This window comes from Marmota monax, unplaced genomic scaffold (genome assembly GCF_021218885.2).
Source record: "Marmota monax isolate L192 unplaced genomic scaffold, Marmota_monax_Labrador192_F-V1.1 WCK01_AAM20220418_F8-fsc00109, whole genome shotgun sequence".
NCBI lineage: Eukaryota > Metazoa > Chordata > Mammalia > Rodentia > Sciuridae > Marmota > Marmota monax.
Window position 1 is genome coordinate 2,384,227 of NW_026695229.1, and position 117,783 is coordinate 2,502,009.

General features: G+C 49.7%; 2 protein-coding genes across 19 annotated transcripts; one reads left to right on the forward strand and one right to left on the reverse strand.

The window, feature by feature from the left end:
- The first annotated feature begins 3,939 nt into the window (after positions 1 to 3,939).
- Camk2b (calcium/calmodulin dependent protein kinase II beta) lies at positions 3,940 to 99,945 on the forward strand. 15 transcript variants are annotated; one of them, XM_046437791.2, is made up of 24 exons: positions 3,940 to 4,088; positions 42,190 to 42,284; positions 59,676 to 59,735; positions 67,494 to 67,548; positions 71,028 to 71,093; positions 74,425 to 74,497; positions 77,512 to 77,614; positions 77,689 to 77,772; positions 78,284 to 78,378; positions 78,511 to 78,633; positions 79,058 to 79,141; positions 80,023 to 80,065; positions 81,062 to 81,136; positions 85,660 to 85,697; positions 85,844 to 85,915; positions 87,462 to 87,506; positions 89,003 to 89,051; positions 90,293 to 90,406; positions 90,882 to 91,010; positions 92,220 to 92,348; positions 96,718 to 96,793; positions 96,876 to 96,970; positions 97,213 to 97,446; positions 97,786 to 99,945. In XM_046437791.2, exons 1-23 carry the CDS (start codon positions 4,024 to 4,026, stop codon positions 97,443 to 97,445), a joined length of 2,001 nt encoding a protein of 666 aa, XP_046293747.1. In that variant the 5' UTR covers positions 3,940 to 4,023; the 3' UTR covers position 97,446; positions 97,786 to 99,945. The 15 variants fall into 15 exon arrangements, with proteins under 15 accessions (XP_046293747.1, XP_046293749.1, XP_046293752.1 ...); XM_046437794.2 differs by lacking the exon at positions 3,940 to 4,088 and adding an exon at positions 40,811 to 41,720; XM_046437793.2 differs by lacking the exon at positions 87,462 to 87,506.
- Positions 99,946 to 102,508: 2,563 nt separating this feature from the next.
- On the reverse strand, positions 102,509 to 115,289 carry Ykt6 (YKT6 v-SNARE homolog). 4 transcript variants are annotated; one of them, XM_058576867.1, is made up of 7 exons: positions 114,957 to 115,289; positions 111,672 to 111,747; positions 109,872 to 109,972; positions 108,918 to 109,022; positions 108,543 to 108,608; positions 105,480 to 105,581; positions 102,509 to 104,451 (listed from the first exon to the last, which is right to left on the reverse strand). In XM_058576867.1, exons 2-7 carry the CDS (start codon positions 111,739 to 111,741, stop codon positions 104,416 to 104,418), a joined length of 480 nt encoding a protein of 159 aa, XP_058432850.1. In that variant the 5' UTR covers positions 111,742 to 111,747; positions 114,957 to 115,289; the 3' UTR covers positions 102,509 to 104,415. The 4 variants fall into 4 exon arrangements, 3 of the variants coding, with proteins under 3 accessions (XP_058432850.1, XP_046293824.1, XP_058432849.1); XM_046437868.2 differs by having other exon boundaries at positions 111,672 to 111,754; positions 114,957 to 115,281; XR_006850333.2 differs by lacking the exon at positions 102,509 to 104,451 and adding an exon at positions 108,073 to 108,213 and having other exon boundaries at positions 111,672 to 111,754; positions 114,957 to 115,278.
- Between the last annotated feature and the right edge of the window lie 2,494 nt (positions 115,290 to 117,783).

Consider the following 117,783-nt stretch of genomic DNA (forward strand, 5'->3'; position numbering starts at 1 on the left):
TCCATTTAACTCTTTTGGATTGTGGTTTATCATGGGTCACTGAAACTATGGAAAGTCAAACTGTGGGTGAGGTAGTGGTGGGGAGGACTATTATATAACAAACACCACTACTTGACATGTTATTGTCAGGCTTGGGTGTTAGTCTGTATGTGATTTGGTGCCTGGACAGGGCTGGCATACACTTGGTGCACAATAACTGCATAAAGAAGGCCAGGGATCACTCTTGAGTTAAGCACTGTGGTTAAAGTCATCAACTGTGAAGACAGATCTGGATGCTAATACTGGACTAACTTTGTGATCCAAGCTCAGTCTACCTGTACTAAAGTTTCCTCATTTATAAAAGGAAGGTGATGATATACTGCAGTATTGTTGTGAATTTATATGACGTGGTAGATGTCAGACTTTCTGAATGATTTCTGCATGTGGTGAATGCATTGTAAATTATAGCTAAGACCTTCACCATCACCATCACTAACACTATCAACATCTTCAAGATCACCATCACTACCACCACTATCATTACCATCATCAGCATCACCATTATCATTATCACCAATACCAGTCCCACCACTACCTTCATCATTACCACCACCATCATCATTGCCATCACCACCAACACCATCAACACCACTATCACTGTCACTATCACCACCATCATCACCACCACCACCATCAACACCATCATCACTGTTACTATCACCACCACCATCACCACCATCCCCATCCCCATCTCATATGCCTGCCATGGTGTCCTGAATGAGCTGCCATATCCAGGGTCAGATGATTGGGGATTTATGGACTTGGGTCTTTCTGCTCTGGTAATCTGCTTCTGCTGGGTCTGGGAGAGGTAAGAGCAGTGACATTTCACTCCCTCTCCACACATACACATGAAAGCAGCTCCTGAAGGTGAGGGGACAGGGAAGACTGCTTTCTTTGGGAGAATGAGCCCCATGTGCAGCACTTTTGGCTCTGCAGATGTGATGCTCGTTGCCATGGTGACTGTCCTAACAATAACCTCCTAGAACCCATATTCCCCACAACCACCCCAGCTGCCACCTGGGAGGGAGAGCCCTCCTTGCTTACGAATGTGAGCTAGAAAGGACAAGGTGGGAGGCAGAGATGACATGGGAGTGGGGGTGGAAGAGGGTCCTTCCTGAAGAGAGGGGGTGGGGTGGGAGGAGAGGAGAGTTTGGGCCTGAATAGAGTCAAAGGGAATGAGAGGGCTTCTGGATTCCAGACCAGAAAGAGTCATAGCTGGAAGCATTTCTTCATTCCAATCTTTTGCCCTGTGAGGGAGAAACCCTCTGTCTCTGGAGGCAGGAGTGGGCTGTTCTGTGTGGGGAGGGACAGCCTGGCTGCCTGTGGTAGCTGAACCCTTCCTCACTGTTTAGTGCCCACTTGCTCTGACTTTCCTGTCCTCATCAGGGCCACCTGATTTCTAATGTTCAGCCCAGAGAGAGCTCCTGTGCATCCCAGGTGCTAACAGAAACAGAGGTGGGGGAGATACAGTGGGCCTCAAATTGTGCCTCTTAGTGATTTCAACTTTTTGTGTAACCCTGATCCTGGATAGCCTCCCTACTTTTTGAAAGGTGACCTCATATGAGACCACCAGAATGCTACTATGTCTTCATTTGGGGCTTCAAGAAGCTGTATGTATAGATGTGTGTGTTTGCATGTGTTTGTGTATGGGTGTACCATATATTCACACGTGTTTGTGTGCATTGTTTGTGTACATATTACATTTATATGTGTATGCATGCACATGTGTTTCTGTATGTATGTCAGTAAGTGTGTATATATGTGTATCTGTATATGTGTGTTTGTGTGAGAAAGTTAAAGCTAAGGGAGGCTTCTTGGGCCATGGGGTTTGAATCCCAGCCACTTCCTGTGGCCATGTAACTTACCTCACTTCTTTCTTTGTTATCCCATCTAGTAAAATGGGATAATGATAATACATGCCTCATAAGATTGAGAAATAAATAAGAAAACATGTAAAATGCATGTAAGAACAATCACTGTCTGCTGTCATTAAGTTCCAGTATCACTTTGTATCTGAACACATCGGTAGGAGTGTATGTGATTTTGGGTAGCTTGGAGTCTGACTTACAGAGGGGTGCAATTTTGTTTTGTTTGTTTTGCTAATTGTACTCTATGTGTAGCCCTGCCTCCTCCTTCTGGAACTCAGAAAGGGCACAATGCAGCTGCTCCCAGCAGGTGCAGGGACAGGCTCCTGTGGGGTTAGATCCCAAGAACAAACCTTGGTCCCCCAACCTGTGACTGTTAGGATAGCCTAGGGTTCTCCATGTCTAAGCCCAATGCTGAGGCACAAACTGCTATCCCTTCCTGCCTGCTTTTCCTTCTTGCTGAGATCAAGGCCAGGCTTTCTTTGCCTCAACTGGTTTTACCTGGAAACCACACTTGCTTTGAACTTGTGCATCTCCCTCATCCTCTAGCTATCCATCTTCTGACCAGGGCAGGGATTTGCCATGTGGCATACTCCTTGCCAGGCAGCTCAGTGCCAAATGCATCCTAGCAGGGAAGGACCCTAGCTGCCCTCTGCAGAATCCTCATTAGCTCCTTTATCCAGGAGACATTGTGGTTTCCAGGGGTAGGCATGGTCTTGCCTGGGGTTGAGGTACCAGCTGGACAAGCCCAGAGTCTGCCCTTGGGGAGCAGTAAGCAGGTTATCTCAGGGCAGCAGTCTGGCCCTATCCAGAACTGATTGGAAGACTCTGACCTCAGAGCCTGCCTGGGACCGACCTGGTCCCATCCCATCAGAAAAGTGTGGGTGCTTGCCCTGGGGGAAGGCTTTTGTAAGAAACAGGGTGGGTCCTGCCTCCACCCTCCCTTCTTCCCTGCCTGTGCTCAACTCCTCCTTAGCCTTCAGGGCCACTTTCAAGAGATGGAGAGGGGAAGAGTGGACTCTCTCCTTCCAGGGCAGAGAAGGGGGCAAGCAGATGGACAAAGCCTGGTGACTTCAAGTTGTCAGGACCCCAGAGTCCCTGACAGAGCAGTCATTGTACCTCTGGCTCAAGGTCCCTCTGCCTGGATTCCAAATGTCCATTCCTGGGACTTCAGATACTCCAGCAGCCAATCATAGAAGGAAAAAAGGGGGCAGCTCTCACCCTCCCACTCTCTCACCCTGGTGTGTGCTCAGCCTGGGAAGCCCCTGGGCTGCTCTGCCAGGCCAAGCAGGAAGCCACTGTGCATGTGAAACGATAGAGACTGGGCAGGGTGGGTCTGGCAGCATCTTTTCATGGGACTGTAAGGAATGACTCCTCTGGGTATGCAACACGAATAATCTTCCATGTGGACACCAGTTCCCCACTGCAGCCCAGGGGAGGGAAAACCTGCAGGGCAGAGGAGGCTGGGTTCATTGTATGCGGTCCCTTGTGTGTGTGTGAGTAGGGGAGTCGCTGGCATCCTGGTATCCCAGGGAAGAGCCAGCTCTTCGGTGGTTGCCTGTGCAGGGCGCGGTGGGTGCCCGGCGCAGGTGCAGTGTGCGGTCACCGTGCGGGTGCGGCCCAAGTGCGGGGGCGGGGCGCGGGCACGGCTGTTAGTGCGATGTGCGGGCGCAGTGCGGGTGCAGGCGCGGGCGCGGAGTGTGTGCGGGGTGCAGGCGCGATTCCGGTGCAGGGTGAGGTGCGCGTGCGGGTGCAGGCGCGGGAACGAGTGCAGGTACAGGGCACTGGTGCGGTGCGTGTACGGGTTCAGGCAGGAGCTGGGTGAGTAAGGTGCGGGCGCGGCGCGTACAGAAGGCAGCGGGCCCGGCGGGCGCGGCGGCGGTGACAGCGGCGCCCGCGCCTCCCCGCGCGTAGGTGTGCGGCGCGCTCCTGGCGGGGACCGAGCGAGCAGATCTCGCGTGCGCTCGCCGCGCGGCGCAGCCCAACCCGGCCCCCGCCCGGCGCCGCGAGCCGAGGTGTCTCCCGCGCCCGCGCCCGTGTCGCCGCCGTGCCCGCGAGCGGGAGACGGAGTCGCCGCCCGAGCGCAGCCGAGCGCACGCCAAGCCCGTCCGCCGCCGCCATGGCCACCACGGTGACCTGCACCCGCTTCACCGACGAGTACCAGCTTTACGAGGATATTGGCAAGTAAGAGCCGCGGCGCGCGCGTCCTGGCCTGGGACCCCAGAGGAGTGGGGCCCCGGGGAACTGGGACCCTCCGCGTCGCGGGTTCCGAGCGCACTGCGGCCCCGCGCGTCCCCGGCTCCTCCCGGTTCCTGGCCCTACCGCACGGCCCCGCGTGGGCCTGACCCTCGAGCTTCGGTTCTGGGCCGGGCTGCTGGACCGCAGCGTGTACGGCCCTGCCCAGCTTGGTGGCTCGGCCGGGGCCCGGACTCAAGGTTCTGGACTCGGCGCGGCGGGGGCGGCAGCAGGTGTCCCCGGAGCGCCGGACAGACGTGACGCATTTGGCGGCGGGGAGGTCAGAGAGGAGGGGCACATGGGGGTGACAGCCGGGCCTGGAGCTCCGGGAGGGGTCAGCCGTGGCCCCAGGGGGTCATCCCCCGTGTGGGAACGCTGTCCCCACCCCCACCCGAGCGGCAGGCGGCGGGGGTGGCGGACCTGCTCCCGCCTGCTTCTGCGCGTGGCCCCATCTGTGCGGGGGGTGCCGGCGTGGGAGCAGCTTCTGCCAGGGGTCCCTTGAGGAATCTGGGTTCTGGAGGATTTTTCCCCCAGATTCTTCTGGAAACGAATTTGGAGAGCGGGGGAAGAGGTCAAAGAGCCTGGATCAGGTCATCAGGGTGGGAAATGAGGGGGTGAGGCGGGGAACCCGATTGGGCTTCTGACTTTGGGGTCATCGAGGCAGGTGGAGACCGGATTTTGGGGCATTATTTTTTGTGGTGGTGACTGGTTGAAAGGAGGGGGTTTGGAAGCTTGTTTCAGGTAGGGCCTCACGGGGAACAGGTGCCCTGGCTCCTCTACTGTGCTCCGCAGCGTGAACAACGTGGGGGCGGGAGCCCTAGTTTGGAGTGTCCAGACCTGGCTTTGCCCCTTGGGTCAGAGACCAAGAAGCCCTTCAGGGGCCTCGTCTCTAACGTGGGGTCTCCTCTCTGAGTCAGGGTAGCTGCACTTGGCATCCCTTGGGGCTGGTTTGAGAACTCCAGATCCCCATCTCCTCCCCCCTCCCCCCACCCCTCCTGCGCGGTGGGGGCGCTGGCGAGATTTCCTATTACACATCCAGCAGCAAATCCTTTTTTTCTTTTACTAAAAAAGCGTCTGGTGAAAACTTGTGGTGGGCGAGGGACGCTGATCATTGATAATTGTGGAGTGCCCAGCTGGAGGAGTGTGGGGGTGTGCGCATTCCCCACTTCCCTGCACGTGTAGAGAGGAATCGGGTCAGGCCTGGGGGGTGAGGAACACAGTGAAGTGACAGAGAGGAAGTCTATGCTGGATAGCAAGGGGTGGGGGTTGGGTGGACCTGGAGAGCCACCCAAGGGACAGGCCAAGCACTCCTCCATCCTCACTGTGTGCTCCTCCCTGTGGGCCCAGGGACACAGGTCTTGAAGAAGCTTCCAGGAGCTGTCTGGGGGATGGAGGCCTGTGAGGAAGAGGGTGACAGGTTGGGAGCCCTTAGGTGGGGGTGAGCTGGCTTCCTTTGTGGACAGAAGGCCCAGGGCTGTGGGTGGGGGGCTGGCTCTCCAGCTCTCAGACCCTCAGTTGAGTGGCTCTGTTCCTGTCCATCCTGTCTCCTCCAGAGCTGTGTCCTGCACTGCGGGGCAGATGGCAGCAGTCAGTGTGCCTGCCTGGTTCTGTCAGGAAGAGGCAGCAGGGGGTAGTCTCTTCTTCCTGGGGAAGCTTCTTGTCTTCTTTTGTGCTTGTGCTCAGGCCTCACCAGTCTCCTCCAAGAAGCCCCTTTCAGGACCTCCCAATTTGCCCTGGTTTCCCAGTCTGCAGCTCACCACTGCTCTTCCCTTCTTCGATTTGGTGTGAGCTTCCCTGAGTTGAGCGATGGCGTAAGTGACCAGCCCTCCCCTGAGCCTCTGGGTCTAGCAGCTGTTGGTTATTGTCACCCACACTGGGGTGTGGAGGTTGAGAGGGCTGATGGCAGGTGAGACAGAGGGCTCAGACAGGTGAGAGCTGGGGCCACCAGCTCCTTCTGTAGACAGGCAAGACAATGAGCCCTCATCATAAAGGAGCACATGGAGAGGCCAGGCATGTGATCAGGCAAGGAATGAAGCCTCAGGTCAAGGGGCCCACTGGGACCTGGGACCAGAGGCTAGGAATCCTAGCCAGAATGAGTTGGTTCAGCCTAGCATCCATTTGTGGAGTTTGCTAGGTGCCAGGGCCAAATGCAGGAAGTATATTTGGAGGGCAAGACACCCCTAGGCCAAGCTGGGGGAACTCAGGCCCATCCTGCCATGGCCTTGTCCGACAATTGTTGATAGCGCCTGCCTGGGGCACAGTGGTGTTGCTTCCCAGCCCCAGGTGGACACATCCAAGTTTATTTAAAGCCATAGTCCTGGCACCCAGTCAGGCTGACTCCCTGCTTGGCGGAAGGACAGGGTCACAGGCCCACAGCTGCGTGTGTGTGATGGGGCGTTGGCCTTTGCCTTCTCGGCTGTCTCTGCTCCTGATCTTTCCCTGGACACTTGGGCAGCAAGTCAACTGGCCAAGGAGAGATACTTTCTGGGGCCTGCTCCACTTGTCCCCAGTGACAGTGCTGCAGTGTGTGCCCTTCCTTGCCCAACTCCGTGAGGCTTGTGGACATTTGCCCGGAGGCCCATATGCTGGGATACGGAACCACCTCTAGCCTAGGTCCTGCGAGCCGACACAGAGCAAAGGAGGAAAACCCTCAGTCCACACGGACCAAATAACAGTACAGTTTACTTTTTTTATTAGATTTTTAAAATCCAGAAATTCTAGGATAAACAAAATGAACACCTCCTGTCTCTTCTACCCAGAATTGAAAACTATTCATCATTTTGGTTTAAGTCCTGTTTTAAAGTTATGAAAAGTAAAGCATTACAAATAAATGTTAAGTAACCCATTTTCCTCTGACTGCTGTTAGGCATTTGTATCCTTTCTCCCGGGCTCTTGAGCCTGGGAGATAGAAGTATCCATACTAATATGTGGGATTCTTTCACGTGTTTTCTCAGCATAGTCTTATTGACATCTGTGCGCACCAATAAATTGTGGTCGCCGACTGCTGCATGGTGATCCATCATATGAACACCACGTCTCATCTGCTTTCCTCCTGATGGGAGTCTAGATTTGCTTCCTGCTTTGCACTCTTACCCACCACGAGACCAACACTGTGCATGTGTTCGCTAGTGCAGGGGTGAGAGTTTCTTTGGGGTTTATCCCTGTCAGTGGGTCTTTCAGTGAGGGTCTACCCTGCCATGTCCACTCTCACTAGTTGTGTTGTGGATGCCCCTGCCCTTGGTGCTGCTCTCCCTGGCACAGGCAGGTGGTGAAGGTTTATGGGCAGGAAGTGTCTCACTTTCTGGATTCTGGCTTGTGAATCTTTCACTTTTGGGGAGTCATTGTTGCCTTAAAATATAGATGATCCCCTTAGAGGAAAACAGTTCCCATGAGGTTTTATATGTAATTTCAGGAGTTCATGAACCCCTCCAGAGGACTGGGGCCATGGCCCACGTGGTCACAGCATCTAATGGGTGTGGAACTTTAAATGTTTGATATTATTTGAGCTGTCCAGGAAAGCTTTCCCTCCACCTCTGTTCTACAACTACAGAAACTGCTGGGAAGGTCAGCGACTTGCCCAAATTCAGGCAGCAGGTATGCCCTTGACTTCCAGCCCAGGGTATCTCCCATTCCTTCCAGCAATCCCCAAACCTCAGATAGGCCTAGAATTGACCTTGATGTGTCCTTGACTCCTCCATTGGCCCCCAGGAAGTAGAGAGCAGGCTGCATTCTGGGGCATGTGTAACCTGCCCACTCACTGGAAGTATTGCTGTTTGCTCCTGCTTTCTGCCAGCAGGCCTACTCTGAACCAGTGGATGGCCTGCTAGGTAGTTAATAGGTAAACTTCAGAAATTCAGAGCAGATCAATTTTTGAGACTTCCTTGCTTTGAAGCGGTTGCCAGGGAAGACAGGAATGGAGTGGAGGAGGAATCTTGTATTTGCTGTTGTGTTTGCTTTCCTCCTTCCTTCCTCTGGTACATCAGTCCCTTCCTGTCTCAGGGTCTTTGCCAATGACAGGCTCCATTTTCTTGGGCTACTCAGCCAGGCTGTCCCAAACACTATCCCTCCCCCAGTTGCCTTTCCCTCCCCAGGACTCTCATTACTTTGCCTTCTCCCTTGTACCCTGCACTGTGGGATACTGGGGTTCAAGATGTGTTAGGACTTGGCCACTTACCCACCCAAAGGCAGGGCTGGGTCCCTAGGTCCTGGCCTGAGGGTGGCTTCTCCAGGTGAGGAAGGGGTGAGTGGCCTCAGGCCTACTGGTCTGTCTCCAAGAAGGCCAGAGAAGTTCTGGTCTTGATTCTTTAATGTAGGGTAGTTTAAAAAGAAGTTGCACATGCTGAGGTTGCTGGCAAGATGCGCATTAAGGTGACGCTAGTTTAGTTACTATTTAATGGTATTTTTATACCATAACCTACTTTGCTGAGAGCTAAGAATATATCTGCATGCTTGCTACCGGACTCTTTCTTTTCTGGTAACAGTTGCTAGCACTTCAGTGGTGCTTATTTTATTAACATGCTTGCTCTGTGAAATAGGTGCTGTGATTATTCCCAGTTTACAGAAGAGGCGACTGAGGCACTAAGAAGCCCCATCCCCTGCAAAAAGTCATACAGGGTCAGAGTTTGATTCTAGGTACTTTGACTCTGAACTCTATAATCTGCTTCTCTCAAAAGCACATGAACCTACTCTATAATGTACTTTAAAAATGCTGTTTTTCTGTTAACTGACTTGTGGCAAGCTTGTGGTCCACTCTGAACCCAGACTCCTGGAGACTGCACCTGTCCTCAGCTAGCAGCTTGCCATGCTGTCTTTGTGCCTTTCCAAACCCAGGGCACTGCCCCCAGTTCCCATTTGTGAAAATTTCATTTCTTTTCATTGTCTCTCCTTGACAACCAACAATCTGACCCCATTTGAAACCAGTAAGACTTGAAACTTTTATTTTATTAATTAAATTACTAGGGCAATATAGTCTGTTGTTAAAAAAAAATCAAGTAATAAGAAGTGTGCACCAGAAATGTGACCTTTTACACTCATGTTCCCTCACCTGCTGGAAAAACCTGGGATATTTATTTTTATGTCACTATAAGGTTGTGTTATGTGTACACATATCTACACAGACACATATATGTCATGTATCTGTGATTTTAAAGCACATATGGAATCACCATGCATGTGACTGGTGACACTTTTCCATGCTTATCTGCCATGTCAGTATATCTTTTCCTAGGGATTTGGGCTACTGGTCCCCGTAGTAGAGAGATGGATGTACATGCATTGGCCATACTTTTATTTTCTTTATTCATTTATTTAAATTTTTTAAATTGTAGATGGACACAATACCTTTATTTTATTTATCTGTTTTTATGTGGTGCTGAGGATCCAACCCAGTGCCTTACATGTGCGAGGCAGATCCTCCACCCCAGAACTACAACCCCAGCCCTGGCCATACTTTTAAAACCCAAATTTGGGACCAGTCTTCTGATGAGTGTGACAGAAGATGGGAGGGCCCTATACTTGAATTCAGGGCCTGAAAAGTTACTAGGAGGGTGTGATTCTTGTGAAAGAAGGGCTGGGTTCTCAGTATTACTGCAGGTACTGACCACTTAGAAGTGCAGAGGTTAAGGTCATTGATACTAAGAAAGTCCCAGTCTCACTTGAAGAAACTGAAGAGTGTATTCTGGGTCTTTTTTTTTTTTCTTTGTATCTGGGCCTCCACAAGAATGGAGGGGAAGGATATGCAATGCTTGCTTTTCTAATAGGAGTGATTCTCTTATTTTGGCTCTCTTGGCCTTTCAAGAGTCTATATTGAGTCATTCTGGAATTTAATAGTAATTTGATGGAAAAGACCAAGTAGATAGAAATGTGTGACGATTGCTCTGGGAAGACGTCTTGACCCCATACTCCCTGGTCCAAGTGAGAGATATGGCCTTTCCAAAGATTTTAAGTTTTTTTGTTTCTGTCTCTCCTACCAAAAATGGAATCTGATTTGATTATTCGTAAAGCATCCTTTACAGCTGCAAGTCACTTTGTTAGTGTAGAAACATGAAAATGCATATGTGTCAATTTAGTTCGGGGTAGAAAACATTGCCATATGGATATATCACATACAAATACCTATCTTATTCATATGCAAATCTGAATTTATTTAAAATAAAAACATGGTTTTGTGTGAAAGATGGTGTTTTTAGCTGCTGAACTTTGGGTCTCTTCTGTCTCCTGGATGAGAGTCACAAACTTGATTAGGGCTCTGCGACTGGTGGACATGGTGCCTTATATTTTGACATGATGATCCTAAAATAACTAAAGTCACTATTCTTTATTAAGCCAGATACAAGCTTTAGTAGAATGTAGAACAGATTGGCGGTAGTCAGGCAACAATTTTGGGATATTTTATAGAAGGGGGTATCATTCCCACTATTGGCAGTCACCACTATCTTTGTCTCCCCACTTTGTGAGCAGCATGTGAACCTGGTTAGGGAAGGAGCCGTTCTCGTATTTTTGGGAGATGCCAGGGTTTGTGCTCTGCTGTAATGCACACCCAGTCGATGCTGGTTTCCAAGCCTCCTTCTTTCACCCAGTGTGCTTGAGTGCTCAGAACAGTGCCTGGCACACAGCAGGTGCTCAGCAGTGGCTCTGTGATAGCCTGGACCGTTCAGGCCTTGTAGTCCTGCCTGCTTCCCAGAGCAGTGTCATCCCACTTCACAGATGCAGGTCCTCCAGTGTCTGCTAGTGCCTTACTAGTGACTTGCTGGTCTTGCCACCTGGTGAGACAGCTACAGAACTGTCACCTGCCTGGAGCTGGCCTCCAAGTGGTTTGCAGCATCCTGCTCATTTCATAATGAAGTTCTCCATGGTACTTCTGTTCTTGCATGTTGAGGGACAGCCTGATTCTCTAAGTCCATGGGTTTGATCCAGGCTGGCTGTTGGGGGTTTGTGGCTCCAGTAGAAGCAGAATCTTCTGATGAAGAGGGTGACCAGGGGGATGCTTCTCAGCTCAGGCTGAAGCTTGGAGGCCTCTGGGGAAATGTTCACTGAAGCCCAGATACTCAGACACTAGGGTTTTGAAAAGCTTCCAAGTGATTCCAGTAGTAAATGCATATGCCGTGAAGCCTGAACCTGTCCTATGGCCCGAGCCGTACAACCCTCACATTCCTTGGTTCCTTAAGAGCCTTACTATTTGTGTTTGGAATTTGGCTTTGTTTTCTGTACACTCACAATGATATTAACCCCCATCCCATCCAAGTTGTCTAGAGTAGTATTGTCCAGAAGAAGTGAAATGTAGCCATGAAGGGGAGCCACATGTGTGATTAAACAAATTCTAGTGCAAAAAAAAAAAAAAAAAAAAAAAAAACTTGAATAAACTAAAAAAAAAAAAATTCTAGTGCATAAAAAAAAACAAGTCAAAAGAAACAGTGAAAGTAATTTTACACACACACATTTAACCTTATATTTATATATAATTTCAACATGTAATCAATGTAAAATTATTAAGTATTTTGCATTCCTTTTTATGTTATATCTTAGAAACCTGTTGTGTATTTTATATTTAAGGTATGTCTTGGTTTGGACTAGACATTCTAGGTTCTTGTAGTTATGTGATGCCAAGTGGCTATTGAGTTGGACAACACGAGACCAGAGCTTACATTTTTTTTTCTGGTTTCTTTTGAGGATGGTAGTTACATTCTGGGTTGTATTTGCCAGTTGTTGATTTCTCTTGCTGTCCTGAAGACTCTTTTATTCATTGTACAAATCTGGTTGCACATTCACCACCTGCCAGGCATCTTCCAGCTGCTTGGGAAACAGTAGTGAGCAAAACAGTCAAGGATGCCTGCCTTGGGGGAGCTTATGTGCTGGTGGCAGGTGAGAGGCAGGTAAAAACTAAACAGATTCTGATGGGACCCTGTGCAGTGGTATGCACCTGTAATCCCAGCTATTTAGGAGGCTGAGGAAGGAGGGTCACGAGTTTGAGGCCAGCTTGTCCAAAATAATACAATTTAATCAAAGGTCTGGGTAGAGGAGCTGGAGTTGTAGCTTAGTGGTAGAGCATTTGCCTAGCATGTGTGAGGCACTGGATTCAGTTCTTGGCACTGCATATAAATAAATGAATAAAATAAAGGTCCATCAACATCTAAAAAAAAAAAAAGGACTGGGTAGAGTACTTGCTTAGCTTATGCAAGGCCCTGGGTTCTATTCCCCAGTACTGAAAAAAAGAATTATATGTTAGTGTAGCTGGTGATGAATACCTGTAGAAATGCAGGAATACCAATTAGAAGGAAGATTGCAGCTATAAAAAGAGTGGTCAGGGATTTTAATTAGAATAAGATATTCCAAGCTTGTACAAATATATCAAAATTGTTTACACAGTTATGTATAGCTAAAGAGAACAAATAAAAATTGTTCTTTTTAAGAAAGTGTCATCAGGCCAAGAAAAAAGAGAGTAGACTCAAATTGCTCAGGTCAGGAATGAGAGAGGAGACGTTACTACCAAATTGACAGAAATAAAAAAGGATTATAAGGAAATACTGTGAAAAATTATGTGCCGGGCTGAGATTGTAGCTCTGTGGTAGAGCAATTGCCTCGCATGTGCGAGGCCCTGGGTTCGATCCTCAGCACCATATAAAATAAATACATAAATAAAAATAAAGATATTGTGTTCATTACAACTAAACATAAAATTTTTAAAAATTATGTGCTGGTCTGGGTCTGGGGTTGTGGCTCAGAGGTAGTAGAGCACTCGCCTATCATGCCGGAGGCACTGGGTTCGATCTTCAGCACCACATAAAAATAAAGATATTGCATCCACCTATAACTAAAAATAAATATTAAAAAAAATTATGTGCTGGTCTGGGGTTGTGGCTCAGCGGTAAAGTGCTCACCTAGCTCATGCAAGGCCCTGGGTTTGATCTTCAGCACCATATAAAAATAAATAAGTAAATAAAGTAAAAGAATTGTGGGGAAAAAAATTATGTGCCAAAAATTTAGATAGCCTAAATGAAATGAACAAAAAGAAGGATGCAAACTACTAAAACTGACCCAAGAAGAAATAGAAAATTTGAATAGACCTATGACAAGTAGAGATTGAATTAGTAATTTCAAATGTCCCATACTGAATCACCCAGTCCCTGAGACCTTCATGATAAATTCTACCAAGCATTTAAAGAGGAATTAATACAGTTCTTCATAAACTTTCCCAAAATATAGAAGGGGAACAAATTCCTCCCAGTTAATTTAATGAAGCCAGTAACTGTAAATGACAGACCATCTGATACCAGACCAGAAAGGATATTATGACTGGTATCTTTTTAAAAATAATAACGAAACCAACTAGCAACATATGAAAGGATAGCACATTACAAACAAGTAGCATTTATCCCAGGAATGAAAGGTTGGTTTAACATAAAAAGCAATCTGTGTAATATACCATGTTGATAGACAAAACAAAAAAAGAATGATTATCCCAATAAATGCAGAAGAAGCATTTGACAAAATCCAGTTCTTTTTCATGATAAAAAAACTACAAACTAGGAAAGACAACTTCCTAAACTTGTTAAAGGCATTTATGAAAAACCCACAGCTAAAATTATATTTGATGGTGAAAGACTAGATGTGTTTTTCCTAAGATCAGAAACAAAACAAGGATGTCTTTTCTTTCCATTTCTATCTATCACGGTACGGAAAGGTTCTAGCCATGGCTATTAGGTAAGAAAGAAAAGTAACCAGAAAAAGAACAGATAAAACTACCTCTCTTTGTGGATGACATGATCTTGTGTAAGAAAATCCTAAATAATTTACTAAAAAAATTAAAACCAAAAAAATGAATTCAGCAAAATTGCAGGATAAAAGACTAATGTACAAATATCCAGTGTATTTTGTTACACTAGTAATGCTTAATCTCAAAATTAAGACAAATAATTCCATTTAAAATATCATCCAAAGGAATACATTTAATAAAAGAAAAGACATATTTGTGTATTGAAAACTATAAACCAGGGCTGGGGATGTGGCTCAAGTGGTAATGCACTTATCTGGCATACACGGGGCGCTGGGTTTGATCCTCAGCACCACATAAAATAAAGATGTTGTGTCCACTGAAAACTGAAAAATAAATATTAAAAAAATTCTCTCTCTCCCTCCCTCCCTCCCTCCCTCTCTCCCTCTCTCCTCTCTCTCTTAAAAAAAAGAAAACTACAAACCACTCTTGAGAGAAATTAAAGAAGACATAAATAAATGTAAATGCATCCCATGTTCATGGATTGAAGGCAATATTATTAAGATGGTAGTTCACTCCAAATTGACTTACAAATTCAATGTATTATCTCTTTAAAAAATTGAATTTTTTGTTTTTGCACAGATTGAAAAATTTGTCTTAAAATTTACATGTAAAATGCAAGGGACTCAGAATAGCCAAAATAATCTGTAAAAGAAAAACAAACTTGGAAGACTCACACATCCTGATTTTAAAACTATACGGCTACATCAGTTAAGACAATGTGGTATTTGCAGAAGGATAAACACATAGATCAGTGGAATAAGATTGAGAATCTGGAATAAATCTATACATCTATAGCCAACTGATTTTGACAAAGGTGCCCAGATAATCCAATGGGGGAAAAAAATAAGAGTCCATCCAACAAATGTACAGTTGAGTATTCAGATGCAAAAGAATGAAGTTGAAACCTTAATTGATACTAAGGTTTCAATTGTATACTGTATACAAAGATTATCTCCAAAAAATTATTTCAAAATGGATCGCAGACTTAAATGTAAGAGCTAAAACACTGTTCAACTCTTAGAAGAAAATATAAGAGTAAATCTTTGTGATCTTGGTTTAGGCAATGGTTTTGTAGACATGACACCAAAAATGTATAGTAAAAGAAATACAGATAAACTGAACTTTATTAACATTCAAGTTTGTACTTCAAATAATATTTTCAATAAAGTGTGAAAAGACAACATATAAGAAGCTGATTCTTATTTGCCAATCATGTATTTGATGAAGAATTAGTATTCAGAATACTTTAAGAACTTTTAATACTTAACAGTAAAATAAACAACCCAGTTAAAAAATGGGCAGAGGATATGAACAGACATTTCTTCAAAGAAGGCATTATAAAGCCCAACAACACATGAAAAGATGCTAAACATCATTAGTCATTCTGGATATATCCACATATGAACTTGTTCATATCATCATTATCTATAACAGCCCCAAAGTAGAAACAGCTCAAATGTGTATCATCTGAAGAATGAATAAAGAAATGGAATATTCTAAAAGTTCTAGAAGTTCTAACAATACTGCTACATGTTACAACATGGATGACCCTTAAAAACATGCTTAGTGGGGCTGGGATTGTAGCTCAGTGGTAGAGTGCTTGCCTAGCATGCGTGAGGTACTGGGTTTAATCCTCAACATCACATATAAATAAATAAATAAAGGTGTTTTATCCATCTCCAACTAAAAATGTTTTTTTAAAAAATATTTATTTTTTATTTGTATTTGGACATAATACCTTTGTTTTATTTATTTGTATGTGGTGCTGAGGATTGAACCCAGGCCCTCACAGGTGCTAGGTGAGCACTATACCGCTGAGCCACAACCCCAGCCCCTCCAACTAAAAATATTTTAAAAAAATATGCTCAGTAAAAGAAGCAAGTCACAAAAGACCACATATTCTATAGTTAATTTGTGTGAAATGTCTGGAATAGGACTGGGGCTGTCGTTCAGTGGTTGAGCACTTGCCTCGCAGGTATGAGACCCTGGTTCAATCCTCAGCACCACATAAAAATAAATAAATAAATAAAAATTTTAAAAAATGTCCAGAATAGGTGAATCCTCAGAGCAGACAGTGGAACTGAGGGTGCATGGGGAGAGAGGATCAGAAGTGACTGCTAATAGATAGGAGTTTCTTTTGGGAGCGATGAAGTGTTGTAAATTTAGATTGTGGTAATGGATGTACAACTTTGTGGATGTATTAAAAGCCATTGGATTATAAGCTCTAAGTGGATGGATTGTTTGATATAGGAATTATATCTCAATAAAGTTATTAAAATGTGTAAATCCCACTTAGAAAAATAAAAACTCTTCCATCTGGATCTCAACCTTCCAATTGCTGAGAAGTGAGCTTTAAAACTAATGTGATCGCCAACACCTCACTCAGGGCCTTCCTTAATCGGCAGGACCTGCCAGAACTGTTGCTCTGGCTGGGCCAGCTCCTTTGAGCCAATTCTGCTGTGGCGTCTTCACAAATGAACCACAGTGAGAAACAGTCTTATCACCAGAACCTCTGACCTGTGCCTGGTGACGGTGTCTCTAAACTTAGCCAGTCCCTGGGCCCCTGCCTGATGTGATCTCAGGCCTGAGGCATGGGAACGTCAGGTTCCCATTTGGCAAGAAGTGTCCAGGACCTGTGGGCCCCTTTAGCTCTGACCTGGACCCAAGACACATGCCACCTCCTATCTTTCCTAGAGGCAGGTGAGTGGTGAGGGCACATCCCTATGGCTTCACTTTCAGGAATGTCCTTCTGATGGTTCCACTTCTAGGGACCCAATAAGTGCCTTGGCTTTCAAAACTTGACATAGTGGCTTCACTTCATGTTCTGGATACATCTTCCTTCTTTTCTGAACAGCTTTCAAGACCATCTTTTCAACACTCAAGGCCAGGTCTTTGCAGCAAGGCTGGGACTGAGGCTTCCCTTTAGTCCCTCGTGAGGTAGGTCTTGGCATCCCTGATCCCTTCATCGCCTTCTTTCCTTCCTCAGAGAACGTTCAAGAGGCTCAGACACCTCAAGTCTGGGTAGGGGTCCTCATGACAGCAGTACAACTTTGCTGTGGTGGAACATCTGGGCCACAGATGTGGCTGCTCTGAAAGGCAGCTTCAAGATCAGGGAGATGGATAGAGTATGTGAGAACTCGCTTATTGCTCAGGACAGTAGGTTGGGCAGCAGGATAGTTGGGATCCCCAGGGGCTGTGTGTTTGGCAGTCACTGAAAACTTGGTAGACACAAGGCCTCTGCAGGCTGAAAGGAAGTGAGGGTCTGAGGGTCCTTCTCTGTCCTCAGTGGCTCAGCCTGTGTCTGACCCCTGCAGAGATGAAGCCCCTTCCCATCCTGGGCTCGCTGCCTCTCCACCTGACCTGGCTCATCCCCTCATCATAACAGCTCCCAGACAATGCCAGGAAACACAGACCCCACCATCTGAAAGTCCTAACAGAATCCATGGTTTGGGTGCTTTTCATGATTCCTCTGCAGGCTGAGAGGATTGTTATCCTTACACTAATTTTCTGATTGGCGTTCACAAACCTTGTTTTAACCAATGACCTGCATGATGGACAGCCAAGGACAGCCTGTCTTGTGGGAGGAGTGTTGCTCTGAACCTCTCTGGCAGGATGGCCTTCAGGGCATCTGGGGCTGGGGAGGGCTGGGGGCTACCAGCTTCATGGGAACATGGTGGGGACAGAACAGCCCTGCCTGCCACCCATTGCTTTTAGTTCATGATCTACTGTCTGGAGTCATTATGGATTTTTTCCTTTAGATTTTTCTTATTTGTCACCAGAGGTTAAGGTTTGATTGGACACATTAGAGTTCTTTTTAAAAACCAGATTTATTTAAATATTTATTTTTGGTACCGAGGATTGAACCCAGGGGTGCTCAACCACTGAGACACATTCCCTGCCCTTTTTGTATTTTATTTAGAGATGAGGTCTTGCTAAGTTGCTTAGGGACTTGCTCAGTTACTGAGGCTGACTGAATTTGTGATCCTCCTGCCTCAGCCTCCCAAGCTGCTGGGATTACAGGTGTGTGCCATTGTGTCCAGCTAAAAGATTTTAAAGAAAGCATTTCAAGTACAAGTCTTTCATTATTTCTTAAAGATTTCTCAGAGATATGGCCACATGTCTTATCAGGACATTTTTAAAAATGTGGTAAAATACACATAACACAAAACTTACTGTCTTAATTATTATTAAGTATATGATTTAGTCACATTAAGTATAGCCACATTTCTCTGCACCCATCACCACCATCCATTTCCAGAATTTTTTATTTTCTCTAATGGAAACTCTGTCCCCATTAAACACTAATTCTGTTTACACCTTCCCACAGCCTCTGGTAACCCCCATTCTACTTCCTGCCTCAGAATTTGACTCCTCTAAATACCTCATATAAGTGAAATCATACAGTATTTGTCTCTTCACAGATGTCTTATTTCACTCAGCACAGTATCTGCAAGGTTCTTCCATGTGGAATGTGTCAGAATATCCCTCCTGTCTACCTTTAAAATTTTTTTTTTTTTTTGCAAAGCTGGGGATGGAACCTAGGGCCTTATGCATGCTAGGCAAGAGCTCTATCACTAAAATGTATACCAGCCCTCTCTCCTGAATAATATTCCATTGTATGTATAGACCATGTTTTGCTTATCCATTCATCTATCAATGAATGCTTTCACCTCTTAACAATTGTGAATAATGCTGCTTTGAATATGATTTACAAAAATATTTTAAGGCATATGATACATGATTTCCTCCTGCTGGGCATGGCTTATTGGCCACTGGGAGGTATAGCCTTGGGCTGCCATGTTATCTCTGGGTTTTGGCCTCACCCATATAAATCGGATGTGTCAGGTCACATGACTTTCTAGGGTTCCTTCTGGTTCTGTGGAAATCCATTTCTTTTCTTTGAGACTTGCTGAAAAGCTTAGCTTTTGAACATGAAGGTGCCCCACAGGCCAATCCCAAGGACAGTTCTTACCACATCCTTTTGCATTCCTTAAGAATAAAATAAGGGCTGGGTTTGTGGCTCAGCGGCAGAGCGCTTGCCCAGCACATGCGAGGCCCTTGGTTTGATCCTCAGCACCACATAAAATAAATAAATAAATAAAATAAAGATATTATGTCCAGCTAAAAAATAAATATTTTTTAAAAAGAATAAAATAAGAGGGATTAAATTTATTTGATCTGAAATATAACACAAAACAAAAATCCTGAAAACTTTAATTGGTATGCACATTACAGGGAAAACCAAGGGGACATAAACATTATGAGTTCTGAAGCCCCTTTGGTTCTGGGTCTGTGAGTTGGGAGCCTGCACGTCCTAGGTGTGCCCAGAGTCTGTGTCCATGGTACCAGACTGTACATATCCTGAGTCCTCCTACTTGTCCTCCACGAGCCAACATGGCCTTCCAGTCCTGTCCTCACGTGGTGACTTTCCTCCCAGACACAGCAATGGGAAGCTTCTGCCAGACAGAGGGCTGTGGATTCTGAAGTGTTGACTTTGAAGGTGGCTTTCTGGCTGCCACGGGGCCAGCCTTCTGTAGCACCCACTACTGCGGCTGTTTCTGAATCCATTTGCCGTTTGGCCTGGTGTCTTTCAGATCGGTACAAGCTTGGATACTTTCACATCTCACAGAAGTTCTGATAACACAGGCTGCTTGCTGTCATGAGACAAACTCTTCCTGCCGCCATGCTTCAGGCCACAGAGGGGAGACAGTCTATGTGTGAGGGAGGCGTTGGGACAATGTGCCTGTACCCTGGGGGAAGACGGCTCTTCTGCACACCTGGATGACTTATCTCCTTCCTAAAGCCCTCTCTATGCCCTGTGATGGAGCTAAGGATCAGATATCCATGGTAGGCTCTCAGTGGGCAGGTGAAGAGGGGTCACAGCACAGCCCTTTTTCCTACTAGCTCTGACCTCAGGCTCTAGCCAACCTGAGAGCATAGTGGCCTTGAAGCCACCATTACTCCCTTCTCCTGCCAGGCCAGGAACACAGCCCTTGACTGAGTATGCCAGCCTGGACCCCAGACCCTGGCTTCAGCTGGACAGCCTACTCAGAGGCAGACTGAGCCCCCTCCTTTTTGGGGCCTAGCCTGGTACCTGTCCACTCCCCTGGGACATTACCTTTTCCCTGGCATGTCTCAGATGGAAGTGGCACTTTGGGGAATATGCAGTTGTGCTGGTGGCCCAACAAGTGAGGGAGGCAGTGCCAGGCAGGGCTCTGGGCTGAGGACATAAGCCACCCTAGGAAGGGCACCACCCACAGCTCAGTGCCCTCCTGCCTTTGCTGGACCCTTCTGGCTCTCCCTGGCCTGTCAGTGGCGGGCAGACTGGTATGGATAGATGCTCCAGGAGAGTTGGCCACTCAGCCCTAACCTCTTTGGGTGAGCATTAAGGGACTGCCATGCTTCCATATTTGCAAGACCTGCCAATGGGCAAAGTCTCTTCTCTGATGCGCAAATGATCAATCATAGAGACAGTGGTCACCCGTGTTCCTTGACCAGTACTGGCCTGGCTTTCAGGAAACAGGTGGAATCTGGGGCCCTCCACTGCTCTTTCCCTGCAGTTTCCCTTGCACCTTGGTCCTCCCAGAGCTAACTGTGGTAGGTGATGGACCTCTTCCTGCTGCTGAGGCATCCCTGTGGACCCAGCCCAGAGAGGGCAGCAGAGGGGTCCAGGAGTTGGGTACTGAGGGGAGATGCTTGAGGAAGTGGGGGTTATGGAGAAGTGCTGGCAGTCCCAGGCAGGGCAGAGGGGCAGATAAGGAGGAGGAGAACAACGAGGGACACAGCACACAGGAGTGGGCAAGGCTCATCCCTCTTCTGGCCTGCCTAACCCTCCCTTTGGGCATGCTGGCTCCCCTTGCCTGGGCAGCATGTTCATCCTGGAACCTGGCTTGTCCCTGGCGTTTCTCAGATGGAAGTGGGGATGGCAGCTGCCCATGTTAGCTAATTGCCAGCATCTCTTGACAAGCATGGCTTTCTGTGAGTCTGGACTCTAGAGACACAGAGAAGAAACAGACTCTTTCCTCAAAGTGCCCACCTTCATGTTATGGGGACAGAAGAATGTGCCGTACTCCATATCTCCCAGATAATTTCCATATGTCAGGGGGCCACAGCTGGCACACGTGATACTGGGGCTGGAGATGTTGAAGGGTGGTTTCCCTCACATATAAAGATCTCCTGCAGGTCAATAAGAAGACAGCCAAAGCCCTAATTGAAATATAGATGAAAGATGTTAAGTAGGCAGCTCACAAAAAAGAAATTGAAAGCTTTTGGCTTGTAAAAAGAAGACCACAAATCAAACAAGAGTTAGCCCCCTCAGAAGAGGAACTCAAGTGGCCTATCTGCTAATAAGGCCACCTTGGCCATTCTCAGGCTCAGCTCCTCTCCTGTGGCCAAGGATGACCAAGGTCCCAGGCTACAGGCACACATGGTCTCACAGAGAATGGTTCAATCATGGATCCACCTACAGGCCTCTCCATGTGGGCTGCTGAAGAATTTCAAAGATGTGGCTGAGCCTAGGGGCCTGTCCCTAGTGCCAAGGGACAGACAGAACAGTAGGGGAAGTCCCAGCACTGAGTTTCCTGCCACCTCTCCTTCTCCTTCTCCTCCTGTTCTCTCATAAGCTCTCCTTCTTGCTCACACCATCCCCTGCTCACACCATTCCCTTTCTGCTCACATTGTCTCCTTCCTGCTCACACCATCCCCTGCTCACACCATTCCCTTTCTGCTCACATTGTCCCCTTCCTGCTCACACCATCCCCTTCCTGCTCACATACTCCTTTTTGAGTATATACCCTCCTCCCCCTGCTCACACCCTCCTCCTCCTTCTAATACCCTCTTTGTCCTGTTCACACCTTCCTCCCCTCCCTGCTCACACCATCCCCTTCCTGCTCACATACTCCTTTTTGAGTATATACCCTCCTCCCCCTGCTCACACCCTCCTCCTCCTTCTAATACCCTCTTTGTCCTGTTCACACCTTCCTCCCCTCCTTATACCCTCTTCCTGCGACACACTCCTTCCCTTGCTCACACCTCCTCCTCCTATTCACACCTCCTTCCCCTACTCATACCTCCTCCCTTTGCTCACACCCTTCTTCCCCTGCTCACACCTGTTTCCCTGTGCTCACACTCTCCCCCTCCCACTATACCATCCTTTTTTTTTTTTTCACACCTGACGGCTGTGGGTTTTTCTGAAGAAAAATCCTTGTGGCCAAAGATCCCTGGATAATATGGTTTACCTGAGAGAAAGAGGCAGACACACAAATTGAGAGGGGGGGACAGGACAAGAGCAAGGAGTAGAAAGGGCTTGAGTGAGCTATATATAGAAGGCTGGGAATGGTGAGCTCCCAAGGAGGCTGTTCAGGAGGGCCTGGATTTGGGGGAGCCCAGCCTAGATCACTGTGTTCAGAGCCCTTAGTAGGGCTGGTTTCCCCACCAGCCCTCTTACCTCTTCTGTTCCCAAGTAGAACCTGAAATATCAGACCTAGGAGGCCTCCAGCCTGGCAGCATTTCCACCCACCCCCCATGAGAGGCTTCATTGAGGGTTTTGGGAACATGCAGAGAGAAGCCACATCATGGCCTTAGAGTCCCTTCTCCAGTGGTGCCTGGTGAATGTGTGACAAATGGGGTGGGATGCTGATGGTAGCATGTGCCCTTTTGGGTGTTGTAAATATGCCTGTCATGGCCAATATCAAGATACTGACATGACACCAACCAGCAAGCAGAATTTGAGAGCATGGAACTTAGTTTTCTCAGATGGTAAGAGCTGTCTCTGAAGCCTGGCAGCCTCTGCCACAGCCCAGCCAAAGTGACTAGTGGAGGATCGAGCCATCAAGGGACTGAGGGAAGCCGGGTTCCAGACTCCTTTCCCACATGCTCTCTCTCTGCTGGGCATAAGCCCTGAAATTCATTCTGCTCTTGCTCCAGCTGCTGCTTCCTCCACCCCACAGGAATGTACTCTTGCAATAGACCGTTTTTGAGCCTGCAAAGGGCACCTGTAGGTAACATGCAGGGAGAGGGTAGTTCTAGCTTAAGTCCCACCTCTACACCTGTGATGGTTTGATCTGTGGGGTGTTCTTGTCTTCCTGCAGTGCAATTGGGAGTGGAACACCATCCTTTCCTGGAGTGTGAGAACACAGGGAGGGGGCACTTGTGACTGAAGTTACAGGTGTTGATAACAGTCAGGGAGCACCTTGTCATACAGTTCATGGGCTGTGATGTTGGAGACCCTAAAACATTATTTCCAAATGTTGTACAGAGTCCTCTATCATACTGAAGATTGAAAGTTTCCCTGATGTCAAATAATATCAGTAATTTCCTTGTGGTATATGTTTTCTGTATTTAGTTTTTTTAAAAAGTCTTCCCTATCCTGGTATAATAAAGGTATGCTTTTGTCTCTTTCATTAAAAAAAATCATTGCACTTTTCAGAGCAGTTTTATGTCTACAGAAAAATTGGCTGAAAAGTACAGAATTCCCATGTACTCCTCACCACCCCACCCTAACCCCCAGATTTCCCTATTGTTAACATCATGGATTAGAGTGATACATTTGTTATAATTAATATACCAAGATTGGTGATGGTGGTGATGATGATGATGATGATTGGCAGGAATGCTGGTAGGAATCAAACCTAGGGCCTTGGGAATGCTAGACAATGATATGTTATTAACTAATGTCTGTAGTGTACATTAGGATTCACTTTTGTTGTCCTACAGTTTCAGGGCTTGGACAAATGTATACTGACATGTCTCTACCTTTGTAGTATAATGCAAAGTAGTGTCACTGCCCTGAAAATTCTGTGTGCTCTGCCTACTCATAACCTTCCTCCTCTACTATCCTCTGAAAACCACTGATCTTTTTGCTGTCTTTGTATTCTTTTCTAGAATATAATATAGTTGGAATCATGCAGTATATATAGCCTTTTCAGATTGGCTTCTTTCACTTAGTGATACCCATTTAAGGTTTCTTAAATGGCTTGATAGCTCATTTCTTTTAGCTGGCTATTATTCTATTATCTGGATGAACCACTGTTTATTTATTTTTATTTTTAGAATTTAACCTTTATTTACTTGTTTTTATGTGGTTCTGAGAATTGAACCCAGCACCTTACTCATACTAGGCAAGCACTTTACCACTGAGCTGTAACCCCAGCCCTGAACCATTGTTTATTTATCCATATCTTTAGGACATCTTGTTTGCTTCTAATTTTTGACAATTAGGAATAAAGCTGCTGTAAACATTAGTGTGCAGGATTTTGTGTGTACATATCAACTTATTTTAGTAAATATCAAACAGTGCAATTGGTGGATCATATTGTAGGAGTGGGTCTCGTTTTTTAAGAAATCACCATATTATCTTTCAAAGTGACAGTGTCATTTTGCATTCTCACCATCAATAGGTGACAGTCCCTCTTGCTCCATATCCTCACCAGTGTTGGATATTCTCAGGGTCATGGATTTTGGCCATTCTGAAAAGCGTATACTGGTGTTTCTTTCTCTTTGTTTTCATTTTTTTAGTTGCAGATGGACACAATATCTTTATTTTAAATATTTATTTTTATGTGGCTCTGAGGATTGAACCCAGGGCCTCACACGTGCTAGGTGAGTGTTCTACCACTGAGCCACAACCCCAGCCCAATACTAGTGTTTCTTTGTTGTTTTAATTTGTATTCCCTAATGACATCAAGTTGAGTATAATTTTATATGTTTATTTGCCATCTGTGTATCTTCTTTGGTGACATGTCTGCTTAGATTATTTTCCCATTTTAAAATAGGGTTGTTTTTGTATTGTTGAGTTTTAAAGGTTCTTTGGAAATCAGTCCCTTATAAGATATGTGTTTTGCAAATACTTTCTTCTGGTTTATAGAGATTTGTCTTTTCATTTTCTCAACTGTGTCTTTCTGAGAACAGAACTTTAATTAAGTCCTACTTATCAGTTTTGTCTTTGGGTGTTATACCTAAGAGTCATCATTTAACCCAGATTATCTAGATTTTCTTTATGTTACTTTTTAGGAATTTTATGATTTTGCATTTTACATTTAGGTCTATAATCCATTTTGAATTAATTTTTGTAAATGGCATAAGATCTGTGTCTAAATCCATTTTCTTTCACCTGGATGTTCAGTTGTTTCAGTGCCATTGTTGATAAGACTGTCCTTTCTCTATCTGACCTCCAAAGATCTCAGATTTTATTCTTTTCTTTCAATATTGTGTTGACCATTCTCTGTCTTTATTCTCCCCATATAAACTTCAGAATAAGTTTGTCTATATTCACAAAATAACTTATTGGGATTGCCTTTAATTTATAGATAAAGTTGGGGAAGAACTGACATCCTGACCATAGTGAAGCTTCTATCCATGTACATGGAATATCTCGTCATTTATTTGGTTCTTTTATTTCTTTCATCAGAGTTTTATAGTTTTCCTTATAGATCGTGTACATATTTTGTTGGATTTAAATGTAAATATTTTACCCTTGTGAAACTAATAAAATGGTATTGTGCTTTTAATTTCAAATTCCAATTGTTCTTGCTGGCATATGAGAAAACAGCTGACTTTTTAATATTAATCTATATGCTACAACCATATTGCAATCACTTAGTTCCAGAGGGATTTTTGTTGATTTTTCTTGAGATTTTTCTACATAGATACATCATTTGCAAACAAAGACAGTTTTATTTTTTCCTTTTCCATCAGTATACTTTTTGTTTCTTTTTCTTTGTCTTATTACATAGGGTAAGACATCCAGTAAGAGGTTGAGTCATGGTGTTAAAACAGACATCCTTAGCTCTTGATCTTGGTGGGAAGTTTCTCACATTTAAGTATGATGTAAAATGCAGGTCTTCATAGACTTTTTTAAAAATCAATTTGAGGAAGTTCTACTCTTCCTAGTTTGCTGAGAGGGGTTTTAATGTTTTTGTTGTTGTTGTTGTTTCTTGTGCTTTTTAAAAAAATTCCAAATGGTTGTTGATTTTGTTAAATGTACATCTATTTGTACAATCAAGTGATATTTCTTCTTCAGGTTGTTAGTGTAAAGGGTTATATTAATTGATTTTCTAAACAGGCTTGCATACCTGAGATACATACCACTTGTTTATGGCTTGTAATTTTTTACATAAATTGTTGGATTCAATGTGGAAATATTTTGTTGAGGATTTTTGCTTCTGTGTTCATAAGAGATATTGATCTGCAGATTTCTTCTTCTTCCTCCTTCTCCTCTTCTTCTTTTTTGGTAATATTTGTCTGGTTTTGGAATTAGGATGAGTCTGGCCTTGTAGAAAAAATTAGGAAGTATTTCCTTTATGACTGTTTTGTGGAAGAGATTTTAGAGAATTGATAAAATTTCTTTCTTAAATGTTTGTTATTATTCACCAGTGAACCCTTCTGGGCCTGGTGCTTTGTGTTTTAAAAGGTTTTTAAATATTCATTAATTCATTGAGGCCTATTCAGAGCATCTATCTCCCCTTGTATGAATTTTGATTGATTACATCTTTCAAGAAATTGGTCCATTTCATCTAAGGTTATCAAATTAATGGCCATAAAATTTTTCATGGTATTCTTAATTATCCTCTTAATCTCTATGGGATGAGCAATGATGGCCCCACTTTTATTTCAGTTGTTAATAATTTGTGTCTTCTCTTTTTTCCTTGTTATCCTGCTAGCAGTTTTTTAAATTTTTATTGATTTTTTTTCTTCAAAGAACCAGCTTTTGGCTCTGTAAATTTTCTGTATTGATTTCCTGTTTGCATTTTATTGATTTCTACTCTAGTTATTATTCTTTTCTTCTGCTTATGTTGTATTTAATTCTCTTTCTAGTTTCTTAAGGTGGAGGTTTAGATTATGTATCCTAGATTTTTCTTCTTTTCTACTATATGCATTTGATACTTTAAATTTCCTCTACTACTTTCACTGCATTCAATAAATTTTGATAAATTTTTTTTCATTATTTTGTTCAAATTGTTTTTAAAATTTTACCTTTAGATTTTTTCTTTGTCCATGTGGCATTTAAAGATTTGGTGTTTAATATCCTTGTATATGGAGTTTTTCCTGCTATCTTTCTATTAATTTCTAGTTTAATTCCATTGTAGTCTGAGAGCATACATTATATGATTTCTTTTCTTTCAAGTTTAAGGTATGTTTATGGACCAGGAGATGGTCTGTCTTGGTGAATGTTCCATGGGAACTTGAGAAGAGTGTGTGTTGGTTCTGCTATTGCCAGATAAGGTAATCTGTGCCTAGATGTCTTTTTTATCCTTCTGATTGATAGTACTGTCCCAATCAACTATGTTCTTCCTGTTTTTTTACTTGTAGGGCTGATAGAAGATGTTGAATTTTCTAGCTACGATAGTAGTCTCTTCTAATTCTAATTTCTGTTCTGTCAGTTTTTACCTTATATATTTTGATGCTTTGTTGTTAGGTGTGTACATGCTTAGGATTATTAGGTCTTTTTGGAAAATTGACTTCTTTATTATTATACAATGTCCCTCTTTATCCCTCACAATTTCCCTTGTTCTGAAATCTTTTCTGAAATTTAATATAACTACTCCAGCTTTATTTCAGTGAGTGTTAGTATGATATATCTTTCTCTGTTCACCTAGTTTTATAAAGTTATGTTAAACATGCAGACATAAAATTTACAATCTTAACCATTAAAAAGCCAATATTTAACATTTTCACCACTGAAAAACTAATATAGTTAACATTTAAGTGTTTAAGCTGCACCAAACTGTGCGTTGTTTTTTGACTTTCACAAAAGCTCTAAGAAGTACTATTTTCACCTCCATTTACAGATGAGAATTTTTCTCAGGATCATATAATTAGTAAATGGCAGAGTCCAAGAAAAAAAAATAATGCCAGATGTAGGCTGGGGTATACCTCAGTGGTAGAACACTTGCCTAGTTCTATCCCCTGTATCACTTGGGGGTGGAGGAAGAATTGTCAGAAGATATTGGCTATACAAGCTACTTTTTAAAAATTTGTATGAATAATTCACTTTGAGTAGTACCCATATCTTTATTTTTAATCTCTTTGTGTCTTTATGGTTAAAGTGGGTTTCTTATAGACAGCATATAGTTGGGTCTTATTTTCTTAATCCAGTCCAGTCTCTGTTTTTTAACTGATGTATTAAAACACATTGACATTTAAAGTTATTATTAATGTAGTTGGATTAATAGCATCATATTTTTACTGCAGTGGAATTAAACTAGAAATCAGTGAGGAAATAAATGAAATCAGTACAAATTATTTATATGGCTAATCAAAATTCTTATTTATTGTATATCATATACTTTAAAAATTTACCATTCTAATCAATTAAGTGTATAGTTCACAGGCACTAAATACATTCACATTGTTGTTCTACTGTCAAAACCGTTCAAGACAAAAATTTTTGTATCTTCTTCAACAGAAACCCTGTACCCACTATACACTCACTATGCATTTTCTTCTTCAGGCCCTGGTAACATTTCCTCTACCTTCTCTCCATGAATTTGTCTATTCTAGGTACCAAGAGGGATCATGAAGTATTTATTCTTTATGACTGGTTTATTTCATTTAGCTTAATGTCTTTAAAGTTCATCCATGTTGTAACATGTATCAGGATTTCCTTCCTTTTTGAGGCTGAATAATATCTCATTGTATGTATATACCACACTATGTTGATTCACTCTCTCCTCAATGGACATATGGGTTACTTCTACCTTTTAGCAATTGTGGATACTGCTGCTGTGAACATAGATAGATCTGTTAGTCCTTGCTTTCAGTTCTTTTGGCTCCACCTATGAGTGGAATTGCTGGATCATATGGTAATTCTATGTTTGACTTTTTGAGGAACTGCCAGACTGTTTTCACAGTGGCTGCACCATTTTACATTCTCACCAGCCATGCACAAGGGTTCCAAGTTCTCTACGTCCTCACCAACACTTGTTTTCAGTTTCTTTTTCTTTTTTTTTCAGTTAAAGATTTTTTTTTAAAGTAGTCATCCTAATGAATGTAAAGTGGTATCTCACTATAATTTTGATTTAATTTCCCTCATGGCTAGTAATGTTGAACATCTTTTCATGTGCTTATTGGCCATTTGCATATCTTCTTTGGAGAAAAGTCTATTCAAATTCTTTGCTTATTTTTAGAATTGGCTTTTTAAGGTTTTGTTGTTGACTTTTAAGTGTTCTCCTATATTTATCCCTTATCAGATACATGAATTGCAAATATTGTCTCCTATCCTGTGGATTGCCTTTTTACTCTCTTGATTATGTTCTTTGGCTGGGCACAGTGGTGCATGCCCTCAATCCCAGTGTCTTGAGAGGCTGAGGCAGGAGCCTGGCAAGTTTGAGGCCGGCCTCAGCAACTTAGCAAGACTCTCTCTTAAAGTAAAACATCAAAAGATTAGGGATGTGGGTCAGTGGTAAAGTGCCCCTGTGTTCAATTCCCCATACCTTAAATAAATAAGTAAAGTAAATTAAAAATAAATTACAAAGAAAAAATTAAAAAGATAGTGTCCTTTGATGCACAAAATTTGTATTTTTTGGTGGAGTCCAGTTTAATCTCTTTTTGTTGTTGTTGCTTGCATTTTTTGGTGTCATATCTAGAAATCATTGCCAAAGCTAATGTCATGAAGATTTCCACCTATGTTTTATAATTTTATGTCTTAAATTTAGGTCTTTGATCCATTTTTGAGTTAATTTTTAATTATGGTGTAAGAGGCCCATATTGTATGTCAATATTAGCACCAGTTGTTGATAACACTCTATGGTTTTGGCCCTCTTGTTGAAAATCAGTGGGACATGTATGGGAAGGTTTATTTCTTGGCTTTGTAGTTTACCTTTGTTTTTTGTTTTTCAGTGCTGGGGATCAAACTCAGCATGGTAGGCAAGTGCTCTACTGCTATACCCCCAATTTAAGGTTCTATTTTATTCTGTTGGTCTGTTTCTTTGTTCTTATGCTAGTACCATGCTGTTTTGATTACTGTAGTTTTGTAGTAGGTTTTTGAAATCCGGAAATGTGAACCTTTCAACTTTGTTTTTCTTTTATTTAAGATTATTTTGGCTTTTAGGTTTCCCTTGGGATTCCATATGAATTTGGAGTAGATTTTTCTATTGTGGGGGGAAGCTGTTGGGATTTTGACAGGAATGACATTTAATTTGTAGATTATTTTGAGTAGTACTCATGTCTTTTTATTCCTAATCTGATTTCTTATAGATAGCATGTAGTAATTTTTTTTAATATTTATTTTTTAGTTTTAGGTGGACACAATATCTTTGTTTTTTATTTTAATGTGGTGTTGAGGATTGAACCCAGCGCCCTGCGCATGCCAGGCAAGCACGCTACCGCTTGAGCCACATCCCCAGCCTGTAGTTGTTTTTTTTTTTTTTGATCCAATTCCATCTGCCTTACTTGGTGTGTATAAACTTTTTGACATTCAAAATGATTATTGATATAGCTGGATTAATAGCCACCATACTTGTCATGATTTTCTATTTGATTCCCCCTTTTTAAGTTTCCCATCATTTTTCTGACTTCTGTGGCTTAATTGAACATTGTATATGATTCTATTTCCTCTCCACCATTCCCCCTCTCTTAACATATCAATAATTCTTTTCCTTCTCTTCAACCTTTTTGAGGTTGCCTTAGAGTTTGTAATATACATTTGCAACTAATACGTTTACAACTAATCCAAGTCCACTTTAAATACTATGCTATGGAACAGGTACTGAAGTAGTACAATAATCTTCTAGCAGAGCATTGATAACTCCTTCCTCCCATTCTTTGCATGCTCTCACTTATCCAGAGGTTATGATCATGAAAAACATTGCTGCTATTATTATTTTGAATATGCTGTTATCTGTTAAATCATTAATAATAAGGGAAAGGATTTTATACCATCTTTGCTTATTGCTTCTCTCCCTTCCCCTTTATGTAGATCCAGGTTTCTGACATGTCACTTAAAAAAAATATTTTGTTTTAGTTGTAGTTGGACACAATACCTTTATTTTATTTCCATGAGGATCAAACCCAGTGCCCCGCACATGCTAGTCAAGCGTTCTACCGCTGAACGGTAACCCCAGCCCCACTGACATGTCATTTTTAATCTTTCTGAAGAATTTCTTTTAACATTTCTTTCAAGGCAAGTTTACTGTTGACCCAGTCACTCAATTTTTGTTTGAGAACATCTTTATTTCTTATTTACTTTTGGAGGATAATTTCTCTGGATACTAGATTCTAGACTGATAGTTCTTTTATTTTTTCCTCAACACAAGACAAAAAGATTACATACATTTTATTTTGCTCTCATTTGTTTGTTTTCTGAGAAAGCTGATATAATTCTTACTGTTTCCCATGTATATGTAATTTAAAAAAAATTCTGGCTTCTTTCAAGATCTCTTTGTCTTTTACTCTCTGCAGTTTGAATATAATAGGCCTAGGTATAGTTTTTTAGGTATTTGTTCTGTTTGGTATGCTCAGAGCTTCTTAAATTCATGGGTTGGTGTGTGTCTTTAATTTTGGAAAATTTTCAGTCATTAGTTCAAATATTTCTTCCCCTGTGCATGTGTGTGTGGTACTAGGAATGACCCGAAAGGCACTTTACCACTGAGCTACATCCTCAGTCCCATTTATTTTTTACTTTGAGAAAAGGGTTTCGGTAAGTTGAAGAGGCTTGCCTCCAGCTTGCAATCCTCCTGCCTCAGCCTTCTGAGTAGAGAGCACTTGGCATATAAATTGTAGTTCTTTCAAATTCCCAGTCTGATAGTTCCACCATCTCTGCTCTATCTGAGTGTGTTTCTGGTGCTTGCCCTTATCTCTGAACTGTGTTCTTTTCCTTTATGTATGCCCTCTAGATTTTTATTGAAAGCTGGATGTGATGTGTGTTAGGTAGAAGCAATTGGATGAATAGGACTTTAGAGAAGTGGTAGAAGAGGAAGCATTCTAGAGTTCAGTGGTCAGGTCTTAATATTTTAGTGAGCCTGTGCCCCCTAGGCCATGACCTTCACACCTGCTTCTCAGTCTCTCGTTTCCACCTCTTCAGGGATACAGGAGGTCCAGAAGGGGTTGAAGGTGGATATTTCCCTTAACTCTCATTAACCAGTTTCCCCTGAGGGCAGGCTGTGTTCAGAAGAACAGAATGCTCTGGGATAGTCCTGGGGGGTTTCCTCCAATCTTTACAGTGAAAACCTGGTAGGGCTTTTGTAGGCAAAATTCAGGCACCCAGGTTTTTTTTTTTTTTTTTTTTTTAAGAGAGGGAGAGAGAGAGAGAGAGAGAATTTTTTAATATTTATTTTTCAGTTTTCGGTGGACACAACATCTTTATTTATTCTTATGTGGTGCTGAGGATCGAACCCAGTGCCCCGCGCATGCCAGGCAAGCGTGCTACTGCTTGAGCCACATCCCCACCCTGGCACCCAGGATTTTAACCCCCAGGCTTGTCCATACTGAGCTTCCAGCAGTTCATCAGTCATAGTACAGGTTTCCTACCCCAGCACTGGTTCCCGGAGAGGTCTCTGCTTTGATAAGTTGTGATTCTCTGTATCTGTTTCTCCAATTTAGGGGATGGCAGTTTATCTGTTTTCTCAATTCTTTAATGGATCCAAGAAGGGTTGTGGATTTTCAGTGTGTTCATCTTTTTGTCTATGAGGGCAGAAGTGACAACTTCCAGGCATTTAAAAAAAAAATCTATTCATGACTTATTTTTCAGCATGCTTTGAGGTAGGCCCCTGTTATTTTATCTCATCAAGCCTGTGAGATATAGATCATAAATCCATTTTGAAATAGTCACCAAATTGCAACTCCAGAATTCACTTTGGGTCCTCCTGACTCAAAGCTGCCCTTCTCTCTACTCTCAGTTTCTCTGGGTCCAAGAATCATGGGCTTGATCTTCTTTCCTTGATGTCCCACATCACTGGTGGGACAGAAAGTACATCCTGGGTAGATCCACTGGGGAAGATCTACCATCCATGTCTGCAGAATCCCATCTGCTAACTGTCACCTCCACCTGGATCTGACCCTGCTCCTCCCAGGGACCTGTCTGACCCTGTGTTGGGAGAGGTGGGTACACAACTATGGTGTCCTAGGAAGGTTCTATAGGATCCTGGAGAAGCCAGTACCTCCCAAATATTTGCTATAAGAGGATATGCTCTACAGTGCTAGGCTGAGCCATGGCTGAGGTGCCAGGGAGGTGAGGGTGTCATCCTTGGGTACACTTTTTAGGAGTGTGAAAACAGATATGTGTTTCTTACTGCTCCTGCAAAGGGGGCCATGGGACCTGTGGAATGAGCTAGGACCAGGGAAGTAATCTCAAAGCTTACAGCAGAGAAGTTGCCACCAGATGGGTTTGAGTTGTGAAGTGCCAGTTGCCAAAGTCAAGGGTAGATTCCCAGATCACCTTGCTGCCCACCCCCCCCCCCGGGAGGAGAGAGGAGCAGAGGGCTAAGAGGTGGGACTTACACAGGTTGTGAGGGGCTGGAAGACAAGTCTATTGATTTGTGGATCTTTCTAGACCAGGGATAGAGTTTGCATAGCCCACAGTGCCCTTCCAGTACCGAGGACAGACATTACTAATCAGTCATTGTATATTCATACAGCTGTACTCTAGGGTTCCATCTGCTCCTTAGCAGATGTTGCCAAGTGCTTTCTGCAGCCAGTCCTGGGCTTGTCATTGGGACAGAGGAGGGAGCAGTCAGTGACCAGTGATTCATTTCATAGCCCTCTTGCTGTCCATGCATGCCTCTCCCAGCAGTCTTTCACAGTGGGAGCAGCCCAGGATGCCTGTGTCCTGGTTCCTACCCTTTGCCCTATCCCTCCTCTCCCCTCTGTGAGAAGCAGACAGAAGCCTTCTATATGGGCCCATGGGGTTAAGGGCTTTGGTGGGGAGGACCCAGGAAGAAAGGCAGAGACTGGGGGGTCACATTCCTCAGAGAAGGACCTGGGCATATGGGGTGCTGGGTGAAAAGATCACAGGAGCCCATCAGACCCAGCCCAGACCTGCTGTTATCCATCTTCTTGTTCCATCGGCTTTGTTGCCTTGAGCTCTCTAGGATGACCAGATAGTCCTGTTGTGTCAGAGAGAGGTGGTGATCCAGGTGTTTTGAGGATTGGGACCTGTGAAGTTGAAATCTAGCACAGTGTTATGGAAACAGGTCAACATCATACTCTTCCCACATCCTGTCCAGAACTGTCAGTGTAGGAGAGAAAACCCTGCAGACACCATTACGTGGCTGAGTAAAAATGATGGCACCTTCACTCACGGTGAAAAGGTTCCTGTGTGTGGCCATTTACAAATGTGCCTCATCAGGCAAACAAGGAACAACCTCCGCTTCATTTAAAGCATTGTCAGAAGTGTGAAGAAAATAGTAGTCTCCAAATACACTTTCTTGCTTCATCCAGATGACATCCAGCCACTCAGGGTAGGGAGGTGAGGATGCAGAACAGGATGTGGGGCCTGGAGGGTCTGAGGTTTTGCAGCACTGAAGTGTGAGGCTTCTGTACCTGTGGGGGAAGGACTCCATGCAGTGAAGGAGGGGGGGAGGTCCTCAGGAATCCCCAGTGATAGGAAGCCAGAGGTGGTGGGGCCCCACAGGCTCAGCCCTGCCCTGTTGAGAAGGCAGAAAGAAGAAGGAACCCCACTGAGGCTGTCTTGGTCTGAGATGTGTACACAGTGACCCCAAGAAGAGCAGCTGTAGTTCCAAGATAGGTCTGTTGAGTTTGGGTGTGTCCTCAAGTGGACAGATGGGTAGCATTTCCCTAACATGCTCATCCTCAGAAGCATTTGCTGTGGGCTTCTGTGGGTCACAGGAGGCTTTAGAAAAGGGTTGGTTTTCAGTCTTAAGAATGTTCCGTCCTCTGGAGCCTTTTGTGAATAAAGATTTCTGTGGTCAAATAGGTTAGGGAACGTTTGCTTCTCTCACTCCCTCTTTTGAGACTCAGTACCACACTAAAGGCCCTGAGAAGTCCTGATGTGAAAAAGGAAGGAAGGAAACTGCTGGTTCCCTTTTTCTTTGTTCACAAAACCCCTTTTGTACCTAACATCTGTCAACATCCAGTGGTGCAAATATTTGGGGAATATAATGCAGGGAATTGTTCCCTACTGCACTCAGTGGCAGATTCTGCAAGGCAGAATTGGGGGTCAGCATGTGTTATGGCTGAATTGTGTCCCCTCTAAATTTATATGTTGAAACCCTAACCCTTAGTACCTCAGAAGGTGATATTATTTGGAAATTTGGTAATTGCAGATGTATATTAATCAGGTTAGGGTGAGGTTATACTGGCCATAAGTTTGGTAATAAAAAGGGAAAAAATTTACACAGAGACACACAGTGGACACCATGTGATCTGCGTGCCAAGAAACAGAGGAGCCCTGGCCCAGAGAAGGAGAGAGCTTTGAGGAACCTTTGCAGGGCTATATGAGCCACCAGGATTTCCAGGGAAGACCTCTGAAAGGCCAAGGTTGGAACACTGGGCAGTGGAGAGAATGGCTTTCCATTGCTGGTGTTGTAAATTGTTGTAAAATCACCCGGCGAGTATACCTTGGAAATGAATCCTGTAGAAACAACTGAACCACTCATGGCAGGCCGTTTATGAGACAGCAAATTGGAAGCATGGCAAATGCATGGCAGTCTCAGAAGTATCGACTGGAAGGAATGTTCTCCACTACCAAGATGAGGAAGGGATTTCGGTCAAAACATGGGAATCATGTGTGTGATGTTGAATATAAAAAGCAAAAACAAAATTGGAATCAATGATAAAGCAGTGGTTGGATGCCGGCCGGAGTTTGAGTGCTCACACAGAATTCAGTGCTGTCCAGCCGCTCATCTCCAGCTGGGCTACCTCAAGACCATTTTTCAGAACCCAGGATATGTGGGCACTCGGCAGCCTGTGAGTGCAGCTTGCTCTTTGGCATCCTGGGGCTGGGTGATGGGCAGTGTCTGTCTCCCTGTGGCATGTCCCTCCTGTCCTGGGGGCCTCCAGCTCCTGCCTGGTGTGACACACATTTACATGAAATGCTTTTGTCATCTGGTCAACACCAGGTCAGGGGGACTGTGGAGGTTAAACACTGGAGGGCATCCGGAGGGCCTCCTCCGGGCGGAGCAGTGCACAGGTCTGATCATCTGTTAAAGATTTGCTAAAGGTGTGGAGAAATAATGAAGGGGAAAGCAGAAAAATAGAGACGAGCTGCTCCTAAATGTGTAAAAAGACACCTCCCCACTGTGTAAGAGCTGCACACCTGCACAAATAACATCAGTGCAGCTGCACCAACAGCGTTTCAGGTTAGGGATTTGACAGTGACTTCAACATATTCTGAAACGATCCTGTGTACTCCATTGTAGACGCTGTAAGCAGAGAAATACATAAAAGAAAACAACACCACAGTAATCTCAACACTCTGCTTCATATAGAAGTGATTATTTCCACCAAGCTGATTAGATCAGTACTAAAATATAAAAGGGCTGGGCACAATGGGGCACTCCTGTCATCTTAGCTATGTGGGAGGGGGATCCAGTTGGCCCAGGAGATCAAAGCCAACACTGTGAGACCCCCATCTCAAATAAAATAAGTGAATAAAATAAATATAAAAGGCCACCCCTCCTTTGCCTCCCAGAGCTCATTGTAATTGAAGGTAGGGACTTTTTTTGTAAGCCAGAACACAATTAAATAGCAACTTGATTAATTTTTTTTATGTGCAGGCCCTCTGTGTGGTCATGGACCTGCACCTGCTGGATTGGCCCTGGCTCCAGTCCCTATCGACACAGCCCATTTGGGGCTGACCAGGCTGGGAGATTGGACCTGGATGACCTGAGGCTACTTTCAGAACAGCTATTTAGTAATTTACAGCAGGAAATAAAACTGTTGTCCGCTCAGCCTATTAAAAAAAAAAAATCGGCCAGTCTGCCAGATAGGATCTGCCAGGGTTTGGGGAGAGCTGTGCTTCTTCCTGGGGGAACAGCCCTGACTCTCCTGAGTCCTTACACAGAAAATCCAAATGGGAAATGTCCATTTACAAAATAGGTCAACAGGGTTGGATATTTGCTTTTACACAAGATTCTTGGGCATCTTTTTGCTATAAAATAAGAATCCCTGGAATGTGCAGTAGCCTTTCTGTAGACAGACAGGGTCTCTGACTCATCCCTGGGCTGTTGCTGTGATTGGCCTCTGGGAGCATGTGAAATGCCCGCACTGCCACTGCGTTGTCAAGCAACCAAAGGCGTTTGTGGGAGAAGGTCGAAGTCCGGTTGTCAGGTTTAGTTACGCAAATAGTTAGCAGCCCTGGCAGGAAGCTGGTGACTACCCTGGACAGGCCAGCAGAGGCCCAGCATGGAGGGAGGAAAGCCCAGAGTACACAGGGAGAAAACTGGGGGGGTGTGTGTGGACGTGGGGCTGGGGGAAGCCAAGAGGGGAACAGGGGAGAGAAGCTGCTGTGACTCTGAAATTTCCACCAGGAAGATAGAATCCAAGTATTGAGGCAGCTGAGAGTACCCTTTGATTCAGCTTTCCTGAGCACTGCTGTGCAGGAGCTCTGAAGCCTGATGTGGGGATCGCAGAGCCTGGTCCCCGTCCATACCACCCTGGGAACAGAGTTGTGTTGTCAGTTCTTTCTGGGTGCCAGAAAGTGCCTTCTCCATGGATCGCCTTGTTTAATAAGGAGCATTATCATCTCCCTCACTGACAAAAATCCCCAGCCCGTGATGCAGCTGGGGAGGGGACCTGAGCAGGGTCTGCATGGCCATCCGGGACAGAAGGTATCATTATGGTGTCTTAACTAGCACTCCAAGAGCCAACAATCAGGGTAACCCTAGCTTCACTAGAAAGTCGGGCATGGGAGGGTCCACGAGAAGCTGTTTTGCAGACCCTGCTATGGTCACAGGAGAGATTCAGAACGTTCCTGTCTCTGCTATTTCAGCCCAGCAGTGGCCATGCTGCTCAAGGACATTTCCCTCCAGTTCACCTTGGAAAGATGTGGGTGTGACCAGGCAGTGGAGCAAGGGGGCCCGGAGCCTGGATGGCAGGACAAGGTTGCAGTGTGGCTAGCAAGGTCCAATGGAGGGCTGAGAGGGCCACAAAGCCACATGTCAGGGAGCTCTGAGGGGGCCAGTGGGAGCCACAGAGAGCAGCAGGTGGCAGGTTCCTTGTAGTTTCTGGTTTGGGGGCAGCTCAGAGTCAGGGCTAAGCAGAGGCCATTTTCTACCTCTGAGGAGCAGTAGGGCTGGGGATAGTAGCTGGGATGAGCTGTCTGTCATAAGATGGGAGGAGCCAGTGAGACTCCAGGAGAAGATAGGCACAGATGGGGTCCTGTGAAAGTGTCCATTCCCTGACCCTTCCTCACCATGCACTCATGTAGTCTGTGCCGTATAGCCAGCTGGAAAGACCTGGTGCTCTCCTGACAGGGCCCCTTTTCTTGGGTAAAGAGATTTTTACCTCCAGCAATGAAGCAGGTAGCGAGTGCCCATAGCCCCCAGGCAGCTCACAGAAACGGGCCGTGCAGTTCCAGGGCTCCATTCCTGCGCAGAATTAATTCTTCTCTCTCAGGGCCCGTTTCCCTGGTACTGTTGATCCCACTGCAAATGAGAAAGTGTTTTGAGCCTTCAGCAAGGGAAAGACTCAAAGAGTATTTTCTTGTTTTAATTAGCTTTATTTGATTTTAAAAGCCCCATAACGCACTTGGTACCTGGGGGCCTCATGATCCGAATGAGTTATTCAAATCACTTCCTAGTAAGTTCAGTGGCAGGTGTCCCATGCCAGGCGTCTCACAAGTGACCTTGATGTTCAGATGAAGTTCACAGCCAGTCTCTAGCAGGAGTGTTGACAGGGAGACCCTCCCGCCTACTTGCTTCTGGACCTTCTTCCTGCCTTGGCACCATTTCTGTCTCCTCTGCCACAAGCCACTGCCTGTCCTGCTCACCTGTAGTTCTGGATGAGCAGAGGGGGCTTCAGGCCTATTTATATGTGGGGGTTCCCCTAGACGCTTAGTTCTGTTTACTCTGGGTCTGACCCTTTGCCCATGTGGCCTCTGTCCCAGAGATGCTTGTCTACCCACAGGGGAGGCCTTGGTGGTGGTGGGAGGGGGAGGTCTCTTGTTGGACAGCTGTAGGTGTTCCCTTCCTGTTTCACTACTCTAGTGGGGCCCACTTCCTGCTGGGGGTTCTAGAAGTCTCCCTCCTGTTGGCCACTCTAGGGGTCCCCTTCTTCCTGCCCTCTCTCCACAGACTAGCCCAATCTCTCCCTGTCCCTGGCTTTTTAGCAGCCACTGCACCACTGGGCTGGACAAAGCTGAGGCCTAGCAGCTCCACTCTCCGCTCCAGCCTGTGTGTGCTGCTTTCTGTTAGTTCTGATTCCTGTATCAACAGGTGACACCATGCCTAAAACCAGGATCAGGGTAGGCAGGATAGAGGCCCTGCCATAGAAAGCCACAGTGGGGAGGGGGTAGAAACAGATAAATAATTATAATAATGTGGAGAAACTGACCTGAGACCCATGTGAAGGGTAATAATCAGAGAAGACCAAGCTGTCAGAATTGGGCCATGAAGGATGTAGAGGAGTTGGACTGCGGTGGCAGGGACAGGCTTACAGTACAGACCCAGAGTCTTCGTGTTCCCTTTCCATGATTACAAGAAAGGATGGTGATGGCATTGGCCTCCCTGTTCTGGAGGTATCTAAGATGGCAATGCTCCCAGCTGTAACCTGCGTGGCACATGCTGAATGTATTTGTGGCCACTTCCAGGGGGACTTCTTGTGATAGGGTAGTACCTGGCAGGTGACAGAGCCACTGAGAAAGGAAGGGGGGGGCATGCACCTACTGGCCAAGTGCCTGTGGTGGGCTGGAAGGATGGAGGGGAAGGGAGATGGATGCTAGAGGAGAAGGAGATGGCCATTATGAGGAGAAGCCCTTTGCAGGGGTGGAAGAGGTGGGGCTGAGGAACTGGGCATAGGGAAGAGCAGCCATCCTGGGGGCTGAGCCTTCCTGTCCTCACCACCTGGCCGCCACCTTCTGTATCTGGGGCTGAGTCACTGGAATGGGGACCTGTCCTTTCTTTGGGTATTCTCCACCTCACCCTGTGGACTTGTGGCCAAGAAAGAAGGGCTTCTTCATCCCTGGCCCTTCCTGTTGAGCATCTGCTGAACAGCAGGTGTTTTGCCTGCTGCCTTCCCTCTCACATGGCTGTGCAGCTGGTACCCCCAACCTAGATGCCTCCTGGTCCCCAGCGTACCTTTCTCCCTCCCTGTGGCAACTGCAACTATCCCTGTTCACCTTTCCCGGTCCGTGACTATCCTAGACCCTGGCTGACAGTGCAGGGGCAGCTCCAGAGCCATCTACAGAGCTGAAAAGTGGGTGTCTGACCTGGGGAGGGCCACCTGAGCAGTACCCTGAACCATCCATCTGCTGTAGGATCTTGGTCATTTCATGCGTGACCACTCTTCTGCTGCAGAAGAGTTGTGACTTGCAGGGATTTCTGCTTGTGTCTTTACCCAGGTTGGCACAGCAACTGGGGGCAGGCTCTGCTGAAGGGAAGATGAGTGTGGATCTCCTCCCTGCTTCAGGGACAGGCTTCCCCATTTGGACCCGGTGTCCAGCATCACCTATCTGTTTCTCAGAGATGAATGTCCAGCTATGCAAACTTCCCACTGAGGGTCAGCCCACATGTGAGGTTGCATCCCTGGCACAGGGAAGCCTGGACTTCCTGCTTCCTTCAGGACCTGGCCCAGAGCTTTTAGGGGGTTTCCACAGAGCCAATACTGCAGGTACCATGCCTTCTTAGGCACTGAGTGGGGAACAGATCAGGTGGCAGCTCAGGCCCCTAACAGAAGCTCTCAACTCTTGATGAGCAAGAAGGGAATGTGAGGGTGAGCATTGGGTGAGGTTGGAGTGGGCAACAGCCACACAGCGGCCCCAAGAGGCCTTTCTGCTCTTTTATACAGATGAGGAAACCGAGACTGAGAGCTACGTCACCCTGTGCAACCAGAAGTGATGGATAAGAGTTGAAACCAGACTAGGCATGAAGCTCACGGCCTCTCCCTTCTCCACTCTCTCTCAGGACAGTGTCATGGATCAAAACATAATGCTTTCTTTACATTTTTTATAAGAAGGAATATTTTGAGAATGTAACTTACACATAAGTGAAAAAATCAAATAGAACCAAGAGGCTGCAGAGCGAGCAGCCTTCCCCACCTCCCAGCCCCTCCCGAGGTAGCCCTTGTCCCCTTTTGCAGATTGACTTTAAAAGGCGAAGATGCCACTGGGCTGCCTGGGTAGTCACTGATGGGAAGGACCTGAGTCATTTTGAATGTATTCAAGGAGACATAGTGTATTCATTTACATTGTTACAAAGATTGTAGCAGAAAAAGAAAAAAAAAAGTGTTTGCTGCTTAAGAGACTTCTTTCTGGTCATGGAACCTCAATTTAGACACTGGGATTACTCAGGATGCCCAGTCCAAAGAGGGAGTGAGGTTGTGCTTTGAGTGGGGAGGCTGGGCACTTTGGGGGTATAGAGACAGAGGTCAGTGTCATAGTATGGCTCAGTCTGGCTCTGGGCTTCCTCCCTTTCTGGGCTTCAGGTCTCTAGAAGTAGAAATTCTTCTGTGGGTCAGTTTTGTGGGAAATGTCAAAGGCCTCTCTTGATGGCCACCGTCATTTTAACCCACATTCCCAAGCTCTGATTCTTCAGTGTGACACCTCCAAGCTGTTGGTGTGTCAATGTCCCTGTGGTGCCCCACTCTGGACCTCCACAGCCTCTGCTCTGACACAAGGACAGTGGAATATTCCAGGGGACTCTCTCCTCTCACTTTGCAGTTTAATGATTTGCTGCTTCTCCCTCTCTCTCCAACCTTATGTGAGTCTCTGGGTCTGCACCAAATACCAATATATCTGCCCTTGGTAGCTGGCCTCTGGCCCTTTCTTTGAAAAAGAACTAACTAGGCCTTGTGCACTTGGTATAGAACACCTGAGGGTGGGAGATGGAAAGCCCGGGGGACTATCAGTTCGTCTGACCCATAAGGATATGGGGCCCCAGGATCACAGAGGAGTTGAATGGGGGCCTGGACAGCCTCCTCCCAGTGTTGTGGTGGCCCCCCTTCCCTGCAGCCTTGTCAGAGTGTTTTTCTGGCAGGAGCTGTCCGGAGGCTAGGCCCTGTCCTGCAGTACCCAGTGGTGTGGGAAGGGTCCAGGCTTCCTCCCAACACTGGCCGTCTGCCCAAGGCCTGGCTACTGGCTGGATACTGAGTGTTTATGGGCGATTAATTGGCTCTCTCTTTCTCCCTGTCTGTTTCTGTCTGTCTCTTGCCCGGTATTCTCCTCCCCAGGGGGGCTTTCTCTGTGGTCCGACGCTGCGTCAAGCTCTGCACCGGCCATGAGTATGCAGCCAAGATCATCAACACCAAGAAGCTGTCAGCCAGAGGTAGGGCCCAGGGGTGTCAGTGTGGCCATGGTTGGGCTGGGCAGGGGCTTGGGAGGGCTGTGGACAGGGCAGTGGATCCCTCCTAGGCTTGGCCAGTGTTTAGCTTGGCCTGGCCAGCAGTTTCACACATGGACGGAGCAGACTTCAGAGTTCATGGAGTAGAGGTTGTGTGTGGGGCAGGGGGTGAAGGGGTGCAGGAGTATTAAGGCCTTGAAGGCGTCTCTGGCTGAAGGATGTGGGGGTCCTCATCCTCAGGTTCAGGATGCACCTTCACTTGTTGGTTGGGTATCCCTGGAGCCCCCACGTGGCCTCCCCTTCCCAAGTCTATTTGATTTCTGTTCTCAGAGCTGGAAGGATAGATGCTCATGGTGCTAGGCACTGTAGTGCTTTTTCCCAAGGACTGTGGCCAAGGAGAAGCCAGTGACCCCAGGTGATAGATAGGGCTGCAGTCAACGTCCACCCTCTGGCTCTGTGGCCAACTTGGCATACAACAGGCAGTTTCTTAACTGAGTCTTCTGGGCAGGAGAATAGTGCATCCACTTACCCTGGGGAGAGCTCTGAAGACTGCAGGCATGGGAAGAAGGGTCTTGCCTGGTGCTGGCCGGTACAGCTCTGGTGCATCATGGGTCTCTCAAGATCTGCTGATGATGGAGCAGACAGATCTTTGTCCTCATGGGGGTGTTTTCAGGCAAGCTGACAGAAAACAAAACCAGAAGTCAGTCTACAGCAAGTTCCATAGTGATGAGGCACAGATCTGAATGGACCCCAGGTAGGGCTCTGGATAGAGTCCCCAACATGGCAGGGCAGTAGGAATGCAGGTGTGGTGGGTGGCTATCTCAGTGAGATGGCAGCACCATGTCACCCCTCCCCTCCTGGAACACTGCCAGCAGCCCTGTTGAACATCTGGACACAAATTTTGGCTACCTAGGACCAGGGGAAGCTGCTTTTGGGGTGTGGGCCTGGGTGAACCCTCTCTTAGGATTCTGCATGGGCTAGATGTGGACCACTGGCCATTGGTGAGCTCTACTGGCCTCTCTTGGGCCTGGCTTGTGGTGGGGTGGGTGGATGGGGCTGTGTTCCAGGGCCTGGGGCTGTGAGCTTCATTTTTCTCTGTCAGAACACAGAGCTGGGGCTGGGGATATGGCTCAAGTAGTAGCGCGCTCGCCTGGCATGCGGGAGGCACTGGGTTCGATCCTCAGCACAACATAAAAATAAAATAAAGATATTGTATCCACCTAAAGCTAAAAAACAAATATTAAACAAAACAAAACACAGAGCTGGTCGGGAACCTGTGATGCTCAGGGTGATCCCACAACCAGTGTGGTGCCAGTTCCTGGACGGTGGGTTTTCAGGCAACCTCCTGAGGCGAGGACACTCCCTGCTTGTCAAGGGCACCATGGAGAAGAGCTCTGTGATACAAAGCAGGCTTAGATGTGTGTGTGTACAAGTATATGTGTGCCTATATGCATGTGCACACCTGTCTCTATGTGTCTGTGTGTGCATTAGTGTGGCTGTGTGGAGCGGTGTGTGCATGTGCGTGTGTGTACATAACTGTACGTATTTGTCAGCCTGTTGGAAATTGGGTGTTTTCTCCAGTGGAGCTTCCAGAATAGTTGGTCTTGCACTTAAGCTGTGAGCAGCCCAGGCACAGTGGGGACTCTGAAGGATCCTCCTAGTTCCTATGCAGGAAGATACTTCAGACACCCCAGGGGACTGCTGCAGGATGGATGAGAGTGGCCCAGGGGGCAGTAGGTGAGGTGAGGGAAGTGCTTTCTGAAGGTCAGCTTTGATGTGCTCTGGACATTGTCTAAGTGTGTTAGACAATGGTGGCAACAATGCTGGCTGGGGTGCTAGGTAGGCAGATGTTACCAAGAGCACATGGCTGGGAATCACTGGCTGTCAAGAGGCCTGGCCAGGGTCCTGGAGCCTCTGAGTACACAGACCTTGGGATGGGCTGTTGTGTGTAGGATACAAGATAGGGAGCATCTCTCTGCTGTCCCCTGCCCCTCTGTCTCAGGCAGGTGTGAATCAGTGTAGATTGACCCACCACTTCGTGGGGATGCTGCTAGACTGAGCCCCAGGCACAGGGATGACAAGCAAGAGTAGTAGGGAGCAGATCGTGCATCAAGTGGTTGCCAAGTCATGAATGTGGGTAGTGGGGTGCTCTCTTCTGTGAGATGTAGATGGCAGGGTTGGCCTGCCCTCTGAGGGCTGGGCAGGATGGGGACCTGCACTAATATCCTAAGAAAAAGTTTAGATGAGCTGCTGGCCACTCTTAGATCTCTGTCCATCTAGGAGGGGTCCAGCAGTGGGATCCCTGAGCAGGTCTCAGCCAGAGCATACAGCTTGGAGTGGTGATGTGGGGTTTCCCTGTCCAGAGTGTCTTGGCTTTATCTTAGGCCCACATCTTGAGCTTCTGGGCAGCCCTGAGTCCTGGGACCCTGCTCCCCATTTTAGGCCAGGTGTGGAAGCCCTGGCTCCTATAGCCACCAAATGATCATGCAGAGGGATGAGCCCTCATGTCCCTTGTACCTAGCTGTGTCTTGGGGGCCTTGTTTCCTTCATCAGCAAGCATTGTATCCCCAAGCCCCTGAGCATGTGACTGTGACTCTGCCTCCATTTCAGAGTTAAGGAAGCTTCAAGGGTCCAGGGGCCTCGCTGGACTTTGGGTCTGGCAGCTACCCAGTGCAGCCACTCTGTCCCACTCCTGGAATAAAGACACCAGGCCGAGCTCATGTCTTCCAGCCTCACAGTAATGTCAAAATTAACACTTACAGAATGTTGCTGTATGCATGGTGCCAGAATTCAGGAAGCTTCCACATTCTCTGATGTTTGGTGGTCAGCATGATGGGGACACAGGTATAAAGTGTGCTTGGGGTTTCTTGTGGAAGGAGGAACATGAAACTCAAGCACTTGGAGTTTCTTGGGTGCTTCACCTCCTTCCTTCTCCTGAGTGTTGTGGTCTTCATCCCTCCCTTTCTCAACTGTTTGCCACATTGTCATTTCATCCACCTGCATCTGAGTCTGACATGGGTCACACTGCTGGCATGACCTGCCTTGTGCTCAGGGTGTGTCAGTGTGGTGGATTTGTTCCCACTGTCATGCGATGTTCTGTTGAGCAAGGGTTGCTATTTTTCCAGCTCTATGTTGGCTCCTGACCACATTAGCAGGCCCACCGAAGTCCCACACACAGGCGATGCTCAATAAAACCTATGACTGAATTGTTTGTCCAAAATGTTGGTAGCCAGCAGGATACGTTGGCACACACCTGTAATCCCAGTGGCTTGGGAGGCTGAGGCAGGAGGATTGCGAGTTCAAAGTCAGCCTCAGCAAAGGTGAGGCATTGAACAACTCAGTGAGACCCTGTCTCTAGATAAAATACAAAATAAGGCTGGGGATGTGGCTCAGTGGTCAAGTTCCCCTGAGTTCAATCCCAGGTACTCCACACCCAAAAATGTTGATAGCCAGTCAATTTAATATTTTAAAAGCCTTTTTTATTAGCCTGGAAACTAGAATCCATAAATGGCTGGGATTTCTTCCTGACTTTTCATCCATCTGTGAGGGATAGCAGCTACCCTCATCCTCTCTGAGTCCTCATAGGGGTCTCCAGAAGCCCTGTCCACTCAGATGAGTGGCCCCAAATGCACATCCCAAGGAGACACATGTGTGAGCCTGTCCCTGTGTGGTCCTGGCAGAGCCCCAGCACTGTGCTGCTGGCCTCTTCTGTGAGTCACCTTATTCCTGCCAGCTTCTCAGCCTAAGGACCATGTGATGCATCAGATACCAGCCTCCTGATCCTTCTGCACTTTCACTATCACCTGCAGGCTTGCTCAAGGCCACAGTGTGCCCAGACAGACCCTTACTTATATAACAGCTTTTTACCAAGGACATGGTGATGCCAAATACACCCTGAAATAGGCAGCTATAGCCCATTGTGCTGGGGGTGGGGGGACGAGAGGGGTTCCCAGGAGACTGGACAGTCATCTAGAAGTGACATTGGATGGGACTTGAAGGAGTAGGAGTTTCTTAGGCTCAAGCAGGAAACCATCTGGGTATAATTCCATGGCATTAGGCAGTTCCTCTAAATTGAACCCACACCCCCTATATATACCCTTAAAGTGCACCACAAGTTGGAAGGATTGAGAAAAGTAGAAATCTGAAATCCCAGGCATGCATGTTTTGCTCTTTCTTACTCCCCAGACCCCACCTTGCAAGTGGCCAGCTTGCCTGTGCTGCTTCCTGACCAACAATGCCCAAGACCCCTGTGAACCACGTAGGCTACTGGGATGAGCTGCCTGTGTGCAGTATGGGAATGCCAGGCCATCCTCCTGCCCATCGCTTCTCTCAAGCCCTGTGCCTGGCCACATTTTCATTTGATACAGGCTGGGCTGGATGAGGGGGCAGGGCTGGAATTCTATGTAGCCACAGGCCATCCTTCCCTACTGTCTTCCTTCCCTACTGTCTTCTTCCTGCACAGTCACTCTCAGGGCCAGGGAAGTTCCCTCTCGACAGGGCAGGCTGACCCTCACTGTTTTATCCCCTCCAGATCCTCCCACCTTTGTCCAGCCCTGCCATTTTCTTGGGCATTTTTTTTGTCCTATTTAACTTTTTTTCATGGAAAATTTATGACATTCCCAAATACAGAGAAAATAACAGAATGATTTTCAGCTTTAGCGTTTAGCAGCTCTTAGCCAGTTTTGTTTGTACCCCAGAACCCAGACCATTTGGCATCTCATCCATGTTTCAGCATGTGTTCCTAGCAGAAAAAGGATTCTAAAAACATAGCCACAGTTGCATTATCCCTCCTAAAACCAGCAGTAATTCCTTATCAAATGTGTATCAAATTATGCATCCCTGTTTCTGTTTCTAATAGTTCTCTGGTTTTGCCAGAATTGCAGGCCGAACGTTACAGCTGGTCATAGGCTCCTGGAACTAAGGCCTTCCTCCAAGAACATCCCTGAGTGGCTGCCTTATCACAGCTGTTGGTCCCAGTGCAGCCACCCAGCTATAGACAATGCTACCAGGGAGCCCAACAAACCCTGCTGAATCTGGTTTCCAGGGATACCCAATCCTTTGGGGTTGAAACCTGGGGATCCAGGAGATAACCCAGAGCCAGGCTTGCCTTGACTGCTGTGGGCTCTGCCTCCCTTTTCCCTTCTGTTCCTCCAGACTGCCTCACAGGGATTGGTGGTGACAGTGCTGGAGGGTTCACTAACTCCTCAGGGGAGGACATCACGGAGCTTCCTTTCTGGTCTTCTTCAGCAGACAGAATCCTGCCACTACTGCCGATTTGGTCTGAGGCTTTCTGTCCAGTGCCTTCTGTGGCCACCTACTCTTATAGGGACTCAAGGCTCCTCTGGTGTTCCCCAGACCCTTTGAGCTTCCCTGAGGGGGTGATGGGAGGGGGCAAGAGAAAGGGTCCTGGGGCTAACTAAGTCTCAGCTTCATAGTGAGATGTCTCACCTCCAGGTAAATGTCTGGTGCCAACTCTGGCTTCCCCGCTGTATGACCTTGGCAGGTTGTTTAGCCACCCTACCCTCAGTTTCCCCAACCAAAAAATGAGAATACTGTCTGCTCAGAGGGATGCACCAGTTGCCTGAGTGTGGTCATGCTCCACAGGGGCCCTCTTTTCACCTTGCCATCCCCCTTCATGGCCAGACAGCAAGATACCCTGCTTCTGAGGACCTCACAAGGTGTCCTCATGGTTGGGGTGGGGAAGGAAATGCTACCTCTATAGCCTGTACCATTCCAGTACCATTTGCAGACTCCAGGGCCCTTCCTCCATGATCTCTCCTGGATCCCCTTGCTAAGGAGCTTCCCAGGCCCTGGGATAGTGGCCCAGGACATTTCTCCACTGAGCAAGAACACATGCAGCTGATTCATCTGGTGGCTTTCCCAGCTTCCAACTCAGAGCCTAGTTGGAAGTTGCTATGCTTCTGATGTCCACCTGGCCCTAGGCTCTCTGCCTGGCTGACTCTGCTTCAATTGGTGTTGAGGCTTTTATAAAATGGCTTTGCCCAGTTATTCTAGAAGAGAGGAGGGGGGACCCAGAGAACAAGGCTAGAGAGGAAGTTCTAGAAGCCTGCCCATCACCTTTATTTCAGCCCTTAAATGAATCTAGTGCAAATGTGGGGGCCTCGATCTTCCTCGGCATTACTAAGACTGTGGGGAATGCTGTGTCCCCACACCTGCTGTGTTTAGGGCCATCCAGGACCCAGAAGACACAGCCGTAATCCTCTGAGGCCCTGCAGTAAGGAAGAGGAAGCTGGCCTGAACACAGAAAAGCCACAACCACCCAGTAATTGGCACTTCAGGATCACACCCACAATGCCAAAGGTGGTAACAGTTGGATTTTTAAAAATTTAATACTTAATTAAATAGAAGATTGTGAGACATTCAAAATCTGTGAATGTACTGAATAATTAGAGATTATTAAACAATTGTTAACAAAAGCAGCTAGAGGAAAATTAATTGACTAGGGGTAAAGAGATCATTAGGCACATGAGTCTTAGAAACATTTTTTGTTGTTGTCTCCCCCTCACCACCACCATTGTCACACCAAATGACTGCTCTTTTGGGGGTGGTTTTGTTGTGGCTTTGTGGATGCCTGTGTGGAAGTGAGAGGCATGCTCACTGGCACACTGCTCAGGAAGCAGGTGCAGAGGTGACCCCTGGTTAGTGGAAGCACACAGTGTGATCATGGGATGGGAACCCTGCCCTGGATGGGCCCCTTGGCTCCAGTCAGGATTTATATGTGCCCTCATCATGCAGCCACACTGCTGCTTAGAGATCCCACACCCATAAGGTCAGTGTACAGCTTCCTACAGAAGCTGAACAACACTCAGGGTCCTACAACTGGGAGTTAGCAAAGCCTGAGTGTGAAGGTCTTTAAGTTTCTCCCAGCTGAGGCAGACAGAGGTTTGGTCCAAAGTGTGTGTGGTTGGGTGGGAGGGGGTGAGGGTGTGGAGGTGCTCACAGGTGGGGTGCACAGGGATGGCAGACCTTCCCTGTGAGGGGCTCACATCATTGGTGAGCCTGACATCCCAAGTGGGCTGATCTCATAGGTGGATTTGCCTCACAGGTCAGGAGATTCAGGCTCACCGAATGCCTCTTCTCACCCATGGTCCCATGTCCAGCTGCCTTTCAAGCCCTTGGCCTCCCCAAATCTTACATGACCCCCTACTGCCTTAGGGGACACACCCTGCTCCGTGGTGATGGGGAACAACGGTCCTAATGTCTCTCAGGCTCCAGGGCTGAGCCCACACCCCAGGATGGGAAAGGCTTGGAGTGGAGATCTGCATCCCACCAGAAACCTGCCTGGGACTGTAACCTCGGGGCTCTTGCTGCAGCCGGCAATGCGACTTCCTCTGGCCCCACGGCGACCCGCAGCCAAAAATGACCCCTACCCAGGGGGATAAGAGTGCGGTCTCAGAATCGGCGGAACTGGGTTAATAGAGACGCTGCGCCGCAGTGCAGGGCAGCTGAGCATGCGCGGGAGGCGGTGCCCTCCCCTCTCAGGGACCCTCCCCTCCACTCCTCCTCTCCTCTATCTTCTAGGCCCGCCTCTCATTGCCTCTCCTCTCCCTGGCTCAAATCTTCTTCCTTTCCCACTGCCCGCCACCCACCCGCCGCTCTTAGCCTGAGGGGAGTGAGGGAAGCTAACATTTTCCAGGGATTTGGAGGGTGTGTAGGGGTGGGTGACCCTCCCCCTAGAGACCGGCCCCCTTCTCACCCCAAGGTTAATCTTTAACTGTGCGGTCCTGTTGCCAAAACTTGGATTTATGCAGGTTCAGGATACCCTGTGGGCAGGTGTAGAGGGAGTTGGAAGGGGAGGTGGGGGGCCTGGTGGGGGCACCCCATGAACATAGTGGGGTGAACCACCAGGAACAATTAAGGAAACCAAGCTGGGGTTGCCAGATTTAGCAGTTAAATTTAAATTTCAGATACACAATGAAAAAATCAGTAAAAGTATGTTTCATATTGCATGGGACATACTTATTCTAAAGTTTTAATTAAAAATTTTGTCTGAAATTCAAATTTACCTGGGCATCTGTGTTGTATCTGGCACTGGGGACAAGGCTGGGAAGAGGACTGGTTTTCATAGTCCTCTCAAATTTATTTTGGCTAAGTCCGCAGCTTGTGAAAACAAGCAGGTCATGGCAGGGTGTCCTGGTTCTTGGTGGCCTCATCTGTGAAGTGAAGAGAAGGTGGGGAGCCTCAGGCCACCTGCCCACTGGTTCTGGAATGAGGCTGCTGATGTGAACAGAGTCCTACAGGCCTGGGAATGGCTGGCCTGTATCCAGTATTAGGTTTCTGTGCCCCTTGATCCCTGGGATGCACCATGAACTGTCTGCAAGAGCAGTGCCCACCCCATTGGGTTGAGTGGGGAGCTAAAGGGAGGAATCCTGAGCCTGGGGGTGGGTGGAGCAGGGTGAGGAGCTGACTGGCCCTAGTTATCAGAGGGTCCATCCATGAACTTGAAGGCCCTCCTAGCATCATTTTGTCAGCTGTTCTTGGGATCCCATATATGCATCTCACCTTCTTGCTGGACTAGGAGCTGGTGGTTGAGCCACTTCAACTCTAGAGCTCACAAGAAGCCCCTGAAGACAGCTTAAGCAAGGAACCTGCTGGGGACTGAATTTTGGACCTTCCTGCACCAGTCTTCTCTTCTATAAAATTGGTGGGAGATTGACCTCAATGCCTTCACGGCTGGTTTAAAGCTGACATTCCCCAAATCTGGAGTGATCCTGCTCACATCCCATGCCCACACCAGGAGATGAGCACAGAATCACAGGGGCTGAATGGGTGAGGCTATGGGCCCAGGTTTGAGGCCTGGTTCTACGATGTGGTAGCACGTTACCTCTCCTTTGCTTTGACTTTAGATCCGCCCAGTGAGGGTGGGGGCTGCCCAAGGCTGTGCTGTGCACCTAGTAGGTCCTTACCTACCTATTATGTAGGTAAGGGGATTGAAAGGTCAGGAGAGGAGTTTTGTGACGATTCAGTTCAAGGACTGAGCTGATGTGGTGAGTGGAAGGGTGGGGAAACATGCATGTCCCCAGACCACCTGGGTAAGAGCAGCACTGTACCAGGTCTGAGGCCTGGGGAAGGACTTGGATGAGCAGTCCCAGTTTGGTTAGTGAATAATCTGGAGAGCTGAAAACCCAGACTGAGCCCACATGGGAAGTAGCCACAGAGAAATTGGAAGGCACAGAGGTGCCCCTCACCCTTCAGGTAGCCCCTGTCCTGGAAAACAAGAACATTTGGGTCATGATGCTTCCATGTTTGTGTGTGGACAAGGGGAGCCCTTGCCCCAGCTCTACAGTAGAGTGGCCAGTGCCACCAGCTAGTGTTCTCTATCATATGCTGAAGACACTAAAGTCTCAGGCCTCTCCTGTGAAGACAGAAGCAACCTTGAGAGAGGGAAGCTGAGACAATGGCAGATGCAGGGGGCCAGGGTCATCTCCCTGCCCCCATGGAAGTCCGGAGTTATAGGTGCTGACTGCATGTTGGCCTCAGCTGGCAGGAGCTCCAGCTGCCTGCGCCCCTGGAATTCCCTGGCTACATGACCAGCAAGGGCTCAGATCTTTCTGGATGGTATAGAGAGGGTTACTTAGGGGGAAGTTAGAGACGAGTTCAGCCAGTAAAGGATGAGGGGATTGTGAAGAAGCTCTGGCAAGGGCAGGTGGTTAGTGTGTTGGACTGTGGCCATGTGGCCTTAGTTTCTGGGTCTCTTCTGTTGTTTTTTTTTCCCCCTTTATCCCTTTCACAGTCAGAAGTGCTCCCTGGCCTCACAAATGCAGGCTTCTGGTTGGGTTGGGTCTCCAGGCATCCAGTCTGGTATGCGTGGGAATATCTGGGCAGTTGTCCTAGTCACTGGAAAGGACAAGAAGAATGTGGATAGTGTTGGGGGCAGAGGCAGAGGTTGGGCACAAGACCTTTGCAGTGAGGAGCTCTGGGCAGGACTGCTTCCTTGGAGAGAACCCCTGTGGCCACGTGTTGAGAGCAAGGTTGTGACTGGGTGAGTCTTGAATGCTGGGGGCTGTCACCCTTGGAAATTCCTGATCTGTGCTTCACGGGCACGGGTCATGGTGCAGAGTCCTTAGTGCAGAATCACAGCTCCCCTGACATCCCTGAAGGAGACTGAGGTGGCCCATGATTGTGAGCAGGTGGGCTGGGCTGGGGTCTGGGTGTGAGGAGAGTCCACCCCAAGTGTAGACTTCTGGCATGAGACTGGTAGAGGAGAGGGCAGCCAGCTAGCTCTCATCCCCACACCCTGCTGCACAGAGGTGAAGATGGAAGTCCTTCCTGTTCCAGGGTTATGGGGTTGGTCCACATGACAGCTGACACTGGACAGATGAAATGGACAATAGGACATAGTCACATGCATTTAGAGGGGGAGACAAGGATGTTTCACCCTCAGGGTCCCTCAGGGCTGTCAGGGCTACTCTTGAGAGTGGAGTGAACCAGCAGGGCTGGGGGAGGCTGACTTTGTGGTAACTAGAGGGAGAAGTGGCCCTGGGTATCCGCAGGGAGATGTGATTAACTAGTTTGAATAATTCCATGGGTTGCGGGGTACTGTAGTCACTGCTTACAAATCAGCAGAAACTATGCCTGGTCCTGTGAGGAGGAGAGTTGCCTGCTAATCCCCAGTAACAGAGTCAGGAGGGGCCATCTGGTTAGGCCATTGGAGGCCTTCCTGGTTTCTCTGGATGTCAAGGCAGCGCATAATATTGGCCTTAACTTTGGCCTCACAAATGCCACCACTTGGCAGTAAGTGAGCAGGAATTCCAAGCCACATCTCTGTTTCAAAGCCGAGCTTCACCCACATGTTAGAGATGGTTCTCATTCTGAAGAGGGCACTGGGTGTGAGGCATCAACTGCAAGGACAAATGACCTCACAAAGGGGAGGCACTGGGAACCCTCTGCCACGAAGCCCGAGAATGGCCACACTTTAGCCCACATGCCTGGGCTGCAGAATGCCATTCACCCCATGTGACTTGCAGATAGTTCAGAGGCCTGTAGCTCCGCTGGGGATGATATTCCTGTGCAGAGGGCAGGATGCGTGTGGTTGTCAGTGTTCCTTGAAGCCCTACTCCTCTCCTTTGTTCTAATGGTGTGGCAGGCAGCTGCAGGGCATGCACACAGGCGCCTCCAGCCTCATGGTGAAGCTGTTGGCTGAGCTGTCACGTTAATTGCTGGCTGCCTAGTTGCTTTCTTAAAACACGCACAGAAATCCACAGTGAGATCCTCCTCTCTTCCCTCATTGGTCTGCCATCCTTCAGCCTCCAGCAGCTACATAGACCCAGCGAGATTCCGATGACCCCTGGTGCTGGAGGCTGAGCAGGAAAGGGGTATCTGCCTCCACTGCCCATCTCCTCAACATTGCCTCCATCTCTGCCTACAGACATGCCCTGACACCCTGACACCCTCAGCCCTGTGGGAAGGAAGGTGGAAAGCGCTGCTGGCTTCCCACCCAATGCACTCTCTATGTGGGGCTGCAGTGAGTCATCGTCTCCCCAGCTTCTCCTCCACCTGGCCTCCTTGCACCTGTACCCCATCTGAGAGTTGGGGGATGTAATGGCCTTGCCTTGTTGGGTACGGGAAGTCTCTCCCAGGTCTGCCTAAAGCCAATGCTCAGCAAGCAAGCTGTTACTCTGAAGGGCCTTGTAGGACTCTGTTCACTCTCAGGAGCCATTTTTCTTTCAGGAGGAATTTCCAGTATCTGCCCATGATCTCCTTTCAGCCCTGCCCCAGCTGCACCCCAATACTGGACAGTCAGGCCATGATGAATGGCCAGAGCTGAATAGAGTCCAGACTAGCTTAACTCCCTATAAAACACTCCAGGGAGTCTGGGGAAGGAGCTGCCTGGAGCCCTCACTTGGCTGATATTCTTCATGAAGAATGAAGCTTCCCCCTACCTGGCCACCCCCTCTCAGTATTGGCCCTTAAATCTGAACTCACTTTTTTTTTCTGGCCAGTTCCCTAACCCTGGGGCCTGGGGCTGTTGGACAGGACTTTGCCAGCAGGGTGTGGAGGCCAGGCCTGGAGCAAAGATCCAGGATGTCCCATGTATTTCAGCCCAGCATCTTACCACCACAGTAGGCTAGCCATTGGGTTCCTGATTGGGATGCATGAGTTGAAGTATGCTGGTACAAGACAGTGCTTAGAAAGCCCCCAGTTGTTCTATGTGATGTGATGTTCTATACCTTCTAAGAGTCTGGAAAGCTGAGACAGGTGGGAAGGTGGGCAGGACCCTGGGTGACAGGGGTTAGTAGTTTTGCCATGTGCTAAAGATACAGGGAGTAGGATCCTGACCCCACCACCACAGTCTGAAGTGTTGAACAGATGTAGGTCCAGCTCCTGGGGGGATTACAGGAAGAGACCTGGGCCCAGGAAGAGTCTCTCTGTGCTGTGGCCCTTATCTCCTTTGCATGGGAACAGCAATGCTGCCCTCACCCTTTTAAACTAAGGCCCCCAGTGAGATTTAGATGAACTGCAAATTTTTGGCCATTCATCCCAGACCTCAGTGTTGAGCTGTGTCCCAGTTTACTGGCAGGGCCTGAGTCCTGGAACATGACCCTGGCTTTTGGGGTACCTCTAGTTACTGTCCCTACCACCAGAGGCTGACACACAAGTGGGCCTGCATCTCCTCAGCCTTGATGGTATTGGCTTTGGGCTCACACTTGCAGGGGCTGGTTTAGACTGGGGGAGTAGAGCCTTGACAGCCACTGAAAGGCCCTCCCTACCCTCCCAAGTCCAGGCCAGGACAGCTGGAATAGGGCCTTATTGCTGCTCCCACCAGAAGGTCCATGTCCCTGGGCTCTTCCCAGCCAGGCTGCCTATCATTGAGCATCTCTCCAGGGCCTGAGACCCTCTGGTACTGGCAGGGGCTCCCCAGTGAAGGGATCTCTGGGGGTTGCTAGCAGCATCCTGGGGTGAGGCAGGGATGACAGGATGAGTGAGTATATCCTTGAGCATCTACCATGAGCTAGACATGGTGGGTACCCTGCACACACAATTTCATGCTGAGTCCAGCACCATACTTTGGGACCAGACATCATATTGTTCCCAACATCTAGATGAGGCCTGGAGAGTGGGCATCACTTGTTTTAGGCTACAAAGCAGGCAGGACTTACAGCATCTGTGCAGCTCCATGTGGGCTCGGGTCCCAGGCGACCCTGATTGGGACAGCTCCCACCCCCACCTCTCCACAGGCTCTGATCCCCACAATCCTAGAGGCTGAGATTGTGCACGGTGGGTGCGGGTGTGGGTAGGCCTCACTTCTCCCCATCCTGCCCTTCCTCCACTCCACCCAGTGTCCTCCCATGACAGCCTGCAGCTGGCAGGGCTGGGTGCCACCCACATCCCTCCTGTCCCCTGCATGCTGGCTCCTCTCACCACCCCACCCCTCTCTGCTGTGAGTCACCCCTGCCAGAGAGCAGATGGGGGCATGAGAGTGAAACTTAGTGCTGGGGGCCTGGTGTGGGCCAGGGAACCTCCACTTTTCCACCCCTAACACCTCTTCACTCTGGATAAGGGAAAAGGAAATTATGGAGAATGACCAACAGAGATTCACTAAAAATGTTACCTCAGCTTGTCCTCTGGCCCTGTGATCATGACCTCTGAGTGCCATCCCTCAGGACATAGGAGTCCCTGGAACCACACACTGGCCTGTCTTTGGGATGTCGAATGGGGACTGCCCCTCCTGCCCCCAGGCCCTCATCCTGGGCTTTTCAGACCTGCAGACATTGAACCACTCTCAGTCCTCATCTGTGACTTGTCCTCGTGCTGCAGGTGCAGTTGGGGCAGCCAGGATTTCCTCCCCACTGCCAACTGCACCTCTCCACTGCCCCCATAGACTTCTCTTTGTGCCTAACTCAGCTCAAGTGACCTCACCGGAAGTAGACCACCGTGAGGAAACCCCATGAGCTGACCCAGACTGAGGGACACCCCCTGAGGGAGCCCCAGGTGGCCTGAGGAGACACCACCTGAGGGAACCCCTCCTCAGGGCACCCATTGCACGGGTTGCTGAGAGAGGGAGGTGTGGCAGGTGAGGGGGACTCCATTTGAGGTCTCTCCCTGGCCACTCTGGCCTCTCAGGGCATACTGTAATTAAACAGGTTATTGCCTGTAACTTGTACAGAACAGATGGTGCCTGTTGTGTGGCAGGTGCTCCAGAAGGACAGTCACGTGCCTTGTGCCTGTGTCCTGGCCTTGGACAACTCGGGGCGGCCCCTATTCCTATCATCTTCAGGGTGACAGTAACAGCCCAGAGGAGCCTCTGCTCCCCTCATCAGCCCCTGGGAACTTCATGCCAAGTCCTCCAGGCCTGTAGGTCAGAAATGGCCATTCTTGGAGCCTTGTGGTCCCTGTTCCTGCAAGGTGGCTGGAGCCTTAGTTGATGTGATATCCAGGTGGGCACAGACATGAGTGGTTTGCTGTAGTCTGGCTTCTGCTGTAGGTGCTGTCTGGGGTCCCACTCTGATTTTCAAAAGGCTGAGAGATGAGGGAGAAGGGTAGCCTTTTCGCAACCCTCACCTGTCCTTTTTGAGTGTTGGGCTGTCTCCTTTTCTTCCGTCACATTGGCCTTGCTGCCCCTATGGCGGCATTTGCAGGAGTGAACATTTGCAGTGTGTGGAGGCTACGGCCTCTAGGCACACACCACCCACCAGCCCACAGAGGAGCATAGAATGCAAACTGAGGGCTTCATCACAGAGCCCATGAGCATCAAGAGAAGGCCTTGACTTTGAGGCCCCGCTCTGCTTGGTGCATGGGGGTGTCTTCTGCAGGAGCTACTGATAACCCTGCCATGAGTCACTCAGCGTGGGTGTGCAGGGCTTGGCTGGGGCCACTTCCCTTCCCTTGTCCTTCTGTAGCTCCTGAGCCTTGCCCCCGCACTGGGCCCCATGCATACTGCTGACCTCAGGGGCACCTAAGATATAGGTCTGGCAGAGCGGGTGCCTCAGCAAGCCAAGGCTGTACACTGAGATCATGGCAGAATCACCTAGAAAAGCTTCCAGGCCTTGGCATTCCCCGAGGGTGGAATCTCGGGACGTTGTGCTATCATTAGAATTCAGTCAGGCAGGCGGATAATTGCAGGCTCCAGTTTAGCCTGATCTTTGAGTAAAATTGTTTTTGGCATTTTTTTGTTTTTGTTTTTTTTTTTTGATAAGTGCTTTTATGGGGGTATAAAAGAACACTGTATTATATCTGTGGGATGTTTCTCTAGTAGGAGGAATAAATAGCACATCTTTTGCCCAAGTTGCTCTGAGCCAGCCCCCTTGGGGAGCAGGTGTGTAATGTGTGTGCACAAGTGTGTGTGTCTGCGTATGTGTGTGTGTAGGACTGCTGCCAAAGTAAATGAGCCAGTCCGTCTGTCAGTCACCTTTTTACTTAAATATAGACCCACGCACACATGACCTTGCCTGGTTTGGGATGCTGTCTCACCACGACTGAGCAATTGGAAGGTGTGGATTCAGGATTTCCCTTTCTAAGCTTCACATCAGAGAATGGGGCCGACCCTTAAACTACTTCCAAGGTTGACCATCACCAGATGGGTCTTTCAGTCCTGGAGACATTAGGTTTTTCTCTGTCTTCATCTGTGACTTGTCCTCATGACAGGTGTGGTTGGGGCATCCAGAAGGTCCTCCCAGCTGTTGGCTGCACCTCTCCACCACCCCATAGACTTCTCTTTGTGAATAACTCAGCTGCGTTTCTGGGTGCCTTAGCTTCCATTTCAGCAGGGACTTGGGTGTTATGTTGGAAGACAAGAACGGTGTTTGCTGTGGCAGATGTACAGGTGAGGGAGTGGGGATGTAGGGGCCTCTGGCAGCACACTGGGATTGGGTCTGACTCCACCCACCTGGAGGCTTGGCTAGTCCCTCTGTTTGGGATACCAGGTGCCTGGGCTGAAAGCAAATGGGACCCAGGTGTGCAGGGCAGGGTGGCTCAAGGATCTGTCCTGGGGGAATGAAGGAAAGCCCTCTGGACACGTCCCAGAGACATGCCTGTTTGCAGGCACTGCTGCCCTGGGGAAAGGCACATACATATTTGCATGTCTGGCCTCCATCCCTACACTACGCCATGCTCGCTCCAGTGCAACTGACCAGAGATGCCTCGGCCAGGCCAGGTGGGTGATTTTCCCCTGTGCACCCTCTAGGGACTATAGGCCTGTAGACTGGTTTGAATGCCTTTGAGCATCCTTTTTTAATTGGTACCTTCCCTCCTCTCCTGCCGATGGGGCTGGGAGGAGCTCCCAGGTTGGTAAAGGAGGACCTGTGATCCTGATTGGCATATTAATTGTGTGCTCACCTTTATGGGCATTTTAATTGTGTGCTCACTTACCCTGCTCAGCAGGGGTAGAGGTTCTAGACAGGTTCACCTCCTCCCAGTCTCATCAGGGAGTCAGCCTCTGTCCTGAGTGCTGAAAATCCACCTACCTTTCTTCACAGCTACCCCCCACACGTCTGTGGCTCAGTGATATGCCTGGTTTTGACCTTGATGTATGTTGAAGCACATCTTGGACACTCCTTGGTTGCTGCTTTTGCCCTGAGCACCATGTTGGGGGTTGGGGTGTGGGTACAGCTGGGGGACTCTGTTTCCTTGCTGCACCGTATTCTGTTGTCACCGCAGAGCCACAGTGGAGCACTCCCTTCTTCTGTCACATGTGGGTTTATGGTTTTTGCTATTACAATTTCCTTCAGCTTTTTAAATCCTCCTGGAACTTCTGTTGGAAGATTCTGGCTAACAAATTGCTTCAATCTTTGAGGGTCCTGTGGAGGGACTGCTTGAGGGGGGGGATCCAGGTGCCCAGTGACTGCTCATCTCTGGTCCGCCCTCCCAGAGCCAGTCTAGACCCTGCACCTTGTATGGGTGGGAGCCGTCGGGGGGCTCTGGGCTCTGAGGAGGACACGTTTCCCCCCTCCCAACCTGTCAGATGGGTTGTTCAGCACATCCCACCACTGTCTTGGAAGAACAAATTTGGATCAGCAGAAAGTTCCAAAGAGTATGGGATTAGGACAAATAAGTGAAGGATTAAATCAGTGCGCTATTAACACATGGCATTTCCTGTTCTTTGAATAATGCCTGGAAACTTTCAGCCCTCAAGTTAGTCTACCTGGTGCCTCCCATGGGTGTCTCTGCCCCAGGCACCTGCAACTTGCCTTGCCCAGACCTGCCAGCTGGTGGCCCAGCAGGTGCTCACACCCTGCTTCTCCCTTCAGCAGGTGAAGACAGCTGGACGGGCACCCCAGAGGCCAGGCAGTGGGTGGGCATGTCCCCATCCTCTCTTGTTTGGCAGCTGCTACAACCCTCATGAGTCTATTCTGAAATGGAACCCTGAGTCCCCAGCTAGTGGGGCACAAGGTGACACCTTGTCCTCTGTGTCCCCAGATCACCAGAAGCTGGAGAGAGAGGCTCGGATCTGCCGCCTGCTGAAGCATTCCAACATTGGTGAGCAGCCCCTAAGGAGGGCGGGAGGCTGATATTTTTGACAAAACTCCTCAGGGTCTTTGGAGCCCAGAACATGGGTCTGATGGGCTGTCCAGGCCGCACTGGCTGGGCACAGGGGGAGGGCTCCTGGGGGCCTGGGCTGAGCTGGTCCTGTCTTCAGCATCGGGACTGTTGGCCTTGCCAGGAAAAAGGTAGGCAAGGGAGCCACCCAGTAGCCCTCCTGCCTGCATCTGGGTTAGATGGAGGCCAAGACTTTAACAGGGTCCTGGCCCCCAGCTGTGTCTTGGCCCTCAAAAAGTGCAGCGGCACTGTCTGCCAGTCTCCTTCCTGAAGCCCCAGACAAGTCCTATGTTTGGGTGATAAATAACAATTCTAGGAGCTGTTGAGCAGACCCCCAAAAACCCAGTTGAGCAGTCCCTAGGAAGCTGGCTCATATCTCCCCAGGTCACTTGGTCCTGTCTGCCCCTTACCTTCCCTGGCTCTGGCACCTGAAGAGCTTGGGAACTCAGCCCTTGCCCACACTGGGGAGTAGCTGGAAACACCTTGGAGGTGACAGCTGCTCTCTGCCAGTGGAGGGCTCAGGCTGGCCGCAGAGGCACCTGGAGTTTATTAAGTGGGTTCCTGGGCTCCTCCCTCCAAAGCTTTATTCTCTTTTGCTAAGATAGGTCCCAGGAATCTGTGTTTAAAAGAAACACCCAGGGGCTATGAGAAGCAGCCAGTTTGGGAGCCTGGGACATCCACATCCCCTTCCAACCCACTGAAGTAGAGAGGGAAGAGGAGGATCTGCCTTGGCCATGTTGGGTCCCAGTGGGCCACAGGGGCTCCAGGAGAGCTGGTGCTGGGAATCTCTGCTGTTGTCCTCTGGAATAGGGGGCACCCTCAGTTTCCCCATGTCCCAAACCAAGAGCTGAATGGGAAAGGCACATCTCCCATTTGTGGGGCTTCAGCAGGTCACCAGCCTTGGTCCACAGTTTCTGAATCTCAGTCTCTCCATCTCAGTCACAGAGTCTTGTTCTTACTGATAATGCAGATTCCTGGGCCTGCCCCAGAGAGTCCAACTCAAGAGTTCTGGGCAGGCTCAGGAGTCGGGATCTTAGTGCAGCATTTAAGTGGACTTCAGGCCCACTGGGCACCAGCAGCTCACTATTGGGCCCCCCTTCCTGAGGATCCTGGAAGACATCACCTCCCACTCTACTCTGCCAGCACCCTTTCCCTCACTCCCTTGGTCCTGGCTCTCCATTTATCCCCACTACTATGTCTGCTGAGCACCAACCAAGGGCAAGTCACCCTTCTGAGCATATTTGAAGGAATCCCTTTACTTAGAGGAGAGGACCAAGTGTTCTTTGGGTTGGCGTTTTTGGACAGTTCTTCAATAAGACATCTCTCTGCCCTGGCTGGATGCTGGGTGTGGTTCCGGGTTGGATCTGAGCAGTGGATGGTCCCTGCTTCCAGTCTGGGCCAGGGGAGGAGTGACTACTGGAGGTCCTTGCAGCGGCTTGAGTAGCTGATTAGGGACTCAAGATCAGCACATTCCAGAACACAGAGGAGGCAGACCCAAGGCTGCAGGGGTCACACAGTCTTCTCTGTAGATCCAGAAACTCTCCGAGGAGTGGGAGGGAACACAAAGGGGAGACAAGAGGAACTTGTCCCTTGTGGGGTATCTTTAGCCTTCCCTCAGGGGCACCGGCCCCACCTCTGAGCAGAAAGCTGCTCATAGGCTCTCCTGGGCCACAAGAGCAGGTGCTGGGTGCAGTTCTGAGAGGGGCAGTTCTGCTCAGTGGCTAAGTCAGGTAGCAGCTGTGTGCCAGGCTAGGAAGGGCCTCAGTTTCCTCCTTTGAACATGGAGATGTTCCTGCCTCTCTCCCAGGGATCTAGTAGGAGGAACTGGGATGATTCATAAGGGAAACTGGCATAAACTGTAAAGTCCCCTCTTTTCTGAGGCAGCCTGCTAGGAGTGAAAGGCAGAGGCCAGCCATAGCTCTGGGGGTAGACCTTTCATTTGTAGAAAGGCGTGTAAATCCCCCACCCCTTCATAGGGTGGTTTTACAAGTTTGTTGGCTCACCATGCGTCAGAACAAATGACCCCACAATCTGTGCCCCTCACACAGGCTAACAGCTTCTGTGCATTCAATAGCAGTTCAGCAGACTGGCAGGCCTGCCGTACAACTTGTGGGATCCAGTACAAAATGTAGATGTGGGCCCTTTGCTCAAAAATTATTAAGAATTTCACCCAGGTGTGGTGACATATGCCTTTAACCTTAGCAACTCAAGGGGCTGAGGCAGGAGGATCACAAGTTCGAAACTAGCCTCAGCAACTTAGTGAGCCCCTAAGCAACTTAGTGAGACACTGTCTCAAAATTTAAAAGGGGGGCTGGGGATGTGTCTCAGTGGTTAAGCGCCCCTGGGTTCAATCCTCAGTACAAAAAAAAGATTTGTTTTTTTCTCAAAACAGCAACAGTGAAGATATTTTTTTTTTCAAAGCAGCAACCTCTTGGGTGCCCAGGATAGCTGCACAGCTGCAGGCCCTACCTGGGCTTCTAAGGACTGCAGATATGCCAGGGCTGTACTTATAAGGGCTTGATCAGAGCCTCAGGCTATGCTCCCAAGGTGGCTCCTCACATGCCTATTGGCTGGGGCCTGAGCCCCTCCCACAGGCATCTCCAGAGTTATAACATGGCAGCAGGCTCCCCAGAGCCAGCGATGACAGAAGGACAACGTGTTAGTCTGTTCTTCCTTGCTCTGACAAAAGTTGAGCTAGTCAACTTATGAGGAAGAAAGATTTCCTTTGGCTCATGGTTTACAAGATTTCAGTCTGCTTAGCCTTGCTGTTTTGGGCCCGTGGCAAGGCAGAAGATCATGGCAGAGGAAGTCTATTCACCTTTCAATAGGCAGGAAGCAGGGGGGGGGAGAGAGAGATAAGAAAGGGGTCCCAATATCCCCTCAAGGGCACACCCCCAATGACCTGACTTCCTCCCATGAGGCCCCACCTCTTAAAGGTCGCACCACCTCCCAGTAGCACCACAAGCTGACGACCACGCCTTCAATACATGGGCCTTTGGAGGACATTTCCAAACATATCAGAAAGAGAGAAAGAGGGACAGACAGAGGGACAGCAAGGGACAGAGATGGACTGACAGAGATGGAGTGAACGTGTGAGATAGGGACAGAGAAGGAAGGATACAAAAAGAAAAAGAAGTATAATGCCTTTTTTGAAATTATGATAAAATATACATAATATAATGTTAATCATCTTAACCCTTTGTGAGCATGCGGTTCTGTGGCATACACATTCACAATTCTGTGTAGCCCTCCTCACTGTCCATAGCCAAAACTTTTTCATCTTCTGTCAAGAGAAACTGTCCCCATTAAACAACACCCTGTCCCCCAGCCCCTGGCACTCGCTATTCTACCTTCTGTCTCTATGAGTCTGACTCCTCTTGAGACCTCAGAAGAGTAGAGCCATAGTGTCTTGTTGTGACCAGCGTATTTCACTTGTGATATCCTCAAGGTTCATCCCTGTTGTACATTTGTCAGAATTTCTTCCTTTTTAAGGCTGAATAATATTCCATTGCATGGAGGTACCACATTTTGTTTATCTATTCATCTGTCGATGGAAACTTGGGCTGCTTCCACCTCTTGGCCGTTGTGAATAGTGCTGCTGTGAACAGGGGTGCACAGGTATGTGAGTCCCTGCTTTCAGTCCTTTGGGTATGTACCTAGGAGCGGGATTGCTGGGTCATATGGGAACTCCATTTAACCTTTTGAGGAACCATGTGCCTTGTTATGACCTAGCCTCCAAGCTGTCACCTCTGCCAGTTCATTCGGAGCCCACACACAAGGGTGAGGAGTCGAGTTCCCTCTTAGAGGAGATGCATCAAAGGCTTCGGAGATGTGTTTTATAGCCACTGATGATGAGCATCTGATGTCATGAGCCTGGTGTCCACTGAACTGAGTTGTCCCGTTGCGAGGGGGGTTCAAAGCCTGGCCCTAATACTGACTGCACAGATGGACTCCAAGCTACCAGTTCAAGGGGGTCCTGAGTCAGGGGTTGGCCAGGAGCTTATTCGCAGGGGGTTCAATTTCCCTCAGAGACAAAGGGAGGATTGGCAGATGGAACTGGGCCGGATGTGACCTGGCCTTGCTCGGTAGCAACTCATATAGGGACAGGGGTTAGGGCCAACTAGGCCTCTCAGAGCCAGGAGACTTTGCCTTTTGGGGCTTGGGCTCCCTCCTGCCCAAAATGTCACCCTGGGCAGTTTTCACAAGTGTCCTGTGTCAACAGAGAAACCCAGGAGGAAAGAATCAGGCAGGACCAATAGGGATGGTACCACAAGCCACAGGAGGGTCTGGCCAGGTGTTGGGGGGCTGCTGTTGGGGTCATCTGGAATAACCAAAGCACTCAGATGATCCAGAGCTCCTTAAACCCTGTGTCCTCAAATACAGATGCCTGCCCCCCGAGTCAGAGCTGCAACCACCATGAGAGTTTGGTGAAGGGGGTCTTCAGCCCTGTGGTTCTGGCTACTAGGCTGAGTATGGAGTTGGTTCCCAGATCAGGTAAAGGTGACAGTGACAAGTCTAGTTGATGTCTGTGGAGTGTCTATTCCTGAGCATAGGTGATCTGCACCTGCCTGGATGTAGCCCCAGGTCAACACCCTCCCCAGGGTTCCAGAATTCACTATTAAGCACATATTTACAGATGTCTGCTTTGTGTCAGGTGAGGTCCCAGGAGTGGAGACCCAGCCAGGGGCATCTGCTTCTGATGTGGAAGGTGACCTGGGGGTAGGGAGCTCATCAAAAGAGCAGGTCCCAAACCTTCATTACTGCCCCCCAGGACCCAGGGTGACAGAGCCTAGCAGAGTCTCAGTCCTCAGCATCTCCTGCTAATGTGCCCAGCATCTCCATCAGGAGTTGAAAGCCCCCAGCCCTGACTGAGGGACCCTCAGCTGCCCCCCAGACTCCTCTCCCTACACTGACCAGCTCTCATTTGGCCCTGGCCAGGAAGTTTGTAATTTTGACTGATTTTAGGGCTAGAATCAGCCTCCCTCAGTGGGTCCCCACTGAGGAGCTGGGCAGGGGGATACCCAGAGGATGGGAGGCTTGAGGAGGAGGGCAAGGGTGAAAGGTTACCGAGCTGCCATCTAGCAGCTGTTCTTATGTGCCACCAGTTAGCATCATATGACCCTGCAGGCAAGGGTTAGTGTCTCTGTAAACTGCAAGCACCATGGGTGTCTAGGAAAGGATCCAAGAAACTTCTTGGGAGAAGCAAATGGAGCCCCCTGAGCCTCCTTGCTCTTGGACCCCAGCCCCTTTGCCCACAGAAAGTCCAAGCTGCAGCCAGGCTCTTGGGAACTGGACCCTTGAGCCCCTGCTGGGTACAGCCCTGAGGGAAGAAAGAACCCCAACAATCGGGAGCCCCAAGGCAAACAGGAGAGGAGGCAAGGCCACATTCCTGAGCCCCTTCTCCCTTGGGAGATTGAGAGCCGCAGGTTATCTCTGGAGGATATTTGCTGACCTGACCCATGGTTTCCAGACTGGACTCTTAAAGATATCGCCAGGGACCTTACTTATTGCCACCTCTGCATGCCACCACAGTGTTATTTGCTTACTGTTTTTATTTAAATAGATTTTGTGACAATTCACTTTTTTGCTTAGCCCTGTCTGTGAATTCACGGGTCTGATGTGCTAGTTAGATTTTCTTCTAAACCATTAAAATAAGCACCTAACTATTTTTAAAATGTTAATTTTTTTTTAATGTTCACATGCACACTACCTTGATTTCCTACAAGTATCCCCAGTGGCTCCATCTGATTGAGGGACCCACTTCCTGGCAGAAAGCAAGACCCACCCAAGCCTGATGTCCCTTGGGCCCCTGACCTCACCCCATATTGCACCAGGAGCCCCCACCAGCAAGCTGTGCCTGCTGATCCCAGGGAGCAGTGGCCCTGGGCCTCCCTTCCTCCCCTGGAGCACTGTGCCAGAAGACCCCTTCCAGCTGCTGCCCTCTGGGCTTGGGCCTTTTTGCTCTGGGCTCAGAAAAGAAACTCAGGTCCCCAAGCAGCCCCAGATCCTGGTACTGAGCCTCACAAACAGCTAACAACAGTGACAATGACAATTGTCCTTAGGTACTCACCATGTCGTGGGAGCTTCCTGCAGGTTACCTAATTCATCTTTGCAGTGATCCACAGTTGCTAATTTCGTCCATTTCATAGATGAGCAGACAGGCTTACGTGGCTGAATGACCTGTACAAGGACATACAGCCAGTACAGTGGCAGGAGAGGGTCGTCCTGCATTTCCTGGGACCTGGAGCCCAGCCTGCTCTCACAGGCTGGGGGGCTTTGTGCCTGAGGTGTAGGTGCTGAGAAAGGCCATTGGTGTGGGGTCATTGGAGCCCAGAGGTCTGGGCAAGGCCTGGGCCCCAGAGGCCAGATTAGAGTTTCTGGGCATGAGGATGCTATTAGGCTGGCACCCGGAAGGACCAGAGCCAGGAGGGAGGGCCCTGACAGCTAATTAGAAACTAGGACAGTGCAGGAGGGCACCAGGAAGGGGCTGGAGCTGTGTGGGCTGTTTATGCCTAAGGCCCAGGTGCCTATGGGACGTGGGAGAAGGCGACCAATTTTCACCCTCCAGCTCCTGTGTCTGGATGATGGGAGACAGCCATACCTCAGAGATCTTTTTGCCTGGACCCAAAACAGAGAGGGGCCAAGACTGGCACAGTGTAGGGCCTAGAGCCAGACCAACCCCTCAGCTCACAGCCCCACTTTGCCTTTTTCTGGGCTGCGTAACTTTCAGCTGATTACTCAACCTCTCTGTGCTTCAGCTTCCTCATCTGTAGCCTCTAGGAGTGGCTGGAAGGTTAATTGAGTTAATCCATAGAGTGCTCATAGCGGTCCTGGCACACGGAAAGAGCTCAATTCCTGTCGTCGTCGTTCTAGCAAAGGGCAGAATCTGCACGTGGGAGAGCAGGGCCCAAAGTGAATCATTCTGAGCAAATACTCACTGCTTGGAGCAGGGCCTCTCTCCAGATGAGGAAAAGCAGGCCTTGGCGGGGCACACTTTGGTGCTGAGATCGCACCGCTGTTCCCCAGCTCCTTTGTCCACTTGTCACGCATCCTGTGTGTCCTCGTCAGTTCTGCCCTGCACCAGGCAGGCTCTAGAGTGAGGGGCAGGAAGCAAACAGACCTTCGCAGGCACCGTGGAGACAGGCTTGAGGAGGGGAGAATGGCAATGCCCCGCCTTGCTGGAACCTGAGCTCAGGGTTCGAGCCTTTGGGTGATGACACATTGGGACAGGTTTTCCTCTGGACCAGGTCCCTGCCTGTTGAGGACAGAGGGCAGCTCTGGGAAGGCCCAGGGTGAACAATGGGTGTGTTTCATCTTGAATCCTCCCCCATGTGACACCTTTCAGGGACTCCTGTCCAGGAACTCAGCTGGGCAAATCCCTACTGCTGCCCTCCTCGATCTCCCTCTGGCAGAAGGAAACAGATCAGGCAGGCAGCTGGGAGTGGAGGAAGGTCAGGGTGCTGCCCAGAGGCCCCTGATGCTCACCCAGGGGCTGGTGGCCTTCAGGGCCCAAAGTACCCCCTCCCTGCCTCCTGGTCACCCACCTGGTCCTCCCCACAGGTCATCCTGTGGGCAGCCCTAGGGTCCTTGGCTGTGGGTCCCTCCCTGAGGGCTTGCACAGCGGCATATGGCTGGACAGTGTGAAGGTGGGTGTGTCCTAGCTACCACCAGTTCCTCATGGCTTCTCTGTCCCTGCAGTGCGTCTCCATGACAGCATCTCCGAGGAGGGTTTCCACTACCTGGTCTTCGATCTGTAAGTGCCAGTGCTGAGAACCCTCTCCCACTCCTGGTGCAGGGCTAGGGAGGGGTCCGAAACCTCCCCAGGCCAGGGAGCAGTCCTGTCCCTACTTCTGGCCACCACCTGAGTGCACCTCTGCTGTGGGTCACCTTTTTCCCAGCCACATCTTCCTGGCCTCCTTGGTCTTGCTCTGGTTTTATTGAGTCCCTTGGGGTTGGGACTGACCTGTGACCCCTCCTCCCCACAGGCCAGAGGGGTAGGGGAGGGAAGGGAGGACTGCAGAGTGCAGCCAGAGGTTCAGTCACTTCCCTTCCCTGTGTGCCCTTGTCAAGCTGGACTGTGGTGGCACCATTGCCTGGCGTGAGCATGTGTATTTTGAGTGTGGGTAAAAGCATGTACATGTGTGCACTTGTGCTTATGTGTGAATGTGTGTGCACGTGTGGGTATCTGAGCGTGTGTGAGTGTATGTGTGCAGTATATATGCGTGTGTGTGTGCCTTGTATGAACATGTGTGGCTATGGTTTGTGGGGGTACATGCATATATGCCTGTGCGTATTTGCACGAGTGTGTGTGCGCTCACAAGCGTGCACATGCAGTAACTGAGCGAGGAAGGCGTCTGGGGCCAGTGCCTCCTCTCACTTCCTGCCAGATTTAGAAGCGATGATCTCATCTCCCTCACTCTTGACAGCTCTGGCTAAGCAGCACTATATTTAGCTGTCCGTGAATCAGGGCTGTTGTGGGACCCTGCGCTGGGTGGGGGCCCACGGGTCTTGGCCTACCTCTGTGGCCTCCAGGAAGGCACACAGCCAGGGAAGCCTGGCTGTGGTGCCATTGCCATGGTTACCCCATGCCCTCCCGCAGCAGCTCTTGAGCAGCAGGCTCAGTGGTGACAGGAGGCACTTTTGTATGGACCGCCCTCTCAGTTCTTCCTTCCTCAAGTGACAGATGCCCAGGCTGTGGGGTGTGCAGACCTGAGAGGACTCCATTCACATGGAGTCCTCTGGTCAAGAGAGGCAAGGCTGTCCCTTTAGGGGGTTCTTGGATGCCCCATGTGTCCCATAAGGCCTCATATTGTCAGCCAGGTGACTAAGGCTGGCCCAAGCACAGCCACTGCTGTCTGGCTGAGGTTATGCCCTCCTTAGGGGGCAGACTCACCATTGCTCTTGTGTCCACCAGAGGCACCTACATCAGATTCTTTTCCCAGGAAAGGGAGAAACCCCTGGACTGAGGGTGGCCCTGTCCAGGGCTCCTGGTGGCAACAGATGGCTGCATGTGTTCCAGGAACTAAGAAGGAAAGAGAACAGTGTGTGTGTGTGTGTGTGTGTGTGTGTGTGTGTGTATGACTTGTCTCTCGGGGCTGGCTTTGCTCGGAGCTGATTCAGCACTCACCAGGAGGTGTAGGGAAAGCCTCTGAGGGTAGTGAGTCCTGGGGTCCTGCACATCTTCCTCCCAAACCTTTGTGTCTGACGGGGCAGCAGATTCTGGAATGGGCTGGCCTCGCTTTCAGGAGGCCCAGAGGTCCCTTAGCAGTTGAGAGGCTCTGTGGATTTGGGGACATTGACAGGTGTCCACGCTCCCCATGCTTAGAAATGTCACAGGACTCAGGGAACAGGCCTGGGAATGGAAGGACTTCCACACACCTGCACACCTGGAGGAAGGAGGCTCTCATGTGGGCCATGACTTCCCTTAGTTGTATGCCCCCATGGCCTGTGGAGAGGTGATTCAGATGCAGAAACTCCCAGACATATCCCCTTCTTGGGCAGCACTGTGCCAATATGCCCCCATCAACAAACATGGCAGGGACAAAATCCTGCCCTGAGGCTCTGGACCAGACGATGGCCCTAGCCAGGAAGTCCCAGGTGCCCATTGGTCTGAACTACAGTTGGCTAAACACACAGGGCGCCCCAGAAGGTCTGGTCTGGCCCCAGGTGAGGTACCTCTCAGGAGGCTACTGTAAGCTATGACCCTGGACCTAGACCTGGTAGCCTTTTGCTGTTGTTCTTTGCCTGGACTCAGGGCCTTTGGGCCTGATGAGTAAGCTGATGAACCAAGACCTACACAGTCAATCACACAACCTGGTCTACATTTGGGATGTGATCCTCCTGCTCCACACACATGTGTGCACATGTGCATTTCACCCTCATGTTGGAATTTCCACTTAATTTAGGGCTGGGCTCCCTGATAGAGGGGTTGGGTGGCTTGTGGAGCCCAGTCTGAGTCTCCTAGGCCCAGAGCTGCTGCTCAAGTATTGTCACCCCCGTGGGTAGCACTGCTCAGAGCTAAGGCTCCTCCAGAGACAAAGTGGAACCTTAAAAGCTCCTCACTCCAGGTGTTGCTGGGGGCTCCTGCAGGGTCCTCAGGGCATGTTTAGCCTGGAGCAGGGACATGCTAACATGCAGCACATCCTCATTTAAGTTTTTCTCCAACTCCAAGACACAGTACCCATCCATGCCAGGGTCATTTTTAAACAATCCCTACTCCCTGGGTCACCCCTGCCATGAACTGGGCCAGTGCTGAGTGCTGGACACAAAAATGAGGAAGACCCAAACCTCACTGGAAAAAATGGGAAACTAAACAGAGACAGCACAGCTAGAGCAGGAAGGAGCCTGGGAAGAGGACCACAGGCTTTCCCCACTCCTCAGGGAGGGCCTGACCTCAGAGAGCCATTGGGTGGTGTCTTCTGGCAGACTTAGAACCCTCAGTTTGGGGAGAGACAAGGGCAGACCCAGGGCCTCTGTCCTACCTGCTGGTGTGCATCCACACCTCTCCACCTTACCAGACCCCAAGGACTCCCAGAAGCCCAAACCCTTTCTACATTCTCAGAAGCCCTCCATTCAGCCCTGCCCCGAAGCCCATCTTGACTATATTCTGATAGGGACACAGGGCATGAGGTTGTGCCAGCAGAGACCACCCCAGCACCTGTCACAATCAACTCTCTTCCCTAAAGATGGGTCTTAGAACTAAGACAGTGGCCCATCAGGGAAGCCAGATCCAGGCACCGGATCTTCTGGCCCTTTCACTCCTGGGGGTAGGGGAGCACATATCTGGCCCTGGGGTACTTGAGGATAACAATCCAGATGCCTGACTCAAACCTCTATGCTGCCCACTCTGGGGAAATCACGTAGCTCTCTGGAACTCGGTTTTCTTGTCCATTAATGGAATATAATAGTGCCAATGGCTTGGAATGGTTGTGAAGACAGAAAGGTTAAGTATCATTATGTATGAGTGAGTAAGTAATTGGTAAGCTGTCAGATCTAGGTGACGATGGTGCTAGTATGGTGATGGTGGTGGTGAATGTTGGTGGTGAAAGAGATTGTGACGGTGGTGGTGGTATTGATGGAGAAGGTGGTGATGGTGATGATGGAAGTGGTGATGGTGATGATGGAGGTGGTAGTGAGGTAGTGGTGGCAGTGGTGATGGTGGTGATAGTAGTAGAGAAAGTGATGAAAGCAACAGTATTTCCAGAATCTGACCTCCATGTGCTTTTCCCACAGGGTCACTGGTGGGGAGCTCTTTGAAGACATTGTGGCAAGAGAGTACTACAGTGAGGCTGACGCCAGGTGGGTGCCAAGCCTCACACCATCTTCCCCCTTGCCCATCCCTCACTCAACCCCACTCCTGCCTCTCCTGTAACCCCTGTATATTCCATGCATCATTGTCCCTTCCATATTCCTAGCAGAAGGCAGCTGAGTGGAAGTGTCACTTGGCCCACTGGCCCTACTGGGAGCTTTCTGACCAAGGAAGGAGGGGGCCATCTTGTGTCTTTGACCAGCACAGAGGTGCTGCCTGTGGGAATGTCTTGGTCCTGCTGCACTGTGAGGGATGCTTTTCTTAGGGTGGCTGGTAGAGGAGGAGCAGCAGCTAGAGGGTGGTCATAGGCACCCTCCTGCCCTTTGGGTGTGGAGGGCCATGGCAGTAATCTCTTGCCTAACCTTCCTCACAGAGATAAGCAGTTTCCAAATGCTCTTCCCCAGAAGGCAGGCCAGGAATCCCCTTCCATAGTGTCCTCACAATGCCATCTCTGGCTCCAACCAGCTTGTGCATAAAGCCAAGGAAAGTCAACAGCCTATCCTGGTACAGCTGCTGGGATAGCTACCACTATCTGTCCTCTTGGGTCCCTGCACTCTTGCCTACCACACCCAGGACAGTGGGAGGAGGCCAGAGCACACTCAAAACTTCTGTACCCAGTGTGCCATTCAAGGGCTTACCCCTGGGCCCTTGGGCTCCTGGTGTGGGGGTGGGATAGAGGAGCGTGGATTCTATACATGGATTCTATACACTGGGCTTCCTTGTGGACCCTAGACAGCTCTTCCCTTGGAGTCAGCCCTCACTAGAGCAATGAAGCTAGACAATAATCCCAGAGATGGCCAATTGTAACATGGCTGCTGGGGACCAGATTGAGGGATGCATAATGTCAGCTGGAGAGATGATGACTCCTGTCCCAGGAAGGGTCAGCCATTTGTGGGCTGCTTTGGCCCAGGTCAAGTGATACACTGATCCTTGAGAGTGTATCTCAACTCAGGGAGAGCTGAGGGTGGTCACTTCCTGCCTTCCAGGTTCTGTCCAACCTGCTTTGCCACAGAGATATGCATTTTACAAGAAAAAAGGCTACAGTGGTTCTCTCCAGGTGGTGGAGTTATGGATGATTAAAATTTTTTTCTTGTCTATTTTAAAACTCTTCTTTATTGAAAATGTATTGCATTTCTAATGAAGAAAAAAAGGAATATTTTTTTAAAGTAGCTTCTTGTGGCTTGTCTCTATACCAGCAGGCAGCCTTCCCCTTCGCAACAAGTCCCTTTGGGAAGGTGTGAGCATTCCAGCTTGTCTTGGCCACTCAGGCCTCCCCATAGAGCCAGGCAAGCAAAGGCCGTAGGCCAGATCAGGGAGAGGACAAGTTGGGACAGGCAGGCCTGTGACCCTTCCTGTTGCCCGCAGATCCTGAGAGGCTAAGCTCACTAGCTTCTTTCTAAGGCTTCTTCAGGAAGGACTTTATATTTTACAAAACAGCCTGGAAGTGGCCTGTCCCTCAGAGTGGAGAGAGATGAGGTTTTTCTTTATATTCTACTTAGAAGCAGAAAGTGGAACAAAATCCCCTCCGGCTGCTCTGTCATGCCGAGTGGAAAATGTCTCAGAACTGGGCTGCATGCTGGTGAACGGACCCAAGTGTCCCCACTGACCCTCCAAATGCCTGCTGGGGCAAGAGGGGCCCTGGGTGGGCCACATGCTCTGATTGACCCATAGATACCAGGCAAGGTAGCGGGCATCATCTGGCCATATGGAGCCTTCCATATACATAACGGACTCTGAGGCCCTACTGCGCAGTACCTGGACTGATCATGCCATGGCCATTGCCCCAGGGTCTGGTGTCCTCATGCCCACCCCCTGGCACCCTCTCACTAATGGTGCCACCTATAGCCTAGCTCGCCTCTCACATTGTCTTCACCTGCCCTCACCCTGTGCCCCACCCTCTCTGACGCTCCTTCCCCTGTATCATCGTCTTCTAGCCCCGGCTCCCTCCACCCCTACAGACCCTTCTGCTCCCTGTATACTGTGGTTGTCCCTGTGGGACCTGTCATCCTCTAGCCTGGAGAGCTGTTGAGGGCTTCACAGTGCCAACCCCCTTCCAAATGACCTACCCACCAGAGTGGAGGCCAGGGGGTAGAGGGCTCACTGTGTGCTGCCCTCACCACACCAGGTGGCCTGTCCTTCCAGAGCACTAGCCACTCTGCCGGTTGCACTGGGGCCCTCAGCCTCTGCTCCCTGGACCCCTACACTTAGTCTCTCTCACAGACACACAGCGCCCCCTGGTGACCCTGGAGGACCTGACCTGAGGCAGAAAGTCTGCCGCCTGAATCATAGCCTTCTTGCTGCAGGCCAGGAGAACTGCTCAGGACAAGTGGCCTCAGATAGGTTTTAGGAGGGTAGAGGCTGGAACTTTCTGGGTGCTTGAACTGTTCTGGTCCCAGGAACCTTCTTCACACTGCAGAATTGGGGAAAGAAGAGCCCTGTGACCCTCTCTAGGCCCCACCCTGCCTACTCTGATGGTAGAGGTCCCCCCCTCTCCCCAGGGGACCCCTAGTCAAGGATACTGGGTGTTTGGAGGCCCCCAAACCTGGCCCAGAAGAGGTGGGACTCTTCCACCACACACCCCTCGTTTCCTCTCACAAACTGCCTCCTTGAGGTTGGAGGCTCCAGTGGAGTATGCTCAGTGGCCAGACTGAGGAGGGTTGGGCAGCCTGAGTCTGTGGGGCGGGGTGCAAGGACCCTGGCAGTTATTTTGGAGACTGAGTTATCGGGGAGGGAGAGGGCACAAGGGAGCTCCCTGGAGACTTTCCTCCTGGGCTTGCCCTGCTGGTTTGACCAACTCCTGTGCCTATAGGGCAGCCTCTCAGCAACCTCAGCCTCCCTCTTTTTCTTTCCTGAGCCTGTGTTCTGCACTGAGGAGGAGGAGGAGAAGGCACTGCTGGGAATCAGCCTCCTGGTTGGCTCTTGGTGTTTCTGCCTCAGGCTACTATTTGCCTAGGTTCAGGCTTAGTAGGGTCAGCTTGGTCAACACGAACTTTGGGAAAGTATATTGGGAACGGGAATGTTTGCCCTGAAAGTCACGTCTGTGCACCTGGCCCTGCCTCCTAGGCAGACCTGGGCCCAAAGAGGAAGGCAGGGCGAGGGCCAGGGTATCTGACCCTGGTAGTGGGGAAGGAACCCAGAGGCCCCTTCTGGCTAGCATCTCCTCTCCACTTGGTTTCCTGCATCTGCCTCACTCCCCTCAGGCTGGGAGCTGCACTCCAGTACCACCCAGCACTGCCGTTCTCCCTGTGCCTCCTCTCCCTGCTTCCCTCCCCTGCCTATCCCCAGGGCCACTTGCACTGACCCACCTGCTCTTTGCCACAGTCACTGCATCCAGCAGATCCTGGAGGCCGTTCTCCATTGTCACCAAATGGGGGTTGTCCACAGAGACCTCAAGGTGAGTTCCTGTCTCACTGTGTGTCAGGTGTGTATGATCCACACCTGCATGCTGTGTAAAAGGTATGAGGGGCTGGGCAGTGTGGAGTGAGGGGGATGCGGGCTGTGGGCAGGCATGTCTGCATACCGTGTATTTGTGTGGAGGAGTGTGTGTATGTGTACTTGTTCATGGAGGTGTGTGCACATGCCTGTGTGTAGAAGTATGTGATATGTATGTACATATCGGTGTGTGCATGTTTGTGGGCACACAGGTGAGAGTGTGCTTGTGTGTGCATGCATTGAGGGCTGTGCATGTTTATTTGTGTGTGTACATGTGTCCACTTGGATGTGTGTATTGTATGTGTACATGGAGGCATGTGTACACACCTGTCACACATGTTTATGTGTGTGCATATAGTGTGTGCATGCATATAAATGCACGCGTGTATGTGTGTACATGTGTGAGTGTATTCACGTGATTGTGTGCACAAGTGGTCATGTGTATGCATGTGTGTGAATGTACACCGTATGTGCTGTGTGCATGTGTGTACACGTGTGAGATGTGCCTGCACACATCTGGCTCGATGCCTTCAGGGTTGGAAGGGGCAGCCTTTAGGAATACGCCTAGCATCAAATGTATACACTTTCTGGTTTTCCATCAAGATGCAGCTTTGGCAGGTGGGGACACAGGGGACAGAAGGCTGATGCTGCTGGGGGCAGGGTGGTGAAAGCCAGTCTCACCTGGCCCTGCCAGTTCCTCTCAGCTCTCACTCCAACTCTCTGCTGCCCAGAGCTGAGCTGTGGGCTTCAGGCTCTGTTCAAAAGAAGGTTTCTCATCCCCAGGACACGGGGTGGCTGTGGCATCCCAGAAGCCACCGGCACTTCTTCTCCCTCCTCCCTTTTTTTCCTTCCCTCCTTTTCCAAATCTTGGTTCAACCAGTTGTTACTTTCTGAAGGTAGTATGGACCCCTGAGCCTTGCCCCGGTGTATTTAAGACCAGCCTTCCCATGGCTGTTGGTGCTGAGTAGGGGTCACATCTTTCCTAGGCTGAATAGGCTGAATGAGAGGTCATACCTTCCTTAGACTGTGGCTATGGGAGTCCGGTCTTCACAGTTGCTCTGAGGAGGGTGTCACAGGAAGACCAGACCTGGGATTCCCTCCTTGTCCCCTCACATGTCTTGGCCTCCCCATGGTCTTATCTGAACTGCCCTCACTCAGGGTCCCTAGGAGGATGGGGCCCAGATTCTCCCCTAGGAAGGCCATGTGTTAGTGCCAGCACCCAGAGGAGGTAACACTTTGTTCCCAGGCCCCGTGATTTATCTGGTTAACTTTGAGGTCAAGGCATAGAAGTGCAGGTGGGTGCTCCCTCACCTCTTAATTTGGGAAACAAATAGAATTCTTGCTGTGGCCTCCACCTCTTGTTGTGGTGGCAGAACAACCCTTCTTTCTCGGGGAGAAATCCTACTGTCTTGACTGAGATGGCCCCCAAATGGCACCATGGTAGGTTTGCTCCCATCCCATGAGAGTTGGTGGTGACAGAGAGCAGAAGGCTGTCGGTGCCATCTTGAGCTGTGAAGGAACCAGAGTGGAGTCCAGAGGTGGAGGAATGCTATGCAGCCCAGCTGGGCCATCCCTGCCCCCCTCTTCTTTCAGATTCTCCATGTGGAAGTATGGCTTGGGGCCCCTGCCCTGCTTAGGTTGGCAAAATCAAGATGGGCAGTGGTGTCTGGTAGGCAACCAGTGGGTAGGGCCCTTGTGCTCCCTCCTGTTACCAGAGAGATATGGAGTTCCACCTGGGGACAGAGTCCCCCCAAGAGGGCATGAGGCCTCATCCCTGGCTGCTATGCAGCCCATAGTTGAAACCTCAGGAAGCTCTGGTCTGGAGCACAAATATTTTCACACAGGACTGGTACATTTCATTGATTGCAAAGGCCACTTTTTCACCTATGAAAATCTCTGAGGTTGACAGCCAGTGTTAAAAGTAGGCCGCGAGGCAGTGTGTTGTCTTTTGGGTGGATCATTAGCAGCAGTGTAACCTATGCAGGCTGCGCAGTTAGTTTCAGGATGGAGGGAGACTGCAGGGCTGCCAGGGGACCTGAGTACCCAGCAGGCCCCAGTGGTCAAGGATCAGAATGGACAGGCTTTGAGCACCACCAATAGCCAGAACCCTGCTGGAATTGGAAGCTGGACAGGAAGGTCAGGGAATGTTGAAGCCCAGGGACCCCTCAGGCCTTTGGTACCAGGTGTCCAAAGAATGAGAGCAGCCTCCTTGGCTGCTTCTTCAAGACAAGGAACAGATGTCTGTTCAGTGTGAGCAAGGGTGCTGCTCCCTGAGGGGGGTCCAAAGAGCCTTTTCCCACCTGTGGGAGTGGACGGGAAGGTTTTCGGGCAGGGGCCTCCTTTCTGCCCTGCTGACCAGAGCCAAGTGGGAATTGGTGGTCAGGCTATGCCTAGCAGGTGGATGTCCTCTGCTGTCCTGGGCACTTTGGCTCTTGAGTGTTTCTCCACGCCATTTGAGGGCCACTGTCCAAGTAGGAAGAACTTCCTGAGCTTTACAGGACACCTTCCCCTGAGCCCTGCTGCCACCTGCCAACTTATACACTGGGTCAAAAATGGGGAAGGGAGGGAGGTCCAGTTGAAACCTCTCTGCCACTGGGAGTCCCGGGCCATGGGAGCCTCCAAAGCTCCTGTGTGACCTGCCCCTGAGCTGTAGGGACCATCACAGTTGCTTGTGAGGATGGGCTGGAGATTTTGGCCTGAGAGGCCCCCTCAGACTTCTGCTCTGGGGTGCAGGGGAGCTACACTCTTCCTGAAGGCTAACTTTCCTCTGACAGGCTGGGGCTGCTGTCTTTGTCCTCAGGTAGTCAGATTAGAGGGTACAGGACTGAACTCAGCTGTGCCCTGGGAATTCCATGTGTGGAAGGGTCAGACCTGCACCCCTCTCCTGCAAGCTGCTGTCATCTCTCTTTTGTCCCATATCCCTCCTGTGACTCCTTCGGGTATAAACATGGTGACTTCGCGGCCACCTCTCTATAGCCTGAGAACCTGCTCCTGGCCAGCAAGTGCAAGGGGGCTGCAGTGAAGTTGGCGGACTTCGGCCTGGCCATCGAGGTGCAAGGGGACCAGCAGGCATGGTTTGGTGAGTGCACAGGGGGAGGGCAGGAGGTGTTGGAGGCCCCTCACAGCTCCTCATGGCCCCTTCTGCTTCAATAGGTTTTGCTGGCACACCGGGCTACCTGTCCCCTGAGGTCCTTCGGAAGGAGGCATATGGCAAGCCTGTGGACATCTGGGCGTGTGGTGAGACCCATGTGGGGTGGGTGGGTCAGAGGGTGTGGTGGGGTGCTCCAGGGCATTTCTAAGTCGCCATGTCTATTCTGGAACCTGAAGATGGCTGACTTGCTAGTCCTGGACCAGGTTCATGTGTCATACCTGCCTTTGGGCTGCCTTGGCAGGGGTCTGATCCACAGACTAGAATTACTAACATGACCCAGGGCCCGTCACCTGTGTCCACCTGCACTCAGCAAAGGTCTGGGCCCAGAGCCAAGTGGACAGCCTGAGTGAAGGGCTCAGGGACACTCAGACCACCTGGTGGGGCTGCTCCTAGGGCAGGTGTTTCCTCTTGCAGGTGGTGTTGAAGTAGAGGGGGCTAGCCTGGGCTCCATGGTGAAGTATGGTGGGCATAGGGCTGGGAATAGGATTTATATATGCCATTCTTCCCATGTGCCTGGTGCCTGTTGGGGTGGGATAAAAGAATGCTGAGGACCCCAGTGCCCTCCCAGGGCTGTGCTGCTCATGTCCCCATCCATAGGAGTGATCCTGTATATCCTGCTGGTGGGCTACCCGCCTTTCTGGGATGAGGACCAGCATAAGCTGTACCAGCAGATCAAGGCTGGGGCCTATGACGTGAGTGTGCACCAGGGGGTGGGGGTGAAGCCTCCTGTGGCCCACCCTCTATCTTGCCCTCCTCAACTCTGTCCCTGCATGGGGGGAGGGGGTTTCAGCCTCGGCCTGTGCATTATTTCTTTGCTTCTGCAGTTCCCATCCCCCGAGTGGGACACTGTCACTCCTGAAGCCAAAAACCTCATCAACCAGATGTTGACAATTAACCCTGCCAAGCGCATCACAGCCCATGAAGCCCTGAAGCATCCATGGGTCTGTGTAAGTCGTCCTTGGTGCCCGCTTGTGGAATGGATCTCCTGGGGGAGGTCTCAAGGGCCCCAGGAGGGCACTGGGGTTCTGTCCCTGTGCTGACAATTCCCTGGGTGTTCCTCATGGCCTCTGGCTTGGGACATGCTGAGTGGTTTTCGAGGACAGGGCTTGGATGGCATTGAGCTTCCTCTTGACTTCGGTACTGTCTATGAGAGGCAAGGCTTGAAGTCACAGGTGGGTGGATACAGCAGGTGGGGACAGTTGTTCTCTTGATGCAGTGGTGGCTGGTACCTCTCAGCACCTAGGAGCCCTGGGATGCCATAAGCCCTGCTGCCCTGGGCCTTTCCCCTGACACTCTGGGGTCTGCCCCACCGGGACAAGGCCGATGCCTCTGGTGCTTTTTGCCACTCTGTGATCACCCCTCTCCCTGCAGCAACGTTCCACAGTGGCCTCCATGATGCACAGACAGGAGACCGTGGAGTGTTTGAAGAAGTTCAATGCCAGGAGGAAGCTCAAGGTGAGGCACTACCATTTAGCCCACAGAACCATCACACGTCCTTGTGTTCCCACGGGCCCTTGCTGGGGGTGATATCGGCAGATCCAGCCAAAGGACAAAGCAGGGTCACAACTGCCCCCAAGACTGTGCTTGTTGGCAAGTCCCAGACCAAATGAATCTGGGCCCTGGGAACAGCCCAAAGCCCCCTGGGGCCATGAGTATGGGCTTGGCCCCAGACACGGAGCTGGCCCCTTCTAGTTGACCCTGTTGCCTTGAGCAGTCCTGGAGGGGTGTCCTGAGGACCTTCTGCAGGTTCCACACCTGGGAAGAACATGCCTTGGTCCCAAGCAGGTTTGGTAAGGAGACCAGATTTGAATGCTGGTCTTGGTGGACAGGGCCATGGGAGTGGAAGGTGGGCCATGGGAGTGGAAGGTGGTCCCTGGAAGGTGACCAGAAGATCCTGATGATGATTTGTCTGGTCAGGCCAGCCATCTCCCCAGGTCCTCAGTGCTGAGGGCAAGGCCAGGCCTGGACCTGGGGAATGTCGTTTAACTATAATTCTCCTAAAAGCCTAAGTCGGTCACTACCACGCTGGGCCTGTGAGGAAAGAAGGGGTGGAGGAAGACCCAGAGGGCTGCCCTGGTGACAGTGATTCTGGCAACCCCTGAGTCTTAGGAGGGTCTTGAGGCGCCTAGAAGCCTAGTCGGTCAACAGTATTGGGTTCCCAGGTATGTTTTGATTTGGATACAGATAATCTCTTTCAGAGGTACTGGTAGGTTCTTGAAACTCTTGCCTCTCTGGAAGGCTGAGCCTGCAGGCAGGTGGGCAGGGCTCTTCTGACCAGAAGCCAGCAGGTGACACTAACAGAGTGGTCCTGGCTCTGTCTGTGTGTCTCTCCCCAGGGGGCCATCCTCACCACCATGCTGGCCACAAGGAATTTCTCAGGTGAGACATTCTTCTCCAGGGAGGACATGATGCTGCCCTTGACCTGCAGGTTGTAGCAGGAAGCCCCTCCTTGTTCACCAGCACCTCCACCCATCTCCACCAAGCTGGTTGGTGCCCAGCCTCTGCCCTCAGTTTGGGGACCCCTATTGCCCAGCAGGCCTCCTGGGCTCGTTCTTTGGGCAGCTGCCCAGAGTCTGCCATCCCCTGCCCTGTCTCCTTCGTATTGGGTCTGTGTCCCTCACCTGACACCCTAGTGTCTGTGCTGCCCACTACCCAGCCCGCCACGTGTGTCTGTCCAGGCGTCTGTAGGGCAGCTCTGTGGCCTCTTTGTTTTCAGTGCTCTGAGCACCATGTTGTGTGCGGGATGTGGCAGAAGTGGGGGTGGGTAAGCGTGAAGTCAGCGTGTAGAGGGACCTGCCTTCTGGAAGAACTGGCGCCGCCTGCCCTGGTTGTTCAGGGTGGGTGGTGGGGAAATGAAATCTCAAGGGTCTGTTAGAGACCCCCAAGGCCCAGGGTGCCGCAGGCTACCCCAGGGAGTGGTGTTGGCCTCAGCGCCCGGACAGCTGTGCCTTTGGCTTCTCCGTCGTCTGACACTGCGTGTGCGAGCGCCTGTGGTTGTCTCTCGTTGTCCGTTCACATCTGGCACCCTCCCCCTTCCTGTTACTTTGCTGTGATGCTGTACTGCCGGGAATGGGCACACATGGTCACACCAACACTAATGGGACTGTCCTGTCTGCTGTGTGCCCGGCACACGCTGCCGGGCATGAGAAGCCCCATTGGGGTGTTCTAAGGAGAAAGGAGGCAAATGCTTTTCAGTGTCAATCGGCCCAATCTTGTTTTCACTCTCCTGAGAAAGGGATTCTGGAGCCATCTGCTGCCTAAACTTTAACTCTAATCTTCTTCTGCTTCCTTTGTCTCTTCTCTTTCCTTACCTCGCCCCCCACCCCGTCTGTGTTCACCCCCCTCCCCCCCTCGTCTCTAACCTGGTGCTAACAGTGGGCAGACAGACCACCGCTCCGGCCACAATGTCCACCGCGGCCTCCGGCACCACCATGGGGCTGGTGGAACAAGGTAGATGTGTCTTGCCCAGCGTCCACCCGCTCCTGCCCGTCCTTCCTGTTGGCATGCAGCCCCCCCGCTGCACGCAGCCGCTGGCCAGGTTCCCAGAGCTGCCCCAGAGGCTGGCAGGGCCCCCGGGAGCCCCTGCTCCCGCTGTGGTCACAACCCAGGAGGGTCCACCCAAGGGCAGTCCTCACTCGTCTCCTCACCTATAAGAGGAGGGACTGGCTAGGTGTCCCCTGGCCATGCTAAACCCAGGTACATTTGGCCAAGACCCCTGGTCCTGGTGCCTGGGGTCTGGAGACCCCATTCAGAATAACCGTGACCTCATGGGGAGCCACTGAGCTTGCTGCTGGAGGTCTGAGTCCTGGAAGGGGAGCCCTGGGAGCAGGGCTGTGGAGGCAGGGATGCTGACTCGAGGGAGCGGTGGGCCCGTGGTCAGTCCTTCTCTCAAAGCAGGTGGAGCTGGTGGTCTGTACTGCGGAGTTCCCACATGCAGGGATGGATAGGATGGCTTCAGTGCCCTGAAGAGACTCTGAAGGCCTCCTATTGGGTTCTTTTTAGAGATACTTCTCATCTAGTCCCATATCTGTGAGGGAGGAGGCAGCTCTGCTGACCTTCTCAGGGAGGTACAGGTGGATCCTCCTGCCAGGAGCTGGGACATGGACCCCCTGAGGATTAGGGGACCCTGGTACCTCCTCAAAGGCTCCATAGCTGCCATCCAAGCTGAGAGCTAACACATGTTAAGGGTGGCTGCTAAGCATACAGGGTCACCCTGGGTTCTCCCCAAACCAAGCTATAGCGTTCTCCAGCAACAGCTGGGAGTTAAAAGAACCTCCAGCAACAGCTGGGAGTAAAGGGATCACCTTCCCAAGGCCCGGCTCTTCCTGCATGCCCATTTGGCTCTACCTGGTGACCCTCCAGGGCCACAGTGAGGCTATCATTGCCAGAGGGCTCTCCTTATAGAGGAGGCTCAGGCTGTCCTAAAAGGAGTCTGTTCTCCCCATGAGGGCCGAGTGAACAGTCCCAAGTCTCCATTTTATGGCCTTCTAGAAGAACATATGGGAGGGAGGAACTGGGGTTAGGAAAAGATGAAGCTAGTGGCTCCTTAAGAAGCCTGCTGCCCAGGGGACAGTGGCATGAGACAGGCCCCTTTGAGTGACACTCTTCCCAGGACTCCTGCTGCAATGCCCGCCTGCCTGCAAGTGAGCAAGGGCGACGGTGCATGAGGCCGCCTGCATGTGCGGTTCCGCCCTGGGCTCCAAGGGCTACTCTGTCCTGGAGGGTGGTCAGTGCATGTTGATGGAGCCCAGCATGGCTGTCCAGGGTTCCCAGCTAGGGGATGAGGCAAAGGTGGGGCTGCGGGTCCCACCTGCCTGATTAGGTTGGTTCAGCTGTATTCCAGTGATATGCATCAGGAGTCTTTCTTCTCCGTGTTTCTGTCAGACATCCCAGTGTGGCAGAGCACCTCAGCCAGCAGAGAAACCTTTGCTGTAGAGTGTTGTCCTCCAAAGTCCCTCCAACATTGAGCAGATGTGAGAGCAAAGAAGACCATAACTATCAGGCTAGCTATGGGTTGGCTGCAGTTTCTTGGCCTGACCACCCCTGGGAATAGGCAGTTTCCTCCCAGGGGTGGAGAGTCACTGGCCTGTGGAGTCCCCAGGTGAGATTTATGGGATCCCATGACTGCTCTATCCACCTTTGGCTCCTGCTGCACCTAAAGGATGTAGTTAGTCCAGGGCAGATGTGGATATTGAAGAAAGAAGTGGACCAGGAAACCAATGGCCAGGAACTGCATACTCAGGAAGGGCCAGGCTGCGCCTCATGCTGCACTCAAGACATGCACAAGGGCTGATGTGAAACAGGGGTTCACAGGGAGGATGTTGAAATGACATAGGTATAAGCTCAGGGCTCAAGGCTTTCTGGGGCTGGGCCAAAGCCATGGCTCATCCAAGTCCTCAGACTTGGCACATCCACCCCAGCCTCAACTCTGTCCTTTTCCTTCTCGTGGATAACTGTTAACATCTCCAGTAGCGCAGCTTGGAAAGGTGGGTTTTGATAGACTTGTGGACCCATATGGAGCCCTCTTATGACCAAGGACAGTCCTGGGGTCTCTACAGGCCTGCAGATGCTTCCTTTCCTGTGAGAATCATTTGGAGACAAGCAAAGGGGGAAGGTAGGAGGATCCCATGTCTGGCCGACTCTCAGATCAGTATTGTCCTGCACTGTTTCAACTCAGAATCCAGCAGGGAATATGCTGGCTTGGCCAAGGTTGTGTGGCCTGATAGGAGGTAGAGTCAGGCCTGCCTTGTGCAAAACACCCATTGAAACTGCTGCATTTAAAAAGTCACATCCCTAGAGGGATGGAGGTCCCTCTCTTGCTGCTCAGCTTGCCATGACAAGTGTCTTTAAGACTCTTGTCTTCCTCTGTATGCCCCAAGGAGGAACCTGTTCTCCTGCTGTGTCAGCAGCAGGTCACCAGCAGGAAGAGGTCTCCATGCCACAGCCTTAGCAGTGCCAGGCGCAGCTCCATGCCAGGGGCAGATGGGCATTCCATGCTGCCTGCACTGGGTAGATATCTTTAGGGATGAGCTGTGTGTTAGAGATAGGGAAGGAGAGAGGCAGGGTCCACAGACAGGAGTGGGGCTGCCCTGGACCAGGACTAGCCTATCCCTGTGTAATAAGTTTTAAGGAGATATACTCTAGCCCCAGTGAGGGGAGGATTTTCACCGTCTGTGCTCTAGGAAAGAAGTTGGAATTTCTGGTCCTGGGAACCCTTGGCAGGGCTGCCCTAGGGTATCAGGGTAGTCCCTGGAGCTCCATGGGGGGTGGGGGGAGGGTACTCAACCTTGCGGGGATGAACGGCAGAGGACAGGATACAGGAGTCCAGTGTCTGGTTAGCTCCAGGGGAGACCTGCTCTCAAGATCCTGACGTAACCCTGGACTTGGCAGAAGTTTTGTGAGAGTTAACAGATCCACAAGGAGGGAGACCATGAACTAAAACTGTGCCGCCACAGCAGGCTGTGCCTGCCTTTCAGGGTCTTGAGGTTGTATGCAGCTCCCGGGTGGTTGTGACCCTGTGACACCACATGCAGAGCCTGGGAGGGACCAGGCATGGTGATCTGGCTAGAAGGGAGGTGGTCAGCAGGCAACACTGGGGCCCAGGCCTGGTCTCTGAAATGAAATAGGCCACCCAAAGAAGCAAGGGTCAGAACTGCCCTGTGAGATTGTGGGTAGATGCCAAGGTTCCCAGGCTTCTGACTTAAGAGGGCTGGGTGGCCCATGAATTTGTATTTCTGCTCATGCAGGGTGCTGCTGTTGCTGCTGCTTCTTGGGGGACACCCTGTTTGAGAATGCTGCAGCCCTAGGTCTCTGTGTGCAGACTCAGGCCTGCCCTGGGCAGTAAGAGTCCCCCTCTGGATAGCAGCAGAGCCCAGCATCAGGCATGGTCAGCAAGCATCCTGGAACCGGGTGTGTAAGGAGCTATGCCTCCTCCTTCCTCACTGGACCTGGGGCCAAGGGACCCCACCCCTCCCGTGCCCTTCGTGCTGTGCCCAGCCCTGGCTGCTTCTCTAACCTGCTGTACCGGCCGCACGGCCACTTGGCTGTCCTTGGGGAATGCTGGGCCAGGACGGGCTGGCTTTGCTGCCCCGTGTGAGTGCCTGCCTGAACCAATACAAATCTTGTTTTCTCTTTCTTCCTCTCTTCCTTTCTCACTCCTTCCCTTCCTCACCTTTCCTTTTCTGTAAGGTAAGCTGACTTCCTCCTTTTTTTTCTTTTTTTTTTTTTTTAAGTTCTAAAATTAAAATTCTAACTTCTGCTGTGGAGGGTGTGAATGCTGGGGGTGGAGGACGGGGCAGAGCCAGGTCTACCCTGACCTCTGAGGGGAGTTTTGGGGTCACAGGGTCATCTGCTGGGCCTGGGCATCCGCTGGGGCTTGTGGGCAAAAAGGCTGGTGTTGGCCACAGTGAGTGCCAATAAGAAATGGCCCCACAAGCAGGGTTGCTGGGACAGTTCAGGAAGACAGCAAGGCCAAGGCATTTGGACACTGGTGGAGAGGTCAGAGTCCCATTGTTAGAAAGAAGGGTGGGGTCTGAGCAGGGCACATACCTGGGCTGGGATGAACCCCTGATGGGAACATGGTGAACTGTGGGGGTCAAGACCTTCCCTCCTTGCTCAGCTGCCCACGACCCCCAACCTGCTGCCAGCCCCCAAGGGAGGAGTCCACATTCTCCCTCTCTTGAAAGCCAAGGGGCACAGGGCTAGAAGGCTCCTCCGTGCCCTGTTGGAGCCCCAAGGTTGCAGAAGATTCTGGGGAAGGGGCAATCCTGGGGTGAGGGGTCCCTGGGCAGTGTGGCCCAGCCCCCTCTGGAGGTTCTGATGCTGCTCAGGGCTTGGCTATGTGCCGAAGCCACAACTGTTTCCGGTCCTGGGCCTCACTCCTGGGGAAAGGGCAGAGGTAGGTGGGAGGGTTGGGTCCACAGGGAGACCCGGGTCCATCACTAACAATGCCTTCTTCCTTCCCAATGCAGCAGCCAAGAGTTTACTCAACAAGAAGGCAGATGGAGTCAAGGTGAGGAGCCAGTTTGGCCTTAGGGGCCCAGATCCTAGAGCTCTGCCCCTGCCATTGAGGCTGTGGCTTTAGAGACCCTGATAAGCATGGGAGGGGAAGTGGGTACCCTTTTTCTCCCTAATAACTCCTCTCCTCTCTCTCCACAGCCCCAGACAAACAGCACCAAAAACAGTTCGGCCATCACCAGCCCCAAAGGGACCCTCCCTCCTGCTGCCCTGGTACTGAACTCCTCAACCCCTGGCCCCTCCCATACCCACTGTCTGAGAGGCCCTGTGAGGTGGGGTCCCACCCAGCCTGGCTGGTCTCTGACAGCACACACCTACCCCGACCAATCCCACACTTGCTGGGGGCAGTGATGGGGGATTTGGTCTCAAGTGAGAAACCACTGGTCAGGGGCCCCAGGTTCAGGCCAGTACAGAGCTGTTCCGGGAACCCCTTTCTGGAGTCCGGAGATATAGGTACAGAGGAGAGGTCTGTCCTCCCACCTATGCTGCCTTATGAGTCATCCCCCCAAGAATCTGCAGCAAGAGATTGTTCAGGAAGCTGGTGAGGCAGAAGACAAGGGCACTGCCATGGCTCCCCATCCCCCCAGGGACCTCACCCTCAGCTTCTCTGCCACCCTCAACAGGTTGACCCAGCTTAGGGGTGTAGCTGAGTCCCATGGGGGTGGGGGCCATGGTGGTGTAGTGAGATGTCCAGCAGCATCCAGGGTGTGCTTGCCCCTCCCATCTGTTCCTATCAAAACTAAGGTACCCTGCTGGACTATGGATGCCTGAAAGGGAGGCTGGGGGATCCCTGCTGGGGAAGGGTGGGGATGCTGACTCCCCTACTATGTATCACTCTGCTTCTTGAGGTGGTATTGACCATCTCTGGCCTCTTTGTCCTGGGGGGCTCCTGTCCAGGTAAATCTCACAGCTGGCATTCTCAGAGATGTGGAGTTGTGGCCAGAGGGCACCAGCCTCCTGCTGAGGCACCATATGCTTACACTCACTATCCAGGGGCGGTTTGGAGTCTGCTGGGCCATAGGCTCCTAAGTTTGCTAGAAGTATGCTTGGAATCCCCCATGGGCCTCAGGCCAGGCTTCTGGGAGACAGCCCAAGACTGTCCACAGGAAGGCTGCCTTTGCCAAATGGTTCCCTTGAGCTCATGGGGAGTCCTCAGGAGAGGAAAGCTGTCCTGTACAGGCAGTGGAGAACCTGCTCAGAGCAGTTGGGCTGTGGGAAGAGGGTGCCAGGCACCACCTAGGTCCTCCCAGTGGCCAAGGTGGCTCACACACCGGCCTCACAGCCAGTCCCATTTGGGCCCTGTCCATCCCATGTACCACTCCCACCCTGATGGCATCTTTAAGCCTGTGCCTCCCCCACGCTGGGGCAGAGGGTCCAGGCAGCAAAGGGTGGGGAGGACTCCTGGAGGCAGAGCCCACATGTACCTGCAGCTTCTCTTGGCCCCCATGAGCTCCATCATCCCTCGGGAGGGCAGGTGCCGTCTCCAGCCTGGGAAGATCTGTTGGTTCCATCATGTTGGTCGGACCCCAGCCTGCTCCACTGCCCTGAGGGCCATCGCTGACCACCTGCTGCCTCCATCCCTATTGGGCCATCTCGCTGACCACTTGTCGCCTCCATCCCTGTCCCCTCTGCTCTGCACTCTCTCTGGGTGGACTCTGGCCGCTGCCCACTCCTCCTCTGTCTCCCTGGCTCCCTGTCCTCTGCTTCCTTCTTTCTCACTCTCCCTCTCTTTCCTTCCTCTGTCTGCCGCCTTCTATAGGAGCCTCAAACCACCGTTATCCATAACCCAGTGGACGGGATTAAGGTACTGCGGCTGCCTCACTCCTCCTCACCCTTTCCTCGGGCAGGAGGCGCCGGGCCCAGGAGGAGGGTCTGGACAGTGACCTGGGAAAGCATTTGTGCCCAGAGTGGAGGGCAGGTGTGCAGTGGCCTGAACTCCCAAGGCAGAGCAGAGCCCACAGGCCCACCTGCCTGGGGACCACAGCAGAAAACGAAGCGCCAGGCGCTTCCCTGGGAAGAAATCTTACAGCTGTGCCCTGTCACCACATGCCAGCTCTCAGCCAGGCTCCAAGGGGACCTCCCACTACAGGCACTGGGGCAGGTCCACGGCTCAGGAACTTTGTCCTTGCCCCTCTGGCTGCCCCCCACCCCTCAATCCCTAGCATAGCCCCAGTGCTTCCTGCTGAGCGGACCCCCCCTCCTCTCTGCTCTGCCATCCGCTCCATCACATTGGCGTCATCACCTGGGGCCGGGGAAGGGGCTGGCTCTCTGTGGTGGTGGGAGGGATGGGCAGGTGGCTGAACCCTTTCCAGTACAGCACCCATTCCAGCAAGCAGTTCAGACTTATGCCAGGACCTGAGCTCCCCTGAACCCCCAGAATGCCCCCATGAGGCCCCCATTCCCTTCTGAAGGTTCCAGAAGACACCATCCCATGACAGGGACCAGAGGCTGTGGGCATCCCCAGTGCTAGGCACCAAAGACCTGTCTTCCTTCCGCTTGGATAATGGGTGCCCCTTGGGCCCTGTGTGTCTGGAGAGGGATCATATTTCTCTGTGAGGGACCCCTAGACAACATTTTCTGGGTTGAGGTGAGCCATGATCCTACACTTGAACACCTCCAGTTCGGGCCTAGGGCCCAGAGCAAAGTCTAGTCAGTGTCCAGACCAAGGGGTAGTCCCTCAGGGACCTATGAGATTTATATTCCTTCTGAGGAACACAGCAAGGTCCCTGGAGACATGAGGCTTCTGGATACTATTTTTCTCTGAAGGGCAGCAGACACTTGAGGTGGGAAGGGCTGGGCCTGGCAGGATTTGGAGGGGCAGATGGCCCAGGTGGGCATCTCACTTTTTTCTGGGGAGGGGCTAGGTGGCAGGTATATTCTGTCTGGGGCCCCAAGAGACTTGAATCTGAAAGTTGCTCCATCTAAATGTCAAATGCCCAGGCACATCACCAGGAGTTAGAAAAATCACCTTGTGTTTTAAGTCTTGAAATTTCAAAATGCCGGTTCCTCTCATTAGACAGTCAGTTAAGCATCCCGGAGTCTCGCTGGGAAAAGGGAAGTCAAGGCCCTTGCTGTTGGGGATGTGGATGGATGCTGCTTATGGTGGGACAGGATGAGGCCTGGAGAGGGCTCCTGCACAGGCAAGGGAGCTTTCTTCTCCAGTTACTGCTCCATGAGATTTGGGGGGCCCCAAGGCCTGCCACCGCAGGCCTGACCCAGAGCCCTTGGCTAATCCCACTGCTGGCTGTATCCCTTCTATCCTCAATCACATCCTGACCTGAACCTCCCGTGTTTCCTCAGGAATCTTCTGACAGCACCAACACAACCATAGAGGATGAAGATGCTAAAGGTACCTGCCAGAGACCTAGCCCATCCATGCTGGGTTACTCTTTGGGGTGGATAAGCCTTCAGGGGGTCCAGTGTCCTACAACACAGCAGCTTAGGACCTGGTGTTAGAGGCTGCCCAGTGTGGACAAGAAGCAGCTTTGAGACCACCACCAGGCTTCTCAAGTACCCTGTCTAAGTGAGGAAGCCATGGCCATGAATTGGGGCTTGTTCTGTTCTGGGAGCCAGGAGCTCAGTTCCCATGGGGGACCAAGTATGAGGGTAGAATTTGCTCAAGATGTTGTTCTTCTCTTAAAGTTCCTTAAGCTTGTGATTCCGTCCATCTTGCACTGGTGAGTGGCTGGGTGACTGAACCATGCTTCGTTTCCTGGGAGCATCCCCCCTCCCTGTGGTGGGCTTCAGTGTTATACCCTGATCCCAAAGCTCTTCCTGCAGAGCACAGCCTTGTGTGTTCCTCCCAAAGACCACAAGGCACCTGGCACCATCGAGTGGTCCCCCAGCCTCTCTTCTGCCTTGTCCAACTCCCCAGAAGTAGCCTGGTAGCACTCCAGGCTACCTATTACATAGTCCATCAGCTGCCCTTTAGGATAGCCCCAGGGGTCAGATGGGGGTTCTGATCCTACCCGCCCCATCCAGCTGTGATGTTATTCCTGAATGTCCCTCAAGCTTCAGAGTGAGGTAAGCATAGGGCTTTGGACCCTTGACACAGGACAGTGGACGTCTATGTCGTTCCCCCACAGATTGAAACAGGCCCTGAAGTCAGCAGTATGAAGACCACTCATACTTCCCTGTTCAAGATTGTGCCCTCAGCATGGGGCAATAACAAAGGTGGCTGAGCCTCAGTTTTGCAGAGAGATAGAAGAGGACAAGGGGGACAGGATAAGGCTCAGAGACAAGGCAGGAAACTAATATGGGGCAGGTCCTGGGGCTGCAGAACAGGACCACTGGGCCTCTCTCACCTCAGCCAGGACAGGCCCAGTGGCCACAATGCCTTGTGGTGATTGTCATTCCCACTTCCTGATTCTACAGGTCCTGGCCAGGGGCCACCAAATGAGGCTTCCTGACCCCAGTGGGTGGCCCCAAAAGATGACCCTCCTCACCCACCTCTGTTCACCCTCCAGCTCCCAGCAGTGGTCTGGGGTTCAGTGATAACCTCCCTCCTCCCCTTTCTAGCCCATTATGGGGCCTCTGCTGCCCCCTTTCCTAAGTGCCTGCCGCCTACCCACCTTCCTTTGTTCACCCCAGGCCCCAGGGTCACTGATGTCCTAAGCTCGGTGAGGAGAGGCTCGGGAGCCCCAGAAGCTGAGGGGCCCCTGCCCTGCCCATCTTCAACTCCTATTAGCCCCCTGCCAGCCCCATGTAAGTAGCCCGGGCCCTGCTGCTGCCGGGATCACTTTGAAGGGCCTGGCAATCCTCTCTGAAGGGCTACTCAAGAACCAAGTGGGGGGGACTGAGCTTGGACCAATGGCTCCAGCCTGATTCAGCCCTTGGCTTCTACATCAGGCTCCCAGAGCTGCCTTTGCCCAGTGAATACCACCTCCATATAAGCCAGGGCCAGAGGTCTCTGTCTATGGGGAAACTGTCCCAGCCTACCTTCCTGCTCACAGCCTGCCTCTGGGCAGTCTGGGAGGCTTTGAAGGGTCAGGTCTTGATACCATGATCTCCAAGAATAGCCCAGTTAACTCTCTGCCCCATTCTGGGGACTTCTTGCTGCTGAGATAGCCTTCATGTGGGAAGTCTGAGCCCAGGGCCCTACTTTCCTCCCTCCTCTCGGCTCTGCCATCTTCTCATGCGTCTGTCTGCCTCGTGTTCATGTCTTGTCTGTTCCACCCAGCCCCCAGGATCTCTGACATCCTGAACTCGGTGAGAAGGGGCTCAGGAACCCCAGAAGCCGAGGGGCCCCTATCAGCAGGGCCTTCACCCTGCCTGTCTCCGGGTCTCCTAGGCCCCCTGCCCACCCCGTGTAAGTAGTGGCCTCCAGGCCTGCTGCCTCTCCTGCTGAGGGCTCACTGCGAATGGCCAGCGTTCACAGCTTCCTGCACCTGCTGTGCACGGCCCAGCTCTCCCCAGGCCAGGATGCCCAATGGGTATCCAGCCTGGCTGGGCTTCCTGGGGGCACATGTGCTAACTCAGCAAGGCAGCTACTTGGCTTCTGCCTCCAGGGACCCAGCCGTCTTTGTGGCTCATCTCCTACTCCCTACTCCCCACCTGCTCGCCGCCCACCTCGCTGTCAGCTCTAGGCCTCTCCCTCAGAAGGGCTGTCCTACACTTGGGCAGTTGGCCTGGCCCCTCCTTGCCCCCTCAGGCAATCTCTGCTGAGAATTTTCCAGCCTTGCTGACTTCACATCTGGTTCACCCTGCCCTGCCACAGTGCCCAGGAGCCTACTCCCAGGGATGCCTCTGGTTTCCAATGTACCCTCAAGCCCAGAGCACAATTTCCTCAGCAAGGGGTGGAGGGTTGAAGAATGTGCTGAAATTGGAATCCCAGTCAGGGTCCCCACAGTTTATAGGCAAAGAGATATGACATAAAGGCTTAGCCTTTACTGACTTGTGCTGTCCACATGGGCCAAGATCATGCTTCCTCTTAGATTTCCCTTCCCTAGCTGGTTATAGTGGTACACACCTGTAATCCCAGTGGCTCAGGAGCCTGAGGGAGGAGAATCACAAGTTCAAAGCCAGCTTCAGCAACTCAATGAGGCATTAAGCAACTTAGTGAGACCCTGTCTCTAAATAAAATATAAAAAATGGCTGGAAATGTGGCTCCATGGTTAAGCTTCCTTGGGTTCAATCCCTGGTACCAAAAAGAAAGAAAGATTTCCCTTCCCTTCCTCATCCATTTTTTCCCATATATCAAGCCCTTCCCAGGGGCCAGTTACACGAAGAAATATCCTCTGGCTTCCTTTGGGCCAGGTTGCCTCTCCTTGGAGGGCACCCTCTGCCCATAGCAGCTTCCAGCTCAGCCCACCTGGACAGACAAAGGCATCCTGGTTCATTCTGGAGCCAGCTCCCCACATTCCTTCTGTCCTCCCACATCCCCACACATCCCCCTATGTCTGCCTTCCATCCTCCTATATCTCCCTGTCTTCCCCCTCTGGCTTGGCTCTCAGCCCATAGTTTTCTCTCTTGCATGTCCCCTCACCCCACTGTGTTCACGTCTGTCTGTTCCACTCAGCCCCCAGGATCTCTGACATCCTCAACTCGGTGAGGAGGGGCTCAGGTACCCCAGAAGCTGAGGGCTCCCTGCCAGTGGGCCCCCCACCTTGCCCATCTCCGACTCTCCCTGGCCCCCTGCCCACCCCGTGTAAGTAGCACTTTGAGTGACCCTGGAAGCTGTTTGGAGGGCTCAAAGGGGGTGAGCCCCTGCTGTGGTGTGTCACCAACCTGGCTCTGGGAAGGCCTAGCTTTTGGAGACATGGGTGACACAGGGTCCCTCTACTGGGTCATGGAGATTTGTATTTAAGCACATAAAGAAGTCATTTGGCCTCATAAAATTCAAATTATGGTCATGAAGTATGTGTGTATGCATGTGTGCGTGCGGGTGTGCATGTGTGTGCACAAGTGCCCGCGCGCACACACATGTGCATATGATTGCCTGCATATAGGAAAAGCATTCCAAATGACATGTTTGTTGCTAACCTGTGCACTACCCTGTGGGCCATAGCTTTCTTCTGATGGGAAAATAAAGTGGGCAGCTGCCCTTGCAGTGCTGATCTTCAATGCAAGAGGCAGAGGGTCCATTCTTTGGCCAGGGCCCTTCACATTGTACAGGTTGCACTCTGATGAAGGTGGACTTGTGTGGATAGTATGGCAGGAAAAGAACATAGTCCTGGGTACTGAAAAGTTCTGGCATTCCAGCTGCCCAGCTGGACATCAGGGAGCAGACTTGAGGGCTAGCCAGGGGCAAGAGAGGGCGGGAGAGACAGGCGCAGACTGGGCGGCCTCCCCAGTCTGTCTGCTGACTGCCGGCCAGTATCACTTACAGGGATGGATGACATCCCAGGGCTGCAGCCACCACCACCCCCGCCTCTAGGGAGACACAGAGTTGGGGGTGGTGCTGAGATGCTCTCAGAGAAGAGGCTGCCGGGCCAGGGGCTCGGCATGGCAGGGCAGTGGCTGGGTGAGTACCTGTGATAGGTGGGGCCTGGGGCCACCCACCTCCCTAACCCTCTGCAGGCCAGCCTTGGGGGACTGCTGCAGGTGTCTGGGGCAGAGTAGAGGAGACAGAGAGACCTACAGAAGCAGTGGCCCAAGAGGGTGGGGGTATGCAGCCTGCAGTCTCAAAGGGGCTCCAGGTCAGCTGGAGGGATTGGAGATGAGGTGCTGAGGCAAGAGGCCAGGTTCTTGCTGGTGAGGGGGTTGGGGGTCAATCGTGGGGTGGACAGCAGCTAAAGCTCATGAGAGAGGCAAATAGGAAAGGCACTGGGGTGAGCACAAAGTGGGGCTTCTGGGAGTATCGGCACCCTTTTGCATTTATTTCTGCAGCATCTCATCTGATTTTAAGGAGTCCTGCTGCCCTTATGGAGGGCAAGCCAGAAAGGGGGGCTTCCATAGGGGTCTGTACAGTTAGCTGGGTGGCTATTCTAGGTAAGGGCCTGTGGGGAAACTGAATGGCTGGATCACCTGAGGGACCATTGCATAGACTTGTTCCTTTAGGGTATGTCCTGAACTTGGCTAGAGGAGGAAGGGCTACAAGAAAGGGTCTGTTTGGCTACCCTGGAAGGAACTGGGCAGGGCTGGGCAAAGTGCAGGGAAAGAAGTCTGTGGAAGGAGAAGGGCACCAAGTGCCAGCTCCATGCCATCCTGCAGCCAGGTTTCGAATCTCCCCCCTTTCTTGAGAAGGTGCCCACAGCTGTATTAGTTTGTGAATAGCCAGGTGCCACTGGCCCACCTCAGGCCAGACCCTCCCACCCGGGTACTCCCTGCACCCCAGGCCTAGCCCCCTAATCGGGGATTATGCATGAGGCAGGCTGATCCACGCTGATCCCAGGGCAGCTGTCCTGCCTCCCACCACTGCTGATTCTGAAGGACAGGGCTCTGAGCCAGCTGGGGTCAGATTCTACACCAGCCCCACTTGGACACGAGGGGGTTCCCTAGGCTGCTGGCTTCCTGCAAGAGAGCTGCAGGTAGCGTGAGGCCCTGGCTCACACTGGGCTGGGGAAAACCCTCCCAGGCCATACCTTGCCCACCACTTGAGCTTCTTGAGTTGTTGGGGACAGGGCATCTTGTCTCCAGCTGCAGGCATCATGCCTCAGGCGTCCCTTCATGCTGAGCGCCCTGCTCCCTCCCTCATGGGTGGTTTCCTTCTCCAGAGACCTGGACATCAAGAACTCAAAAGTACCCACAAGCTATTTGGGAAGACAGAGTGGGCTGGGTTGCATGGGGATCTAAGCAGCAGCCATTCCTCAGGGTAAGAGGTGTCTGGCCCCAATTCACAGGTTTCAGCTTCCTTACCTGTAGAATGGGCAGGAGGCTCTCCCAGCAGATCCTGTTTCCAACTCTGAGACCCTGTTTACTGCCTCTTGACTGGTGCTATGACCATGGACCTCCTCTTCTGCTTACTTAACATTTTCTCTTTACACTGACTCCCATTTTTAATTATAGATTGTTTAAAACTATATTCCTCAAATGAAAGATTGGTTCCACTTACCACAGTATAAGGTGACTATAGAATCAAAGCCCACTGGAAACAAAACAATGTCCTCCATTCCAGTCAGATTGTGCCCTGTGCTGAGGGCATAGCAGCAGGAGGAGGGCAGCTCACTCTGTTAGAAGCTCTGTTCAAAAGGGGATTATCAAGTGTCAGGAGGTGCTGGGCAGTGGAAGGCAGGGGCGACAGCCCAGGGAGCCTGGCTCTGGGACAGGGGAAGAATTTGGTTGCAGGTTCAGGAGAGCTCAGACCTGAAGCTCTGAGCCACCTCCAGAAAGAATAGGTGAAGTGGGGCATGATGGGCACTTAGAATTTTGCAACCCTGGTGGGGTCCAGATGTTAAGGACCTGAATAGCTGTTGCACATTTGGAACAGAGCCCTGGTACTCTCCCAGAGCTGGGCATATAGATGTGGGACTGGGAACAGGAACTGGAGGGGAAAGGGTTTCTGGAACTCACAACCCACTCCTCCTGGAGACCAGCTTTCTAGAATTGATTGTGTGAGTAGCGGGATTAGGCACCTGCTCTGAGACTACCCTGAACACAAACAGTGATATGATCTAGACACAAGGCCAGGCAAGAAATGGAACCAGAATGATGGCACAAGTACAGCTGGGTCAGGAGAGAGGGCCTTTCCAAGATAGGGGCAGATCACAAACATGCATGCATGTGCACACATATGGACATGTACCCACAGACACAGCATATGGGCACTCATATGCACTGTGTCACATACACACATGCAGGTGTGTAATTGTATGTAGCATTGTGTACATGCACACTGCATGACTGCTACATGCATGCACTCATACACAGGTATACATGTTTGCCTGCATGCACAAGCATGTGTGTGCACACATGCACATTCTCACACATGAATGCACCCAACTCCTCAGAGGTGCCATTGAGCAACTTCTGCTCTCACTGGCCAGGTGCTGCAGGGACCAAGCAAGGATAGCTCATATTTCGCAAGCAGACACAGATGCCTTCTGTCAGCACATGTGGTCACACGTGGGCTGCCATGTAGCAGGCAGTGTCTCTGCAGTGGTGGATTTAGCCCTCCTCCCTGCCTCCCAGGTACAAGTTCCCCTGTGTCCCAGAGGTGCTGCAAGAATGGTGACAGGCAGCCCTGCCATGGGATATATTATTGTCTGCTTCTTTCATCTTTAAAAATTTTACAATAAACTGTAATTAAAGTAGCAAAGGGGCTTCCAGTTTATTGCCCTAGAGGTTAGGGAGCCTGTCTAGAAGCCTAGAGCCAGAACCCAGGAGAAGTGTCAGCCAGGAGAAGTAGCAGACTTAAGGCCAGTTGGGGTAGAAGGGTCTGCCAGGGCTCCAGCCCAGGACTAGGATAATAAATAGGCAGAGCCATAGGCTGTGGCTTCCAGGGAAAAGCAGGATATGGGGTAGCCAGAGACTGCATATTTTTTCCTGTGGACCATCTTGTACCTTAGTCTGTTCAGGAGCCCCTCACCCTCCAGGGACCTTGGAGTCACTCCCTGAGTCTGCTGATGGCTGCTCCTGCCTGGTGCTGACCCCTAGTAACCCACCACTCTTACCAGCTGCCAAAGAGTTGTTGGGGGAAGGAACTACTAAGTTAACATGGCACAGGTGGAAGATGGAGCAGGCAGATAAGTCAGGGTGGAAGTTACAGGAAAGCCCAGGTAGGACCAATGGAGATAGGAGGACCATTGTGGGGCGAGTTGTGAAAAGGGCTTTTTTTCCCTCTTTCTGCATTTTTCAGACATTTTGTTATATAGATGAAGTATTTCTGTCATTTAAAAACATTTAAAGAAAAATGAGATAGAGCTATTGCACTTGGAAATGAGGAAGCCATTGATGACTGTGGAGGGAGTGGTGTGATCAGGACAGTTTGGGCACAGGTGCCAGGGCCTGGGAGTCCTTTCTAGAAACCAGAAGCAGAAACCAGGGTGGGAGCCGCCACATGGATACAGCCTGCAGCTCAAGCTCCACCCAGGCCCCCCACCTCAGTGCCCAGTGGTCATCCCAGTGTTTTCCTGCAGCCCGGAAGCAGGAGATTATCAAAACCACAGAGCAGCTCATTGAGGCCGTCAACAATGGTGACTTTGAAGCCTATGCGTGAGTCTCTGGGGGGCTGGGGTGGGGGGTTGTTGAGGAGGATGGAAAACTGGGCCCCTCCTCACTTGGGTTTGCCCCCCAGGAAAATCTGTGACCCAGGCCTGACCTCATTTGAGCCTGAAGCTCTAGGCAACCTGGTCGAAGGGATGGACTTCCACAGATTCTACTTTGAGAACCGTGAGTGAGGAAACTGGGGTGGGCATGAGGGGGTAGCACCTTCAAGGAAGTGCTTCAGTCAGGGGCAGGGCTGTGGCCAACTATGGAATCATCCCCATGAAGGGGAGCCAAGGTGGTGGGGGCAGAGAGCCAGGTGTGCAAGTCAGATGCTGGAGGTGGAGGGGGGATTATAGTGCATGCAGAGTGGGGGAATTGCTGGAGGGACCAGTTATCTTCGGTGCCAAGTCCCCACCTGTCTGCAGTGCTGGCCAAGAACAGCAAGCCGATTCACACGACCATCCTGAACCCACATGTGCACGTCATTGGTGAGGACGCAGCCTGCATTGCCTACATCCGCCTCACACAGTACATCGACGGGCAGGGCCGGCCCCGTACCAGCCAGTCCGAAGAGACACGTGTGTGGCACCGCCGTGATGGCAAGTGGCAGAATGTGCACTTCCACTGCTCGGGAGCACCTGTGGCCCCACTGCAGTGAGGTGAGTGGCCCTTGGGGACAATGGCCAGCAGTGTCACAGGGCACACCCTGAAGGCTGGAAACTGATGAGGCTGGAGAAGCCATGCAGGCCAGAACTTGGTGGGTCATGGTGGAGGGGCTCCCTAGCGCCACTCATCAGCACCTAAGATGGGGATCACCTGTGGTAGGCACAGGGGCCAACGCCTAGGTAGTAATTGAGCCTGGAGCCCTCTCGCAGCCAGGCCCATTTGTGAACATTAACTTGCCCACTCCCTGTGGGGGCCCTCTTTGTAGACAGCAAAGCCTGGGGGCCTGGTACAGGGGTGGGGTGCTGAGGAAGGTGACCCACCCCTTGTTTCAGAGCTGCGCCTGTTTCACCGGACAGAGTTGGTGTTTGGAGCCCGGCCGCCCTTGGGCGCACGGCCTGCCTGTCGCATGTTTGTGTCTGCCTCGCCCCCTCCCCTGGTGCCTGTGTCTGCAGAAAACAAGACCAGACGTGATTTGTTTTTAAAAATAAGATGACGACAACGACAACCACTCAAAAAAATTTGACATCGGATGAAATGGGAAAAGGAAAGAAAAAAAAAAAAACTAAAGAAAGGAAAAGCTGTAAAAATCTGGCATTTGTGGGGTTGCTCCCCACCCAAGCTCCACGTGTGTCCGTTTCGCTCCTGGCCTTGGGGAGCCCTTGGGGCATGAACATACCCACGAGGCCCCCACGCGTGCTGAACGGTGTTAGTCTGTAGGTATCGCACTCACCCCACACCTCAGGCATCTGCATCCTCCCGCCAACGCATGGGCCCTGTGTGTGCTGCCTGGCTGTTGTGGTGTCAGGTGTCTTGGGGAGGGTTGTGGGGCCACTGGGCTGCCTCCTTTCCCGCTAGTCGTGCCTGAGAGTTGCTGCTGTTCCTGCTTTCCCTTCCCTTCCCTCATCCCTGTGAAGGGCTGGGTGTGGGCTTCCTCAAGTCACTATCCAGCATGGATAGCCCCTCGCCCCTTGAGCGTGCAAGAGACCACCGCCCCCAAGGCTACCAGAGAAGCTTCAAGGGCCCTGGGCTCCAGCTCTGGTCCTTTGGGGAGTGAGGTGTGGAAGGGTAAAATTTGCCTCCAGGCCTTGTGCCTGGCAAGAGGACACTTTGGCTGCAGCTCTGATCTGTCCAGCTGTGGAGAGGGGAATCAGCCAAAGGCTGGCCTCCCTGTTGTTTGGAGCACCTGTCCCTTCCCTGCTGGCCAGCAGCAGAACAACAATGGCCCTCCCTCAGCCTGGGCAGCTGGGAGCAGACCTTACCAAGGACTGTGGGTCTGGAATCCCTGATGGACAATGGATGCTGGGAGCAGGCCAGGCTGCATCTGCAGAGATGGGGAACTGCGGGGCTCAGGGCTGGGTTGAATGACACAGCAAGTTTGAAAGAGGGGTAAGAAGGTGCTGGGCTTCTGCCTGGGCAGGGATCTGAGTAGTTGTTTGCTGACGTAGAAGTACTTTCATTACCTGGGCCTGGAGCAGAAGTCTCTGTGGGAGCCGTCCAGGAGCACGTGGAAGGCCAAGGGTGGTGGTGGGCCAGGGATGCAGCCTAAAGAGGTTAGGCTGGGGGCAAGATGTATGGGTGTGGGGCTAGACACTGATGGGTGGAGGGAGGATCCCTAGGGACAATGTGCTGCCTCCAGGGGCCGGTGGTGCTCCCAGGTATAGTTGCCTGGGCTCACTGTGAGGTGGTCCCGGCCCCTTATGATGGTGGGCGCCACGGCAAGGCTAAAGATAGAGTCCCAGGGCAGTTGGGCCAGGGAAGGTGGGTCTGAAGCCAGATTGGTAGGAGTGGGTAGGAGCCTTGAGTGCAGAGGTGCAAGAGCCTCCACCCCAATGCTGCCCACCTTCAATTCACGTCATTTTTCAACAAGGATTTTCTTTATCTTCCCCCACAAATCAAGTCAAGGGAGGGGCACAGAGTGGGGGACAGGACACAGGATCCTAAACTCCAAGGGGACTGCCCACCCATGGACACTCAGTGGACACCACCTTTCGTCCATACTGTGCCCAGGACAGCTGTCCTCATCCATGGACACAGGGTAAACATCTGCCAGGCTCCGCGCGAGTGGCTCAGGCCACAGGACAGCGGCAGGGCTTGCCATGGACAGCGTGCAGCCCCGCGGCCGGCCACCCTGGCGTCCTGGGGCCTCCTCCCCATTTCTCCCACTCACCTTGTTATCTCCACGGAGCTGCCTGTCTGGGATAATTTGGGGATTTTTTTTTTCTGGGGGATAATTCTTTTGCATGACCCTCTCTAAAGAGCAGGATACACCTGCTCTGCTAGCTAGGTGTTTGCGGGTGGTGGCGTTGGCCGCTGGCCAGTGCTGCAGGGAGTCACTGCCTGCAGTGCTGGCGGCCCCTTCCTCTTCTCTCTTTTTGCTGAGTTTCATTGTCTTTTCTTTCTGAGCCTTGTAGGTGTACAAAAATTATTCTTATTTTGTTCTGTCTCGGGAAACTGCAAATAAAAGAAAAACAGGACAAACTGCTTCAACTGAAGCTGGGTGCTTTATGTTGGGACCCTGCCAACCCCTTGCCCCACAGTATAGACCCACATCCACTCCCTGGCCCTGACCTGGCTCAGGCCCCTCCCCTGATGTTGCAGAGGGATGAGGCCCTATGTCCCTCTAGGGTGGCTAGTGGGTCCTAGCAACAGCTGTCTTCACCCCTGTGTCTAGGTCTCTCAAGTCCTCTGGGCTCCAGGCTGTCCACCTCAGACACTGGAACCAAAAGGCCTCCATCCCCAATGCCCTGAACTCTCTAGTTACCCCAGTGGCCTACACAGATGAGGCCAGGAAGGGCAGCCTCTAGGCAGGAAGGAGCCCTAAGACCAGGATCCCTGAGTGTCCCCTTGGGTCTCTCCTTATGCCTCCATGCTATTTGACATGGGCTATTCTGGGTGTGAGGACATGTGCCTGCCACAGCCATGCTCTATTCCCATAGATTATGCAGACAGCTGACACTCAGACCAGCATGGACATCAGGCAACTACTGTAGTCAGGAGGCTTCATACAGAGATTACAACCTGGAGTCCAGGTCAGAGATCTAGAGTGGTGGGAGCAGAGGGATGCCAGGAGACAACCCAGGAGCAGCCATGGGCCTCCAGGGTCAGCAGGTGCTGAGGGTCTGTCGGCTGACCTGGGTGCAAAGAGGAAAGGCTCCCAGGCCTTAGCCCTACATCTCCAGTCTAAGCACAGAGCAAATCCCTTTCTATGAAAACTCTGCCAGGCCTTTCATGTTCCCAGGTTGTCCCCAAGCTGTCCTTCAGTTTCCCGCTATAGCCTATGTCTCAGGTGAAAAGTCTGCCAGAGCCTGCCTCAGAAACACCAACCCTGACCTGTGTCTCCAGAGCTCTGTGGATCTTTCTTCTGCCTTGGAGCCCTCTTGTTTCCCGGACACACCCTGGATAGTCCTTGTGGTCCTCCACACATATCTTTGTTTCCACTCCCCTCTATTTCTGCATCCCATGGCCTGTCCCTGCTGCCCTGTTCCTTATAACTTGTGCTTTCTAGGACAGAAGTATTGGCTTCAAAACAATCCCAGATACCAAACACACCTATCCTTGGGTTCAGGTAACTTTGTGCGTCTGTGTGTGTGGTGCTAGGGTTGAACCCAGGACCTTTTGTGCATGTTAGAAAAGAGCTCTACCACTAAGCTACATCCCCAGCCCTTTTTAAACATTTTAATTTTCAGACAGGGGTCTAAGTTGACCAGGCTGGCCTATGGAACACAGGGTCCTCCAGCCTCAGTCTCCTGAATAACTAGGATCACAGGTATGCACCACTGCTTCTGGCTCCAAGGAATTTCTGATAAGACCAGTGGCCCTATACCATCAATCTTGTCCAGTAGGAACGGGGATCCTAAGGGATCCCCAGAACTGGCCAAAGCTTCCAGTTATCTCCTTCACTAAGCATTTTGTTACAGACCCCCTTGCTCAGTGAAGATGCCCTTGATGTCAGCTTATTGGACCTGTGTGCTATACCTGGTCAGAAGCTCCCAGGTATGAGAAGCAGGAGGCAGATCCCAAGAGCCAGTGCAAAAAAGATCTAGGCCAGTACCCGCAGGTGCAGTGATGACATAGTATCTAGAGCTTTGCTTGTTTATCACTGTAATCAGAGGAACCTTTCCAGGCCAGGCCTTCCTCAGGAAGGCTGCAGCACACTACAGATCCTGAGCCTCCAACATGCATTATTCCTGAGGCCTTTTTGCAAGATGCCAGCAGGGCAGCTCTGATGGAATTTTAGGGATAGCACCCAGGGCTAACCACCCTGGGGTTAACCACTAAGCACTATAGGCAGGGATGCCAATGAGGCATTTCACTTTTTTTTTTTTTTAACTGGGGATTGAACCCAAGGGAGCTTTACCACTGGGCTGCATCCCCAGCGCCCCCTCCCCTTCAGGCTCAGGTTACCCCAAGCTATGACAGGTCCTCTGATAAGGGACACTGAGTCCAGGGCTGCTTCCAGGACAGGCAGAGGCCTCAGAACTCCAATGATCAGCAGCTGAAATGACTCTCAATCTTCACATCCAAACCTGCAGCTCAGTTTTGCTCCTCAGGGAGGATTCCCCATGTCCTGCTGTAGTTTCCACTTGTGCTGGGTAGTAAACTGAGTGTTCTCAGATCCTCTCAAAGGGACGCAAGGCCTGGGCCAGTTAGTTTCCTCCCCAGGGCTCTGAGGCTAAAAAGTAGCTTTCCCCAGCTAGGCTCCCTGGTCAGAGTTAAGACCAGAGGCAATAGGGCTTCTACTCCAGGGCTCCCTCACCTGGTTAATGGCAAAAAAGGGAAAAGAAAAAAAAAAAGCGGGGTGGGGGGGATGGTCCCTGATAGAAAAGTGTGGAGAAAGGTTAAGGCACTGGGCCTGGACCTGCCTCTTCTGGACAAGATCTTAGGACCCCCAGGTACATAGCCATTGGCTTCTCTCCCTGGAGGCTGAGCTGGGCTTTGGAAAAAAGGGTACCCTCTGAAGCTGAAAAACAGAGCACCAGGACCACTTTGTAGTTTCAAAAGACAACTTTATCTAGACAGGAACCTCTCAAACAGAACACAGAAGTTAGGCAGTAGTTATTAAAATACACTCTTGCCAAATGATTTAACATTAGAACATAACAGAGAGCAGGGGAATGTGGGGTGAGCCATCCAAGTCACCCACTCCTGCCTTCCTGCTGAAGGGCAGCCAAATGTGAGCCAGTCTCCCTTCCTCTTCCCCCAATCTCACACCTCTTCCACCTACCTACACTACTTCCTAATATCCTCCAGAGCAGGAAGGGGAAAGAGGAACCATCCTATTTCTTCTTTTGGGATCCAGGCACACTTCACTCCACTTCAGGTACCAGGACACAGGCTAGATCTGTGTCTTTCTGGGGGTCCTGGACTGATGATGTCTACGAGAGTAGGAAAAAAACACAGGCAGGCCATTCCACGGGGAAAACCAAAGCCCTTTGGCCAGTAGTGCCCAGAGGAAAAAGGGCTATGGCTGGTAAACCAAACTGGAATAGGGATCTCAAAACACACAGCAGATCCCACCCTGCCACCCACCCCACACCCACATGCAGGCTCTCAGAGCAGCAGGGCAAACTCATAATAAGGCTCCTGAGGATGAGATGACACTGATTCAATACTTGTAGATGGTATCATTCCAGCAAAGGTTTCTGTTAGGACAGGAACCCCTGGTGTACTCTGAGCAGGCATCTTGAGCTTGAGCACAGTGGGGCATGAAGAAGCGGTTTGGTACTTAGCACATCCTAGGCCCACCCCCTGGACTGTTCCAGCCTGGTTCCGGAGATGGGCCTCAAGGTCAAGGTGGCTCCTGCGGGCACCAGTTCAGACCAATCCCGTAGCTGCCTCTGACCAGGAGAAGGCCTCATAGTCAGGTCAGTATAATTCCCACCATAGGAAGTTCAGGTGGGTGCTGGGAGGCATCAGGCTGCTGGCACCTCCTCCTGGTATCCACAGGAAAGACTTATTTAGACAGGCAGGCCCCAGGCAATTGCCAAGACAGTCTTGTAGTGAAGAGGCAAATAAAAACCAGTTTTGAAAGTCTACAGCACCCACCACTTTGATACTAATGTTCAAAGTCAAATTCCAAGTCAAGGCGGGTTATGACTCCATGCTGAGCAGCTGAGGGCACCGGTGTGTGGATCTTCCCCTGAAGACGGGCACTACCAGATAACCATGCTAATACCAGGACAAGAGCCCCCTTTCCTGAGCCTAACTCCAGCCTGCTGGATGGCAGAGCCACAATCTTCACATCTTGTCTATCTCAGCCCCTTCCAAACACCTCCCACAAGTCAACTTTATAGTACGGGGTAGAAGGTATTTAGATGGGTCCTGCCCTTGGTGGAAGCCAATCCTTACAGAAAGACAAGCTAAACAACAGGTTGAAAATTTGTGAGACTTAGTAATCATTGCCCCCACACAGGCCTTAGGCCTAAACTGCTGGCCTACCACCTGACTCTGGCCACTGTGGTAAGCAGGCTCACCCCCATCCCCATGGTGCCCCAGGAGAGGCTTTCCCCAAGTGTTCAAATTCTGCCCACCCCAGCCCTATCATCAGGGACCCCTCCCCCACCCCACTTATTGAAGAGTTAATATCATTAATGCACAAATGAAATCCAGAGGCATACTGAGGATCAAAAAAGAGCTGGCTCTAAATTTCTTCCCATAGAGCCTTCTGGGGTTAGCTGAAAATGAGCCCTTCAGCACCTATGGGAGCCACTCAGAGTTTATGGTTTCGTTTTCCCAAAAATACACCTTTGAGGGCCTCAAATTCTTTCTAAAAATCACAACCAGACATATGAACTTGAATTTCCCCCACCATTCCACTGTCCCTTGTTTCTTCTGGGAAACTCCAAAATAAAAATGACCAGTCTGGACAGCTCCAGGTCCTCTTCTCGGACATCTCTTCTTCCTCAGGACTGCAGTTCTGATATGAGTGATGGACGATCCAGTGCCGGCCTCCATGGGCTGCATCACATGATCGCACAGCATGAATTTTGTTTCCGGGCCTTGAAAGAAACAAAGGGAACTGAAGGGTGCTGAGGAAGGCAGGGGTTCCAATCTTGGCAGTTGTCAGGAGTGGCAGATGAGACTCTGCAGCAGTCTAACAGAGAAACTAATATGAAAAGGGACGGAAGAAAAGATATACCAGGACTGTCCTCAAGGTCTCAAGGGAAGCTGCCACCAGTAGTCCACAACCACACAGTTTCCAGTCTGGGATCCTTACCTCTTTTTTTTCCCCCCACACCCTATTAATGCTATCAAAAAGTGGATAAAATTCCTATTACGCAAGGTACAAGCAAAAAACCAACAATGCAAATTGGATCGGCTCAATTTCCTCCACTCTTGTCTTCCAATAACACTATCTGACCATGTTGGTAGCATTTCTTCCCAGAACATGGATCTTCCAGAGAACAGATGTGGTCCTACTCATGTTTGTGGAGATGGCTGTTATACTTTCTCTCTTGCTTTCTGGTCATAGATTGCCCTCCTAACCCCACTTGACCTCTCCAGTGTGCACACAAAAGTATGTGTACAAAGGCTAGGGAGACTCATCTCTACTACTATTCAATAATGGGTCAAAAGTGCCACATCCACTCAGGGAGACATGAGTACTGTTCCAAAAGAAAAGAGGCAGTCTTTAAGAGCCATCCTGCCAATAAAACAGCTATTCCAAAGGGAAAAAGGACCTCCTCAGAAAGGGGAGCTGCTGGCATTTTAAGGACTTTTGCCCAACTTCTTAGCCACAGAGGAAGGAGGACAAACTCCTGATCATAAGAACTGGAATCAATGTGGGTTCAGAAACCAGCAATGTGCAGCCTCAGAAGCAGAGAAGATAAACTGCCTGAGTGAACTTGCTGCTGTTATGGGGGCCTCTGAAGTTTGTCTTAGGCTCCCACGCCCCAAGGACTGAAATCCATATCCACCCTAATTAAATGAATGAAGAAGGGTCTGACCATAGTACAGAATATCAGAAGAAACAAGCTACAACGGCCCCGTGGGAGAAGCCCAGGAGAGTCAGGCAGCAGCTACTCACAGTTTTATAGAAGGCTTTGGACTGTGTTCCCAGTACTTCTGATTTGGACACCAAGTCATCAAGCTTCTCGCCTCGCTCTAACAAAGACTCCATGGTGTTATGCTGGACAAAAGAGAAAAGAGAACTCTTTGCTCTGTTCAGTAAGCAACTGTTGACAAGAGACTTCGCGGAAGTTCTGAGGCTGGGGAAGCACCACCTCTCCAGCACAGATATATCTCTAAGTGTTAGGACTGCGTTTCAGAACAGTTACTATCCCAGTGGATAAAATAGGACCTGGTGGCATTCCCACAGAATCTAGTTCTCCCAGAGACAAAAATACCTCCCAAAATTGCTCCCAGCACATACTCAGATAAGCACTGATTTAGGAGAGTTCATGCATATGCTTATTTATATTTATATATTACCGTGTGTGCATCTACATACATGGGTTACATGGGGGATGGGTGGGGCATTCTATGGGAAGAGAAAACCATAGCTAGACAATGCACACTTGCACTGGGTTGGATAGTGGCCCCCCCTAAAATTTACATCTACCCAGAACCTCTGGTGGAAAGAATCTTTGCAAATGATATTAGTGAAGATAAGGGCATGATGGATTAGGGTAGGTTCTTAATTTAATGACTGGTATCCTAATTTAGAGAAAAGAGAGTGGCACACACAGCAAAGGCTGTGTGACAACAGAGGCAAAGACTGGAGCAATGTACCTACAATCTAAGGAACATCAAGGATTGCCAGCAACCACAAGACACTGGAATAAGGCCTAGAACAGACCCTTCAGAGCTTCCAGAATAAAACAGCAGCCTACACTTTGATTCCAAGACTCCAGAACTGTGAGAAAATACTTCTGTTGTGAGTATTTATTAACAGCATCTGCAAGAAACTAACAAGTTGGTAAAGCTGTGGTGTCTCAACCCAGGAGCTACATAGAGCTATCATGTACAAAAGATGAAGCAAGTCCAAACTGAGATGTACTTCAAGTACAAACACATACGGTTGTAGAGACTTAGGCTCAGCATGCATCACACCCTCTTAGTGACTTTTTATTCTCACTACACATTTAAAAGATAATATCTGGATATATTGGGTTTAATAAAAATATTAATACATTTCAACTACTTTTGAAACTACTAACAACTAAAACATGACTCCTATAAAATTCTGAATTACACATGACTCATATACACAGTATATGTCCACTAGACAGCATTGTGATAGAACTCACCCTGCTTTTCTAAATGTCATCATTCTGCACTTAGGAAATAAGAACACCTTTTATCAAGGGGTAGAGGGATAGATACCCTCACAACAGTTAGCAAAGAAGCAGAGCTCAACTTCTCCAGATGATTGATAAGGCAGCTGTATGCACATGTGAAATGGTACAGGATGAAGAATCAGCAAGTGTTCTTTATCCCTATGCAAAGCTAAGCAACTCAGATTTTTAAAATAAAGTTAGCTGAATTAAAATATAGACATCAAGCTGTAATCCCAGCAACCTGGGAAGCTGAGGCAGGAGGATCTCAAGTTCAAGAATAGCTTCAGCAACTTAGTGAGACCCTGTCTCAAAATGGAGTTCAGAGATAGTGTCCTTGGGTTCAACCCCTATAAAGGGGAAACTATTAAGAGGAAAAAATAAAGATACAGACACCAATAATCCAGATTTTACAACTGCAGCTAGAACAGGACTGGGTAAGGTTATTTACTGCTCCCCAGTGGAAAAAGGGGAGAGTAGATATCCCAGGTTCTGTGTTTCTCAGACTCAGACTCAAACAGCACAAGGACGACTCAGGGCTTGTGGAGAAACATCATCTCAGTGATCAGAAAGACCAACAGGCTATATAAAAGATAGGTGCTTGAAGACTTTCACAGAGGGACACTCTGATGCAGGTGATAGAATGGCAGTCACTGCTTCCTTGACAATACTGCATCACTATCTAAACAAGGGCTGGCTTTGTGCATGCTCAGCTGGCAGCATGCCCCTGTGCCCTCAGGTCCCAGAGTTGTTCTCTGCCTTCCTGCTTACCAGAATGATTTTGGTCACATCTAACTTTCATTTCAAAGCCAAGTTATTCATAGGTCTCTATGCCAGAGACCTATGTGGAAGCCCTAGGCTGGTTTTAAAAAATAGAAGACTCCAACCCCATAACCAGCAAGTCTGAGCCCAGGATACAGTGTCTGCCGAAGCCATGTGGGTGTGGAGAGGAGCACTTCACATCAGCTGTGGATTTTTTTCTGGGCTTCATATCCACACATTTATTCATCAACTGATAAGCACCAGGGTAAGCTAGACATTGCACAGTGAACAAAGATGGAAAGATGCCCCAGGTGCTCACCTGGTGGTCAGGGAGACACTTTAACAAGCTGTGGCAACAGTGTCCTTCAGAAAGACCCCCAGCATGGTGCACTATGTACAAACTGGGCAGACAATGGTGTAAGAGAGGATAAGGCATAAGTGTGTACACTTTATCCTGGAGTAGATTTGACAGCTGTTGAAGGATTTTAAGTAGAAGAGTGACAGATCAATGGCTACTGATTAGTAGATGATAGGAAGTGAGGGAACCAGTTAAAAGCAATTAAAAAAAAAAAAAGAACAAACCATTCCAAATCAGATTTCAGATAAACATGCAAGTTCCAGCTCATTCTACAATAGGCCTGTATTGCAGAATTTGGCTGCCTCTGGTCAGTGGAGTGTGCTTCACTCTGCCCCTTTCGATACTGATACTGCCAGGGGAGGCACCTGTCAGAAGTGGAGAACCAACTTAACAATGGCACTGGTGGTGGGAATAAAGTACTATAGAGGGCAACTCTGTAACTGCAGACAAGGAGTGGCCATGGAAGGAGGATCAAGGGCTGCACTGGTTCTCAATCTGATCCGTATCAAACAATGGGTACTGTGAACCAAGAGGCACAGGAGGGACACTCTGATGCAGGTGATAGAATGGCAGTCACTGCTTCCTTGACAGTACCGCATCACTACCTAAACAAGGGCTGGCTTTGTGCATGCTCAGCTGGCAGCATACCCCTGTGCCCTCAGGTCCCAGAGTTGTTCTCTGCCTTCCTGCTTACCAGAATGATTTTGGTCTCATCAAGTTCAGCCTGTACTTTACTCATGGGATCAGCTTCTCGGGGGTTCTAGGAAAGAGCCAAAATAAGAACAGTCAGTAATGGAGTGATTACCTAGAAAAAAACTCAAACCAAGGAAAATGGACTAATCTTCATAGTAAAAAAAGACACAACCTGTCTAAACACACAGCAAAGAAATGAAGTCTGCCTACAGCTTGGGTTCCCAAGTCAGAAGGCAGATGTTCTGTGTTTCTCAAACAGAAGGTTTGAAAGAACACTGGCAAAAGAAGTCACCAGAACTGTCATGATGACTGGCCTTTTTAGGATCAAGTGGATTCTAGGCCACACACTCTCTATAGTTTGTTTCTTTAAACCTACCTGGTATCTACTAAGGTGACCATCCAGGGCTGTGTAGTTGATTGTAGCAGGGGATCCTACTGGCCAGTTTATACTGTCAACCTGCTTGGAGAATTCATCTAGTACCTAAAAGACAAAGGAGCCTCAACAAGTCTCCCACTGTGCTTACCAGCACCCTCAGTGACAGGGCTTCCTCCTGAGCACCTTTCCCTGAATGAGGTTCACAGACTCCCCAGAGCTCAGGGAAGGAAAAAGAGGACATCCAAAGGCAAGGGGACAATCTAGGTTAAAGTTTCTCTTTCCAAATGTTTCTTACTATTAAAACACATTGTAAGTAGTCTAGAATCAAAAGTAAAATATGCCCAGCTTGGGATGAACCTCATCTGGGAAATGATAAAGGTGTTCACATTTAAAAATGACAAGATTTCCAGGGAAAAGGGCATTGGCCCTCTAATTTTCCAAAGTAATTCTTCAAAAAATGGAACTATGTCCTTTGGATTTAAGCAACTACTGGATTTTATGTACTTGGAAGTATTTTAGTTCTGTGGGGACAGAATGAGTCCCCTTTCATCAAGTTTATATTTAGCAATCCACCAAGAAATTATAGAATGCCCAGGTGCTAAGAGCTTACATCAGGGGAGAGAGCTGCAATGACTGCAGGAGCAACATAGAAAGAGTGAAAGATCCTCAGTAGAGGCATAGGGGGCAAGATTAGAGCTGTGAAAACCCAAGGCACAATTGGCTTTGGTCCAGAGGAAAGGTACTATCACCCAGTGGCCTGGATATGGGTCAAATGAGGTTCAGAGTCAGTAGCAGTGAGGGAACATGAGCAGGAATGTCAAATTGTTTCTTGGTTTGGGCAGGGGAGATGGCTAAAAACATGTAGACTTTGAACCAATCATCCTGTGTGCTTTAAGCACAGTACATGATGTTCCACCCTCATCCTAGTCCAATCCAGACAAACCACATACTTACCTTTTCCAACAAGGTAAAGGCCACCCGGGATGGGTATTCACTGTCAGCAATGACCACACCTGCAAGACTGTCATTCCGAACATAGACATGGCACAGATACTCTAAGGAGACAAGAGATCAGACATATCAATAATGACATGAAGGTTTTGGACTACTTTTAATCCCCCAAATCAAAACATCACAATGCTCCCTCCTGCATTCTGGGTCAAATGAAGCCAATCTGAAGCAACTATGAAGCTCAACTCTGCTGGGTAAGGTTTGTGGAGGCTCTGTAGCACAGCTACATGGATCTAACACAGAGTGCAGCCCAATACCTGCTTAGGACCAGTCGATGCCTTATCTATGAAGCCAAGGTTAAAGTGAGCCACCAGTCAATATGTCCCCAGGAGAATTCCAAGTTATTTCCTTGAGCTCAGGATAGGCCTGGCTATGTCTTGGCAATTCATAACCTCTCTGAGGCTCTGTGCTGCTCCCAAATTGAAGGAAGACCGGACAAGACAAGAATCTTCTATTTTCTTAAAACAAAACAAAACCTTTCAGAGTGTCCAAAAGATAGGAAATTACCTTCCAGGCCACAGTTTGCCAAATTATGGCAATACTGCTCAACATGCTCCAACCTATAGTGGGGGACTAGTGAGAGCTATCAGGAAAAAAATTTAGCCACTGCTGACTGAGGTTTCTAGCAGTATTACACTAAAATTATCATATTACCAAAAGGTATGATTTGAAAAAGGGATTCCACAAGTCACAATCCATAATACTATTAATTTCCATCACTTTGAAGGGATTCAGAAATGACAGTGAACCACCTCCCCAAACAAGGAGAAAAAAAAAAGGATTACAGTTTACAAATAAGACCCTTCTTGTCCTTAAGGATTTGATTCAAAAGATTTCAATGCTGAAAAACAGGGAAACAAATAAATAAGAAGAGAAAGAATGTGAGCCCTTGAAATCAGAAAATGGATAGGGAATTATGATATATGCTTCCAGATTTCATATACAATCCAAAATAAGCAAGATTTAAACATGGGGTCAAAGTGTACATACTCCACAGAAACTAAGAAGCTAATCGGTGTCTGAGGAATCATCTTTAAGTAATAAAGCTGGGAAGGACAGACAGTATGAAGGAGAACTGAAAGAGAACACTAAATGTCTGTAATTCAATTTCACTTCTGTGATGCTCTTTGTGCAGGGATTTCAAGTGGAATATATGTGTATGTGTGTGTGTGTGTGTGTGTGTGTGTTGAATACTGCCTATGATGTAAATGATATTTATATCATCAATTCAGTAACTCTACAATCAAGTGGCTTGAAGTCAGTGCGCATGTGATATGGTCTTTGTTTCTGCCTAATGAAATTACCATAACTCTTTTCTAATCTGTAATATAACTTAAAAATCTAAAACAAGTGCCTAAAAACTTTCATAAAAAGAAAAACAAAACCTATGGAGCACAGAATGAAGCATTACCTCATTAGTGCTAACTAAAAATCCTTTTTTTGGTGGGAATTTGCAACTCTGGAGGAGAAAGGAAATATGAACGCTGTTTATTATTCCAGGAGAGTCAGATCCTAATCTTAAGTGAATCCAAGCTTTGGATTCTGGAATCTTATCTAGGAAGCTTAGACTTCAACAGTGAACATAGAATTCTGTGTAAATAGGAAAAGGAAGAGGAGAGAAGAGAGAATAAGCTAGCACAGAAGTGAGGTCCTAGTAGTTCTCTCCATGTGCTGAAAAAACTGTGTGCTGCCAAAATGTGGCAGCCAGGCTCCACACACTCAGAAGTTGAAGAGTCCTCTTACCTTGTTCTTTGACAGAAGCTCTGCTGCCTTTCGCTGAGCGCTCCACAATTAGCTGACTTGTGAAGGTCATGAATTCCTGAACACTAAGAAACACACACATATTTATTACCTTCTTCCTGTCACCTGTCCCTAGTACAATGGAAAGTGACCTCTGAGCTTATAAGTTAAGGAGACACTGCTTCTTGGTTTCATTCCTTTCCCTCTGTAGTAACAACATACACAGATACATAAGCACCTGTACACACACACACACACACACACAGAAAACCCACTACAAAGAACACAAATACAGGGCTGGAGTTATGGCTCAGTGGTAGAGTGTTTGCCTAGCACATGTGAAGCCCTGGGTTCAATCCTCAGCACCACATAAAAAATAAATGACAGATATGACTTAAATGGTGGTAATAAATTTTATATCTGTCTGTCCACTAGTTCACCAAAACAATTCACTTTCAGATTTTGGAGGCATTTTCTTTGGGTTACCTTAAATTTAACAGTTGGGTCAGAGCATGGTTTGGGACAAAGTGAAAAAGCAGGAGGTAGCTTCTACTGGCAAAACCCCACTAACTTCCAAGAAACAGAATAAATAAACACTGAATGATAAAACATACACTAGTGACAAAATCTGTCAAGAAGATATACAACCAGTGACTGCTGTAGCCATACAACAGACCCTGGCAATGCCACACACCTCTGTAGTAAGTGCTGGCTCAGGTCTGCTGGGGCTCATCCACAGGACAAACCCCACTCTTAAAGAAATAGAAGGAAACAGCTGGGGCTGAGGCTGTAGCTCAGTGGTAAAGTGCTTGCCTCGTATGTGTGAGGTGCTGGGTTCAATCCTCAGCACTACGTAAACATCTATAACTAAATAAACATTAAAAAAAAATTAGAAGAAGAAGGAAACAACCAAGACGAGGAAGTGGGAAACAGCTTATGCAAAGGCTGAGAGAAAAGAGAAGGTTCACAACAGTCCTAACAGAGACATCTGGCCAAAATGGAACAGTCATAGGAGATGTTAAGGAGTCTCTGACTGGGGAAGCAATGTAAAGGACAGTCAAGGCCAACAGAACAGATTCCTTAAATGAAAGTCCAAACAAGGCTCCCACAGAGGCACACATAATCTGAAGACCCATCTCCAGGATCCCAGTTCAAATGTCAAGCAAGTTACTGTGCTGTGACTCATTTATAAAATCAAAATTTGTGTGATGGTTAAATGCATTAACCAGGTAAAGAACTTGACACAATGTGTGGCACATAGTATTACTACATATTATCATCATGAGGGAATGATATGATCAAAATAATCATAGGAAAGAGGAAAACAATCTTTAAAAATGTTCAAAGAAGGAAGACTTTGCAGTAAAACTAAACATAGTGCTTAGAGTACAGCTATAATTAGACAAAGGAAGACTTGCATTAATTGCAAGAGCCTGTATACAGGGTCAAAAGAGCAGCGAATCTATTCAAAGGTTTTGAGCTTGGAGTTTGGTAATCATGGGGCATAAACGATGGATGGGTGGCCTCACCAAAAAAAAAAAAAAAGACTCAGCTGGAACACATATGGCTTTAAGAGACACAATGAGAGATGTCCCTTTAGTGTTAGTTATCTGAGAATAGTGTGGGGATCCCAAGAAGTTAGGTATAAGTCCTATAGTCAAATCTATGAGACTCTTCAGTATAAATGGAAAAAACAGAAAAGACCAGAGCCAAGTTGGCACCAAAAGTTCCATCAAAAAAAATGCAATTACACAAAGCAGAAAACAGAAGCCAATGGTAAAACGAAGTGAAACATTAAGAACTTCAAGAAGGAGCCAAAGATGAGGCACCAATTCCACCTTTGGGTATATGCTGAAGAAAACCATAAGCAGTGTCTTAAGAAAATATTTATACACCATATTCATAGCAGCATTATTTATAATAGTTAAAATGTAGAAACAACCCAAGTGTCCATTAAAGATGAATGGGAAAGCAAAATGTAATAAATACATACAGTGAAATATTACTCAGTCTCAAAAAGGATGGATGAACTTTGGAGACATTACAGTAAGTGAAATAAACCAGACACAAATAGACAAATACCTTATTATTCTACATATGAGTCCCTAGAATAGTCAAAAATCATAGAGACAGAAAATAGAATGACTGTTGCCAAGGGATAGGGGAGGAGGGAATGGAAAACTAGCATTAAATGGGCTGTTGCAGAAGATAAAAAGATGGATGATGCTGATGGTTGCACAACATGAATGCATTTAGTACCACTGAGTTGTGTACCTAAAAATGGTTAAGATGATAAATTTTTTGATATCTGTATTTTACCACAATGAAAAAATAATTTATAAAAACCCCAAAAGTAACAGATAGTTTCAACAAAATAACAATAATTGTTTTAGATCCAGCCAGCAAGCCACTGGCCACTCTCATCAAGAACAAATTGTTGCACTGAAGCAATGAAAACAATTTGCATGGCAGATTCCACCAGACTCTGAGACAAGGTTCTCCTGTAGGGTCCTTCTTTTTTTTTTTTTTTGCCTGAGTCACTCTACCGGCTCCCACAAATGGCCTGGGCATGTTATGGCACTTCTAATGTATACCTTCCTGCAATTAAAGTGCTCCAGATACATTTAAAAGCCTGTAGCCCTACACAGCCCATACTTTTCTTCCAAATCTTTGGTGTAGAACCCTTGTGTACTATTAGCGCCCAATCACTAAAAAGCACACAATCTGGGTTTGACTCCAGTTCATTTCGGTGTAACATCTTGGGGCTTCAGTAGCTGACTTTAACCATAAAAAAGAATACACTAGTATCTCTCATACTGAATTGTTGGGAAGTCACACAAGAAATTACAAAGGTGGATCTCTAAACATAATACACAGACTTCCTGATCATAATCATTGATTGGGTTCGAGACACTGATTTAAAATATACTCTTCTGGGACACAAGCTATTAATTCAGAACATCTGGGCGTCAACTTTGGGAATCTGCCTATTTCAAAGTCCCATTCTAATTTTTATGCGGCAAAAACTTGAAAAACCCTGAGTACAGGACAACAGTGCAGAATGATATAAGAAGAGCTGGGTAATGGAATGACATAAGACTTTTAAGAGGGAGTGCTAAACGATTCCTCAGAGATACAGTCCGAACCAAAGAAGAAGCCATGACCAGGTTCCACTGCGGGAGGCCGAGGCGGACCCCGGCTCTCACGGCGTTGTCCCTAAACCTGGCCCTCCTCAAGGACTCACCCGACCCCCGGCCTCTGCCCGGCCACCACCGCCTGCCCGCTCACCTGGACCTCTGGAAGAAACTGAAAGAAGACACGTCGTAAGCGGCTTTGAGCAGTACTGCTTTGGGCTCGCTTTTGTAGAGGACACTAAGGCTGTACAGCTTCATGGCGCCAGGCCCTCGGGCCGCCTACCGGCTCCGCCGTGGGACCCACTTGTAGAGAGCAGAGCAGCCACCGCCCGCTGGCGCCGCCGCCGCCTCACGGCGTACCAGCGGCCGGCTGCTGACGGAGCCGCACCGGCTTCCTCCTTCGAGTTCGGGATTAACTTCCGCTTCGGGTCTGGGCGGGCTCCCGAGGCCCGACCAAGAGAAGAGTGTGTTTGTGTCATACCCCGGATGCAGAAGGGAGAGAGCCGGAAGTATGACGCCGCGAAGGGCGAAACGCACACGTGTGAGCCCAACTCCACCCGCCTGCCAGGAGGAGGCGACGTGTGGGCTGTGCTGAGTTGTCGGGTTTGGTGAGGTCCAGAGATCCCTCCTGTGCCGGTCACGATAGTGCTGGGCCGTCCAGGTCGTTTTTATTACCTTTTCTAGCCCTTGAGAGCAGCCGTACCTCTCTCTTGGGCAGTGAGACCCCGAGCAATTCTTGTTTTCTGTAAATCCTGCACCATCGTCAACTCCTCCGCAGTTTCGTAAATCAAATCTTCAGAATAGAGGGAGGGCCAAGGGGAGGGAAGGAAGGGATGGGGCATGGGGGTAGGAAAGATGGTGGAATGAGATGGACATCATTACCTAGGTACATGTATAAAGATACGAATGGTGTGACTCTACTTTGGGTACAACCAGAGAAATGAAAAATTGTGCTCCATTTTTGTACTATGAATAGAAATGCATTCTTCTGTCATATATAACATATAAGAATAATAACAACAATTTAATAAAAAGAATAGAGGGAGGGACCTTTCCTTTTAGAATCCCCTTCAGCATGTGAAGGTGCCTCCCGGTTTTGGATCAGTTCTGCGCCTGCTGCGTGTGGGAGTAGATCTTCCAACTGGAAAGATCCAGCACAAGACCTGGGAACTTGGCAGCCTGTGTCTCAGCACTGACAGGAACTCAAGAGTAGCAGGTCCTCTGTATTTCAAAAGGGGACAGAAATGGGGTTAGCTTCCCACTGCAAGAAGCAGTTTTGTGCACAGTGACATGGAAAACCTAATTTTGCTTGAGCTGTTGAAATAATGTAAGTCCCTGGAAGGACATGAGTGAGGCACAGTTCCCTGAAGGTGTCACCTCTTGCCCACTTTATGTATACTAAATGGTATTATGTAATTGAAAAAGACCTTGTTGCCCAGTGCAATGGTGCACACCTGTAGTCCTAGCTATCCGGGAAGCTGACTGTTGAGCCCAGGAGTTAAGATAGAGACTGGGCAACTTAATTAGACTTGTGCTAAACAGACAAAACATCAAAAACCTTGGTCTTTGAAAGTTGGCAGTATGGTCACACAATCATCATGCTAGAATCAACCAGAACTAAAATTATGGGAAAGAGATGATGTATTGGAAAAAATACATCAGTTTCTCAACCTCCAGCCCTATTTCATTTTGGGTTGGGTAATTGGAAAGGGGGCTGTTCAGTGCATTGCAGGCAATATCTCAGGCCTGTGTCCACTAGGTGTCAGTAGCTGACCCCCACCCCAGCACCACCCATTGTGACAACTAAAAATGTGTCCAAACATTGCCAGATGTGCCCTAGAGCAGTGGTTTAGGAAAACAGTGCTCTAAATATTTCTTGTGGCTAAGGATGTTCCCATTGCCTGCTCACTCACTCACAGTCCCTTTACCAACCCTCTTCTCTGGGCATTCCCAAGTTCAGAGGTAAAAAGGTTTTTTTTCACATCCCCAGCATTTGGTGCTATACATCAGAAACAGTCATTAGCAGTGGCCATGCCCAGCCCCGCAGATGTGGACACACTGATCTGATAATCTTGGTGACTGATGCCATCAATACAATGCCATCTACCTGTACTGACACAGTTGCCTTACTAGGGGTATGAGAGAGCTGTTTGTGAGGAAAATCCCTAGAGCCCCTTGTTCTCTGCCACCCAAAGTTGTACAAAAGGACCAAGAGGACAATGCTTGGATGGAGTATATTTAAATGTGATAATAATTGTTCTGAGGTTTCTCTTACACCAGGTACTTTACATGTGCTACCTCATTTAGTCCTTATAAAAATAGAGGTTACTACCATCTTCCACAGAAAAAGACTGAGCTTAAGAAAGTTGTTAGTAAGAGGTAGAGTTGGGATTCAAATGTGAATACAAAATGCTTAATGAACTCTCAGCCCAATTTCACTCCTGGCAGTTCTCCCCCCTTATCTCTGTCTTTGCCCAGCTTTCATTACCTACAGGAAGACTCATTCAATCTTGTACAAACTTCCCAAGCCCCTTACTGCAAAGCAAGACCTGCTTCTACTCCATTGTCCCATCTGTCATTCAACTTGGATTCAGCCTCATCATTGCCTACTACTAAAAGTAAGCAAGCCATTATCCTTGGAGTCTCAGTCTCTTATCCTCTACCCTCTCTCCCCAGTCTGGTAAGCTAGGAAAATACCCTTTCCAAGGACATGTTGCTTGGAATAAAAGATTAGAATCCAAGGCCTAGTCATTGTAGGCATTTAACAAGTACAACAATTATGATTATGTGTATTATTATTAGTGACAAAAAGGAGGAGAAACGGTAGGTTGAAGGTATTCTACAGACTGTGCAATGCAGAGATTTGAAGGGAGGCTGAGATCTGAGTAGGATCTATAGATTATGTAGTTGTACTATATCTATTTTTACTTCCTGATTTCAATTACTGTGATATCATTATGTAAGAAATTTTTTTATTTTTA

Bases quoted from the DNA above. Each gene is read 5' to 3' on its own strand.
- Camk2b (XM_046437791.2), top strand. From the start codon at position 4,024: ATGGCCACCACGGTGACCTGCACCCGCTTCACCGACGAGTACCAGCTT. The intron at 85,916-87,461 runs GTACTGAACTCC...CGCCTTCTATAG, and splicing joins CCCTCCCTCCTGCTGCCCTG to GAGCCTCAAACCACCGTTAT. The intron at 96,794-96,875 runs GTGAGTCTCTGG...TTTGCCCCCCAG, and splicing joins GGTGACTTTGAAGCCTATGC to GAAAATCTGTGACCCAGGCC.
- Ykt6 (XM_046437868.2), bottom strand. From the start codon at position 115,060: ATGAAGCTGTACAGCCTTAGTGTCCTCTACAAAAGCGAGCCCAAAGCA. The intron at 109,973-111,671 runs GTAAGAGGACTC...TTGTCTCCTTAG, and splicing joins AGCTTCTGTCAAAGAACAAG to AGTATCTGTGCCATGTCTAT. The intron at 104,452-105,479 runs GTGAGTAGCTGC...GTTTCTTTCAAG, and splicing joins CCAAAGCCTTCTATAAAACT to GCCCGGAAACAAAATTCATG.